Source organism: Anastrepha ludens, chromosome 2 (assembly GCF_028408465.1).
Source record: "Anastrepha ludens isolate Willacy chromosome 2, idAnaLude1.1, whole genome shotgun sequence".
Classification (NCBI taxonomy): domain Eukaryota; kingdom Metazoa; phylum Arthropoda; class Insecta; order Diptera; family Tephritidae; genus Anastrepha; species Anastrepha ludens.
In genome coordinates this window covers 163,255,139-163,361,222 of record NC_071498.1, presented here as the reverse complement: position 1 = coordinate 163,361,222, position 106,084 = coordinate 163,255,139, and the positions used below count along the sequence as shown (strand labels likewise).

At 34.8% G+C, this 106,084-nt stretch overlaps 1 protein-coding gene across 1 annotated transcript; it reads right to left on the bottom strand.

Moving 5' to 3' along the window:
* Positions 1-5,797: 5,797 nt before the first annotated feature.
* Positions 5,798-97,626, bottom strand: LOC128855724 (elongation of very long chain fatty acids protein 7). The gene is made up of 6 exons (XM_054090874.1): positions 96,922-97,626; positions 77,980-78,170; positions 72,850-72,930; positions 58,131-58,293; positions 55,228-55,364; positions 5,798-8,784 (listed from the first exon to the last, which is right to left on the bottom strand). Exons 1-6 carry the CDS (start codon positions 97,064-97,066, stop codon positions 8,473-8,475), a joined length of 1,029 nt encoding a protein of 342 aa, XP_053946849.1. The 5' UTR covers positions 97,067-97,626; the 3' UTR covers positions 5,798-8,472.
* Positions 97,627-106,084: the final 8,458 nt, after the last annotated feature.

The following is a 106,084-nucleotide window of genomic DNA, read 5'->3' as shown; positions in this document are numbered from 1 at the left end:
GGAGCTGAAAAAGATATTTTCAAACGCGCTTAAAAAGGTGCTTTGAAGACAATTATTTTGTGTTTTATTGAACAGTTCTCAGAACTTTTTTGACAGAATGTACTTGAATAAGTATTAGCTCCCGAACGGAGTGAAAAATAATATGAAAAAGGAGGTTAAAATCTTTCGTCAACAAATGCCTCCGCATTCTCTGTAGAATATTCTGGCCAAATAATATACCATCAGCAACCACGCGCTGTGGGGATCAACGAATGAGGAGCCCATCCTATGGCAAATCAAGTGCAGAAAGTGGCGATGGATAGGTCATACACATTTGAAAACCACCAGATAGTATCACGAGAAAAGCACTGGACTGGAATCCGCCAGGGAGCAGAGATCGCGGTCAGCCAAAGATCACTTGACAAAGGTCGATGTTGCGCGAACTAGCAGATATCGAGATCACATGGAACGGCGCAAAAACAACATACAGAACCGTGTACGATGGAAAAGTCTTGTCGAGGCTCTATGCTTCCGAGCGGAGTGAACAAGGATATAAAACAAAGTATGAAGTATTTATTGAGAGAACAAAACTAAGGCGCGAATGATGCATGGGCAAAGTATATGGCGGTCGCCTTAGCCGAATGGATTGCTACGTGACTACCATTCGGAGCTCAGAGAGAACGTAGGTTCGAGTCTCGGTGAAAGACCAAAATGGAGAAAAAGTTGGCAATAGCAAACTTCCGTGTGTGTTTCTACCATGGAAAAGGCCTCATAAAAAATATTTGCTCTTCGGAGTAGGCTTAAAACTTGAGGTCCCTTTATTTGTGGAACAACATCAAGACGCACGCCACAAATAGGGGGAAAAGCTCGTTTAAATACCCAAAAAGGGTGCAAGCGTCAATAATTTATTTATAATGATTTATTTAATGAAACTTGATGGAGATGTTAGGCTCCTGAACAACCTTTATAACCTCGAATATTCTGGTAATAATTGTTTGTTTTTTATTGCTTCCAAAAAATATTACACCGGTCTACATGGCAATTCGTTTCACAGATAGTTGAAAGGTTAAGGACTTGTTACGATTATTTAGGAATATGTAATTCATTTTTTAAAAATTTACTGTGATAATTTAGATAAGTACATAAATATATTTCTTATTATTCCACTACAAAATAATAGTTTTGGAATTATTTGTAGGAACTTTTCAAAGGACTTACCATCTTCCAGGTTAAACTTTTAAATATTAAAAAAAAAATAATTAAATAAATAGAAAATGTTGAAAATGAAAGAAATTAGCTGTCGAAACAAAACGAAAGTGTAAAGCAAAACAAAATTAGCAAACGTTGATAGGCCGGTAGCCTCAGCTTCTAGTTGTCTTACTCTTGTCATGTAATTATTTGAAATTATATTTCATATAAAAAAATAAATAACAAACGTTGAATAAAAACGAGAAAGAGTTAAATTTTAATTATGAATTCATAAAAAATATATTGAAATTATGTTGAGGAGGTTGTGGGTGTGAATACCTCAAGAATTGTGAAGGAGACCAAATTATATTCTAGTTTTTCGAAAACCTCATTTAACTTCTTGCCCTACAACTCTAATAGGGCCTTTTCGCCAGCCAGTTGCCATTTGCTGGCATTTTTTCGTAGTTCTGGAAAATGGAAGCAATGAATTAAGTGAAATCTTAGTTTTAAATTTTTTTCCCCCATCACCGATATTCTTAACAAATAATAACAGTAAAGAATGAGAACAAAAGGGATTATGAATGCGCTGCGGCAACAGGGTCATTCGTGAATTACTTGGAGAACGCATTACGTGCCGTGGGAAAATAGAATTAAAAGTATCGCGCACAAAATATCGATATCGAATAGCAAAAGTATCGATGTGGTATCGTATCATAACAAATTTGCTGGGCGTAGAAGTTTGAAGAATGACATCACCGAATTCGGAATCAGCGGTTCGGTTGAATGCTGCAGCACTGAAAATATTCGTTACTATCAACGATTTATTGAGATGACGGTACTTTGCGACCGCAATTTGTAAACAAAAAATTGTCGCAATTCGTATCATACATTTTTGCTTTTGTTTAGTGAAAAGTTGGTGCTGCCAGACGCCTAGATTATGAACGAAGTTCGTATGCAGAGACGTTATTTGGAAGGATGTTTGTAAATCTGTAATATTTTTTGCTTTAGTTTAGAATTGAGAAACATTTTTGAAAATATACTATAAACATTGCTTATTATGGAAAATCGCAAATCTCCAGGCTTACTAAATTACGAATATTCGGCTCATGCGTAAACTCCGTGTTGTTGTACGGAAGCGAAACATGGACGGTGCAAAAACAACAGTACAGAACCGTGTACGATGCAAGAGTCTTATCGAGGCCCCATGCTCCCGAGAGGAGTGAACAAGAAAAAAAAAAAAATATATATATATAGACAAAAGTGTCGCAGGAGAAAATTTGGAATAAAAACCGCGCGATTGTCTAGTTTATGTTATACACGAAAATAACGAATCGAAACTTGAAAATAATGATATAAAAGGTATTCTAAAAAATTAAAAAGTAATTAAAAACCAAAAAGCACGGTTCATAAGTGTATTGTATGGCTTCAATAAGCTTTACAAAGGGGTCTTTGCATTTTTTTTGCGTATAACTCCTTTCAGCGTTGGCGACATTTTGCGGCGCTTCAAATAATAGCCCTTATCAGTCCAACTCCGGTTACGCCATCCACAGCAATTTTGCGTAGAACTCCTTTCCGCGTTAAGACCATCAAACCAAAAATCAAAAATTCATATGCGTGTGTGTAGTAAGGAGGCACAATAACCCCCATCCCCATCATCAACACCGAACTGAAATACTTCATTTTTCATATTATTTCATACTTCATATTTTTATTTTCATTTGCAGGCATCCGGCAGCACAATACTCTTGACAATTCCAATGAATTGTTATTTTTGTTTAAAATTGGAAAGTGATGATATTGATAAATGCAGTTGCAATTAATTATCCTAGAAATATTTCGAATAAAAGTATAAAAACAAGTAAAAATACGCGTGTGACTGTGTATTTTATGAATTTAAGTGAACTTTAGGAAAAAATATATTATGGGGAAGTTCCCGAAGGTACTTTTTGAAAGTAAATAATCGCAAAACTATTATTTCCGTAATACTGGGAATTATAAAAGTTGTTTCTGAACCACTTCCAAGGTGGACACCACTTCCTAACATCTCCAACAACACAATTCAGACAGTTAAAATAAATCACTTATCAGAAAAAGCAGAAAAATTATTACCCGTCGAGCAAAATGAGTTTATCGACTCCATGAAAATATTTGTTTTAGTTAAGAAGTACTTACATTTTACTCAGTTATCGTTTTTTTGAAAATCAATCCCTCAAATCAAATGCAAAAAATTGTGTTTCACACATTTCGTTTTTATGACATTTCGAAATAACCTCACTTTTTTGGAAGTGGGTGAACTTATACATTAGATTAGATTTGTGGGGGGTTGGCAAGTCCAAGCACTTAGTCAGGAGACCATTGTACTACACCCGGATAGATTTCAGTTAAAAGAATAGAGATAAGAAAGATAAAAAGTGGGTGATAAGACGGATAAATTAGTTGGAGGCTACTCTTCCACAAATCTCTTGGATTTATTGATGAATCTTAAGATATCCGGAAGAGGACGAGTATGAACTTTATCCATACTAAGTTTGATTCTGGAAAACGCCGGACAGCTACAGAGGAAATGCTCTGCAGTGTTGTCATCCTCCAGACAGGATAGGCATATCGGGCTGTCTACGATCCCCATGGCAGCCATATGCTGACCACAGACGTTGTGTCCTGTGATTACACCCACCAGTACACTCAGGTCCTTTCTGCTGAGTTTTAGGAGAGAGGCTACAATTTTCCTGTTTGAAGCACATGGCTACTCTGCACGAGTTTTACCCAGACCAACGTTCTGTATGGGTAGACCTCATGAAGTCGTCAATCCCTAGTTGAATAGATGCGGAATTGACACCTAGAAAGGGTTCACGGCTTAGTGGCATACTTGCAGAGCCTTCATTAGTCAAATTATCAGCTAACTCGTTCAGTGTAATACCACAATGTCCAGACACCCAAATAAGACTAACTTTGTTGTGCTTTGCAACACTGTTCTGTTTTGTCTTGCATTCACCGACTAACTTCGAAGTGCAGCGTGGGTTAGCAAGGGCTTTCAGTGCAGCTGGACTGTCACTACTAATTCCAATACTGCTACCCTGCCACTTTTTCTCAATTAGCCAGTACGCCACATGCAAGATGGCATAGACTTCCGTAAGGAATACCGCGGCCATCTGTCCTGTGGCATAGTTTTTTTGTTTAACGTTTTAGTTTTTGGTGTAACGGCATCAACAAACTGGTCGAGAAGAGGGAAGAGGTTGTAAACAGCAACAGCGAATATATAATTGATTGACTTATTGCTTTTTATTTAAATAAAAGTCTTCGGTAAAATCGCTACGAACTTATTCCCCAACCCAATATATTTGAAAGAAAGGTGGGTCGAGTACTTTAGAGACCTGCTGAATGTTGGCGAAATTGGTGCTTTTACAGATATTAACATACTTCATGCGAACAACAACACAGTTCTAGACCACCCTGAAGAACAACCACCTACATTACAAGAAATACTAATATAGATGTGTACACATTGATCTGGAACAATGAAACACTGCCAGGCGACTGGAACACAGCAATAATACTCCCCATTCACATGAAAGGCGATAAGTTAAACTGCAAAAACTATCGCGGGATTTCCCTACTCAACACAACGTATAAAATCTTCATAAGAATTGTTAACAAAAGACCTATAGGCCACTCGGAAAGAGTACCTCTAGAGTATCAATGCGGATTTCGACCTGGAAGGTCAACAATAGCCCACATGTCAAACAGTCCATGGAGAAATGTTTTGAGCATCACATTTCAAGCAAGCTTTCGATAGCATCAACAGGAGGGCTATCCCCACAATATTTCATAAATGCAAAATCCCAGACAAACTAACCAGAATAGTGATGATGACTCTGAAAGAAACTGTATCCAAAGTAATGATACAAGATAAAAAATCCGACCCCTTCAGAATTAAAACTGGAGTAAGACAAGGGGATACGCTCTCATCAACAATCTTCAACCTTATGCTATGCTGTGCCATCGATGAATTAAGTGACGCAAAAAGGACTGGATATATTTTAAACAGAACTACCCAATTATTCGCATACGCAGATGACATAGCAATTGTCAGCAAAAATATCCACGCCCTAACCAAAACTTCGCAGCTGAATCGTGGACGCTAATTGAAGCAGATAAAAAAGCAGATAAAACAAAACTGCAAGCCTTCGAACGAAAGAGTGGCTGATAAGATTGAACGACGAGGAGGATCAACTGATAAAGAGCGAAAATGTTATACGTTGCATCAAAGCGCAGCGGTTAAGAGGGCTGGGACACATTACAAGAATGGACGGTACGAGGGCGCAGAAGAAAATCGTAGAAGCCAGAGCGTTCAACACTAGAGCAAGAGGAAGGCCGAGCACAAGATGGACCGACGAACTAGAGGACGACATCAAGAAACTTAGGATAACGCACTGGGAAAAAGTCGCAAGCGTTCGAGACGTATGGAGGTCCCACGTGCAGCAGGCCAAAGCTCACAAAGAGCTGTAGAGCCAAAAGATGATGATGAATATATTTGAAAAAGTGCAATACTTACAAAAAAGCTTAAGCTATTCAAATACAACAAAAACAAAATAAACAGCAATTTTTAATAAAAGATATTTCGCATATTTTATTTTCGTTATTCCATAAAAAGTACAGTACAGAATGGAATTGATAAGACAAAATTATCCATACATTTTTAGGTAATTTCGTTTAAGACTAGTTTTATGAAATAAACTAAGCACTTACGTAAAAGTAATCATTTCGTAAATAAGTAAATACAGTAAAATTTTTATATTTACATAAAAAGAAATAATCAACAGTATTGCTTACTTTTTTTGTATTAAGAATATCAACTAAGAGTACTATTAACAATATTACATATTTTTAAAAGGCATACATACAAAAAACAATTAAAAAAACATCGATAATTCAAATAATTTAGAGCAACAACTTGTCGTCACAACTTTCACATTCTCATCGCTCAACATCTTCAACACTCTAATCAATTTAATTATCAACCGAAATAAGAATAAAATACACAACTTTTTGTTTTTTACTACATAGTTTTACGCAACTAATAAAAATTAGTTATTATTAGCTTGGAGTTCACATACAAACACGATTGCTATGATAATTATTACATAAATATGTATCAAAGATATACATACATAGATTTAACTATAAACAATGGCTAAGGCTAAGGCTAAGGCAGATCGTAAAAATTGACCCATTTTGTGATTTTCGCAAATTCTCTGCAAATGTTTGCAAAATTTCCGCTTTTGAGGCGAAAATGTGTGTGTAAAAGTGTAAGGGTGTGTGTGTGTGTGTATTTTGTGTGCTTACAAGTTGTTATTAAAAAAATTATATTTAACGGTTTTTGGTTTAAGGCAAAGGCAAATAATATAGAAAAAACTTCAAATGGCTAAAATGTACATGAAATACATCCAAAAAAACAAGCTCTTGCTATTAAATGCCAATAGAAATTCTAAATTATAGAAATTTCAATTCAATAAATAATAGCGCACCTAAAACTAGGCAACATCTTAGGCATGCTGCCATGCTGCCACATATGTACATTCATTTTTACTACGTGCAGGCAAAGCATTGATCTCACTAAGGCATCTTTTAGGTACAAATTTTGTTATACTAATTTGAGTATTTTTCACCGTTAACAATAGCGCTTGCTGCAGTTTATTAAGTTTGAAGTCACATCTTTGTTATGCGGTTTAGTAAATTACTATACTATTTAGACTGTTCGCAAATTCACTTCATGCACTACACCTCTCGCATCTACTAAGGAAATTGCTTGTATGTAAAACTAAATTAAAAAGTAAAAATAAAAATAAAAATAAAGTTTCATTGTACTACACGTGAGACAATTATTAGTTGTAACTTAGCTGGCTATGTAGAAAATTAAAAAGTAAAAAAAAAAAAATCTAAAAATTAAAAAACAAAACAAAAATACAGACATATAGGCATACAGACAGGTAAGTGAAATTGGCAAATCAAAGGAATCAATCGTTGAAACCAAGACGAATCTATTAAAGGTGGTATCGACAAATCAGCTGATTTGTTCTTTTTTCTTTCGCCGTGTCCGAATGAATCAAGGCGAATTCATTATTTGTTTTCTAGTTTCTCAATACTTTGCTTTGACAATCAAACGTACAAAATATTGTTGTTGGTCTAGCGCTACCACCTTTAATGAATGCGCCTTGGTTGAAACTAAACGAAAATATCGGCGAAATGTAGTCCATTACTTGAAAGTAAAACAAAATACTTAAGCTATGGCACTTCGACAGCATTTTTTTTAGATAATCAATCAATCAATCAATACGAAAATTCCGATTTTCTTAAGTGCGGCATTTTTTCTTATTTCTTTTTAGGTATTTAAGGCTAAAAGCTGGCAGGTATTGCACATTTTTTGTTGAACTGAATTTTTATAAAATATTTTGTACACATTTATATACTTAAATATGAATTTGATTTTATCTTTCAGTTTCTAAAATGTGAAAATATGGGGCTGAAAAAGCTGCGAAAAATGGAAAAGTTTTTAAAAGGATTTTTTTTATCAAGATTTAAGCAGCAGCTTTGAGTGGAACAACATCAAGACGCACACCAAAAATGGGAGGAGGAGCGCGGCTAAACACCTAACAGAAGTGTATGATTGATTTTTTTTTTTTTTTTTTGAGTCAAAATATGTAGTAGATAAAAAATTTTTAGTAAGTTGAATTTCGCAGCAAGGACGTTCAACTAGCACTGCTAGATTTTATATTTGCCACCTAATGATCTGTCACAAGGACGCGCCACATTCTGTCGTGAACGCAAACTTTCCAGCAATTCCTAATTATATAACTTTAGGCAGTGCCGAGGCCAGTTTTTCAGTGCAAGTGGTGAAACTTAGTTTGCGAACTCAACACAGTTAAGCTGTGGCACTGAAAAACTTAATCTTGAGACAATTCAACTTTCTTGCATATCCTTTAATTCGTTTTTCTTGTAGCTGGCCCCATATTCTTGTTCACACTCGTATGAGATGCGAAAATTTACAATTTAATATTTTTCTGGTGCAGTTTGATTTGTTTTTTTTTTCTTTAAGAATTACGAGCATAATTTCGTTCATTTCTATGTACTTTGATTCACCCTTTTTTGTTTTTATAGCATAAAAAAAAATTGAATTTTACTTTTCTACTACTTATGGCCAATAAGCAGTTGCATGCAACGGTAGTCTATTGTATATACCCATGTCTGTATGTTGATTTATATACAATTATGCAACTTAAAGTGTGCTTTCTTCCATTTCGATTTCGTTTAGTTCAGTTTTTCCTTCAACGCCAACAAGCCAATCGCATCCATTGTATCCATGGTGTTGTTATTCATTTCCATAATTTTCTTTGACGCTAACGCGCAGTTATTTTGCGCTGACGTCACACCATTCGCCTTGGCGGCAATGCTCATTTTTTGGTCTTGCAGTTTTTTGTAGCTGGCCATGTAGAAGTTCATGAAGAGGCAGAAGAAAATAGAGGCATTCAGCAGCAGCAGGGATGAGATGAATTTCGAGAATTGGCATTGGGAGCTGATGAGGGCGCGCGTAGTATGCACAATGCAGAGCACGAATTGGGCCTGAAACGAGGGAAGAAAGAATTTTTTATTAGAAACGAAAGTAATTTGATTAAAAAATAAATAAAAAAATTAATATTTTTTTACTAAATATAAATATATATGTATAATGTAAATATATGAAAGTATAGATATATATTAAATAAAAAAAGTGCTTATAGCGTGGTACACATAACAGATGTGGAACTTTCAAGGCAGACAAAGAAAGAGGGAGAGAACCGAGAGAGAAAGAATATGTATCTAAATAAATTCACAACATTTGCAGAGAATACAAATAGACAAAATTTACAAAAAAAGGAGAAGGGTCGACCAGTGTAGGTAAACGCTGGACACAAACCGTGGCAACAACGCGCACTACTCCGAGCGTTTATTACCCGCACAAACGCAGCGATTCCAGGTCCGCAGCAAAGGCACAAATTACCGCAAGGCCATACCAATAAATCCGACGCCGGAATGGATAGCACTTTATAGAACGCACAAGCACTAGCCAAGAAACGGAAATAAGCTCCAAAAAGTAGGCACAAAAAAAACGCCCCAAACAGTCCGACGACATCGGAACCCAAAACTCGTAGCCGTGCTCTAGCAAAGGCAGGACACTAACAGAGAAAGTGCTCAGTGCTATCCGTCTCCTCCAAGCACGACAGGCACATTGGGTCCTCAATGATTCCAATGGTTGCCATTTGCTGAGCTCACGGGTTGTGTCTTGTAATAATACCGACCATCAACCGAACGTTTTTCCTTCCAAGTTTTAGTAGAAAGTTTGACAGTTTTCTGTTCGGACTTGTCAGAAAACACTTTGCAGTTCTGCAGCGTTCTATACGGGCCAATAACTCTTTATGTAAATTGCATACATATTCGCTGATCCGATCAGTCAATGGCAAACCTCCGAGTGGATTCCTGCCATGAAAAAGCTCCTCATAAAAATATCTGCCGTTCGGAGTCGGCTTGAAACTGTAGGTCCCTCCATTTGTGGAACAACATCAAGACGCACACCACATATAGGAGGAGGAGTTCGGCCAAACAAACAAAAAGGGTGCACGCGCCAATTATATATGTATATATATACATATATCATCACTGATCCGATTCATGATTCCAGTGGAACTGATTCCAATTATTGGCTCTAGCCCTTGTGGGTGAACCGCTGATGCATGGTTGGTCAATTCATCGGCAACCTGGTATTCTATCATCCATGCCATATGTCAATACCACATCTCATCAAAATTCAGAATTATTTAAGTTCTCGAAGTCAATAAATTTTATTTTGTAGCTCATTGTAGCAGCATAATATTTGCTCAGCGGATACCAAAGAAGACACTAATCAGTTCTGAATTAGTTGATAATTTTTGCATAATTCCTCCATTCTTATTCCAGCTAATTTATCACAATTTCAGAATATGCTTTTTTTTGCGTAATTCATTGTCCCTCCGATCACTGTGCAATATGCTAAGAATGCATTTATTTTTTCTCATTTCATTTCCCATTTATCTCATGCAGCTTTCATGCTTCGATTAGCTCATACAATTCTAAACTCTTTTAATTGCATGGAATGATTTCTGCTGGGAAATAAATTTATCTCTTATTTAATATCACATTACGACACAATTATTTAATATCAACTCTGACAAAGTGCCACGAGTATATTTGCATGCGAATACTTGGAAAAATATATTTACAAAAATTTATATGCATATTAATAAATTTAATATATGAAAATATTTACAAAAAACTAAGGCAACTTAATCGCCACCCGGCATTTATTTGCGTGCTGGAGTAAATGATTTTTTAATTGTGAGAAATTCAGTAGTTTAATAAAAGTTTAAGCAGCTTAAACAGTCGCGCGATTACCGTTGCAGGAAGTCACCCTTTAGTAAAGTTAAACGCTTGGCATGCGATTTCAATGGCTGAGAACTGAGAAAAAAGAAGCTGAAAAGTTCTCGGCGATTTAATATTAGCTAAAGCTACGCTTTGTTAGAAAATTTCTTTAAAACAATTGAAATTGAAAAAAGTAACTGGAATAAAATCATATTTTGTTGCTAGCCCACAGTTCACTACTGTTGGCTGTAGTTTTGCTCCACCACCATACGGCTGATGGCTGGCTTGTAGTAGATTCCATCTCTAAATTTAGCGAGCTATGCAAAAACTTGGCTTACGCAATGCAATTTTGCGCTTCATGATTTTAACCTTTAAAAGCATCTTTGCTTTTCTAAAGCTGATAAGATGAGTGCTGGCAATTAAGTCAGTCATAATTGTCAATATCATCAATGGAAACTCATGACGGAGGAGTTGAAAAAATGCACTAAATAGTAATTTCTTCATTCACTGGTTAGCTAGGTGAGGTTAAGTTGAAGCGGTTGTCCACTGTGGGACCCACTCAGGCTGATGGCCCATTGTGATGCCGCGTGGGGAACTAGCCCTTATCCCTCCTAAAACGAATGTGTATTTTTCAAAAATTTTGTAAGATCCTTAATTTCGACAGAGTCGAGATCTTCCAATTCATTCAAGGAAGGCCCACTCAAAATGGCGAGTCTACGTCTGGATAGAGCAGGACGGTGACACAGAAGGTGCGACGATCCCGCACCTCTTCCTCTTCCTCGTCTAGACAACTTCTGCAGAAGTCATGTGTTTGCACACCCATTTTCTGTACGTGCCTACCGATTAGGCAGTGCCCCGTAATAACTGAAATCAGTGCATTAAGATTGTGCTTATCTCTTCTTCATTACGCCATCTTTCATGATGGAGTGCGTGAAGGTAAAAATAAAAATTATCTTTCAAAATCGTTTATTTTATTTAGTAAAAAATTTATTCAAAAACAAAACTGGATGATTAATTTTGCGCCACCTTGTATCTACCGATTTGAGGCAGCAAAAAACTAAAAGGCCTTGCATTTTTGGAGCAACACCAAGCGATAAACCACAAATTGTGTGCGCCAATTACTTATCCACATACAGGGTGGCGCAAAATTAATCAGCCTATCAGAAGATTTATAATTTTAGCGAAGAATATAAAATTTGCAAATGCAAACTAAACAGCTGCAGTATACAAACAGAGGCAAGCAATGAAGCGCGTAAAGGTCACAATAAAGATCTCCATCACTCAAAATTATTTTTTGTTATTCGGTAAAAAATTTATTTAAAAACAAAATTGCATGATTAATTTACAGCCACCTTATATGGTATATAGGGTTTTCCAAACATAGGTGTTATTTTGATATTCAAAGAAAAATGCTATTTTTTGATATGAATGATCGGGTGTTTATTTCATTATAAAGAGGGAGGTATGCCGTTAATAGTGGAAAATAACATCAGGCAAATGACCACCACGACCACGCTTACAAGACAATAATCTTTTTATGAAACTTTCCATAACCGAATTGCAAAGTGGCTCCTCGGTAGCCTTACGAACTCCATCTTTGTGGTCTTGAATCGACCCTGGGCTGTTGAGAGGGTCAAATCTTTCACGTGGCCCCAAAGAAAAAAGTCACAAGGTGTTAAATCACAAGATCTCCGTGGCCAATTGTGATCACCTTTTCGAGAGATAATGCGGTGCGGAGACTTTTCCCGTAAAAGATCAATGGTTTCGTTGTGACACGTAGCGCCGTCTTGTTGAAAATAAACGTTGTCCAGATCAATACCATCCAATTCCGGCCATTAAAAATTAATAACACCTGTTATTGGAAACCTTTCATGTAAATATTTCTTTCATATTTCTGTGCCAATAAAATAACTGGCCGCCCTGCGCCACGAAAATACCAAACGAGCGGATGGAAGTAGATTTCCTTAGTGCCTCTAATTGGTCTTATCTAACAAAGGACAGACGCATCAACTGTTGGAGTTTATTGAACTTTGCCTTATCAAATGTTTTAACAGCTACTAAAGTTACTTAATTTTTGTCTAATTTGGCCCAGCACGTTACGGTGTTAGTTTATTAAACTCATTTAAATAATAACTTTTAAGAATTACCTTACAAGCAGCTGGTTTTTTGCATACATAGAAACTTATAAATACTAAAGAATTCGTCAGCACCATTTCCGCCGATTTGTCACATTTCCTGTTTCCAATCTTAAGCTATATATAAATATTTATAAATAGAGTGTTAAACTGAAAATAAAACTAATAAATAACTTGTTTTCTTAAACTCATTTGCTTACCATAAAAGCTTTTATAGACATAAAAATCAAATAAAGTTATTGACGACACAGCTCTCAATATTTATTACAAATATTGTGCAAGCTCATATTTACATATATTTATAAGTATGTGTGTACACATAAAACTAGTTCTATAACTAAGTATTTAACACCAAAGTGAAGTGATCGCTAAGCAAATGGTCGCACATACACTCGCCCGAACGTGAAAAAGGCTTAAAAAGTGAGTGGTAATTTAGACTTAGAATAGAAGTTTTTTACTTCCGACTTTGGGGTCAATCATAATAGACTGTGTGACACATACAACCTTGACTGGCTCAAGTTGCACTTATCCAAAAATTTGTGACATGTGCTGTGATTTTTTCCCCAAATAAAGATGGAATGCGCGTCAGTTTGATACTATAACTGAACTGCTGGAATTTTGTTTTTTTTTGGGAAAATTTATTTGTATAAAACCTCTATAAAAAACACTTTTCCTTTCAGTTTGGTTTTGAATATGTGACAACTCGTATTTGGACACGGACCCACAAATTTCGAACCAACAGCCACAATTAAGAATGATAATTAATGATAATTAACTGTCAGCCTGTATTTATTCTGCTTGTGATAGTTTCGCTGTTCATTTCATTTTGCTGGCTTATTGGCTAACCCGAACTGGTTACTTTTGTATGTATATAGGTATGTATGTATAAGTATGTTTAAATAGCATTTAAAATTTGAACTATCTGTTCTTTTTATACAACTTTTGTTGACAACTAAAATAACATCCGTGATGTGGCAGAAAATTAGTTTATGGCTAAAATATTTCACAATATGTAGATTTTCGCTTGAAAAAATTGGGCAAGCAATAAAATCGAATAATCAGCTGTAACGATGATGGCAATTGGCAGTGTAGAAGCAGCGATTTGATACCATTCGATAATTTTTTGTGTTAAGAATAAATGGGTCACCCTGATTTTACATATGTATATGCAGTATGTGCAAAATACAAGTTTCCATGGTGGCGCAATATCAAAATTTCATCCTCCAATTTAATTTTTTAGTAAATTTTTAGTAAATAAAAAAAATGGATGGGCAAAATACAAGTTTTCACGGTGGCGCAAAATTAATCATCCAAATTATTTTTTTAGTAATATAAATTTTTACTAAATAAAAAAAATTAATGTGCAATATACAAATCTCCACGATGGCGCAAAATTAATCATCCAATCTCATTTTTTAATAACTTTTTATTAAATAAAAAAAAATTAATGTGCAATATACAAGTCTCCACGATGGCGCAAAATTAATCATCCAATTCATTTTTTAATAACTTTTTACTAAATAAAAAAAATTTATGACTCTGAGTGATGAAAATCTTTACTTTGACCTGTTAGCGCTCCAATGCTTTTCTCTTTAAATGCTGCAGCTGTCAAGTTCACAAATGTGAAATATGATTGGTATATGACGTCATTTGCAAAAATTTTAAATCGCCCGATGATTAATTTTGCGCCACCATACACATATAAAAATCCAAAAAAAAGATATCCTCTGGTTGGTTGAAGTGGTGATTCATCAGCCACATCCTTGCTACCAACAAATTATACTGTTATTCCTTCACGACTATATACAGTATGTGCGATTGGGAAGCTTCATAAGGTTGTTTATGAAAAGTAGTCAGTTATCACTGCCGTGAGTCTGCAGGCATCACTTCGTTTCATATTTGTCGTTGTTGACGTTGGCTTGTGGTTGTAGGTGGGCCAGAAAGTTCTGCTAACTTTGCATGTTGTGTGATCCCTCCATCTACTTATACAATCCGAAATTCGTAGATATCTTGAGGGTATTGCATTTTTGATTGCACCCAGTGGTGTGAATACCGATTCTGCAAGAATGTTATTCATGGCAGATCTCATACTTGCCAGTTCATCTGCTTTTTCGTTTCCTTCAATGGCAACTTTTTGGTTTTCACTCTATATATTTTTCCTAACAAATAATAATAATTATTTTTTATTAAGACTGACGTATTAATCTTTTGGAATATGAAGTGCGACCATATTAGGCGTTTTCTTTCAGGGGTTATCGTTCCTTGTGGGACTTTTTTATAAACAGAAGCATTCAATTTGCCTTCCAAAATGGTATTTAAAGCCGAGAGACATCCTCACATCATTTAAACATCTACATAACTTAACCTCAACTTTAAGCCATTTTATATTGCCTCCGTACCGCAAATGGTTTTTCTATGAGGAGCTTTTGTGGAAATTTACTCGGACCTTGACATTGTTTGCCGAGAGGTGACCGCTAAAAACATTTTATATCATTTAGTGCTTCATATCTGGAAATTCAAACCCGGGCATAAAACAATGCATCAAAATTCAAAAAAAATCCATATTTTTCATATTAAAATGGCTAATGTAAGAGAATTTGTGTATCACTCGTTCATGATTTTCTTCTACTCTCAACTTGTTGCATATAAAGCTGCGGCGTCCAGGCTTTCTTGTAGCAACGCATAGCAATTTTTTTGCATCAATTTTATTGGATTATCTTATGATTTTTTTAGAATTTTTCTATCAAATTCTCAAAGGTATTATTTTAAGTCGCTTCGTCTGCTTTTTTGCATAAACTTGTTTTTGTTTTTCTCGTGCGTGAAGCAAATTATGTCCATCTTTATAAAGGCTTAGTGTTTTTTGCGCTTTTCAGTTGTAAGTTTCTTAAGTTTTTTCTAATATAATTTTCTTAAAAAAATTAGACGAAATAATTATAAGAAAAGGTGTTAGATTTTTTTGGATTTGTGGGGGGTTGGACAAGACCATGCACTAGGCCAGGAGACCATTGTACTACAAGAAAAGGTGTTATTTTTATTAAAGAATTTTAAAAAATAGAAAAAAAAATTACAAATAAACACAAAATTTATTTTGTTAAAAAATTAGCCAAAATAATTAAAAGAAAAGGTGTTAAAAGTTTTACTAAAGAATTTTTAAAATTGAGAATTACATTTGTATATCGAGGTGATGTTGAGTATATCAAAAACTTATGATGAAGCAAGGCACATTGCACAGGAAGCAGCTGTAGAGTTGTGAGTTTAATTTTTCCCCTTTAATTGGTCTATAAATCCCGAAATTTTGTTTAAGTTACTCTAACGGCCAAGCTTTTTTTATAGATTTTGAATTTCTAGGGACCAAAAGCAAACACAAAATCCATTACTCTTGTTGTTTCTACTCTACAGCTGCTACCTGCTTAATGCGCCTTGTGATGAACACTTTTTGAGCAGAATTCGTCAATTCATGTTCACCTTGGAAATACACTTTTTTATCACTGATTCACTTAATGAGTCATATTAGCAAGCACCGTTACTCCTCTATATCTTCTTTGATTGTCACTGACGGTGCTCTTGAAAATGAGTGTGAATCGGAATTATTTGCGCATTTTAAGAGTGGCCTCAAAAAGTAATATAAAAAAAATTTTATATATACATACACATAAATATAATAATAAAAAAATATGATAATAAAAAAAATATTTATAAAAAAAAATATTTTTTCCACATATGTATTCTACTTCGAAGTACCTATATGACCCGATGACTCAGGTCATTCCAAATAATGGTATAACAGTTGGTGTAATAAATATTTTATTTAAATGCCCCCCAGATAATAATATTAGCACTCAATAGAAAATGCTGTTTATTTATTATTTTTAAATAAATCAAATAAAACACTACCTGTAATGTAAGCGTTAATAGTTTTTTTAAATAATTCAATAAATGCTTTACGTTGCACACTGTGGTGACTGTCTTTATGCCGTAAAAGCTATAAAATATTATATCATAAAAACACTTCATTATAATAGCACTCACTTACTTAATTAATAAAAAAAATGAATTGCACATGAACTTATTAATAAACCAACTGAAAGTCTCCAAGTGCTGCTCGGGTGACGCAGCTTAAGCTGATCAATAAAGAAATAAAAAGTGTCTAAACTTACAAACCCAGTGCACATTTTCAGTGCTAAAGTCATAGTCATTATAATAAATGGCTATTTGCGACCTGAGACCTGAAAATATATATTGTGCAGCCATGTAGTCTACTCAAACAGTTTTATGCTATTAATAAATCCTTTATTTCTTAAGGCTTAATTTCTGGAGGTTTGTATCTATAATTCGAATTCCCATGTAATTTAGTCTACGTCATGCCACTTCTAGGCAGTCGCAAAGAATTTGTTTTGCTGTTTCTTGTGCCTCTTTACAGAGTTTATAAGAATCATTTTCAACCACACTAATTTTTTTTCATGTGGTAATTAAGCTTACAATGTCCTTTTAATAGTACAGTGTAAAGTTTTATGCCATTTCTGCTGTGGTTTAGGATTGCCTCTACTTTTATACATCTTTTTTATTGCCGGATGACCATTTGGGCTCTCCAGTACTCGATTAGACCTCATTGTTTCCGCTCATGTAGAAAGACACTTTTAAAGTCGTTATTTACCCCGCAGAAGGGTTATGGTGGTTCATAGTCCTAATCATCCATTCTATTCAAAACGTAATCAGAATTTCATATTTACTTGAAGGTTGGTATATTTTTTTGTTCATTGTATGCCACTTTTGAGCGTAGCCTATTGGAGAGTGTTTGGCTAGGACCTTTGTAAGCGAAGCACTCGTTGATGTATGCTGCGAATTTCACTAAATCGAATTTCGTTGACCAAATGGCTCGTTCTGAAGTCATGTGCTTTTAATACAAAAATAAGTATGTGCGGAAGCATTTAAAATGTTTACGGTAGTCGACGGTATCTCGGCACTGTTGGAAATACCTACAAGTATACGAGTGATACCAAGAGTTTAAAGGGGGCCGTACTATGGTTGAGGCTTTGACTTGCCCATCCACCTTTGCGACTAAAGAAAATATAGAAAAGGTTAGAGGAATCCTACTCCAAATTAATTTTTGGAATGATATTCCTATAACGCACGATTCGGTGTTATACATAAAATTTTTGGGAAGAGATGAGTTCAAGCGCGGCCATTACCGAGAAGTCTAAATTTCTTGAAGAAAATAACTTCGCAGTGCTATCGCTAAAGAAAGTCTTTTTTGGGTCAAAATGTTATCAAAGTTTTAATTGAGCCTGGTGATAAACGGGGCACCCCAAAATATGATCTTAAAAATGTATTTCAAGTGATTAAAATATGCCATTTAATTCTGAAGATATGCTTCAATACTTCTTGTAAAAAACCTTAAAAGCCTTAAGATATGCTTTTAAATTTCCTATAAAGTGCTTTAAATAAATATGACACAGGGACTTACTCACAGGTTTTGACAATTCATTTGTTTCTGATTTAACCATTTGACGCTGGGGTTTTTTTCACAGAAATGTATCCAAAAACATCAGTTTTTTATTTTAATTTTGTATTTAAAAAGTTTATATTAAATATTTAAAAATAGAAATAACAAATGACAAGTAGCGATTTGTCAGCACGATTCGTTCATGTGTAACACAAACATGTCGAAACATGCGAGCAGCATTCGGGTTGAGTACGTTCGTTAGAGTATGTTCGCGGCACGCGAGCGCTGTTCGTTCAAATGCATTAAGGGGTAACACCACTGTACACGTGTAAAATAAACACGATTTTTAAAGAATTTTTTTGTATAGAAGGAAAGGGAAAACAATCACTCTGATTTGGGAAGTTATTACTTATATACTAAAATACAAAACTACAAAGCTTGATCGAAAATTTTTACAAAATGGCGGCATTGGAGACATTTTTGTAATGTGGTTTCTCTTGAAGGAGCTCCGCGGCACGCAGCACAGAGGGTGCAAATTTTAATCTGGAACAAAGAAACATTTTTTTTCTTAATCTAGATAAGAATAGCTAGAGAAACACGTAGGGGATTTAAAAAATATTTATTTTTGTGGAATTAGCAAACATTTGAAGGAAAAAACTCTATTTTGGACTAAAAAAACGGCACTTAAATAATTATAACAATCGTTTAAATTAATCTATCGAAAATCCCCTACGCTCTTCTCTTAAGAAGGTTATTGTACAGACGTAGTGAAAAACCTGATTAAAAATATTTAAAATTGTTTGAGTTATGCTGCGTGCCAATTTCAGAAAACGTGTTTTGAGAAAAACGCGTTTAAAGTTTGGAAACGCTTGGTTAAAAGCTTAAAATATTTATGAAATAAACTTCGGTAACGTATAAAACTTTTTGTTCTGTATGTTAAAGGTTCAAAGAATTTTTTAAGCTTATAAAAAAAAATTAATTTTTTGAAATTTCTACAGTGGTGTTACCCCTTAAGCGGTTAATTTTTGTCACTCTAATGTAGTTCGTTCATCCACAGCAAGTATATAATAATGATCCGTTCCTTTTGGCGGTAACTTTATTAATTCATTCAAATATTACACAATTCTTGCAACTAAGTTAACAAGGAAGAGCTTTAAAACTAATAGTGGGAGAGAGTGCAAAACGTTGTTGTTGTTACGTAAGAAGAGATTGGTTTAGATAATGTTAAAGATCAGTTAATAAGGGAGCAAATTAAGAAACGTGAAGAAGAGATGTGAGAATATAAGTACGAGAGGTATGGAGAGAATGAGTAAAGAAGTGTGTGTTGCTGGTAGTGGGAGCATTGGTATGTGACTATATAAATGAATTAAATTGAAAATTAAAAAGAAAATCAACAAATATTCATCAAAATTTCAAATTTCTAAATTAGAATTTCTAACAAAATGTCTAGTGTGGAAGGTTTTAATGACTGTTTTCTTTAATTACCGCGTAGAGGTCTACGTTGAATTTCTTTCACCAGTTCAAAAAGTAAATAAGACGAACTGAGTGTGTGAGCGCACTGAAGCGTTTGAGAGAGAAAATTCGTGTAAAAAGGGCTGCAATTTTTGAGAGGCAATAGGTGGGTGGTGAAGAACCATAATCAAAGGCTCACACTTTTCATATTGACCGCAACAATTTAAAAGAAAATAAAGTTGGTATCATTTCACAGCCTCCGCATTCAGCTGACATGACGCGGCGCAACTTTTTTATTTTCACGACTCAACTTATCATCCGTAGAAATCGTACTAAGACTAATATAGAGAACTTGTAAGAGAACCTGAATAGTGTTTTAAAAACGACCTCGCTTTTCTTCGCAGATTCCGGGAATATTTTGAACAGAACTTATTTCATATTTATTAATATTTTAACCTTTAGCAATTTATCTCATAGCAATACTAATAATTTTCGCATATGTTTTAAGTAATCTCAGTTAATGTTTTTCTTAAGGAGCAGAATTTGCAGTTAGAATTCTCAAAAAATCGATTGTTTTTTTCTTAAGGGGGTCCTCTAGTTTCTCGTCTGTTTTTTTTCGGGTTTTTCAATAATTTTTAACGGGCAAACGATCAAAATAATAGGACTATGAATAAGTTCGTGCGGTTTTACAACAGATGGCGTAACTTGATTATTATTCCATCGATCCACATTTCCAAACATTCATTGGAGAGCTACTGTCGTAAGGCACAAACGTCAGTATAAGTTTTTTATTTGAAGCGTAAACAACAATATTTTTACCACACTTGAAAATGTCGAATTTCGTGCCAAATAATGTGTTTTTGCGGGGAATTCTTCTTCATTATTTTAATATGAAGAAAAAAGCAGCCGAAAGTCATCGTATCTTGGTGGAAGTTTATGGTGAGCATGCTCTATCTGAGCGAACGTGCCAGAAGTGGTTTGCACGCTTTAAAAGTGGTGATTTTGGCTTGGAAGACGAAGAACGCGAGGGTGCGCCGCCAAAGTTCATGGATACCGAATTGGAGGAATTGCTCGATCAAGATCCGGCTCAAACGCAAGAAGAGGTTGCAAAAACTTTGGGAGTTGATCAATCAACCATTTCCAAACGTTTAAAAGCCATGGGAATGATCCGAAAGGTAGGCCATTGGGTGCCGTATGAATTGAAGCCAAGAGACGTTGAACGCCGTTTTATGGCATGCGAACAACTGCTTCAACGGCACAAAAGAAAGGGTTTTTTGCATCGAATTGTGACTGGCGATGAAAAGTGGGTCCATTACGACAATCCAAAACGTCGGGCAACGTATGGATACCCTGGCCATGCTTCAACATCGACGTCGGCGCAGAATATTCATGGCCTGAAGGTTATGCTGTGTATCTGGTGGGACCAGCTGGGTGTTGTGTATTATGAGCTACTGAAACCGAATGAAACGATTACGGGGGATGTCTACCGACGACAATTGATGCGTTTGAGCCGAGCACTGCGAGAAAAACGGCCGCAATACGCCGATAGACACGACAAAGTTATTTTGCAACATGACAATGCTCGGCCACATGTTGCACAAGTGGTCAAAACATACTTAGAAACGCTCAAATGGGATGTCCTACCCCACCCGCCGTATAGTCCAGACCTTGCGCCATCCGATTACTATCTCTTCCGATCGATGCAACATGGCCTGGCTGACCAGCACTTCCGTAATTACGATGAAGTCAAAAAATTGATCGATTCGTGGATTGCGGCAAAACCGACCGAATTTTTCACAAAGGGAATCCGTGAATTGCCAGAAAGATGGGAAAAAGTAGTAGTAAGCGATGGACAATATTTTGAATATTAAATTTGTAACCATTTTACGTCAATAAAGTTTCAAATTTCGAAAAAAAACCGCACGAACTTATTCACATAATCTTTAGTAACATTTAAATGAGCTTTACAAATTTTTTGAAGACAAAATATATAATAGAATAAAAGTTATAGTGGCCGACAAGAAGACATAAAGTAAAAGAGGTGCTTGACGGTGACCAAGATTGCGGCTGTTTGGCTTATCTGAAATCGAAAAACCAAACGACATTTTAATGTTCATATTTAAGACTAGCGATTGAACTAGAATGAATTCTTAATTACAAAAATTAATTTTTGTATACACTTTTGAAAATTAAATTCTATTTTTTACTTATTTTTTCTTAATTTTTTCGCTCATAGGAAAAAATCTATCGAAGCAATCATGATAATCCTAGTTCAATCGCTGGCTTATAATATATTAAAGATGAGGTATATATTTGAACAAGATCTGTTCAGTAGTTTTTGAAATATCGTGGTCACTATTTTGAAAAATAGTGTTTCGAGAAAAACGCGTTTCAAAGTTCGCGCATGTGATTTATAGCGTTGAGCGCGCTAAGTATACCTGCTCCGTTCAAGGCCGTAACTTGTGAGCCACTTCGAATATCGAAAAATCCTTCAGCACATACTTTTAACACATGTTGTAAATGTGATTTATGAAAAAAAAAAAATTCGATATTTTCGACCCAAGAAACTAGAGGAGGATATTTAAGAATAACCACAGAAAATTTAATATCGTTCCGGTGAATATTTTCGAAGTTACACACAAATTTGAAAAGGCGTTTCAGAGTGCATGAAAGTACAGGGCCGGAGCGGTCGGGTACCAACATTACTCGAAAACGGCTAAACCGATTAGTCTCAAATTTTACGGCGAGCTTCTTAAATATATTTTGTTGTAATTAATTGAAGGTTTTTACCGATAAATATTTTTTTATAAAAAATTTGAGACCGAAATTTTGGACAAAAATCAGTTTTTTTTTCTTTGAGAAACCGTAATTTTGTCAAAAAATTTATTTTGCTTATTCCTTCGGTTATTTACTAGATCTAATATTACTTTAATGAAATCTGTTTTGTTTTTAATTTCATAGGATCCAATTCAGAGGTCACCGCAAAACATCTTTTTTGAGAGGAGCTCCCGATCAGGATCAGCTGTAACTCCTTTCCAAATAAATATTTTGAATAATACTAAGTCTTACAATAGAGTTAAAAGATAACATAATATGTGTACAAAATTTTAAATCAACAAATTTAAAAGTTTTCTCAGAAAAAATTCTGGAAAATTCGCTTTTTTTCGGCCTTCCAACTGTATATAACACCTTAATGACTGTGACTGTAGAATCGGTCGAACTGAAATCAAAATTTCTATTCTATGTTGGATAGTTGGGTACTTTTTTTATTTACTAACGGAGTGCCAAAATGAGGTTGTATGAAGATATACATAAGAATATAAGAATTTTAAAAAATATATAAGAATTATACATTCAGCGGAAGTTCGCAGTGCCTTTGCAATCAAAATCGATTTAAGTAATATAATGTGAGTTTCTAGTTTCCTGCCGTTTGATAAAGTACGCTTAAATAAAAACACATTCACTTAAGGAAAAGCATTTTTCGATGCATTTTTTAATAATCGTAGCTCTTTTCATGCTATCAGCCTTTTTTTTTAAATCAAACGAATTTTTCAGCATTCTTTGAAAAAACGTCTTTATATACTTAGGTAAGTTAATTAAGTATCTTCAATTTGGCCTAAATTGCATGAACATTTTTATTATTACTATGAGAGAATTTAGCACGGTAACCTGAATGATCTATTGTATCCCCTTCGTGGGTTCAAAATATTTCTCTTAGCCCAAATTTGTCTCGCCTATGCATCAGCGCTGGGTATCGTCAGCACATGTTTGGGGGTTTCATCTTTCTGCCTACAAAACCTGCAAGTTCCATTGGAGTTTATGCCAATGTTAGTAAGGTGATGATGCAATCAACGATGCCTTGTTAGAATTTTTATGAAGACTCTAAATTATTTTTACTTAATTTCATATAATCTTTAAATCGGGTTAGTTTGATGTTATCTAACATTGATTTTGATTGCGATAAGCTCGGTAGATTTTCCTAATACGTTTTTCTTAATCTTTCCTCTACTTGCAGAATAAGAGAGGAGAAAGGGGAGGGAGGTCGTATATTTCATGGCTCATTCATCTGCTATTTCGTTCCTTGCAATTCCTAAGACCCCTGAAATACATGGGAATCGTATCTGGCTATTCTGGCCTAAGATTTTCCGCACCTAAAATCGCTCCTTTCATGTTTAATTTATTTGCTATTATGAGCCCTGGAAGTCAGGACACGGATGAGCCCAGGAAGGATACGTATCTGCTATTGAACTTATAAAGCCATTTCAGCACCAGTTTGGTGAGCGATCCGTCTATGTTATCATATTCTGGCTTATCTTGTAAGTTTTTGAAAACGCTTCCCAAGTCTTTTTCCAGCTACTCAGTTCCGTCTTGAAGAATTTGACAAAACTGAATATATATAGCGGGGTTGTGATCTCAGAGGTTTGTTGAGCGAATAGTGGCCTCGGTTGTTTTTAGGATAGCCCTTTTCGCTTGGGAATGGGTATAAATGTGAAGAGATGCGGGTTCTAGAAGCACCGCCATTGATGTCGCAGGACGACTTTCGTGAAATTACCTCCATTTCACTTGAATATAAAACCCAATCAATGACTCCCGTCTTTCTTAAGATTTTGCTATGCACTTACATATGCCTTTCTAGACTCCGTTATACTCTTGAAAACAACCGTTATGTGAACAAAATTTGAATACCTTAGTGCACTAATGCGCACGGGTATAAAAAAACCATTTCGACATTCCCATTTAATTCTGAAGTGACGCAGCTAAATTGCATTATTTCTTGCTGGTGGTACTAACGGTATATGAGTAAGAAAAAAAGGTGTGAACATGCAATTTAACAACATTCTTTTGAAGGACGTAACTAGAAGCACAGCGAACTAGAAACGCAGCAAACACAAACACCTTCGAGTACTTTGTGCACTTTAACCAGTCAAACCAAAAAAAAAAATTGTTACACATCAGCAAATGGCAAAGAACTCGGCAACAACGTTTTTGTTTTGTCATACATCAACACAACAGTGAGTTGTGAAAAAGTTTTTCGAATGCGTTCAAGGAACTACGAGTCTTATTGCCGTCTAATTGGCTGGCTAAGTGGCAAGTTGGCGTCTGTCCAGCATTGTGGTTGCGCTGAAAGATTCTGCGATATGCAAAGGTTAAAAAAAAATAGTAATAAATAAATAATAAAACTGTTGGGGTATTAAGCGGTAATGAGTCAAAAATATTGTGTAATCCAATCATAAGCTGCATATTAACCGAAGTTATTTCATGCGGTTTGAGCTGTTGGTCGTAGTGGAAAAAGGAAGGAGACCAACTCTGCGCTGAAAAGGGTGAAGTTGGTTAGCCACGGTTGACCAATTAAAGAAAAGAAGTGCCAAATGGGCATTTTGGAAGTCAACTTTAAACGCCATTTAAGCAGAATTGTTATTTAGGAAATGTCTCGAAATAATTTTTTTTTTCAAATTTGTGTAAGAATAAGAAAATTTAGTTTTGGGCTGCCATTCAGATCGGGGAACGGCCAGTTATACAAAGCACCAACATTTTTATTATTAGGCTACTGAGCACTGCGACCAAAAGAGATATAACGTGCAAGATCTTCTAAAGTGTCCTATAGTTTACGACTTTTTTTTACTTTTAGCAAATTCTGAGGTTTGCTCCACAATTTATATGAATGCACGGCAATACCCCCAGGGTTCTGTAGCCTTTTTCTGCCTAATGCAGGACATTCCATAGAATTGTTCTAAATTTTCAATGTCAAATTCACAGAATGGATAGATGACGATCTCAGAGAAACCAATTTTACAATATTTAAGTGATATCTCAGGCTACATTGGTCTTTAAAGTTACCAGTTACCAGTCTACTCTGCTTAGCAAAAGTTGCTTATCAAAAATTCCTCTGGCTGGAGTTAGGAATTGCTTGCTTGTCGCTAACAGCTAGAATTTCGCCAGTATGTATTTTTTGCCTCTTTTTTAGATAAATGATTTAGCTAGCCATTCCATTTCTCACATATCGCTCATACCCAGGAACCCAACATAATAAAACTCTGTGGAAGTTCCCTGACATGTTAAGAAGATTCAGATTTATTTCTTTTGAGGTGATTACAGTTGATAGAAGGGCTTTCAAAACCAAGGACAATATCATTACAATAACAGTAAAAAGAAAAAACAATAAAAAAAAGGCAAAGTATCTAAATTGATCACTTTTTTATAATATTGACTTGACGATTTCATTTACAGGGTTACCAGAAAAGTCGTCGTTGATACTTAACCCCTTGCCTTACAATTTATTTTATTTTATTTTATTTTATTTTATGAAATTTATATGAAATAGAATTATAAATATTTACTAGCAACTAGCCCGGTAGCCGGTGTATTATAAAGTATTATAAAAAAAGAATCTTTTATGGTTATATTAGGTAGTAAAGCTTGCGGACTATTTCATTTTGTTGCAACTCAGTGGGGTGTTAGCAGAAAATAAACCTAAAATATTTTAATTTTAATGAATATATTTATACAAATATGCATTTTATTTCATGGTTAGTAAAACATATTTATAAAATAATGACCAAAACGAACAAAAAAAAATGTAATTTCTTTCTTCAAGCAACTATGAAACTAAAGAAAAATGCCTGGACAAAATAGAAAGTATTAGGAATACAAAATTTGAAAATAAAAAAAATTTAGGTTAGGTTAGGTTAGATTAGCCTGGCTTGCAACAAGCCACGCATAGACCTTTTGGTCCCTAGCGATACCATGTAGGATGTCAGCGCTTTTGCAGAATCTAAGCAGAGCTGGGAGATCCGCTTTTTAGACGTCCTCCAGACCCTCAAACATTGGGGCTCCCAGGCATTTTAACGCGTTTTTATTTATGCCGGACAAACGCACAGAAGGTGTTCTAAAGTTTCCTCAACTTCCTCTCTGCATTTCCTGCATTTGTCCGTGTTAGCAATCCCTATCTTGTACGCGTATGCAGCCAATAGATTATAAACTGTCAGCGTACCTGTGATATATTAGTTCTGCAGTCCTTTCGCGATAGCGTAAGTACGAATGTAGTCAGTTTTTTGTCGTTAGTTGTACACATAACTTTTGCTGTTTTGCATGTGGTTAGATTAGTAAAAAGAAAAAAAATTATATATGCAATAAAATTTTATTCCAAATCGAGCTCTTTTAGATGGATTAAACTGTATATAACTCACACATTCATTATATTTCATGAGAAATTCCTCAACAGCTACATCATATTTTGGTGTACATAGTTGTCGGAATTTATTATTCAAATAAGTTAGTACTGTTCGTACTTTCCTTATTCTGTTATTAGTAGTTTCAGTTTCTCTAAGATTGCTAAAATGCATAAAATGGGAATTGCCTACTAATCTCTTGAAAGTCTCATTGCACCTGAGACTTTCTCACTTGTGACAAAATGACACTAAGGGCAAAAATACCTCTTATCTCATCGGAACTTACAGGAAAGGACTCCATGAGTAATTTTATTTTATTATACTGCTGGTTTTCCGATATCCTTCTGCATAAAGATTCGTTTCTTTTGACAACATGTCCCACAAATCATATATACTACATGAACTTTTTCAAAAATTTTGTTTAAATAAAATAATTTATTTAAGTGAAGTCTAGCAGCTGGTGATGCTTTGCTTTAAATGTATGCTGTAATTAACTATTGTATTTTTTTCTTGATTACTCCTCTCGGGAGCATAGGGCCTCGACAAGACTCGTATTCCGTTGGTTTCGTTAATCTATTTGATTTTCCGACAAGGGCTACTATTGTATAAATAAAATACTTAAGATAATGGCAGAAAAGAAAATTTACTTGAAGAAAAAATGCACTTTTTAAGTGGTTGTTCAAATAAAGCCTTCGAAAAAAGTTTGAATTTTTATAAAACCCCATCTGGAGGAAGTCTTGAAGTGTAGATATACAGATCTTTCATAAGTAACAACTATTGTTAAAGATTGTGTTACTGAGATTAAGGATTATATTATATTAATAATAAATCCAAGATTAACCATTTTCCGCGTAAGAGGGTGCGTACAAATCATTTTGTTCTACGGCTGGGCCAAGAATGTTAGAAGTTTGTTAGGTGCATTGATCTAAAATTGTTAAGTTACATACAAAAAGTTTCAGGTACGACAGCGTCAATCATTTATTGAGAGAGAAATGCATCGTTTTCTTAGCCACAAAAACCAATTCAGTTGTAGCAAAGGCCATCACAGGACTTCTAACAGGGTGTTGTAGATTGAATTATCATTTTACTAACCTGGGAATGTGAGGCTCTATGTTCCACATAGGAACTGCGGCAAGATATATATATATATATATATATATTTCCAGGATATAGATATATACATATATATAGTATATATATATCTTGGAAATATACTACTATGCTTGGAAATATTCAGAACTTGCAGGTTCTGTAGTGAGGAAGATGAAACCGCCAAACATGTGTTGTCATCATGTCTAGCACTGATGCATAGAACAAACACCTGGTTAAACATATTTTACCGGAGGAGGAAATAAAACTCACTAAAATATTTTAAGAAAGTTGTGCTCAGAGAAATCTTCTGAATCCACGAAGGAGATAAAATAGACATTTCAGTTCACGGTGCCGAATTCCCTCATTATAATATATCAAACATGCTGGATTTAGGGTTAAAATCTTGGCATAGGTATAGAAATGGCTCATTAAATTTGTAATCTTCTTTATAGGGGGTTTTTAAACAAAAGCAGCCTATTGGCCTTTGATACTTAAGAGGGAACATCATCAAGATTAAGATCGGTTAGAATAAATGGACTAGAAATCACATCTGCGAGCAAGTGTGCGAAAGTTGATGAATCTTGGACGATTATAAGTACATAGTGAGTTCCATTGAAAGTCTCTTAGCGCAAAAGGGGGAATCATACAAAAAAAAAAAATTGTTACTAACTAAAACTGCCTTCACCGAAAATTAGCCGGGTAGCACGAACATTTTTTATAGTAGTACATCATCGTTACTTTGCTTAGAAGCAAAATTTTATTTAGTTACAATATGTGATTTATAAGGTTGAGTATGTATATCGATAACTTAGTCACACAACTATCTCCATATTAAATAACAGATTTAGAAACCCACTATTTCTACTTTTTGTTTCACGAGTTCAACAAGATTCACAAAAAAAAAAAAAAAAGAACAGGTAGGAACAGTTAATATCGGGTGTTTTTTTAAGAGCTTGATAACTTAAAATAATAATACGGAACGGAAATATTGTTGGAATTAATTTTTTTGTTAATATTCTGATAGATAATTTCATGGCTGCGAGTTGCATGGTGCATTTCAACAGTCCAATTTTTGACTGCTTTGAAATGAATTTAATTGATAAATCTATGATAGAGCTCAGCATAAATGCGACGGAAACGTTGGTCATTTGGCTCCAATTTTTGCACGAGCTGCATTTTATGGGCAAGTCTGCCACGATTCTTACGTAAAATTTTCCACGTAGTCGAAGGACAAAGGCCATCAAGTTGAGCATGACGGCCAATCGACGTGTAAAGTTACCAGTTAGGGGTCTTAAGTCTACTCTGCTGAGCGAAAGTAGTTTATCAAAAATTCCTCTGTCTGGCGTTAGGAATTGTTGGCTTATCGCTAACAGCTAGAATTTCGCCAGTATTCCTCGAATTTCTGCTTCTCCCACTGTCTAATAAGTTCGTTAATGTGGCCACAGATCCAATGTGAGAGGTTTAGGGCAAATTAAAAGCATGTTTGCCTCTTTTTTAGATAAATCGATTTTACGGCGTCTTCTTCAACATTTCGCTCTATAAACTTGGTGAACAGATTTATTTTATTTTATTTTTTTCAGAGTAAATCTTCACAATTAGCAAGCGTTCTTCTTACGTTCGCGATTCATGATGGCTTGCCAAGCCTTATTGAACAGAAATGTCAATACAGTTCGCCATTCTCAGCTATCAAACAATAGTTATTGATTTCGATGCACTCGATACAAGGTGGCGTAAAATTCATCACCCTATAGGAAGACTTTTAATTTTTGAAACGTCAATCATATTTGATATTTGTGAACTAGACAGCTGCAGTAGTTAAACAGACAAGCAATTCCAATTACTCGAAATTAATTTTTCTCTTATTTAGTAAAAAAAGTTATTCAAAAACCAAATTTGGATGATTAATTTTGCACCACCTTGTCCATACAATTCTTCTCACACTTATTTATTTATTGTCTTTTTTTTCCTTGTTCACTCCTCTCGGGAGCATAGGGCCTCCACAAGCCATTTGTCTTGCGTTGGTTACGTTAATCTACTAGATTTCTGACAGGGTTGGTGATTAGCCTGCCGCTTATATCCATGGAAAAAATAAAAAATAAAAGTCAGTTTACAAGCAATGAAGGTGACATGTCACAAATTAATTTTCATTCTTTGACATCAATACAACAACTTACTCCCCATAAAATCGCACAACATAAATAATAAACACAAGCATTTAAGCACTGAGTTACTTGACTTATTCGTCACATTTTGCCTAAACAAAAGCATCTGCAGTGACAGCAAATTAAATGATTATTACGCTTGTCAACATGGAAAAATCACAGTCAGCCAGCGCCACAAAGCAGTGAGTAGCAATGACAACCGCAAAATCAATGATACTACTGTAGGTATATACATACATACTATACATACACACGTAACGCTGCCAGCAACCACAAGAGCGTGAAGCAGTTGAATGAGTGTAGCGGCGCCATTGAAACGCTTTGCAGCGTCATTCGCATGACTTTGAGCCGGGATGAGCGCGCCATTGATGTGGGTGATACATTTGAGGACGAATTTTAACTTTTTTTGGCGTTGCTATTATTATTTATAATTACATGAATACAAGCGGCAATTGACGTATTCATTAGGCTGATGACGGCTATGCTATTAATACTCGTATTAAGCATAGGAAGTTGTTGTTGAGCATATTTTGCAATATTGTCAAATCTTACTAATATTTTGTTGTGGTTTAATTATTTTTTTTATTCAAGAATAAATAAATATCACTTTAATGCCGTGCGCGAGTTACGCACACCTTTGACTTTTTAAACAAGAAAAGAAAACAAAAAACAAAAAAAATTCAAATATTTGGCAAAATTGCGCTGAATCAAATCAAAGTCCATTTGAGTCGGTATGTCAATGACTTGCTCCTTTACGTCTGCTAGATATCATTTTAATGTGCCCAATTACTTAAATTGCTAGCCATATTTTCTGCCAGTCAACGTGCCTTATCTACAAAAACAAAAATATTAGCAGCATTTAGAAATACTTTTGCACTAAAGAGTTTGAGTAATATTTGTTGTTGGATTTAATTACTAGTTTAGTGAAAATTGCTGGCGCTTAGTATTCTACAAAGGCAAGAACTGCCCTCTATACTGTCAGCATGACAAGCACATTTTGAATAAAAATTTTCCAAGAGTTCAAAGTACATTTTCAGTTTGGCGCAAATAATATTTTAGTTTTTGTTATTCTCACTTTGTTGGGGTTTACTTTTCAGGGTTCAGTGATGCTTAATAGCTACTCTAATTGCCTTGGTGAAGTTCAACTTCTACATATTTATGTTTATATATTTTTATTTTTGATTCAGCTTTTATTTTTATTGTTTTAAATCATTATGTATTAAATATTTTAGCTTAGTGCGGATTTAAGGCCATGAAATGACAGAGAGAAGCAGGTTCGTGTCTTAAGTCTTTTATATATCAAGGGTCTACTTTTATGCATTGTAAGTTCCAGTTTTATGCAAGCAATATTGCACCAATTTTCCTAAAAATCTATACTTTTTCGTTCAACTGATGACTAATGCGCTTGTGTTGAACTTTTTGTTATCTGGATAAAAAATGATTAAAATTTAGTCAAGAAAAAATTTAATTTCTTTACAATATGGTAGATATTTTTTCATCTATTTATGAATTTATAAAATTCGTTCATTATGTATTAAATATTTTCTAATAAATTGCTTAGCGTAGATTTGAAGACATGAAATGACAGAGATCGCTATATTAAGAAGCAGGTTCGTGTCTTAAGTCTTTTATATACCAAGGGGATACTTTCATGCATTGCAAGCTTCAGTTTTATGTAAGCAATATTGCACCAATTTTCGTATAAATCTATACTTTTTCGTTCAACTGATGACTAATTCGCATGTGTTGAACTTTTTGTGACCAGAATAAAAAATTATTAAAATTTGGTAAAAAAAATTTGTGTTTGTTTTTTATCAAAATGGCATATATTTCTTTATCTATTTACGAATCTATAAAATTCATTCATTATGTAATAAATATTTTGTAATAAACTGCTTAGAGTAGATTTGAAACCATGAGAGGACAGAGATCGGTATATTGAGAAACAAGTTCGTGTCTTAAGTCTTTTATATGTCAAGGGACTACTTTCATGCATTGCAAGCTTCAGTTTTATGTAAGCAATATTGCACCAATGAGCTTGTGTTGATCTTTTTGTGACCAGAATAAAAAATTATTTAAATTTCCTAATACAATTTTTTTGATTTTTTTACAAGATGTCACATATTTCTCACCAATTTACGAATTTATAAAACTCATTCATTATGTATTAAAAATTTGTAATAAACTGCTTAGAATAGATTTGAAGACATGAAATGACAGAGATCGCTATATTAAGAAGCAGGTTCGTGTCTTAAGTCTTTTATATACCAAGGGGATACTTTCATGCATTGCAAGCTTCAGTTTTATGTAAGCAATATTGCACCAATTTTCGTATAAATCTATACTTTTTCGTTCAACTGATGACTAATTCGCATGTGTTGAACTTTTTGTGACCAGAATAAAAAATTATTAAAATTTGGTAAAAAAAATTTGTGTTTGTTTTTTATCAAAATGGCATATATTTCTTTATCTATTTACGAATCTATAAAATTCATTCATTATGTATTAAATATTTTGTAATAAACTGCTTAGAGTAGATTTGAAACCATGAGAGGGCAGAGATCGGTATATTGAGAAACAAGTTCGTGTCTTAAGTCTTTTATATGTCAAGGGACTACTTTCATGCATTGCAAGCTTCAGTTTTATGTAGCAATATTGCACCAATTTTCGTATAAATCTATACTTTTTCGTTCAACTGATGACTAATTCGCATGTGTTGAACTTTTTGTCACCAGAATAAAAAATTATTTAAATTTGGTAAAAAAAATGTTTGTTTTTTTACCAGAAGATGCATATATGTATAGCGTCATATTGTATCACTTGTTTAAGAATTTACGGGTGGTATCATGAATTTATGATACCAAAGAACTAAGAATAAAATATGGAGTTTTATTTACTTTGGCTATAAACCAACATTAAATTTGTTTTTCTGTGAACGAGCATACTTCTTTTTCTTAGTCTTCACAGTCAGTGATGAACCATAGCTTCGTCAACAACACTTTATTCTATCCATGGCTTCATATCTTCAATTGTGTACGTTCATTTCCTTAAGGTCTAATTCGATGTCATCTAATCAACCCTTTCATTGGTGTTCTCCAATCGGTGTGGAAATAAAAGTTTTCCTAGCATTTCGCTCTTTTGGCATGCACAGTTCGTGCCCATCCATCATTAAACAGAAAATGAGTGACAAAAATCTTTATTTTGACCTTCAAGCTCACCATTGCTTATCTGTTTGCATACTGCAGTATAAATTTTCCATAGGGTGATTAATTTTTAGCCGCCTTGTACTTACACTTATAAAAATAGCAAAAAAACAAGTAGTAATTATTTAATACTTAGAGATGATTAATTTTGTAAGCCAAAGAACTAGTATCAGTAAAGCTTTTTGATCCTATTCCACCTTACACATCCCGTTTGCTATTGACCAATTTGAAGTCTTTTCAAAGTTCAAGATCGATTTTTGCTCTCTAGTTTGTTTTCAATGTTTTTAAGGGCGACATTTGTTACCCATTTCTGCTTCAAATTATTAATTTTCTTACACGTCTTAGAATTCTTCATAGTCCACTTCCTTTCTATCTAAATAATTTCAATACAAATTATGCTCGTAATGCTCCTATTTAATCATCAGAATCCTCAGCAAATAATTGAAATAATTAACGAGTAGGAAGAGCAGTTCTTAAAAACATCTCATCTCGCGTGCGAAATCTTCTCAATCGCGCAGTCGCAAAGTTGGACAACGAAAATATAGTTCTTGGAGATTTGGCTTGGAAATTGTATGACACTTATGGCTTTCCAGTTGACTTGACCCAACTAATGGGACAATAGGCGATCTCCAATTCTAATTTTCTTGCTTTCTCAGTTTCAAAGAAATGATTTTTTGTACTACTGAACTCTACTTTTAGCTTAGATAGACATCAGTTTCTAATTTAATTATGCATTTTCATTACACTTCAGTTTTCTCGGCTTCGTGAAATAGAAAAAAAAATAAAATAAAAAATTAAATAAAATAAAAAAAAATAAAAAAAATAAAATAAAAAAAAAATAAAAAAAAAAATTAATAATAAAATAAAGTAAAATAAAATAAAATACAAATACAAAGAATTGAAAAGCCCGCATGTCGACGTGAAATTGTCGCACTTATGGCTAATCAATAAAGGAATTTTCGCGGAAACAGAAAGTGCTAGCATAGCAAATAATGCAAGATGGAGTAGTACCCACGCGAAATTATGTAAAGTACGTCATCAGAGAGCCCAATGCTCCTTCAGACATATGTCGTAGATGTCGCGACCACGGCGAAACTCTAAACCATGTTTTAGCTGGGTGTACGCTATTAACAAACTCCTTCTACCTTAAACGGCACAACGATGTTGCAAGAATTATACACCTACGACTTGCTCAAATGTACGATTTTCACCGTGAGAAGACACCCTATTACAGATATGTTCCAGAACCAGTGCACGAAGTTAAGGACATGCTTTTCTATTATGACAGAACAATCCTTATGAATACCACAAGAACTCATATTAGACCTGAAATATTTGTGGTAAATAAAAATAACAACACTGCTTTTGTCTCATTGAACAAAAATATTCATAAAACGTACACAGAGAAAATCAGCAAATACTCCGATTTGGGGATTGACATCAAGCGGCAGTGGAAACTCAGAAAGGTCTTTATATTGCCACTGATCAAATCGATCATATCGCCCCACGGACTCGTTCACGTACATCTGACGAGAAAACCTCAAGAAGCTCGAATTGGAGAAGCACCTTATCTATGACCTTCAAAAAGCGGCTCTGCTGAATTCTTGCCACATCATAAGAAATTTCCCTCAGTAAATTAGTATATATTTAGTGTTTCAACATTCACACCTGTGCCTATTAGTTCTATTTTAATGTGGAGTGCTATAGTTAAAACCTTATTAAAACAGTGTAAGCATCTGGCTTGCAGCTATGCTGCCGCCAAGTTTTGTAATTGCCTCCCAAAGAATGGGATTTTTGAACAAAAAAAAAAAAGTATTGTAAAATAAAGTAAAATAAAATAAATTAAAATAAAATAAAATAAAATAAAATAAATTAAAATAAAATAAAATAAAATAAAATAAAATTAAATAAATAAATAACTAAATAAATAAAAAAAACTAAATAAAAAAAAATAAAAAAAATAAATACAAAATAAATAAATAAATGGCTTATCGGCATTTTCCCCTTGCTAGCGGCACCCTTTATGGATTTCAAGCTGACTTGAAGCAGTCAATAGTTACCCCTCCATGTCAGAGCAGTCGCTTTGAAATATGCAATTACAAAAACCAAAATTCGATTTGATGCCAATATTCGAAAAATGTTATAAAAACTAAAACTAAACTAAAACTACAATTTTAAAACTAAAATATTTGAAGAAATGTTCGATTCCCTTTTGGCCACAGCCGAACCGAAGCTGAACTGAATTTTTGCAGCCAAACACTGCCGAAGCCGAATTCGAAGTCTGCTCACTTTTTATGCAGTAAATAAATTCGTATATCCATTAGGGTCCAAACGGGTTAAAACCATTTCTATAATATCTGCTATCATTTATCTCAATTTATTATTTCTTACTTTATTTTTCCTTTCATCTATGACCTTTAAATTAAATGTTTTCATGATTAATGACTAACAAGGATTTTTTGTTTTGCTTACCCACTAATTTATACGATTTTATAGGAAAAATAAATACACTGCATTACTATAATGCGCGTAATTATTTTTCAATTAAAAGCCACGCTATATTAACTATTAACAAGTTCGTTTCCTAAGTCTTTTGACTGCGCACTGTGAGCAGCACTAAAAAAGGCATTCAATTATCGGTACGAGTGAATAATGAACAGTTAGGGGTATAGGTTTTCAGCAGTATCATTCACTTCACAGAAATATTATAAATTGTAACTTTATGCCACAGAAATTTTATTGTTATTCTAATGCACGGTTTGCCATATTTAAATGCAAATTTCAATTCAATTAAGACGTTGGTCCTAACTAGTAAAAGAAATGTAAAGCATGCAAATAAAACATATTATTTTTATTAAAACACATACGTTTAAGTGTTAAGTGGAAGTACTAGCAAAATGTGTGCAACAAAATAATAAAGCAATAAAGTAATAAATGTAATTTTACTGCTTCTAACGCACTTTGAAAAAGCAGCACACACACAACTACGTATGTATGGAGATATATACATATATGTATGTAATGAACCTTCATGCCACGCCATTTGGTGCGGCTAGCGGTGCATTAAAGTTGTATTGGCACTGAGAATGAGCTGGTGTGCGTGTGTGTGACCTACAAAGCAATTCATTGGCCAACGAAGCAGAACGGCGGCGACTGCAGCAGCAAAAGCAAAAGAAAAACATACGTATTCAAACAACAACAACAAAGACAATCGATTTGCACAGCAACACAAATTGATGTGTAGCGTCAGCAACAACAATACCAACACCTGCATGCAATAACTGCTGGTAGCAAATTTTGCGCCCCCGGACATCAGCAGTGCAATCGCCATTGCAGGCCAGCAATGAAAGACAGGCCAAAAAGGAAACACAGGCGAATGCAAATAACAAAAAACCAAAAAAAAAAAAAAAACAGAAAAAATAATAATAACAATCATAAAATGAAATGGAAAGGAATAAAGCAAAAAATATAGTTGGTAGTTTTCATTTGTATTCTGCCGGTTTTCGATTGTTGATTGGGTTTTTTTTTCTTCTTATGGAAACAGTCAACCGCGTGTCAGCATCGTGGCGTGCAACTGAAAATAAGCTTTGGTCGAACGAAAGCACTTGACTATCACAGTTTAGACCAGACTGGTCAATTTATTATGCGGCAACTAACGGTATTTGCAGCAGCTAGCGACAGTGGTTTCATTACGTGGATTGCGCTGTTCGTTGGCATTGCAAGTCGCTTGAATAAAACCAAAAAAAGAGCAAACATAACAAACTGCTGCAGTTGTTAGTTTAGTTTCCAATATTTCGCTTGTTTTCTTTTTAGCATTTTGTGTTGCTGTAGTGCAACACGTGAGCGCATGATTGAGTGCATACCACGCGTATTGAGTGGAGTAGTAGCTGTGGTTGAGTGTTGTGGCGCGCTATTGTGGAAGTGCACTTGCAACATGACAGCCGTGCTCAGGCAAAGCGTAAAAATGTTGCATTCAAGTTTGGCAAACCACTGCCAACGATTAAACCGTTAGCCAACGGCATAACGATTTACCTGGCAGAAAGTTTACCGCATTTTTTCACTACAAGTGCATAGATGGAGTTACGTGTTGGGCACTCGGAACCAAATATATGGTAAGAATGAAATATGCCAACTAGCAACAGAAAGTTATTGCTTCAGACTTGATTAATTTTGTCTAAATAAATTTGGGATGTGGGGTAAAAAACTTCTGCTGAAAATATAAAGGTATCCTATTTGCGAGTGGTAATTATTACGCAGTAGTAGGTCATAGGACTATTGTAAATTGTTCATAGCTAAGAAGAGGGAAATGAATCGAATAAAATAAATCATGAGTTGCGTAAATATATTATTAAAGCTGATTCTAATTCGAGCATAGATTATCGCACAGTAGCATTGAAATTAGGTAGTAAAGAAGTGATTTTTATTCTGTTATTAATGTCCAATAATTGCTCCAAAAACAAAGCTCCAGATATTCACGAATAAGAAACAACAAATAAGTAAATGGCGCATACACTTCAGTTAGGTGTTTGCCCGAGTTCTTCCTCCAATGCGATGCGGAGGTTGCCAGGTAGTTGACCGTAACTCACAGTAAAAAAAAATTCCGTAAAAAAAAAATTGTCTATATAAAGAGTGGTTAAGTTTTAAGGGTTGGTGTTGATTTTGAATAAAATACAATTTTTTAAGGAAATTATTATTATTTCTCTTTATGATGATAATATTAGTATAGCTCATTTACATTCAGAACAAAATATCGGCCAAATAGCCACCGCGGTCTCGGCGGCACACCTCCAAAGACCAAAAAATGTAAATAGTTCCTTATCTAAAGGGTGGTTAAGTTTTAAGGGCCGGTATTGATTTTGAATAAAGTACACTTTGTTTAGGAATTTATTGTCATTTCTCTTTATTGTGATAATATTGGTATAGCTCAATTACGTATGGCATAAAATATTGTCCAAATGGCCACCGCGGTCTCGGCGGCCCACCTCCATACGATGGTTCATATTTTCGATGCCACTGATGCATAATTGAGGTTCTATGCCGTTAATGTGCCGAATTATCTCATCCTTTAGCTCTTGAATTGTTGCTGGCTTATCGAAGTACACCTCTTCTTTCAAATAACCCCAAAGAAAGAAGTCCAACGGTGTCGTTGACGTTTAGGTGTGGTTCACATTCAACATCGGCCCTTGAAATTTAACCACCCTTCATATATATAATTGGCGCGTACACCCTTTTTTGGATGTTTGGCCGATCTTTTCCTCTTATTTGTGGCGTGCGTCTTGATATTGTTCCAAAAATGGAGGGACCTACAGTTTCAAGCCGACTCCGAAAGGCAGATATTCTTTGTGAGGAGATTTTTTCTTGGCCGAAATACCATCGGAGGTTTGCCATTGCCTGCCGAGGGGCGACCTCTATTAGAAGAAAACGTTTTCTTCATTTTGGTCTTTCACCGAGATTCGAACTTAGGTTCTCTCTGAACTCCGAATAGAAGCCACGCACAAATCCATTCGGTTACAGCGGCCGAAATTTGCTGCCGTAAAATTTTTACGTCGTTCTCAGAGTGATCTTAACTAATAAGTTTGTGATCAATCGCTTCAGGAAACTACTCGTGGGTCATAGTGCATTCGACACAGACATCATTAGCATTCTTTGCAAACCAAAGGACTATCAGCATTTGATAAGAAAATATCGTTGGATTGCATGTTCTATACAAACATTAACACGAAATTGAATGTTCGCCTTTTTGCTTAAACCGCCTATGGGTTTTTACATACTTTTTCCCTAATTCACTTTTCTTATATTATATTATTTAAGTCAAATCGGTCTTTAAACAAAAAAAATTTAAGAATTTAAAAATTTCATTGCTCTTGCTTAGCAGTGTGTTTTGAACATACCAGATATGCATATATACATGCACTCATCTTCCGATTTACACAGAACTCCCCTGGGGGGTTCTCCATACAATCATTTCAAAATATCACCATTTTTGGCCTTTACATGAGAAAAGAAACTAAAAAGTTCGACCCAAATTGGGGGACATCAGAATTCGTTTTAGAGGTATGGTTCCTTCGGCAAAGTTTCTTATTTTGATCCCTAGAATATGATTTTCACAGAGCAATGGGCGATTTTTTTGCCTCCACACAAAAGACACTAAAAGTTCGACCCAAATTTGGGGACATCAGAATTCACCATGGATGATAAGGAAAGTCGACGATGTTAATTTTTATCTAACACAGTTGATCAGCCGAAACGAATGCTTTCAGTCATATTTCCACCATTTTAAGCTGGTAGACAGCCCCTGCTGCCCACACTGCTCCAACACGATCCAAGATACACAGCACGTTACCTATATGTATAAATATGGTGGACCCACATGTGGGTGAATAGAACTGGACCCTTAGAACTGGTCCTTTTTTTTAGTCGAGCTGGTGTAACATCACTATCCGGCTCACTAACAGAAAATTCATCAACACTTTCCATATGTGCATCTTCACTAATTGAGATGTTGGCTACATTTTCCATTTGAATACTAAAGCTTGATTTACTTTAGCTTACTTTGACGGGAATTCTTAAAAATTTCTTCATACCGACTGAGCGCATTTCTTAGTGTTCTGTGAAAATTCAATGCTCTCTCAGTATTAGGATTTCTGTTCAAAAAATAAATATGCGAACTGCTATCTAGTCGAATCATTTCATCAATTACTTTTCCAGCACATTTTTAAGCTGTCACCATCAAAATATTCAGTTGAAGCGACATCCCTTTCGACTACTACTTCAGGCCATAAGACTTTCTAGCAAAAATTTAATGTAGACTTTTTTGTTTCGGCGTCGGCCGATTAATTATAAAGGATTTTCCAATATCAGGTGTTATTGGTGAATTTATTGCGCTATCGAGAGATGATTAACGATTTTTTATGGCCGGAATTGGATGGTATTGATCTGGACAACGTTTATTTTCAACAAGACGGCGCTACGTGGCACAAAAGCAACGAAACCATTGCTCTTTTACGGAAAAAGTTTCCGGACCGTGTTATCTCTCGAAGAGGTGATGACAATTGACCACCGAGATCTTGTGATTTAACACCTTGTGACTTTTTTCTTTGTGGCCACCTGAAAGAGAAGGTGTACGCTAACAGTCCAGGGTCGATTTAAGACCTCAAAGATGGAATTCATGAGGCTATCGAGGACATAGGGTAGCCACTTTGCAATTCGGTTATGGAAAATTTCATGAAAATGATATTATCCTGTAAGCGTAGTCGTGGTGGTCATTGGCCTGATGTTATTTTCCACTATTAACAGCACACCTTCCTCTTTCTTTATAATTAAATAAACATCCGACCATTTATATTAAAAAATATCATTTTTCTTTGAATATCAAAATAACACCTCTGTTTGGAAAACCCTATACAATTGTTCGGATTTTAGTTTGTCTAAATTTTCAATTTTTTTCCAAAGTATTATTATTATTATTTATTTATTAAATTATAATTAAAATTATAAAGTAATATGTTTACTGCACTAGCTACCAGGGCTATCGGCTAAGTCATTACGTGAAATAATTAGTATTACTTATTGTATACTATATACTTATATTTATTTACATACTATACTTATCTATTATAATATCTTAGATTAGATGCGCCATGTTCAAATGTTTTAAAAAGTTGAAAATGAGTTTTACGTTGGTTTCTGATGCATTGGAGAGAATTTCAATTGGGTTTTTATTTTCAAAATATTGCGTGCGTAGATGGGAAATAGCGGTACAACTTAGCAAAATATGACGTACACTTAGATCAGATTTGTTGCAGAAAGTACATGAAGGTGGTTGAGAATTCTTCAAAAGGTATTCATGTGTTAGAAGGCAGTGGCCTAACCTTAGGCGTATAAAACATTTATTCATCCAGGTTGATGTGTTTGTTGGTAAGATGATCCCATTCCCATGAAGATTCACTTCTTTGTATTGGTGTTTATAATTGGACCAACTACGTTCTTGTCGTGAACCCATAGCTTTGGAGAATATATTTTTGATGGATTTTTGTCCGAACGGCATGTGGTAGTGGAGACACATGTGTGACTTTCCTTTAGTATTCCCTTTAAAGGGCTCTAATGAAGTTGAAGCACTATTCCGAAATAAATTTTTAAAACTAAAAGTTGCTTTCTTCACCTGTCATAAAAATTTAATTAGAACGCACAATGCCACCAGATTAAAATTTCCGATTGACGTTTTCGAACAGGGTACTTTCGGTAACTTTCAACCAGCTTTTAAAAGAGTAAGGCATAATGCAAAACTATTGGAGGAACTATCGCATTTCAGCCTAATATTGTTGTGCATTCCATTAAAAATTATGTGCAGAAAAAAAAATTGGTACACTGAAAGGATGCATATAAAAATTATTCATGTTTTTCTCTTCATGCGCCACACATTTTGTATAAAAGACGCACACTTCGGAAGCGCGCTAGACTCACTTTCAATCGGCACTTGTTGAAAGGTACGAAGTTGATATGGACGACAAACGTTTCCCATGCGAAATTCATATTTTTAACAGTTTAAAAAATGAGCAAAATTTCATACTACCGATCGTGAGGAAGTAAATAAAATCTAAACCATTTCGCAAGTTCATCATCATCATAACTTCCTAGAGTTTCAGAGTGAAGTAAAGGGTCACAACGAAATTTTTCCCACTCAGTTCTGTTTTGCGTTAATCTCTTAACTTCATTTCAGCTAAGCTGCATGGCGCGTGCTTCTGACTCCATCAATCGTCTCCAGGTATTCGCTGGTCTTCCACGTCTGTGGCCTCCGTGGAGGTTCTAATCAATGGCGGTCCTTGTTAAATCACCATTTTCTGGGCATAAGATATGACCAATTCAGTCGCATTTTCTCTTTGGGATCGCTAATAGCATTCGGGATAATTTTTGTAAGGAGCTTGTGCCAGTTAACGTCGCATTCTACGCTTCATAACGGCAAAGTCAACTTTACATTGGGGTTAAAAATTCGCATTGTTGTGCTCCGTGACATGTGTAATGCGTTCCAAATTGCTTATAGAGAGCCAAGTGTCGCCACAGTTTTCTGTATTCGGCTTTGAATATCATCGCTCGAACTTCCAGAGACCAATATAATGTTGTCTAAAGAGTAGAAAGATTGTACATCTTCGAGATTGATGCCATCAATTGAGAAATTTTTCGTATTTCCTGTGTTTATGCGTATGACTTTGGTTTTCTGGATATTGATCTTCAGGGCGGCTTTCTCAGCTGCTTCTCGCACGGCTTGAATCTTCGCTGTCATGCCAAGATAGTTATGGGACAGAAGACAGATGTCATCTGCATAGTCGAGTTGGGCTAGATGCTTTGCACTCCCCTGGTAATACCGCCTCCAGATGACGAGGCGTTTTTCATGTCAACGTCCAAAACGATGTTAAAGAGAAGTGGCGAGAGAACACATCGTTGTCGTAAACCTGCTAATATTTTGATTTTGTTACGCAAAAGTTTCTCATGCACTACCATGCAAAATGCTTCGACGAGTTGAGTTTCGATGGGACAACTTTGCACTCGAGGACGTTGCAAATAGCGCCGTGATATAAAGTATCGAATGCTTTTTGCAAGTCTATAAAGACGAGCTAGAGCGGGGTCCTCTACTTAACTGACTGTTCAACGGTAACTCATAGACTGTTAATGTGCTCGATAATGAACGGTTCGTTCTGAAGCTCGCCTGTTCCTGTCTGACTTCTCGTTGCAACGCCGCTGAAAGTCTTTTGTTTATGATTTGTGCGATTATTTTTTTTAATATAACTGGAAATCTGTCTGGAGGATCAGCTGGCAGCCCCAGCACCAGAATCGGGTGCGGTAGGCCAATTCCCTATTTACCTTTAATTTTTTTCAGATTAACGAAACCACAACAAATAATAGAAAAAAGTTAATAGCTATACATTTGCAAAATTCGAATTTCCAGGAATTGTCTAATTTCTATTTTTCCATCAACGTTAATTAGACACTATTAATTCCCCCAAAATTAGTTGCATCTTCCATCACAAGTTGGCCCACTTCACAAGTTTTTACTCCACTGTTAAGCCGGAAATTTGTTGCACTACTGTAGATTTTCTCTGCAAAGTAGATTTTCTATGCATAAACTCGTAAATGCATAATTCCGCATACATCGCTACTGGTCTAAAACTGCATGCCTACCCCGCAGTGGTTAGTTGCTTGTTCTTGCTAGTGCAGCTGAAATTTTGTCGACTTTAAATACCTCCGCTTTTTCGCTCATTATACATACATACACATATATTTTTGTATGTATGTCTGCATAGTTAGATGCCGGGCATAAGAATGCCGTCCAGTGGCTTGTGTAACGAAGTAAACAAAATTCGAGAATCATACAGAAAATAGTCTGCAATTGTAAAAATGCGCACAGGCTTTGCAGTATTGGCAATGCATTTAATGCCTGCTATGCTCTAAAGTTGCTTATATTCAGAAGCTAAAGCGTTGACAACGTTGACTTCTCGGCGGCGGACATGTAGGTTTGTCGTTTTAAGATTCGAAGAAAAAAACTTAGCAAACACGCGCCCATACTAGTAAATAATAGCGCATGCAGGAGTTTGTTGTAGCCACATACATACACACACATATATATGTATGTATGACTATATGTAAGTGCATAAGTATGGTGGTTGTATGCTACTTAGCACATAGATTTGTGCGTGTGCTGACTGGCTGTTATGTTATGTGCGCCATGTGAATGCGCTATGTTGGTAAATAATCTAAGAATTTTGTAATCGACGTATTGAAAATGTGAAACTAAAAGTGAAATACGAATAGCAGAAGAAAAAAAACAATAAATAAGCAATACAAATATTTTAGCTTCAATTGCCAATGTAAATAAATGCGCAATAATGAGAATAATGACCAAAAGAAAATGAAAGCAAACAAGAAAAAAGAATAGAAAAAAACTAAAAATAAACGAATTTGTGTGTTGCATAAAAACAAGAATTGGTAGTAGAGTACTAGTGGAAATCGAACGGAAAACCGCAAAAATGCATTAGCAAAATCTAGCTTAAGACCGAGTTGCGTGTTGCTACTTCCACTATTACGACGACTTCCATTATTGCAACTGCTTCCACTCGGTAAGTAGTTTTCGACATAAGTGAGTGTGTGTGTGTGTGGACATACATGAAAAGTGCATACACAAATAAACATATACATATATACATGTGCACTTGTGTGTGTATGTTTGTGCAAGTGTAGATTTATGCAAGTTTTCGTATGCGGAAAACAGTAGAAAATCGACGCTGCACCGAACATCTGGGGGGGAAAAAATGAAATCCAAAATAGAACGTCTTTGTACGCGGATTCGTTTTAAGAGGCAATAGAAATAGAAAATCAAAAATGAAAAATACAAAATAAAATTGCGATATGTTCACGGGTTATTGGCACTTTTGTAAGCTTTACCGGCTTTATTTGCTGGGTGATTTTCCAACTTTGTCTTCTGTTTCCACAAAATTCGCAACGAGAATATGCACACACACAAACAAACAAATATTCGTACTTATTTGTTATTTATTGCTTTATTGTTAATATTTTCGTTTGTATGTATGTATGTGTTTGTGCCACTTTTCTTATTTTATCATTCAAATGTGTGTCATTTGTTGCTGTCGGCGCATTAATTGGCCTCACAAACTGATTGGAATTGCCATTGTTTATCAAATTTCCAGGCGAAAATGCAAAAAGGGAGAATGCCATATAATCGAGTAGGGATGCTATAGTGGCGCTGTTGGGGAGAGAGGGTAATTTTTTCCATTTAATTTGGCACCACTTAGTGACTCAAGCGTAGAGTAAATGTTAAGTTGCTGTCAAATCGATGGCAGGCAGAAAACATTGCCTATTTATGGAAGAAATAGAGTTTCGTGTGGTGATTAAATTCCTCAATAGGCAGGAAAAATGTTACACTTTATTATGGAATAGAAGTCGTCTATAGCATTTACGGGCACTCTGGCTTAGAAAAAAACAGTAATTTATGAGTGGCATATTCTATTCAAGGAAGGTTGCGAGTCAATTGAAGTGCTCAGATGGGCCGATTCAGGCGGCATTGCCAGATTTTGTTTAAAATTTTGAAAAATTTAAAAACGAAAAAAAAAAAAACAAATCTAAGTAACAGGCAAAGTATCTATCGACTTCAATCATTTTGGATATTATCCGGCTGAGTTTTGCAGGGTGAACTTTTTAAGATTTGAACAATGTGTTGCCACTTGTTTATATTAATAAAAGTTTTTTATATAAAAATAAACATAAATAATACAGCATGGGTATCAAGGCTAAGTATTCCTAAGAAAAATCTATACAAAAAACAAAATTTAAAGCGTTGCCACCTGAATTTTATTGCAAAATAGCAACTTATCATACATTTCAGTTGAATATTAAGATTTAGTATCTAATGAAAAGTGTTTAAAAAAATTTAAGAAAAAAATATTTTTATATGGTATTACCACATGATTTTATTTGCAAAAGTAGCAACTTATGATACATTTAACTAGAATACCACAACATGGGTAACAGATAAACGGTGCTTAAGCAAGCTTTTATAAAAAATGATTTTAAAACACATTTTAACAAAGTGTTGCCACCTGTTTGTATTAAAAAATATATTTATCAAATAATAAACACAAGTAATACAGCATGGGTATAAAGTCAAGTATTTTTAAGAAAAAAACCATAAAAAAAGATTGTTTTTGATAGTGTTGCCACCTGAATTTTATTGCAAAAATATCAACTTATCACACATTTTAGTTCCCTATCAAGATAAAGGTATCAAATGACGGATATTGAAACAAAATTTAAGATATAAATATGTTTATATGTGGTTGCCACATGATTTCGTTCGCACTAGTAGCGATTTATTACACATTTCACTAGAATACCACAACATCGGTAACAGATAAACGGTGTTTAAGCAAGCTTTAATAAAAAATAATTTTAAAACACATTTTAACAAAGTGTTGCCACCTATTTGTATTAGAGAAAATGTAATTTATTAAATAATAAACATAAGTAATACATCAAGAGTTTCAAAGGAAGGATTTTTGAAAAAAATCTTAAAAAAAAAATGTTGTTTTGATAGCGTTGGCACCTGAATTTTATTGCAAAAATATCAACTTATCACAAATTTCAGTTGACTATCAAGATTAAGGCATCACATGAAAAGTGTTTAAAAAAAATTTAAGAAAAAAATATTTTTATATGGTGTTGCCACATGATTTCGTTAGCATAAGTAGTAATGTATGACTTATCCCATTTAAATACGACAATATGAATAAATGTTAAACACCAGCAAGCTTTAATAATTTATCATTCAATCGAATAATATCAAATCATTTTAAAACACATTTTAACAACGTGGCAACTCGTTTGTATTAAAGAAAAAGTATTTTATTAAAAAATAAACATAAGTAATACAGCATGGGTATCAAGGGAAGTATTTAAAAAAAAATCTATACAATTTTTTTTCTAGCGTAGGTACTTAAAAAATTAATTTATATGGTGTTGCCACATAACTTTGTTTGTAAAAGTAGCAACTTATGACACATCTCATTTGAATATTGAGATGAAGGTATCAAATGAAAGTTATTTAAACATAATTTCAGAAAAAAATATTTTTGTATGGTGTTGCCACATGATTTCATTTGCAAAAGTAGCAACATATGGCGCATTTCATTTGAATACTACAATATGGATAACTGATAAACGGCGTTTAGGCTTGATTTAATAAAAATTATTTGTGCTAGTGTTGCCACCTGTTTCTTGGATGATTTAGACATTTTTTACAAAAATATATTAATTTTAAAAAGAGGTATAAACTCATGTGAATGTAATGGTAGCATTAATCCAATAATATTTACAAATAGCGTTGCCAGATTATTAAAAAAAATTAATAACAAAATTTAGAGGTGAAAGTGAGCATTCAAAATACAAAATGCGTTCAAAGAAAAAAAGAAAATTTTAGTTAGAATTATGTCTAGTAGCGTTGCCACCTAATACTTTGGCTGAAAATCAGAGATATTTGCACAACTGAATTACGTACTAGGGTAGGGGTATCACGAATATTATGTTTGGAACGTTATAAATAAAAAATATTTTTGAATGGCGTTGCTACTTATTTTTATAACATAAAATAAATTGTGTAGATCTACGTTTGAGCGCTGAAACTGTGAATGGTGTTTATTGTGGCGATACTGTAACAGCTAATTAAGTGAATTTTGGATTCTTCAATTCCTTTCATGCATTTTTGATGTTGAAGATTCACCTCGCACAGCCAGGCACGTCGTCAAAAATGTCGCTCAAATCACAGAAAGAATCACAGTTGATCGGCATTTTAGTAGTCGTAGCCACGCACAGAAGCTAAAGATCGACCATAAAATAGTTTTAAACCATTTACACAACGCTGGATTAAAAAAGAAGCTCGATTTTTGGGTGCCACACCAATTAACACCATGAAAACATGATGGAGCGAATTTCCAACTGCGAAGCCTTGGCCAAATGTAATGAAATCGACGCATTTCTTAAACAGATGGAGACTGGAGTGTAAAAATGGGTTACATACGACAGTATTGTGCAAAAATGATCGTGGTCAAAGCGTCATGAAGCAGCTCAAATGGTGGCCAAACCAGTACTAACGGTCACGAAGGTTCTACTATGTGTTTGGTGGGACTTGAAAGGAATATTTATTATGACCAAACACTTCAGATCTCTACTATCAACAACTGGACCAATTGAAGCTAGTGATTTATCAGAAACGGCCAGAATCGGCCACCAGAATACCTCGTTGTGCTCCATAAGTGAGCGCTAGGCCACACACGTCTATAGTGACTCGCCAAAAGCACCGGGAGCTTGGTTGAGAAGTTTAAATGCAGCCACCATATAGTCCAGATGTGGCACTAAGAGATTATCACCTTTTTTTCTCATTTCAAAGCTTTCTGAGTGATAAGAAGTTGGCACCAAGAGAAGATTGCGAAAATTTATTACTAGACTTTTTCGCCAAGAAGCATCACAAGACTTCTATGAGCGATGCATTATGAAGCTACCATTGAAAAGGCAAGAAACTATGCAACAAAAAGGTGCATATTTGGCCCAAATCGGACAATCTGAAACAACTTAAATAAAGATTTGAATTTTATGCAAAACTGATGGATTTATTTTTCTTCACAGGAGTGAAGAGTGTTCTGATTTAGTATTAAAAATGGGTGCGGACCGATAGCTGGTAAATGTTGGCTAAATTGTTTGGCCAAATAATTTATTATATTATTATTTATTATAAAAATTTATTTCGAGCCATTCACCCGCAAAAAATTTTAGCCACAAAAATATAAAAAACACTTATATATGTAGGTGTCATGTGACGATAGAAAATAAATTTACATAAACAATAATTCTTGAAGCAACCAATCGGGATAAATGCACAAATCATATATTCATAAAAAATGTGAAACATTCAAGGCGATCACCCTTATACTTGCACAAATATGCGCTGATTGTCACAGAAAATATTCCATATACACACAAACATATTTGTATGCGTATGTGTGTGCCTTGTACTTATTATATATTTATGCAAATTCGCTTGAAAAATGGTTGTTTACGTATTTTGAATAATCGAAAACAGCAAGATTTTAGAAAGCGAAACAATTAAACGTACAATGACAACGAGAACATTAAAAGAAATTTGATTTTTAACGGCGATATCACTAAATCAAGGAAGGCGCAAACTGGTAAAATATTTATTGAAATAACATTCAGTTAACAAGAACCGATCTGAATGTATTTGTACCTAAAGTAACAACAGTTGCTAAAGTAAAAAATGAAAAATCCAATAACAAAAACTCAAATAAAACAAACTTGGCCAATGCCATTTAACTTGACTTGCAGCTTAGAATCTCGCAACAGTGCCCACACAGCTTAAATTGTGTACAAACCAAATATTTGAGCTTTGTGTGTGTATAACAGGCGTTCGGTACAAGTGCCGCAGCAGGTTCTACATCGTCACGACCTCGCGCCTTCTAGTGCCAAAAGCGCTGAGAGATCGCCTTAAAGTGCAGACTGCGCAGCGAGGGTTGGTCTGCTGTCAATGACACTCTTGCGGCGGCTTGCAAGCTTTATTTAATTTAATTTAATTATTTGCCAAAATTTAGTCAAAAAATAAATAAAAGCAAAGAACATATATACATACACATGCATACATATCTATGTGTAGTACATCCACTGCCTGCTGACATAGCAGTCAACTTCGCGATGTGCTTTGCTCCGGCAACTTGACTTGCAGTAAACACAAGATTGCTCAATGGCCACTTGTTGGCGTTAGAGTGACATTATCACAGAAGTCATCAGCCGCATGATAGTTTTCTACATATTGCGTACGTGCTTGTATAGGGTGTGTTTTTGGCTGCATGAAAACTATCGATGGCTTACAAATTCGGACCTGGAGCTAGCAGCGCAGAAAACAGAAGCGGCCCAGTTAAGTGCTCGTAGGTGAAAGAAAACTATGAAAATCACGAAATATTGTCCCAGAAGTACGAGTATATTAGGTATCTGGGAGTAATTGGTTGACAGAAGACTAAGCTTCAAACAGCACCTGACAGCAGTCAATTTCAACGGAGCACTGGCAAGAACTCTTCCGAACGTAGGCAGGCCCTTTGGCCCCAGTACAATATACGAAGGACTCAGAAAGTCCCTTGGACTTCTCGCCATTCAATTTCCAAACTCCGGTTACTGGACGATCGGCAGACACGCGAAAAAGCTAGCGTTACCATTTAACACCCATTGCAGAAGCTGTGGGGACCTTTCAGAGAAGGAGACTGTTGAGCACTTTCTTTGTAAATGTCCGGGTTTGGGCAGCTAGACGACTAAGGCCACTGGGAGCTCCTTTCTTTGACAGCTTGCAGCAGTGCACCAACCTAAATCCCATCAATCTTCTCCATTATATCAACAGCTCTGGCTGGCTGTAGATATTTGCCCGTTTGAGGTCTCATAATGGTATCGAAACAGAGCTTCAGTGCTACTTGAGGGGTGCCAGAAAGGGCCTATCTACCTACCTAGACGGGTCCCAAGGCGAAAGAAGGCGACCATTGTCAACAGTAGCTGACTCGATAATCTTCTACTACGTAGCGCCGATATGAGCCGAAGCGAAAAATGGCCATATGCGTGAGGTGTTTCGGACACACAGGCGTAGCGCAAGATGAATTGCATGTGCCCTATAAAACGGTTTCAGACGACGCAATATGTGTTGGGTTGTCGGAAAGATAAAAGAAGCAAAACCGCCGGTAGCTTAAACAGCTACTTCAAGAGCCCGCTCTATGACCGAGTAGCAAAGAAGATGGGAAGAGTCTACCGAAGATCGTTGGACGTACAGACTTATCCCAAACCGAAGTGGGTGAATAGAAGATACGGCGACCCTGACGATTAACTCATCAAACTAATCACCAATCACGGTCGCTTCCAGCTTACAGACAGCCCTTACTGCCACACCTGGTCCAATTCAATAGAGAGCGAAGATCATGTGGTCTTACATAGCATTCGCTTTAGCGGAGATCGGGCTTTCCTCGCGAGGATCTTAGAACACTCGCCGATACAGATTGGACTAGTGCAGGACATGTATTCGTCCGGCGTCAAAAGGGACGCAGTAAGAGCGTTTGCGATCTCTATTTTGGCGAAACTGCAACAAATTGTTTGGGAAAGATAAACTCAACGGTGACAACAGCAGCAGAATATTGTCGGACACGAACTGCTTTCGACAAACAAACAACCAAACAGACGCTTGAGATAATCACTCACTACAGTATTGGACAGATGACAAGACAATAGGTTGTAAATTTCACACTATCGCATAATTTCCGATGTACCAGGAGAAGAACCTGGACGCGAGTACACAAAAGGGTATAAACGTGGCTCCACTATGATGAAATACCTTAAGGTCTCGAAGTGGAATCTTGGCAAGGTAGAGAATTGTTATAGTATTACTGAGAGCATGCCCCCCATACCACTGGTGCGATGGCGGTGACATTTGGACTTAAATCTCCTTCAAAAAAAAGAAGAAAAAAAATCGACCCCTAGATGACATTTGATTCGATTTTTTTTCTTCTTTTTTTTTGAAGGAGATTTAAGGTCAAATGTCACCGCCATCGCACCAGTGGTATGGGGGGCATGCTCTCAGTAATACTATAACAATTCTCTACCTTGCCAAGATTCCACTTGGGTTTGATAACTGAGAATGGCATACTGTGTTCCTATTTCTTTTCAGTAAAGTTTGGCAAGTCATCATGCAATGCTTAACGTCAGAACAAAGCTTCCAAATTGTAGATATTTACTTTGAAAAGGAAAAAAGTGCTCGCTAAAATCATAGAGTACTGGTGGCATCATCGTTTTTTATTTCTTTTGAAATGAGAAAGAGGTGCCGTGATGATGAATGGCGAGCCATCGAGCCACGCCGACTGAATTTTTGTTTAAAAAAATTGATCAGCTGAATATCGATGACAATTGGTTCTAACAAGACGGACTAACTTGCCATACAACTGACAATATTTATTGCAACATTCAAGCCACCATTGATGCCATATGGCCCAAATTGGATTGGTTGAATGGTCCATGTAACTCGAAGCCCGGCAATCACCGTTTTCGTATTTTCACGTCTGGCTCCAGGACCAAGCACGGTTCCGGCTCTGGTGACTACGCGGGACAATACTACACATTGCTCGCATCTTTGTTTCAAGCGAAGGTGTGTGCTGCTCAAGAAGCGAGGAACTTTGTTGTGGAAAACCGATGTAGAGGCAGGTTTGTATGGCTACAGCGACAGCAAAGTTGCGCTCATGGGCTTAGATAGGCCTCCACCGCTTCTAGGGTAGTTGAGTACTGTAAATCCGGGTTGAATTATGTCGGTAGATATAATAGCTTGATGCTAACAAGGGGCCCGGGACATGTGGGTATCGGGGGTAACGAGACCTCTGACTCCTTAGCAAGGATGGGCTCTGAGGCCAACTTCCTTAGTCCGGAGCCCATTCTGCCACTCCTTTCAGCAGCCATCAGAACCGCATTTAGCAAATGGGTTACTATAACCAATAAGGGAGCCTGGCCGGCTGAGAGAAGCTGCAAATGGACAAAACGGATGTTACCTGTCCTCTACGACCAACTGTCGTAGATCCTCCTGTCACTAAGCAGAAAGGATTGTAGGCAGCTGGCTGGACTGATAACGGGCCACTTTCTATGGACACAGCACATGGAAAAGATGGGCATCTCAGACAGAGCACTGTGCAAAGCATGTGGAGAAAACAATAAGACGGCGGACCATTTTCTATGCATCTGTCCGGCCTTCGCTCAAATCAGGCTTGAGGTGTTTGGCACTGATGTGTTAAGAAGCGACCACCTTGGCTCCTTGGCACCACAAGATCTACTTAGATTTCTTCGGAGTTTGGATAGATTCAAGGAAAATTAAAAAGAGAATCCGAGTGCAGTACAATGAACTTAATTGTGTCTGAGTGCTGTACTTGCTAGCCTGCCCTTCAAAAACAAACAAACGGCGGTGGACATAAAAATCTACCAGATTATAAATTAAAAAATAATAAAGAAATCATTCCAATAATATTTCTGTTTCGTATTATCATTTTAAGTTCTCAAGATTTTAAAAAACGTCCGATAGAACGGACGGTTGAAAACTAAATTAAAAATATTGCATATTTACTTGAAGCCCCTAAAGGGTAGGCACCATGAACTCACCGCCTTGTTCTCTAGAAGCGTACATACCAAGTATTTTGGCATGAATACCAATTGAGTGTAGAGCTCGGCTTCAGGCAGCCATTTAAGCTTCCTGACCACTGCAGTATCTTTCAAGTAGAAGTTTTTGCTGTAGGTAAGGCTGTAGAAATATCACTAGCAAGGACTTCGAGCAACTCCAAAATAAATATATACGTTGACAGCCAAGCGGCAATAAAAGGAAAGAAACTCATATGAAATTTCATCTAAACACGTTCTTAGGACCAGTGAAGCCTTAGCGAGACTCGCCGCATATCTATTGGGTACCCGGACATAAGGGCATTGCAGGAAACAAAATTGTAGATAAGAAATTCCAAAAGCGCTATTTACAGACCATTCGAACAAGAAAACGACATACTGAAACCTTTAAATGCGGTGTATGGTACAATGACAACGCTGCGGACATGAGAATACGGATAGACAGAAGGTGGAATAATCTAGCAACTTGTAAAACCGCGAAAATCATGTGGGAATCAAGGCAAATACGCCAGATTCGTACTAGCCCTGTCTGGAAAGGAAATCACACCTATCGTAGCTGTACTGTCAGGCCACAATTTGTTAGCGGCACACGCATACAAGATGGGAATTGCAAACAATGTTAGCTGCAGATTTTGCAATGAATTAGAAGAGAGGGAAACGCTAGAACGCCTTCTATGTTCTTGCCCTACGTTAGCTAGAACCAGATTAAAATGCTTAGGAGCTTTACAATATGAGAAGTTAGAATGGCTCTCGGGGATAGAGCTCCAAAGTTTACTTAGAATCACAAGAGACGCAGACGTATTACAAGATGTCTACTATCAAAGAAACGTAAAGGTCTAACTCCATCTGGTAGGACTAAGGATCAATAGGTCTATGTGATGGCTTTCAGCCAGCCAGGTCAACACCTAACCTAACCTAACAAATTGAGTGTGGTTTAAACTAGTTATTATACTTTAAGGTACTATACCTTTAACTGTAAGTGATCTCTCTATGGAATATTTTTTTTTACATAAGATAAGCTCTTGCATGGCACAGATACATTCGGCGCGACAGCTGTTAGAAAAAATCTCGTTGATTGATAGCTTCGAGTGTTACTTCTTAAGTTTCAATGCTAAAAGAGCTAACATGGCCCTAACGTTAAGCAAAAAGAGCATTCGGAGCAGAGAAGGAAAAAGTTTTTAAACAAGTTCATGCTTGTAGATGAAGACCTACAATCACTCCCTCAGAAGCAGCTGGTACAATTTATAAGCATACTTAACAGTCAATAGACAGCATAGGGTGCACAATAGATCAATATGGTCGCAGTGCTAAAGGCCCATACTTCAACCCTTTTCTACCATTAACCATTAACCATCAACCATTAACCATTACTCTCGCACAAATCACAAAGGATGAACCAAACTTCTTTCGTCCAAGTGGGCCTACTTTCTGGGCAACCCTTATAACCTAGCCTAACCTTCTCTCGCACAAACACACGTGTTTGCGCCGCCGAAAGAAAATAGACCCTTCTCTATTTCGGTACTCTCTTTAAGCAAATTTGCCAAATAAAGGCGTGACTTCTTAAAAATTTATTTTCCATAAGTGGACGCTGATGTTTGCAAGTATCGACTGATATTGAATTGGAACTCGTTTCATTTATTTGTATTTTTTGTGTTTTTTTGTTTATTTTTTAGTTTCTTTTTTGTTTACTTTTTGATTTTACTAAATTTTCGGCTGTAAATATTAGATTTATGTACTTGTTAGTAAACAAAAATTATTGACGTCTTTCCTGGCCGGTTGACTGTTATTTTTTACATTTTCTTAACCACATTTTAAGTCTTTGCCAGATACAGCTCTTTGGTCTACAACAGAATTTTCGAACAGGTTTTGTCCATTACAAATTTTGTGTTATTATTCAAAATATTGTTTTCTGTATTTAATTCGTTTTCAGCCAAGAGTATTTTTTTTCTTTTCAATGCAGGCCTTTGGCAATTCTAACACATTTCGTGTCGTTGTACTTGAAGCCAAGTTTAGATTTTCAAATTCTAGCTTTTCTTAGCAACTCTTCAAGTTTTAACCACAAATTTTCATACATTTAACTTTTTTTCGAGTGCGGACGAGAACGCAATTAATTTTTTTGTTAATATTTTAGCACTAAGCCGTAGAGTTATGTGTTTATTTGCATAGTTGCTTGTTTTTTTTTATTACAATATATATTTGTTCGTGTAATATCGCACTTACGATTTGCAGTTCAGTCATATACTTCTTCCACCACAGATATTTGGCGTATTCTGGTCCCATGGCAGACATCATGTAATAGAAATACATGCAGACATGCACGAAGTTGTTGAGCAGATTGGGGAATGTCGCGTTGCCACCTGCGAAAATATGGAAAAATTTAGCTGTTAGAAATTGCACAAAATGGAATGTCGATTACAATTTTGTAGGAAATAAATAAAATTTGTAGCATACTTATATTTTATAATTTATTAATGTATTTATTTCTATATAACAGTACCTTCAAATTGTTATGATTTAATTTAAAGTTTTCTTATATGGCAATGCCCTAAAATTGTAATGACTACTAGATGTCTTTGTTCAAACTCTAAACTTGAATTTTCTAATAGGATTGATTTTGCCTATAAAAAGCCTGCGCGCTTTTGGAAAGGACACATTCCGTTTGGTAATCGGCGGTGAGCAGAGCTTAGGTGCTTGCCAATAACTACCTTTGTAGTGTGGACAGCGTTGTTTGGCCGCTGCAAAACATGTGTTGCTCTTGTTTGCGCAGCTTACTAAACGCATTTGTTTTAGTTTTCCGGCGTTTTATTACAATTAAAAATACAAGAGATATATTTTACGAATAAAAATTATTGTAAATACTACGAAATATGAAGTAACACAAAATCCCAATTTAAGATTCGCTACCAAGTGAGAGCGATAATCTAACCTAACATTATTTCTACGATGAAATCAATTTAGGGAGAATTTGTCCGTTTCTTGTGCTGTTTTTTTTGTTTTTTGATAATCCACACGGTTCTTGAGTAATGATTTCCATTATTTTATTGTTATTTTCCATGCCACTGAAATAAAAATAGTGGAACCATTAGATTAGGTTAGGTTGAAATAGTTGCCCATACAGAGGGCTCACTTGGACGGAAATTAAAAATTCATCTTTTGTGATCATTGTAAGGAAGATAGAAGAAGGCTGGGAAGAAAGGAAGGAGGAGAAGGAGGATGTGTATTTGGTGAGGACAACAGAGCGATGACTGATTTACGGTGGTGTTAGCCGCTTCGTACTGCGGATCAAGTTCATCAGGGTTTCAAGGCCTGCCACATCAGCAGGAGTAGCAAAGAGATGAAAATATGCTTAAATCTTTCTAAGCTGAATTTTTATAAAATTTATGGTTACTCATGAAATCTAAATAGAATAACTGCAGGTTTTAAACGACTCAAAAATCGCTTTGATTTTTAATAATTTTTTTCTGACGATTTTTTTAACCATACAAAAGTGAATTTATTGTGCAAAAAAGAAAAGTATTTTTGTGAATTGTATTTGTTTCAAAAAAGCAAAATCAAATAAAGAAATTTAAATGTCAACCGATTAAAACTTCCATTTTATACTTTTTACAAAAACTTCAAAAGGTTATAGTACTGGACATTTGAAATTTTGCAAAAAATATTAAAAAGATTGAAAAGCTCAAAATTTTGTTGAAAACTGATTGAATTTTTTGTAACTGTGTATAAAGCTTAAACGTTTAATTCATATGCTAATAGTTAAAGAATTAACAGAAATTAAAAAAAAAAACTATGAAAAAAATTTAAACTCAAAGAATATTGTATGTATTAAAAAAAAGTCATATGCTCTCAGTTATGCTCGCTAATGTGCCTTCATAAGTATTGTTTTTTATGTTATGGGAGCTGTATTTTCATTTTAATAAATTTATGAAGTGTAGATGAGTTTGTTTTTTCTCACTAATGGACGGAATACAAGTCGTGGCATATCCATCACTAAAGAAAAAGTTTAGGTCTTTTTACTAGACGTAGCACTCTTCAAGAACTCAAAATGTATTTAATTTTATAATTTTTTTTTAACAAATTGCATTTTTTATAAACTCTTTCAACCACACTTTACGGTACAAAAATTCAATAGACTATAAAACTGCATACTCGAAATTCTTCTAAAAGATTCAGATTAAAAAGTTCAAAATTTAAACGAAAATTGAAAAAAAAATTTTTAAACTTTATGTTAAGTTTTATTCATATGATTATAGTTGAAGAGTTAAGAAAAGTAACAAAAAAAAAAAAAAATAACTGGAAAAACATTATAAATATTAAAAAATGTCATGCCCTCAGTTATGTTCGCCGCTGTACCTTCATAAGCATTGCGTTTTATGTTTTATGTACTTCACAAAACGCATTTTTCCTTTAAAATTTTTTTTTCAAATACTCGTATAATGGTTGTGCAGCTGTTAGGTACTGCGCACTTTTGTTTTCATTAAAAACAAAAAAAATAATAATTTTTTCTACGTGCTTTGAATGAAACAATAAAAGTAGTGGTGATGAAAACTTTAAGGTACAACTCGAAGGCAATTATTTTAATCTGAATTTTAAGTTCAGACTTTTTATTGTTGAGACACTCCAACCATCTTTTCGCTTATTTAATTTTAACATCGCAAATATTTAAATTTTGCATGTTTTCAACGGTATAGTCAAGGTGCATTCATTAAGGTGGTGGCACTAGACCAACAACACTGTGCTGTACGGTTAACTGTCAAAGCGAAGTATTGAGAAACTAGAAAACAAATAATGAATTCGCCTTGTTTCATTCTGAGCTGACAGCCACATGGACGCGACGAAAGAAAAAAAAAAAAAACAACTCAGCTGATTTACCAACACCACCTTTAATAGATTGCCCTTGGGTATAGTTTACAAGAAAAAAATTCAGATTTATTTCGTACATGTTTTCATTTTACTTCTAAAAAGTGTTTAAAACTCAAATTTTAAAATTTTTTTTATTTCTTCTAATAAAATCAATCCTTAAAAAATTTTTTATACTTATTTTGTATTATAAAATCCAAATCAAACGGTTATTGAAAGTTTAAATTAAAAAAAAATTAAAATCATAAATCGTGAAAATTACTTACCAGCCAAGAACTTAACCAACACCCAGGTTTCCAATGGTGTCACCGAATGATGGTACACATGCAGCCAAGTTATTTGTGACGATTTTTTCCGCAGCACAAAGAAAATTGTGTCAGCAAATTCGGTCAACTTCGAGAGGTAGTAAATGTAACAAAGATTTAGCATCTGGAAGATATTAAAAAATAATAAAATATAGAAAATCTTAGTTTTTTCCAGAAAATTTGTTTCAGTAATTTTCCATATAAATGGAATTTGCAAAGAATTGATATGAAAGAAAGTTGTTGTTTAATTTCTAAGTACTGGGAATATTTCAGTACACGCACTTAACTGTTCTGCACCCTAATAAAGTTAGCCGGAGAGTTAGAGAGAGCTTCAACTTGTTCAAAAGGTAGGTTAACAGTATTTTTAGCTGTCTCATCTAATATTTCGTTTCCTATGACGCCTTTGTGACCCGGTTCTCAATAGATGTGCAGCCTTCTATTTACAACTGGCCTTGCCTTTTAATGAACAGGAATATTTTCGAACTTAATACATTATGAGGTTATTGCCTTTATTGCTGCTTAAATGGTCACGTAAATATTAATTATTGGGTTATTTTCAGTTTTTGCTGTTGGGATAGCCGCGGAGCTAGCCTACACAGCTTAGCTAGCTTAGAAAGATTGATTGGATTCGCCAAAAATATTGAAATGGCTTAAAAAGAAATACATATATTAGTAATAGGACTGGCTAAAACTTTCCTGGGCACCAAATTGGAACTCTGTGACCAGCTAAGGAACTCATTGTATGAGCACTCTGTCTAACTCAACTTAACCCTGCATTTCCACTTCCATAGAATTGGAATACAATATCAATAAAATTTTGTTTAATATTCTTAAGAGAAATTTGGCGGCCAAGAAAACTACTTTTAAGTAAAATAAGCTTAAGTGGGTTTTCTCTCTCGTTCTTAGAATCATACGGTGTACAAGCGCCTTGCCTTACATGAGAAACTATTTCTCTTACTTTTCTTTCATAAAATCGTTTTTGGCTGGCCGAGACTCGCAATAAATTGACTGATTTTTTTGTTTTTTTTGTCGGGGCAACTAGCAAGTGCAGCATTCAGACATTTATTGAGTCCATTGTACTACACTTGGATTCCCTTTTAATTTTCTTTAAATCTACCCGATTTCCGAAGAAATCTGAGTTGATATTGTGGTGTCAAGGAGCCAAGATGGTCGCTTCTTAACACATCAGTGCCAAAAACCTCAAACCTGATTCGAGCGAATGCGGGGCAGACACACAGGAAGTGGTCCGCCGTCTCATCCGTCTCATCATAGATGCTTGCATTCCAAGAGCAAAGTGCAGTTTTGTCCCACTGGACTCCACGTAGACCCCAGACCCGGAGCCATGCTAGGTCCGGGAGCCATCCGTAAAAATGCAAAAACAGTGTTTGCCGGGCTCATTTTCTGAGTTTTCCCACAACTGAGCCTCTGGTAGCACTACACTGCATCTCTTTTCAAGTACGACTCTTGATGGGATGGAGTCAAGGGGCATGGAGAGAATCGTTGGATCGATGTCCGTGCCTTCTCTGTGTTCCAATGCCGGACAAGGGCCGTACCAGTTTCAGTCTGCAGATGGCCTGAAGTAGTCGGAAAAGCTCCGGTGCAACAGATGGCCACAGTGCGTTGAAGTTTCGATAAGGTCCTCCTGACTCCCACTAGAGAGAGTCTACTCATCCAGACCACTGATGCATAGGTGATAATGGGTCTTATCAAAGCCGTGTAGATCAGTAGGACCTTGCTAGGAGAGAGACCCGACGTTTTCCCAAAGACACCTTTGCACTGCCAGAAAGCTGTCAGTGCTTTGGATGCCTTTGTTTCAACGTGTGCTTTCCATAGGAGCTTACTATCGAGGATTACTCCAAGATATTTAATTTCCTTGGATAGCTGGATTGTGACTCCTTTTAGCTTTGGCAGAACGAGTCCATCAAGCTTCCTCCTTCTGGTAAAGAGGACAATACCAGTCTTGGCGGGATTTGCCGATAGCCCATTCGCACAGCACCAAGTGTCAATCCGATCCAGAGTTTTCTGCACTCTCCTGCAGATGTTCATAAGCGAAGGGCCTGTTACCAAACAAGCAACATCGTCCGCATATGCTTGTGCGTAGACTCCCGAATCGTTTAAGGTGGTGAGTAGAGGATCGATTACCATGCCCCAGAGCAATGGAGACAGCACACCGCCTTGGGGGCAGCCTCTATTAACTCCAGATCACACCAGCAGATCTTCCTCTACTCGCACCGAAACGATTCTTTGGGCCAGCATCGAACGAATCCAATTTACTAGCACCCCGGTCTACGCCGTGCCTACTAGCAGAGTTACACATACTGTCAAAAGTGGCATTATCGAAGGCCTCCTCTATGTCTAAAAAGATGCCCATAGCGTTGTCCCTCCTGTCGATGGCCAGCTCTACCCTAGCAACAAGGTAGTGTACATAGATAATGACATAGGCATACCCTTACAAACATGTAAGCTACTTATCCTTGAAGAAATCGTAAGGAAAGCAAACGAAAGCAAAATCGCCCGTCAACTGTGGCCGACTCTTAGTGCTAAACGCACAGAATCTTTGCTAAGCCAAAATAAGCACAGTCTTAGCACATTGATTTCAGTCATAACGGGACATTGTTTAATAGGTAGGCACGCCCAAAGATTTGCTATTCTAGGCAGACAATTTTTTAACGAATTGGAAGATCTCAGTTCCGCAGAAATAGGAGGTTTTCTAAAATTTTTGAATATCACACACAGGTTTTAGGAGAAATAGGGAAAGCTCCCCACGCGGCATCGCAATGGGCTGTGAGCCTGAGTGTGGACAACCGCTTCAACCTAGCCCAACCTAAGTGCACATTTCCATCTTAAACAATGCCTTACAAGACTGAAATGAAACAACGTTGTATACCTGCACTGTCGCTCAATGTAGACTGCTGCCTTATGTTGTATTATTAAGATAAATTCCAAGAATTAATTTGAAATGAACTGTAGAGGTAAACAATTAATTTCTCGGAATATTTTATTTCAATATGAGTTTCTCTGCAATATGAGTATTAGGAAAACTAAACTTATCATTACTTATACTTAATAAATGGGTATTAAATTCTGCTTTTCAAAATTCTTTTGGATGAAAATTCTGTAAAAATCAAAAAAAAAATTCTGTCGAGCCTTAAATTCTTTTGGTTCAATATTCTGTATTTAAAATTCTGTATGATCAAAATGATGGAGAACTGAAATTCTGTATATTAAAATTCGGGAATCAAAATAATTTTCGATCAAAATGCTGTAAAAATATAACCAAATAAGCAGATAACCTGATAAGAACGCTTACCTAAATAGCACATTTATTTTATGAACAATGGAATTCTGATTTTATAGAAACAATGGTATAGGTATCGTCAATTAAAGAAAAATTCAAAAATTCATTCAAAACAAAAGTTATTACATTATAATGGCGAAACAATTATTATATTATTAAATTTTTAGCAATTCGCTTTAGAAAAGAAACATGCCTTAATATAAGCCTTTTTTTCATTCTTTTAATTTTGTTGTTTGCTTTTACAGCCTTCTTCGTTTGACTAATTTTGTGACCATTTTGAATTTTAGCTAGTTGTGCTTTCGCACAAACCAGCTCGCCTTTTAGATCATTAATTAGTTTGTACAACTCTGAGTTTCGTTTCCCAACAATAACTTTTAGTCGACGATGCCAAGCCTCAATACTGTTTTGCGTTCTGGGGAAAGCAAGATTGGACTCATCATGCACTGACCAAAATTTTGGTGGGTATTTTGGCTATGTAATTTCTTTCAAACCACGAGCAAAACTGTTTTGTATCTTCGTCTTCAAGAGTACTATAAAATTGATTATAGTACTCAGAGACTTCGTCGTGAGGCAAAAAAGCCAGAGCTTTTAACATTCTAATATGTAAGGAAAAATATGAATCATTTCCATATTTCTGAACCAATCTGCAAACAAAAAAAATTAAATATTCAATACTTTATGTTAGTTGGGATGAAATTGTTCAATATATCAATATATTACACAATATGCCTTTCTTTTTGTATTTTACGCCAAATTATTTGACTAAAATGAAAGAAGCATCCATGCAATCTCGTATCGGGAAAATATTTTTTGGCAGCCGATATAATACCTATCTCAAAGTCACTAAGGATTCGTTTTGGATTTAATTGTATGCCATATCCTCGAGCAAATTCAGTGAGCTCAATGAAAAACGTCTCATAGCTGGTAAGTGATTTTCTGAACATAATGCAGAATACGAGAGGTATTATTTGCCCGTCAACCCGTATGTATGTATGGAAAAGAGTTGTCGCATAAATGTAGGCACCACATCGAAAGTGCCATCCATGATCCAACAGTCGCTTTCATCAAGCAATTGCAATGATGATTTAGTACCACATATAATCATACATTCATTGTGGAAATATTTTTCTGACAAAATAAAAAGTTCATTTTCCAAAACATACAAACTTAATGGAATATCTATTTCTACTATCGAATTTGGTTCACGAAGTCCTACTTTCGCTCTTTTTATACTGTTAATTTTTTGCTTTTGAACACTTGTTGTGGGTAAATAGTCACAGCTGACGGAAACGGTCTCAACAACAGATTTCTGGATTATTTGGCTATTAGTCAGCAAGCTTGATTTCGCCAACTTTTCCACCAAATTATTAGCTTTTACGACATTGACCTCATCTGGAAACGGTTCATGGGAGTGATCCTTTGAATACTTCGTAATCGTATGCACATTTTCAATAAGTGTTGTAACACGACGCGAACGACATTTCTTTTGTATTCTTTTAGAACAGGCCCAATTATATGTTTTTTTGTAGATCGCTCTAAATAAAAAAAATATCCGTCAACACAGAGCATATCTTTACTTTTATTAGACTTAACAAGAGAGACTTTCGCCATATTAAACACAGTCAATATTTATTTATACAAAAACTTTTATTATTTCTTTAAATATGTAATTTCCCCAAACTTGATTCATGCACGTTGGCCAGCCACTATCAATAGAACTAATCGAAACTCTCTTTGTAAACTTATTTGACCTGCTGTAAACGAGAAGCAAAAACAAAAGACCGCTGAGTTTGGTTCTGTCGTTGTCGTATTGTGTTTCTATAAATTTTACAACAAAAAAACGTACAATGAAAGAATGGGAATTGATTAAAACAGTTAGGTATTTGAACGAAGTATACAAAAAATATTGCAATTATTCTACAATATTTTTTAGCACGGTTGCTCGAATTTCATTCACATTGTTTCTGAAGCTATAAATACATACAAACATATGTACATTTGCTTTATGTAAATCTGTTTTGATAATATAGGAAACCATATGGGTCAAGACAAGTCATGTATTGGCAGTATTTTGTTTTGCAAAACTCTATATTGAAAAATCGATTTTTCAATACAGAATTTTGCAATGCAGAATTTTGACAATACATAATTTTGATTTACAAAATTTAAAATTACAGTGTTCCGCAATATAGAATTTTAACATTATAGAATTTTGCATTACAGATTTTTGAATACAGAATATTGAATACAGAATTTTAAATACAGAATTTTGAACCAAAATCATATTGTACCCAACCCTTAATAAATCAATAGCACTTTTCAACGAATTCTTTTTGTCGCATTATTTTAACTAGCGATTATATTTGGGGGATGTCTTATTTTACAAAAAGTTGCGAAAATCACGATAGGGCCCATTTGCGGAGGATGTCTTAATATCGGAAAAAACGGTATTAGTTTACTTGTCCATTCTTCAAGAGTCACTGAATGAATTTCCATTGTTTTTACTTTCAGTTTAGCTTTCCAAGTATTTATTTTTATACACTTATTTATTTGTATAAATGTCTACAGCTCTCTGACGCTTATACGAAAACTTGATTTAAAAAAAAAAATAAAAAAATAATAAAAAATTAATTGCTTTCAACGCCTATTTTAATACGAATTCTGTAACTTTAGTCTGGATCTTTCTTTCTTTTCAACATACTAATTTGGCGAGCGACCTTGCATCGCATAAATGCGTCAAATCATAAATATTCACACTTTTTTCACCATAACAGATATTTATACGCATCTTTTTCGCCGAAAAAGAGATCAAAAATCAAAAGTTTTAATATTATTTTTGCATATCATCATCGCCCCTTTGGACATCAGCGATTTTATACATAATTTTATTTTATATTTAAATATGTATTACAGCTTTGCTACATAAAAAAGACCCATAGTTGGCATTTGCGTTATTTTTTGCAGCAATTCAAAGCAAAAGAGACTCAAAAAACTCTGTTGTTGCTTGACATGCGCTGAGCTGAAAAGCATAAGAAATTTGCATGTATTTTTTGCTTTGTGTTTTTATGAGTTTCTGCGGTGCGTATCGATGGCCCTGCCGGTGTAGCACTAAACGAATAATTAGGCATAAACAAAAAGTTTGCAAAACCTCCAACGGTTGAAAACATATTTGGTGAGCAAGAATTCAAAATAAAAGTAAGAAACGTACCATTTTTTTTTATTTTATGCAATTTTACAATGTCTTGGGCAAAAAAATTCAAATATTTAATGTCCGGTGTGTATCAAAAAAACCGATAGATAAAGAAAACTTTATTGTTAACAACATGCAGATGCGGGTACTCTATTTCCTTTTAATATTTTGTTTTCTGAGCTGTTTTTCGACATTTACCAGGTATATACCTATGAAGTGAGACTTTCAGCTATTAGTCCATAGATGTCGCTAGGAGTATTTTAAACTTTCCCAAATGTCCTGGTTTTTTCGTCTGTCATCTGTAAACAATATTCAGTTCATTGATTGTTACGTTTCAAAGAAAAAAACAATGCATTTTTGTCGCTCTTAAAAATGTCGAATTTCGTGCCTTCAAACTACGATTTGCGGACATCGTGAAACCACTTGTGAAATGCTCCTCTTCCGGTTCGAAAGGAATTCTTTTTTGCATCGAATTGTTACGGGTGATGAGAAATGGGTGTATTTCTCCAATCCCAAGCGTAAACGGTCGAATGGTCCGTCCGGCCACAAGCCAAAAACAACATCCAAACCAAATCGCTTCGGCCGCAAGGCAATGCTGTGTGTTTTCTGGAATTAGCGTGGTATGATTTGGGACGAGTTATTAAAACCAGGTGAAACAGTTGACGGTGCACGCTACCAATGACAATTGACCGATTTGAACAGATCTATACGCCGAAAACGCCCAGAATATGCCGATCGGCGTCACAAAGTAATTTTTCTTGATGACAATGCACCGCCACACCGAACAAGAGCGACCCGGAAATTGGTGGAGACGTACGATTGGGAACCGTTGGTACATGCGTCTTACTCCCCAGACTTAGCGCCTTCCGGTTATCATTTGTTTGCATCGATGGGCCACGCACTTTCCGAGCAGTGCTTCACTTCTCACGAAGAAACCAAAAAATGGCTCGATGATTGGTTTGCGGCCAAAGACGGCCAATATTTTTGGCGCGGCATCCACAAATTGCCTGAGAGATGGGAAAAATGTGTCGCTAGTGATGGCTATTATTTTGAAGATTAAATTTGTAATTATTTTTTGTTAATAAACGCTTGAAATTGAAAAAAAAGTCTCATTTCATAGGTATACACCATAGGTTACACGTTGAGAATTGTTTCTCAAAACAAAGCAAACATGAACTTATAGATTCATTAATAAATGTAGAAATTTTTACTCCCATTTCATGTTAAATCCAGCAATATTATGCATTTATATACATACAATTTAAGTACCCAGTTAGTTACAATTAATTTTTTTATTAATGTTAAATTTTGTATCGGTAAATTTTCAATGTTACATTTAACAACTCTGTAATTGGAGGTGTGGAAATACCTACACCGGAAATTCCATTTTCTCTTGGTTGTTTTACAGCTGAAAGCGTGAGTTTTCGCAACTGCTAGTAAGTAGAGCTCAGTGTCCTCGACCAGCTAGAATGAATTTACACACAAATGAACGCAAATGTGTGTATTTCATTGTTGCAGTGTAAATATTTATTGTTGCTCTTTTAAAGCGCACTAAAGTGCGTAAATTCTGTGCGTTGCGTATTGGTTTTTCCCAGCATTGATTTCATTGCTTTAGCATTGCTTGAGTGAGTAGGAGAAACATGCTTTGGGCGTATTTGTTAATATTTCTGATTTTAATTGATTGGCTAAGAATACCGTTACCCATATATTGGCAAAAGCAATAAAAGAATGAGCATATTTTTATTTAAAGAGGAATGGGCATATGCTTATAGATTGTATAAATATATTTATATATATGTTTTATATGATACTTCTTTACATAATTGTATTTTTATTAAACGGGCAGAAAATAGCAAAGGTTATGTTTTTAAGTTGTTGCACTCTTCACATGTAAATTTATTGTTGTATTCAAAGCGATTGACTTTGGAAGCAACTGTGACTCAAATCAATTCGCTCGTTCGAGCTAAGAGTGCAATGAACTACAAAAGCAAATATGGCGCTCTCCTCATTGTAGTGTGGTGCGAATGCACTCTCGCTTTTTCGTTCAGATGCTGAGTTGGTGTTGTTCAGTTCATATAGCGGAGTTTTATGTGAGGGGTTTAACACCCCAAATGAATGAGTTGTTGCAGGACATGCCCCGCTCTGCATTGTAGTGTGGTGAGGTGCACCCTGGCTCTTTTGTCCACATGCTGAGTTGGTGTTGTCCCGTTCATATAGCGGCGTTTTATGTGCGAAGTTTAAAATGCCAAATGAATGAATTGTTGTAGGAGTTTAGCGCATACATTTGGGCTTCTCAAATTGAGAGGGGTGGAATTTTGAGGAATTATTCGTATATGTAACTCTCTTTGTACGTTGTTCAGTTGTCGAAGTAAGACAAAAAAAGTTTAAGGTACGTCTACTTTGGTCAGACACTCCTTAAAATAAATATAAACGCATTTCGAAAACTGCGTAAAAGTAATATTATATGATATTTAAAACATTTCATATTCGAACATGTGTATCTTCTTCCTGCGACCCTCTGATAAGTGTAAAATAAATTAATTGAAAGACCCGCCTGTATCATGTTTCTATGCTAGTCGATCAACAAAATTGTGTACAAAAAAATATATAAACATTCATTCAATAAACATAAACTACAACAACATATACTGCGTCCCTGCTTCACGCAGCAGAGCATTTCATGCAATAATATTCAGACCATACATACATACACACGAGTAGGTACCTACAATGAGGGTGGGCGGGCTGTTGATGGATGCGAGCACATGGACGCTCAATAATGCACAATACACTAATTAAATAAAAAAGAGCAAAAAAAAAAAACAAAAAAATAAATAAATGAATCAGCAAACGATAATAAGAATAAGAAGAAGCAAATACATACACATTTCGCTAACTACTACTTCGAAATATATACATATATATGTAGGTATGTTGTAGTTGCAGTGCATGTTTTTGCCTACCGGGCGTATGAGTGATGCCAATAACGAGAATACTAGCAAATCGAACAAAAGCAAGGGGAGTGTGTGTATTGCTGCCAGAAGCAGCGGCAGCAGAAGTAGCAATGGAAGGTAATGGAAACGACCTTGATACGCTGCATGTATTTGCTATTATTACCTTTAATTTATAGCTACTGTTGTCGTTTATTTCCATACAAACTTAGATTTTATTAGATTTTTATACTTTGTAGGTTTCCTTGCTTCTTCATTTTCTTGTTTCTTGTTTTTTATTTTGTTATTTTCCAAGCAATTGCGATTGAGATTACAGCATGGAAACGAGAACTAAGTACAATAATAATATAAACAGAAGGCACAAATATATGTAATAGCGAAAAAAACAACAAAAATGTACGTAATGAATAGCAGCAAGTACGGATAGCAAGCGCTGGCTAACGATTATTACCGCATTTGACAGCGTGAAGCATGAAGGAAACGTGCTCGTCAAGTCGGCAACTACTTGAAATGATTGTACAAGTAATTCACCATCAACCAATGAAGGTGTGAGGAAACTTGCTGTATATGAATACATTTGTATGTACGCGTACGAATACACTTTTGCACATTGTTGCTTTTGGTGTAATCAAATTCAAAACAAAGCAGTAAATGGCACAGAAACTGATCAATGCAAATACTGCAGCTGGAAGTAGAAGTTGAGCATTTACAATCGTGCAACCACTAAGAAGTACAACTAGAAGTAGCAGTTGAAAAAGAAGTTGAAAAGCGAGACAGAGGGAGACAGTGTCGCTCAACAAGTCGCCGTATTAGTGTTTAATTTGATTAGCAATCTTTCTTGTTGCAATCAGTGACCCGAAGGAGGCGATTGCTGTCGGCTGTTGGGAAAGACGGCGATATGCGTTCAAAATTGCAGACTGCTAGCGTTGCATTAGCTAGAAATGGCAAGCAAACGCCGGCATGCTCAAGTGGTGCGCAAGCATACGCAAACACAGAACCAACTCAAGCACAGAATGAATGTAGCCAAGTATTTGCAATCGCAATCAAAAGTAATCGCACACCAATTTAGTTTATTAAATCTATGTATACATGTATATAAATGTATGTGTGTACAGGTATCTATGCAAATGTGTGTGCGTGTATGTGTGTGAGCAGATACGCAGACGTTTAATGCTCGACTGAAATTTTGGCGCGCGATCAGCGAGGCGTATCAAAATCTTGACGAAAACGACTGAAAATGGATAGTGCATTAATATTATAGAACCACATTGCAGGCACTAACAACAAATGTGAAGAAAGAACAATTGGACATTTGAAAATCGGAATTGCTATGAACGATCATAGCCTGCGAGTAGCTGGTAGACAGTTCGTCGCATACAATTATTTTGCCATTAATTTGTGTCGATTGTGTCATTGTCAAAATATGAAATTAATTACAAATTATTTGAAGTTTACTATAGTAGAATGGAGGTCAAAAGGGCGGGTCAAAAAGTCGCTGATGACTCGAGCAAGAAATATTCTACATGTCAAACAATTTTCAGTTCATTCATTCATGAACGATCGTAATTGGAGAAATTAGGTAAGAGAGAGACTGAATTGGAGGAGGATTGTTGATGAAGCTTTGATTCACCACTGACTGTGAAGCTAAGGGAGAGAGAGAGAGAGAGAGAGAGAGAGAGAAAAATGACAAGGTCATCGAGTTTCTCAAAAGAGGAATTTTATTCTTCGATGACCGTTTCCTTTGACAATATGAGACATTTCTTCATAACTAAAAGCAGGAAATAGTAAGAGAGAAACTAAATCTGGAGCTAATGGAGAGAACAATTCGCAACAAAGTTCTAAGATAATACTTGGCTAAAGAAGACTTGAAGTAGGTCGATATTGCGCGAGTAAGGACATCTGCTAGACATGACATTGGACGGCGCAAAAACAGCAGCCCAGAACCATGTAATATGGAAAGGCCTTGTCGAGGAAAAAAAAAAATACGCTGCCTCGGCTATCTTAGCCTTGTTTAGGGATTTTGGTGTTGGCTAAAGTCACTACAGCGAACTTTAAAAGTGTCCAAAATTCGAAATCGTATCGGATCGACTTGAAACTTAGTACTTGGTGGTTTTCGAGGTCGCTGACAGTATTTCAAAAATCTTTCAAATCGGCTTAAAACTCGGCGATTTTCGAGGTCGCTAATTATGAATTTGAAGTTAGATTTTAAAAATTAAAAATGGCGGATACAATTTTAAAAATCCATCTAATTGCCTTAAAACTCGCCACTCGGGGATTTTCGAGGTCGCTGGCTATGAAACTGAAGGCATATTTAAAAAACTCAAAATGGTGGACAATATTTTTAAAATCTAGCGCGAAACTCGATGTTGAAGGCTTTTTTTTAATTCGTATTCGCGATTTTCAAATTCAAATTCTATTTAATTTTACTTTTTGACAAAAATCTGTAAATTTTTCTGCTTGCAGCATTAAATTTATCGGCTTACTTTGTAGAGACTGATTGTTTTCATTGTGGCCCACAAAATGTTTGCTATATTGGAAGTTACTATGATTCCGATTTCATAAAATTCATTAAAATAGTGGGGTCTGGGGTACACACACATTTACTATATAAGTAATGACGGTGGTGCTCCTGTAGTCATTTTAAAACTTTTTTAATATCTAACCTGAATTGAGAAAAAATATTATTTTTGCTTGTTTAACATATGTCTCAGCTATTAAAAATGACAATACAAATTTTTTTGCCATAACTAATTTTCTTTAAAACAAAATTTTTTTTTCAATAATTTATTTTTCATAAAAAAGTTTCACGTGGTTTTTAAGATATATTTTATACTAACAAAATGGTTTAAACTTTTTGTTTTTTAAGGTATATTTTATATTAAAAAAATTTTGTCCATAATTTATTTTCCATAAAAAACATTTGTTTTCATAATTTATAAGTGTTTTTTTAAAGGTATATTTTATACTAAAAAATGGCTTAAGGGTTTTTTCTTTAAAGGCATATTTTATACTAAAAAAACTTTTTTTCTATAAAAAACTTCTTTTAAAAAAAAATTTTTTTTGCTTAAGTTTTTTTTCGTTATTTATTTTCAATAAAAATTGTTAAAAGTATCTTTTAAGGTATATCTTATACTAGAAAAACTTTTTTCCATAAATTATTTTCCATAAAAAACTTTTTTTCTCATAATTTATTTTCCATAAATATTTTTTATTTTTTTCCATAATATCTTTTTGTAAAAAAAACTTTTTTCCATAAATTATTTTCCATAAGAAAAAATGTTTTTCATAATTTAATTTCCATAAATTTTGTTTATCTGTTTTTCCATAATTTCTTTTTTTATAATTTATTTTCCATAAAAAAATTTTTTTGTAAATATATATTTCATGCAAAAAAATTGTTGAACTTTACTTTTAAAGATATATTTAATATTTACTTTAATTTTTAAAAAATTGTTTTAAATATTATAATGTTAAAATAAACTGAAGATATTTCTCTCTAAAAAATTGTTGAGCATTGAAAAAAAAGTTCAAAATTATTAAATTTTAAATTGAATAAATTTTAAAAGTTTTTCAGTTTATTTCTTATTATACTCAAGCCTACAAATACAATGTTCAGAAAAATATGAAATGAAATCGATTTTACCAAATCTGCATATTCATCCACCTGGACACACAATAGCTCAAGCGAAAATTGTTTGGGATAGTCAACTAAAGCTCATGAATCTCATACAGACGTAAATTGCCCAATTCTTTGACTTAACACAGAACTCTGTTATCAGGCCGATAGTTCTATAACAGACACTGCGGGTATACTCAAAATAATAGGAATTACAACAAAGCCTGCTATGTCGCATTCTCTTCACAACCATCAAGCTGAGTAAATAGATAACTGAGCTCTCTCAGCAGTAATGAGACGTGAACTCCTTAATTCCTTGGCTTAGCACTGCGAACACTGCCTGATAATCTGATACCCGTATAATAGATACTGAAAATATACTCCTACTCAGAAGAAGAGGGATTACAGCAAATTCTGCTATGCCGCATTCTCTTCAGAGCCATCAAGCAGAGTAAATAGATAACTGAACTCTCTCAGCAGTTCAAAAAAACTACTTACATGCACTTGAACCACCCACCTCACTCTTTAACATTTATAAAATGTTTTATTTGGATTTATGTAAATGAAAGATTTTTGAAATGAAAGAATTCTCGTAGAATTTACTAAGTTTATAAAATATTATTGGAAAATAATTAATCGATAATGTGGTAATAAAACTTCTCGCAATAAATTCTCTCTATCAATCACATGGACACAATGGCTTAGCAACAGGTTTAGTGACAATTCAAAAATCGAACGTCAATTAAACACAAATACATAGATTTTCGAAAAGACAATGGGTAGAGAAAAGGCAGCTTAAATTTTAATGCAAATGTAATAAATAAAGATAAAAATATGCTTGTAATCGCTTGAACTGGAAGCGCGCAAATACCCGTTTGTTCCAAAAAACAAAAAAACAAAAAACAGAAATTAAAAATTTAAATTAAAATACACAAAAAATGGCATGGGGCAAAAAGAAGACAACCAAACTTTAAGAGATTGCTTCAATTCAATTAAAGCAATGAAAGCATCAAAATTTGCGACAAACACTAAAAATGAATGCTTTAGATGTTATTGGTCGTGTTATGTTAAATACTAATTTATTTGAGTGCCTCATATCGGGTTACTCACTTTGGAGCAGACACCGTCGCTCATTTCTTTGCACTCCTACCTCGTATCGTTTTGTCACTTGTTTGTGCAGGTATCGTACGGCATATGGCTAATACACCTATTAACCTTGAAAGTAAGCGACAAACACAAAAGTGAGCTAATCGTCTTGTCTAGCCTTTTACTTTTGCAGTATAAAGAAGATGAAAAGTGGTTTTACGACTTCGGTCTGAAGTATTGAGCATTTTCGACTGTGGTTGAATCATGTTTTCTGTAGAAAGTATAAGCAAATGCAGCGGTGGGTTGCTGTTTAATAAAGTCAGTGTTCTCCGTACTGTCCGGACCATGTCCGGCTGCACGTCTACAAAAATCTGTTCGCGTGGCTCGCTGGGTATGTCCCCATTGCTAATAGAATCTGGTGGCCAATTGTGCCTGTTGCTTAACTGATTTTTATTAAAATTTTCTACAGCTAAGATATGATTTTGTCAAACTCTCTTCTTTCTATCGTTAATCAGTGCAGGTAGATTTGTATAACTTACTCGTTTTGACATTGGCCCGTCTGAATAATCCACTGGTTCGCATTTCAAATTGTAGTTGTTCAGCCAACCGGCCATCAGGTGCTGCAATTAGTCAAAAGAATATTATTAATTTTTAGCACTCAGAAAAAGAGGAAAAGAAAATAAAAATTATTTTTGGTTTGGAAAACATTTTTTTGTTTAAGTTTTTTAAGTGCTCATATTTAGTTTTGTAACAAAGAATAGACGAAGACTCTTAGATAGAATTAGGAGTCCGAGCAAGGGTTTCTCTAAATCAGCCAATTTATATATTCTTTATATTAGAGGCTTCAAAAAATCGATTTTTTCGTATATTTTTTTAGGAAGGAAAGAAATATTCGATTGAAAGGAAACTTTTTGGTTTTATTGTTATATATTTCAACAGTCTTCTCAAATGTGTTGATTAAAATATATGTCATATTGTGCCTGGTACAAGCATATTGCATATTAATTTAAAAAAAATTAATTTTTTTGGAAAATCAAATTCACTTTAGTTTGTTTAAAAAGTGAGTTAACCATAACTTTCTTAAAATGTTTTAGGTTCAACTAGAAGAGAATGTAATTTCGAATACAATAAGTGTTATCTCGTTTAGATAGGACGTTTAACTTTTTCCCTATCTTTCCCGCCAATTAGGAAAAATCGCAAAAATAAAAAACCGAGAAATCGCACTTCGAGCGATCCGGCCGCTCGTATACCTGCTCGACGCTTGCTCACAATTTCTTCTATAACTCCGAAAATATTTTGAATTTGCTTCTGAAATTTTGACACATTCTTGGATAGTTTGGGAAGACATTTAAGCAAAAAAAAAACAAAATCGATTTTTTTAAGCCTCTAAAGCAGGCTCCCCCCTTAACTGCTAGTGTTTTTCAGGCAGAAGTCTTTGCCATCAAGCAGGCATGCAAAATGCTTAGGGAACGTGCGAGCGACGAAGGTATTAACTTTTTTTCCGATAGTCAAACATGGCTCTGATGACGCTATAGTGCGGGTTAAGATCACTGAGTGCTCCTTTCGTCGACGGCCAGCGGCAGTGCTCCAACCTAAATCCCATCAGTCTTCGCCATTACATCAACAACTCTGGTTGGCTGTAGAAATTTGCCCGTTGGAGGTCTCAAAATAGTATCAAAACGGCGCTTTTGTGCTACTTGGGGGTGCCAGGGTGGTACTTCAACCATTTCAGAAGAGTCTTACAGAGTGACTGATGATTAAGTTGTCGGAAAAATTAAAAACTTGATGGCAAGAAAGTCCATTGGAGTATTCATGATGTGTAAATCGATTGCAGCGAAAAGTTGGAGACTTACACCAAAATTACTACGATGGATCTACAATGGATCTACTACAATGGGTTGGTGCGTGACTACCATTCGGAATTCACAGAGAAACACCAAAATTAAATAATTAAAATTAATTAAAAGCTACTCATAAAAAATATCTGCCGTTCAGAGTCGGCTTGAAACTGTAGGTCCCTCCATTTGCGGAACAACATCAAGACGCACACCACATATAGGAGGAGGAGCTCGGCCAAACACCCAAAAAAAGGGTGTAGGCGCCAATTATGTATATATCTACACGACTATGGTGGTGGTAGAGATGTTGTCTGAGTGATACAGCCCAGAGCCGATTTGCATAAAAGATGCCATTTTTTGATACACCACTTGTAGAACCAGTACTTTTTATTACTCGAACTATCTTGATTTGATTATGAATCTGCCTATGTCGTAAATTTTCTTTTCACCAATTTTTTTTCAAGTTGACTCTCGAGAATTCCCTCAGCATTCTATTGGGTTGCGGAATAAGCTTAAAGCGTTGCTATACTTCATTTTATTTTACAACGATTTGTTTGCGATAGAACTCTTTCTGCTCTACAAAACTATGCTAATTGTGTTTTTGAGTTACAGCGCACGCTCGATAACGTGAACGCTCTAAAGCGTGAACAGTCCAAAACGTGAACAGACATTTTTGTACATTGACTACTCTAAACGTGAACAAACCCAAAAAGCTTTATAACATGAACAATAAGCGTTACAATTATTTGAATGTAGTTTACATTGATCTCAAGTAATTCTGAAATTGGGGAGTCCCCTAATTATAAAATAGGTATTTTATTCGTAATTGCATGTAAGGAGTGAAATATTTCAGTCGCGGTTTTGGTTTTGCAAAGAGTGTTTAGTCTTATGTTTTCTGGTGAAAATGAGTTCTAAAAAACCCGTCAAGCACACGGCTAAAGGCTAAAATTCTCGGCTTTTTAAAAAACGGCTCATCTGTGACGATTTTAGGAAAGAAATATAATGTTTCTAAATCAAAAATTTGTAGCATTAAAGCGAAAAAGCAAGTGATTTTAAAATGTGTAAACATCACGTATTGTGGACCTAGAAATAGAAAACCCCTGCGTTCTTCAGAGTTGCCCGAAATTGAGAGAGCTCTTTATCTTCTTCATTAGTGATGGATGGCTCCAAGGATTAAAGAAGAGGTACGGTATTCGTCTTCTTAAAATATCAGGCGAAAAACGGTCTTTGCAACCTCAGCTAGTGGATCCGTTTAAAGAAAAACTTATAGCTAAAATGGCGGAATTGGAGTTGTGCAACAATCAGTTATATAATGCTGATGAGTCGGGGTTATTCTGGAGACTTTTACCAGAAAAAACGTACGCGTCAACTTTGGAGAAGGGGTACAGTCTGAGAAGCAGCGAATCACCTTTTTATGCTGTTCAAACGCCACTGCATCCCACAAGCTTAAGCTTTTGGTAATTGGAAAGACGAGGAATCCACGCTGCTTTATAAACTTTCAGTATCCCACCGACTATAAGAGCTCGAATCCCACCTGGATGACGTCAGCTATTTTCAGGCAATGGTTTCATAAGCCATTTGTTCTACAGGTGAATATTCCTTTTAAGTTTTGTCCGATTTTTAAGGTTAACTTGTTGCTTTTTAAGGTTACATCGTTTTTAAAGGAGAAAGGCGTACCAATTAAAACTCTCCTCCTAATCCACAACGCTCCTTCTCACCCAAATGAAGCTGAACTGACAACGGAGAATGGGCAAATTTCGGCAATGTTTATGCCACCAAACGTTACGCCCCCCATTCAACCGATGGATCAGAATGCAATAAAAATCACTAAGTTGCATTACAGAAACAGCCTTCTAGCTCCAATAGCAGCAACAAAGTCTGATTTGCTCGAGTCGTTGAACAAAATTAACTTAAAAACAGCTATAAATCTTTTGGATGCGACTTGGTTTCGGGTTGGTGAAGCAACATTAGCTAAGTGCTGGAACAATATTTTAAATTTTGCGGTAAACAATGATGATCCCGAAGATAATGTTCCGTTGGCGGTTTTAAAAGAAAAATGGGAAGCTGAACTTCGCACCTTGATGAGCAACACCGTCGATCTCCTTAGTAGTTTAAGTCCTGAGATTCGTTCGTGTTCGCAGATATGCTCAAAGGTATGTATGTGGGTTATTGAAAAAACTTTTTTTATTAAAAATTTCAGATCGAATTCACGTTACCAGCCATTCATGAATGGAACGAAGATATCGAGGAGGGCAATGCAGATGACGATCATCAACAAGAGGACGAATCCGATGATGACATCGCATCAGAGCAACTGAAGAAAATTAAGCCGACTGAAGCAGTTGAAATTTTCAACTAGGCGTTAATATGGGCTGCTCACGAAGATGCCGATAAAAATGATATGAGTGTGCTAAGACGGTTAAGGAAGAAAGCTGTGCTTCAAGTTTTAGAAAAACAGAAGATACAATAAAAGATTTCAAATTTTTTTAAATAAAACCATCGTATGACTTAATTTTCAATTAATATGTAACGAAAACAAGAATAAAATGTGAATTTAAACGTGAAAAAATATATTTACTTAGCCTTTTTGGGCATTCCAAAACGTGAATACTTTTGTTAACGTGAACTGCCTTGGTTTGAATTAGTTCACGTTATCGAGCGTGCGCTGTATTTAATTTTTTATTAGTTTTGAGGCTAAGAAGTCGAATACTCAAGTTTTTCGTGACCTGCTCTTCTTTAATTTTCATCGAGGTCAAAAGCTGCCGAAGCAGGTCGGGACAGTTGGCACGTATATGGAGAAGGTGTCGTAGGCGAGTCTACATCACGGAAATGGTTTGACTTTGATGTCGATTACACATCTCACAGCGGAAAGCCTTCTGAATTCGATAAAGAACATCTCAAATCACTCAAATCACCAAGATAATCGCCTTCAAATTGTTTCTCAGCATCTCGCCCGCCATCGAGCAACGCGCGGTTATAAGCAGCGTTTTTTGTACCGAATCGTCACGCGAGATGAGAAATGGTGTCTATACAATAATATGGAACAAAGAAAGGAGTCGGTAGCTCTAGGAGATACGCCAAAGGCGAGAGTCAAGGCGGATCTTCATTCAAAGAAGCTCCATGATATGTGTCTGGTGGAACTGCGGGGACCATGGCGCACTGGGAAATGCTCGAAAAGCATGCCACGGTCAATAAGGAGCTCTACATTGCCCAACTACACCGCGTGAATGAGGGGCTATTTGACTGAAAAGAGCTAATCCGCATGGTCAAACCCTACTCCTTCACGACACCGCAAGGCCCCATGCTGCACAAGTCACCAAAGCCAAAGTCATCAAAGCACTTCAAGAGCTCGAATGGGTATTCCTTCAGCATCCACCGTATTTTCCGGACCTTGCACGGACCGATTACCATCTTTTCCGCTCCCTGTCAAACCATATGAAGAGCGTTACCTTTGATAGCAAAGAGGCCCTTAAAAACTGGCTCAACAACTTCTTTGATACCACACCAAGCGGTTTTTGGTTTAACGGAATTAACAAATTGGGTGAGAGGTGGGAAGAGGTTGTAACAGCAACGGCGAGTATATAATTGATTAACTTATTGATATTTGGTAATTATTGTCTTGGGGAAAAACGCTACGAACTTATTCCCAACCCAATAAATTGTGCGGATTTTTGAGTGCCCAAATTTCAGTGTCCGTCACTGTATTTATCTTTATTTCGCAAGCCTATTAAAAATAACCGTTATGTGTACTCAAGCTCACAATAAAATTAGTTTCACTCAAATTGGTGTATTTGCCTTTTTTCCCTTAAATATTCGTAGCTGCAAACTTACCTCGTAAAACATGTACCCGCTTAACGCCACCTGGAAAGCGTTGTAGATGACTAAAGTGCGTCGCAGCTGGAAGGGTTTTCTATCGCGCATAAACATTGGGCCAATCCCAAGGACCCAAGAGAGGTAGATGGCAACCAAACCGAATGTGTAAAGGGGATGCTCCATGAGTGGGAAACGTGTGGCGCGGGGATCTGGAAATGCGGAAAGCGTAAACTTTAATGTATTTGTCTAATAAAAATTAATTATTTATTTCATAAACAAAAGACAAATTTATTTATATGTAAATAAAAATCTTTCCGTGTACGCATTTTGCAGCAAACATGCATCAAGCCAAATTCCATACATTCATTATAACAGGCAGCCGAAAAGTGACAAATAAGTTTTAGCTTTTATTTTTTCACGAATTTTTTTTTTTCGCTCAACCATTTTGGTAATTTTTCTAAGAAACAGGAAGTGCAAAAAATATGTGGTTATACACCAATATTATTTGGCAAATCTAGTTTATTTAGATTCACCTTAGAGTGGGTAGTTTTTGAGTAGCTATTCCAAAAGCCATTAGGCACAAAATAGGAAAATAATATTGCAAAATGCGAACATGTGACTTATGAGAAAACAAAAGCGGCTATAAGCAAATAATTTCCGAATCATATTTAGCAGCAGCAATGTCAAAATGCTATTGCCGACAGTAGAGGTTGGTGACACCTAAATTTACCGTTTTGATCTTTAATATGTTTTTGTCACATTTACGTATCAAAAGAGCGAACCTGTTTGGTTTTATATGCAGTTATACGCATTTGTTGTTGCTATGACAAATACATGCATATATGAATGATTTCACAACAGTTCAAATCGTAGAAATAACAAAATACTGCAGTAAACAACATTTTTGTGCTTAGTTAGAATTGCTGCGTCTATTTGTGGCTGATATTTTGTCGGTTTTTTCTGCGCAGAAAGGAAAGGCTAATGGCTTCATACCTTCTCCTCGAATCTATTGGTTTTCAAGAAACAATTTTCATGGTAAAATTTCCCTACTAAGCTTGCACATCGAAACAGCCAATCAAAATTCAAGCGCGACTGCAAGTTCATATTTTCTGTGATTTATTTCTGAAAAGTTGAAATTGAACGAACAGCCTTTGGCCTAGTGATCTTTACGTCATACAAAAGCATACGTCGTTGAGACAGTTTTCTTAACGAGTATAAGGCACTGTAGAATTTTCAAAACATCTAGTAATATTTTTGAGTAAAAGATGCGGCAAACTATCAAAATTCGAAGCAATCTTTTAAATATGAGACAAATACTTCATTTTGCAATATTAAAAAGAATTCTTCCATATAATTCTAGGCTCACCCTTCAGTGACTTAAACTTGAAAAAATTTCAAAGGCTTCAAATAGCAGATTCCACAATTTTCCTTTTTTGACTTAAAAGATTTTGCGAAGCCTCTAAACTATGAGGAAATACCATAAAAAAACCTAAAAAAATATGTACGTGGCCAGTTTGGGTTTGGCAAATAGCTGCCAGCTTTTGCTTAACTCGTTTTTTGTTTGTGTATGGGAGAAAATGAGGCGGCCGCCGTAGCCGAATGGATTGGTGCGTGATTACCATTAGGAATTCACAGAGAGAACGTTGTGTCGAATCTCGGTGAAACCAAAATTAATAAAAAAAATTTTCTAATAGCGGTCGCCCCCTACGAGTGTATCTTTGCCATGAAAAAGCTCCTCATAAAAATATCTGCCGTTCGGAGTCGGCTTGAAACTGTAGGTGTCTCCATTTGTGAAACAACATCAAGACGCACACCACAAATAGGAGGAGGAGCTCGGCCAAACACCCAGAAAGGGTGTACGCGCCAATTATACCTATATATATACATATATATATGGGAAAAAATGCGAGGAGGTAAAAGCAAAGTTGGTTGCTATCTATAGGGACGATTCGCCATCTATGGCCACAGTTGGATATTGGTTCAACGAATTTAAAGGTGAGCGAATATCCCACATGATAAGTTGGCGATGAAAAAATTATCAACTGCGACTGTTAACTTCGAACCAGTGTTTGGAGCAAGTTAAGCGAGATCCAAAGATGCCGGAAAGGTCACGGCGACGATTTTTTTGGGATGCGAAAGGCTTCTCCTTATGGATTTTTAGAAAAAGAAACCACGATCACTGGGCAATAATACAGTGAGTCACTGTACCGCTTGCATAAAAAATTGAAGGAGACACAGCCGCATTTGTCGCTGCCAAACTGTATGAATTGCGTTATGAATTACTGCCAACCTCTGGAACCCTGCGACCTTTTCTTGTTCGCCAACGCGAAAAAGATTTAGTTCAATCGGGGAAGTCCTCGCCGAGACAGAGGCGTACTTTGGAGAGTTCTACAAATCCTATTTTTTATAGAGGTTAAAAAATGGCCGGAGCGTAGGGAGAAGTGTTCCTTTCTAAAAGGAAAAGAAAAAAAAAATTTTGAAAAAATGGTGCCTTCATTTCTAACACTAGGACATCTGCCATGTTGTCCAGAAAAGCTAGACTGAGTAATCTCAACTCAGAGCCATGCATCCGCAAAGAAGTTGTTCGACTGGCTCTTCCTCTTCTATATCCTGATAGCTTTTACTTATAACGGGTGATTTTTTAGCTATTATCTTTTTAAACTGTTGGTTTAAACAACTGACGCACGTTTCGTGTTTTGTTTCACTGTCAAACATCTTCAGTTTGGTCTACAACTTAACCGTGAGTCGTCTTAGAAACGAACAACGCTTGCAAATCATTGAATTTTATTATAAAAATGCGTGTTCTGTTAAGAAAGTTTAAAGTCGAAAAATTGTGTTCAGTGACGAAGCTCATTTTTGGGTCAATGGGTACGTAAATAAGCAGAGTTGTCGATTTTGGAGTGAAGATCATCCAGAAGAATTGCAAGAGCTACCAATGTATCCAGAAAAGGTCACGTTTGGTGTGGTTTATGGGTTGGAGGTATCATTGGACCGTACTTCTTCAAAGATGCTGCGAATCGTAACGTAACTGTGAATGGTGAGGGCTACCGTGAAATGATATCCAACTTTTTTTTGCCCAATGGACTTGTTGAGAGGCGAGTTCGGTGAACATTTTATTTCACGCCTTTATAACGCCTTTAGATTATTTTTTGTGGGGCTATGGCAAATCTCATGTCTATTCAGACAAGCCTGCTTCAATTAAAGCATTGGAAGACAACATTAAAGCATTTATATATGAGATACCGGCCGAAACATTGGAAAGAGTATGCCAAAACTGGACTAAGCGGATTTGAAGCGCAGTCGCAGTCAACATTTGCATGAAATAATCTTCAAACATTAAATTATATGGACTGTACTATCGATTTAAAGAAAAATTTCATGCATTTTTCTGAATTTTACGTGTGTTTTTTTGAAAAACTTTCCTATAGCTCTTAAAGAATTACCCTTTATAATATTCATTGTATAGTGCCCCTAATCTACCTTTTTCCTATTAGACAGTGCCCAGATAATAAATCTACAACGTTTTTTAAATCCTTCGTACTTAATTTAAGTAAATATAAAATTTATTTCTGCAAAATTTTTTAAATTTCATTTGTTGGTCTGTTTTAAAAAATATAAAATGTAATAAAAAAGGATATACATGTTCTCTATTAAACATTTTTTAAAATGAATTATTTTGTTTGTTTGAAATTTTTTTTTTTGAATTGTTTAGGATTATTTTATATAATTTACTTCTAAAAAAGTATTTATTTTAATTAATTTAAATTATTGAAAAAAGTTTTTTTTGGACCTTTTTGAAAAAAATAAAATATAATGAATATTTTTTTCGTAAAATTCTTTCAAAATACATTTTTTTCTTAAACTTTTTAAAAATAAATTAATTAAATTTTCTTTTGAAATGTCCTCAAATTGAAAAATATTTTTGAATTGTTTAGATAAAATTTTCTTTGGAACAGAATGGTTTGAGAAAAAAAAATCTTTTAATATTTTTTTTTTTGATTTTCTGAAAAACATCCTCAAGTTCAACAATTTTTTTGAATATTTTAGGATGAAAAATACTAGGAAAGAGAATTATTTTGGAAAAAGATATATAATTTACATCCAGAAAAATGTTTAACCAAATTTGTTGGTCTTCTTTGAAAAATATAAATAATAAATGTGAAATTTTTTTGTTAAAGTTATTTAAAAAGAAATTTATTTCATTTTTTTTGACAAGTGTCCTCAAATTCAAAAATGTTTTTGAATTATTTGAGAAAAAATTTTTTTTAAATACATTTTTTTGGATTTTTTTGAAAAGCATCCTCAAGTTCAAAATTTTTGTGAATATTGTTGGACAAAATATGCTGGGGAAGAGATATGAAATTCTCTAAACATGTTTTTCGGCTTTTTTTTAATTCGAAATTTTTTTTAGAGAATTATTTGAGGAAAAAAATATAAAATTTACTTCTTCAAAACTTAAAAAAAAATTTGTTGATCATTTTCAAAATCGCCCTCAAGTCGAAAGTGTATTTGAAGGCTTTGGGGCATTTAGATAATTTATTTGAGAAAAAAATATCCACATTTTCTTCTTAAAATTTTCTCGCAAAAATTTTGTTTTTTTTTGTTTTTTGAAATATTATATATCGTAAAATTCAAAAATTTTTTTGAATTAGTTAGGATAAAATATTCTTTGAAAGAGAATTATTTGAAACAAAAAATTTCGTAAAAAATTGTTGAAAATAACATTTTTTTCTCCTTATTCCATTACGTATCCATTTGTGGAACAACATCAAGACGCACACCACAAATAGGAGGAGGAGCTCGGCCAAACACCTAACAGAAGTGTACGCGCCAATTATTTATTTATTTTTTTTATTTGACAAAATAAATATAAAAAAATTTCCTTAAAAAAAGTTTAAAAAAACATTTTTCTGACCTTTTCTGGGGGCCAATGTTCCATATGGGCGACGTCTGGCTACTGATAGCGCAGGTGTTTAATTGTCTCCAGTTGGAACTTGCAACAGAAATTATGTGTCTGTCTATTAAAAGCTTACATATGGCCAAGGGCACGGGTACGTTGACCTAACTATTATTCTGACAAATTTGTAGCGATTTATGTGACTTTTTACCTGGTAACATATGTCCTGGCGCACAGAGTAGATTAATAGAAAAAAACTGTGCAAGTATTTTTAACACTTTGTAACACTCTTTTATTGTCTCAGACGAATGTTTTACTATCTTTGACGAGTGTTTGCCTGATAAGAGGGGTTTCGGAGCTGCCTGACTATCGGCGTAAGTGAAGATTTCTCTAACTGTGACAAGTAGTTTCAATAAATTATTATACAATTTTCCATAGCTCTTTATTATATTGCATTCCTCTGTTGAGAAACGTTTTTCTAAAAGTTAAGTAATTCTTTATCTATCTCGACGTTGTTGTGCTGTTTAGTATAAAAAAAATTCTAATAAATTTTCACACTTCAGTCATGTAGCTTAGATTAACATCTCAATAGCTACCTATGCGGCTATTTCCACAACTTTGTGTTAGCGATTGTGTGTTTATTTTGTATATACTCGCATTTGCTCGGGCACAAATTACTTGCCGCTTAACATTTGGCACGGCTAATCGTTTATTTATACTCATTGTAAACAATTTAATTAAATATAAGAATCTCAATAAAGCAAGCAGCTGTACGCCTGGGGACATATATAAGAATATACACATATATATATATATTTATATGCATATGCACACATACATATATACTCACATACACTCTCGTTGAGTAAGCGATTAGTTAGCCACATTTTCGCGTTGATGCTGTGCTTCACTGGTTCTGCAGTAAACCTTCAACACATTTGTAAGTATGCATGTGTGGGAGCTGAGTTCTAGCTACTACACATATGACATTTGAACTTTTTGCATATCTTTTAGATAGCTGAGTGACGTGATGCTATAAAGCAGTTGCGGCATATTATCAAAAGTAAAACTGCTGATTAGAAAAAAATTCATATAGCAGCGTACTTTGTAATTAAATTTGTGTAATGTTTTTGTTGTTATTTTTGTTGTTGTAGTAGTTGCTTCTATATATTTTTATTTTCGAAATATATAATATTTAACTTCTAGTGCCTTCAGTGCAAATAGTGCGATGCACCAACCGATTCAAGCAACTCTGTTAGTGGCCACTGCGCTGAGGGTTAAAGGCAAAGTAGAGGGTGAACAACAATTGCCCGGGGGTAGCTTGCTTTGTATTTATGATGTTTCGCATTAAATAATTTAATTGTAAATTGGTGTTTAATTATAGATATTATAAACCACTCTCACAATTAACGCCCTATTAACTATTAACTCGTTTTCTTTTTGCATATGTAAATTTATTCCATACTAAATGATGGCCAGGTTCGTGCCTTAAGTCTTTGATGTATTAGTGACGTAGAAAAAAGCGGCGATAAACTTTTATGTAATTTGGTGCAAAAAATGAAATAAAAAACAAGAGAATTCTAGACATTTTTCTAGACATATGCATATATTTTTTTAAGTATTCTGCTTCTTCTTTTTGGGCCCTTTTTTAATTATTCGCTTAACAAGTGATGACCAGGTTCGTGCCTTAAGTCTTTGGTGTATTACTGACGTATGAAAAAAGTGGCGATAAACTTTTATGTAAGTTGGTGCAAAGATTGAAATAAAAAAATAAGAGAATTCTAGACACTATTCTAGACACATGCATACATTTTTTTATGTATTCTTTTCTGTTTTTTCGCCCTTTTTTTAATTATTCGTTAAACTTTTGAGCATAAAGCGCTGAAAACAACGTAAAAATGTGTCTCAGTATATGCACTCGTATGTAGTTCAATACATATTAAAATTTATTATAAAAAAACCTTTAAGGTGACATTTAAATAGCAGTAAAAGCTGCAAGTGCAAATTCCAAACGGCTGCATGCTCAGATGCGCACACAAATTCAAAGCCTAACATAATAGCGCAATAATACTCGTTTAGGGCTAAACGACGAGGAAGCAAAGTAAGTTAAAAAATACAATAACAAAACGAAATGAAAAATACATACAACTGCAAACACACATACATATGCATACGTCTAACGAAAAGGCAATGAAAAACGTTTAGGAGGAAATTGACAATTATTTGGCTTATTTTTTCTTTCAAACCTCATAAATGTCATTTAATTACGGTAATAATTGTAGAAGATGGAAGGAGATGGAAGCAGCAAATGGCCTCAAAAGTTTCGCACTGTCAAGGTCATAAAGTTTAATTATTATAATTTTTGTCTAAATATTTTTTCCATTTTATCATTTACACTTTTTTCATGTTTTATTTTCCATTTTTCACATTTCGGCTTACAATAACTGAAAAGGTTTAATAGGTTTCTACCCAAGTAATTGGATTCCAGTGCGTTTTAGTTTTTTTCATTTATTTGTACTTCTCTATTATACAAGTATTATGACGGCCACAGTAGCCGAGTGGTTTTGGGCATGACTAACATGCGTTTGGTCATGGGTTCGTTGCACGCTGAGGAATGGAACATAAAAATACATTAAACTAAGGGTCACGGATTTCGCCAAACCATCGCCTCTCGAAAAGTAGAGACAAGCAGTAGCGTGCACACAAATGAGCTCTTTATCTCATAAAAACAGTCAGCTTTTTGTTGGTAGAATATAGCATTAGACATCGACCTTTGCGGCATAAAATCATGCCGCACAGCACAAATTTGAGAATTTGCTCTGAAAAACATTCACCAGAGGGCTTGTGCGCCAATGATAAATAAACGAGTGTGTCTTTGTTTGTGCAACTATGGCATGTGTAACTGTATTTGTGTGTATGTACTTTTAACTGGCGCAGTTGCCTTAGTCTGATGCCATTAAGTGCTGTTTTCAAGTTCAATAAAGGCAAAGTGCCAAATTTATTCAAATTTTTCCGCAGTTTTTTTATAACTCCAAACGTGGAGTGCAAGAATATGAAGAAAGAGAAGAGAATAACAAAAACAAAAAAATGAAATAAAATAAAAAACAAGTCTTGAGCGGAATCGCATTTATGTACCCGGCAACATTCGTAGAAAAAATATGACTTCAAATTGTTAGAAATATGCAATGAAAGTGTACTGCTGATGCTTTATTAGCACTGATGGCTTATTTTATATATTTTTTATATATTTATTATATCTTGATCTGAGGAAAATCTTAGTCAAGCGAGCACCAATTTTGTTATGCATTTGAAAGAAAGTCGCACAGCTTTTCGTGCAGCTATCGAATTGTAAGAAATTTTTTCTTTGCTTAAATGATTAAGGCTTTTTTCTTTTGCAAATTTTCAAAGTTCAGACCTTCAAAACTATGCCCTTCAACGGATTTTTCAAAATTCGAAATGTTTTCGAAGATACAGCGAGTTTTGTGGCGTGGCGTTTAAGCCCGCTGAGTGTACAATGAACGCCAGATGTTACGGGACGACTTGAGTACTCGTTCTTTCCGGAAAATCTTTTGTATCCCAACCAAACCTTTATTTATTCTATACATATACATATATATATGTTTTAATGATATTTAAATGAAGGTTTCTTACCGATTTTAAAAATGATGGAGCTTATGGGCAACACCGTCGGTACTGAAGTCCATACATTTGCTATCAAACGAAACGAGGTTCGGATTGATCGCTCTGAACTGCGAGCTTTTGCTGCTTCAAAACAAGGCAGAACAGATCGTTTAGAAGAAAGAACTTCGCAAGACATTGCTTATGAAAGAGAAGAAGGTCCAATGTATGGATGTGGGATAGCCGATGAGTAGTAAATATTATGATCTAAGTTATTCTATTGGACGCTTCAAACGCGATTTTCTCAAAACTACTTTTTTTGAGATGGTCGTCATGATATCTGAAGTTCTACTTGACCGATCGCTTTGAAGTTTGATAAGAATTTTTTATTATCATCTGTCTATAGCGTTTGCCTCGGATTTGGAAAAATTTAAGTTTAAAGTATTTTTAGAAAATTTGAAAATGTAAGAACAAGAGGGTAAAAATTTTTTGTTTTTTTAAGTTGCTGCCATTTTGTGAATTTATTTTTTTTCTTTGATTTGGCGTAGTCCGACAGCGACATTCTAACTAATGAAGAATGCAGTTAATTCGTTTGTTTTCGATCACTACAAGGTTTGGAATCATGTTAACCATGAAGCACCGTTTTTTATGTAGATCTGTAATTCCACGATTTTTTAAATTGTTTATTAATTTTTTTTATACTTTTTCAATATTAATAAAAACCATAAAAAATGATGTTTACAATGTTTTTATTTTTTTTTATCTTTGTTTTAAAAATACCTAAAATTAAGGCGTCTAGACCAGAATACCCCTTAAGTCGCTGTGAGAAGCTAAGTTTATTTTTATTATTCGAACTAAATCTTGTATATTTGAGCCATTTCTCCAAAATCCTAAATTCAAAAATTCAGATTGACTTGATTCTTGAGAGTTTGCCATTGTTTTAGTATTGTGATTCTTGTAATATATATCTGCTCCAATATAGAGATGTTGGTAAAAAAAAAAACCAACCATTGGCAACGTAAGCATAAATTCCACATAACACTTCTCAGGCAAGGGAAAAAATGAAAGCTGAGAGATTCCATGTCAAGTGATCAAAGTATTTAGGATTTTGTCCTGAATTTGTCTAAAAATTGGTTGATTTGTACGCTTCAGTATAATAAGAAGTAAACTGAAAAAATGTTGAAAAAATTACTAATTATGAGATACATGCAATGTAGAAATTTGGTATAGAAGTGAATTGAAATATTTATAGATAATTTTAGGGTTTTTATAAAGAACATTTTTAACATTTTAGTATAAAATATAGTTTGAAACAAAATATAAAATGTTTTCTTAAACATTTTTAAAATAAATTGTTTTGGTCTTTCTAGAGAATTTTAGTAAGAAGGAAACTGTAAAGAATTAAGAAAATCGAATAATCCTGAGATTTATTTAATGTTGAAAAATGTGGTACAGAAGTATTTGTAGTGAAATATTTTTGGTTTTTTACCAATTTTATAAAATTTTTTTTTTAATAATATATTTTAGTATAGAAATTTACTTTTAAAGATAATATACAACTTTTTTCTTAAAATTTGTTTGGCCATTTTTGAAAAAGTATAATAAGAAGGAAACTGAAAACAATTAAAAGTAATCAAATAATCGTCAGATTTATTTAATGTTGAAAATTGTGGTCTAGAACTGTTGGAAGTGAAATAGTTGCAGTTTTTTTACCATTTTTACAAAAAAGATGTTTGCCAATATTTTACATCCTCAAGTTATACTTTGAAAGAGAAATATTTGAAAAAACTATACTGCTTTTACTTCTTCAAAATTTTTTAAAACAAACGCTTTTTTGGCCTTATTTGTAAAACATCCTCGAATTCAAACATTTTTTTGGAATATTTTAGATTAACATTTAACTTTGAAAGAGCATTATTTAACAAAAGGGTACAACAATTTTTCTTAAAATTTTTTGGTCATTTTGAAAAACGTCTTGAAGTTAAATTTTTTTGTTATATTTGAGGATAAAATATACTTTGAGAGATAATAACTTTATTAACATATTAAATATATTAAAAATGAAAAATATTAAAATATAATTTTTTTTGTTTAAATTTACAAAATAATAATTAAAAAAACAAAAACCGTTTTTCTTAAAAAATGTTTGAGATAAAGTAACATATACTTTGAAAGAGACTTACTGAAAAAAAAGATACAATCTTTCTTTCCTAAAATTTTTTTGAAATAATCCTTTTTGGCCGTTTTTGTAAACCATGCTCAAATTCTATAATTTTGTCGAATATTTTAGGTAAAAATATATTTGGCAAGGGAATTATTTAAGAAGAATGAAAAGAAAGCTGTTTTTTCTTAAAATTTTATTTAAAAAAAAAGTGAAAAAATTTTAATTTTTATATCAGAATTTTTATTTCAAGAATTATTCTAGAAAAAATGTATAAAATAATTTTTAAAACAAATTTTTTTTTATAAAAATTTATAGTAAAGAGAAAAATTATTTTAGTTTTTGAAAAATGTCCTCAAATCCAAATTTTTTTACATTGTCTAATACAAAATATTATTTGAAGTATGATTAGTTGAGAAAAAAATATCTAACTTCTTTTTCTTAAAATTTTTTTAAAATACAAGCTTTAGTTCTTTTTTCAAAAACAGCTGCAAATTCATATATTTTCTTGAATTATTTAGGATAGAATACATTTTGAAAGAGAATTATGTGAGAAAAAATATAAAATATTATACATGTAAAAATATAAATAAATATATATAAATTCAATAAATATTTTCTGGTCTGTTTTAAAAATCATCCTGAAGTTTAAACATTTTTTTGGAATTTTTAAAGCATCTGCAAGTTCAAAAATTGTTTTGGAATCTTTAGGCTAAAATATATTGTGAAAGAAAAATGTATGTGAAAAAATACAAAATTTTGTGTTTCAAAGTGTTTTTAAATACAGCTATTTTTGGTCTTAAAGACATCCACAAATTGAAATTTGTTTTTCGAATTAAACAAGAAAATAATAATAATTGAGAATTTTTTATGCAACCCAAATTTCTTATGCCTGAGCCAGTTCTGTATAATTGGAAACAGAAATCAGCCAGTGGGTGTTAAATTTCGTCAACATACTAGATGAGGTGGTAATTTCTAACTTTGTTTTTAAATTTATTTATAAAACAAGGAAAAATAATGCAATTCTTTTTACACGAAATAAGAAACACTAGCTGCCTGGGCCCTCGGTTCGCTGATGTGGATAAGATACCTAACACAAATAAATAAGTAATTGCTTATTTTCTGTTAGATGTTTGGCTGAGCTCCTCCTCGCATTTGTGGCGTGCGTCTGGATTTTGTTCCAACAATGGAGGGACTTACAGGTTTAAACCGATTTCGAACGGAGACAAGAATTTTTTTAAACATTTTTTTATAAACTTTTTCATATCAGAAATGCATTTGGAGGTTTTTCTTAGCGAGAGCTAACCGCTATTAGTCAAATTTTTTCTTCATTTTGGTGAGAGATTCCTAACTTAATTTGTAAGTAATTTTGCTATTGCGCCTGTGAGTGGTTCTGATGGCGCAAAAAATATTCCTCGGCAAAGCAGGTCGATTTTGCTTTAAGTCAGTATCAAGGGGATTCCATGCTTAGCACTATAGGTATTTCAAAAAATTGCTGCCATAATCACTTTAGCTCACAGAATCATTTCGTCCCTTATCAGCTTCGATTCACCACTTGGAGCTTACTGCCTGGACAGTTTCTTCTTCTCTGTCTCTGATCGTCTGTAGCGCAACCAGATGCCGTTCATGCGCTACCATTGTCAATTGAACATCGTTTGCACAGCGATATTGTTGATTTATGAAAACTGTTATAGTCTTCTTTATTAGTTATTTTTATCTGTATTCTTTACATACACAAAACTGCATAAACTATAATTTTTCACAAAATGTGTGTTTTTGTGTATTCTCCTGTTTACAATTTCATAGCTGCTATTCAAGTGTCACCCAAATGAGTTTGTAAGCGCTGTCGACTTATTAACCCTTTTGTGTGTGTGTGTGTGTCACTGACCTGCGTCAACTTTTAAACACCCAACAGTGCATCTTAATTGCAGTTGGTTGTCAACAAAACCGATTTACGGGCTCATTTCGTTTTCTTTGCATTTGTGTTGTTGCTAGTCACTTATACAGTTGATTGCCGCAAACAAAAGTTTTTTTCTGCGTCTTTCATATATGCGAATTAGTTAAGCTATTCTGGGTTTTTGTTTTGTTTGGTGCTACCCATTTGACGCACCTATCAGCAACGCTACTTAAATCATTGCATGCAGTCGTCATTCACAGTGTTCGCTGTGCTCGGGTAGGCTGCCTTTTAAGCTTTCCAGCGCAATTACATTCGTAATGCGTAATTTTATGCCACTGTGGAAAATTCTCTGCATTTCTAAGTGCTGGCGAACTGGTTTAAGGGGGATTTTATGAGTATTTAAACAGAATTATGTGTGTGTGCGCGTGTGTGTTGAAAAATCGATTTATTTAATTGATTTGTTTTGAAAGGAATGCTTTGGGGAACAAATCCGCATTGTCGGCATAAATCAATTACTTTAAACGACTACCTAGTAGTCAAAGTTCTAACAATTATTTTTTATCGTAATTAACTGGTAACTCTTTTCACATGCGTATAATTATTTTCACAATTTTCACTCAATTGCTCAACTATTTTTATATATTTACTATTAATTTTTTTTTATTATTATTTTATTTATTATTAATTTTCTATAATTTTTGTTATTAATTTTATTTATTATTAAATTAATATAATTTTTAAATGATAGTTTTATTATTTTTGAGTTTGGCAACCGAGTGAAAAATGTAGCATTTTCAAATATTTTCTAAGTAACTTGAAATAGCCAGCTCACGAAGCACTTTGTCGTCTGTGGAAAGTACAGGGTCAGCTTCATGCCGCTTGTTTTTATTTAGCTAAAATTCGTACATACCAGCAAACTATTTTCGACTATTTTGCTAATACATTTTTTGTACTCGTATGCGTTTTCGGCGCATGCATGAATTCTTAAAAGGGTCAAGTATGAATACTTAATATGAATTAATTACTAAAAAGTGCTTGAATAGTAGTAGAAAATTCTAATAAGAGCAATTGTGGAATTTGTTGTGAAATTTGATTAACTCAAAATTTCTAATTATATTGTGAAAATATTGTGAAGCGAAAGAGGCGAAAAATAGCTGAATTTTCATCATTTTTGTATCAAAATCTATTAATCATAAGTGTAAGTTTTTAACTTTGTGTCTTTATTTCTTTATTTAAGCCAATGGTGACAACCTTTCTGACTAGATTTACTTGGGAAAATAACAAAAACTTAAGAATTAAAATTAAATGGATAGTTTATTTGACAAATAATAAGACACAATGAGAGACATAAATAGATGCCTTGGCATCGCAAAATCAAGCTCAAGACTTTTAAGAAGCCGATTAAACTCTTCAAGACCTCTTGTAAGAGGGGCGAAATTAGGATATTTAGTTCTGAGAAAACTATATAATAAGAGCGAAGTACTGTATTAGGAATATTGAAATTCAATTGGCCGAGTAGAACTGAAGAACAGTGAATGGCACCAGATATTATATCGCACATAAACCCAAAGCTTCAAACAAGTTGTCAGATCTCAAGTGATAAAACAGTGATAAGCATGCAGTTAGCACCACTGCAGGAAGGTAAGGGTCTATCAAAGTGTAAAGGTTGAAGATCAAAACGCACCAAATTGCATTGAATTCTTTCAAATCTAAGATAACACCAACTTCGAACGGTCGAAAGCATTATACAAAGTGAAGTCCAAAATAAACAAGACTGAGCTAAAATAGAAACAACAGCAAGTTTGTTCTGATAACTTCGAGTTTATTTATTCAAAATAGTCCCATCTGGCATCGATATACAGTTTTGCATGATATAAAAGCTTTTCGAAAGAGTGTTTCAGGTCATTGACCGGAGTCCGAAATGTCCTTCAGGATGTCGGTACAAACCTATTGGATGTCCTTACGGACGCAAAATGTTTTCCTTTTATGGCCAAATGCAATCTTCCAAATAGGTAAAAGTCACAGGGAGCCCTATCAGGCGAATACGGTGAGTGATGGATGGTTAAAATGCGATTTCTAGTAAAAAAAATCAGTCACAACAACAAATGTTTCAAAACGCCAGGTTTAGCCCGTTGGCACGAACTCTTTGTGGACAATTCACTTGGAAACGTTAAAACAAATGAGTATCGACTTGATTTTAGACTTCTCCAAACGCGAGTTTTTGAATGGTGGCTCATTTAGGGCCTTCCATTCGTCGCTTAGTTTCAAGTTCCTGTTGGAAACACCACGTTTCATCTCCAGTTACAATGTTGTAAAGGAAGTTTTCGCCTTTTCTCGCCTCTTTAATGAGGTCTTTCGAATGTTGAATTTTGAGCAGTTCCTGGTCCTCAGTTAACTTGTGCGAAATGAAACGTGCACAGACCTTTCGTAAGCCCAAATGATCAGTTAAAATGCGATAAGTCGATGTTTTGGAGATATTCAACTCCGATTCCAAGAATTTAAACGATGGTTTCGGTTCATTTTTGAGCAATTTCGATGGAGGTTTCGGTGATTACTGATTTTGGGCGGCCCGTACGTTCATTGTCATTTATGTTCTTACAATCATTTCTGTAACGTCTAAATCACTCATGGTGTCTTTCATAAACTATCATAAAACCATACACTTTTTCATCAATTCAAATGTTTCGGTAAACGTTTCACCGATTTTAAAACAAAAGTTGATATTAACTCTTTGTTCGAAACCCATTTTTGTACCAATGACACAAACATACTGACACTTTAGACTCAATTCTAGGCTTCCACTGAATCGAATGTCACCAAGATTTCACTGGAAGTCTGCTAGGAATGTAACTTTTAACGCACTAACTCATTAAAAATATGGCGCTATCGAAAACATTATTATGACACCAGTGTTTTTCGAATTGATGTATTTCCAGAACATTTTTTGGGTTTCCTTTAAAAAATTATTTCATGTAAATGAAAGATCCCCTGCGTTTTTATCCGAGATTATATATATAAAGTGTCTTTTAAAAATTACGCCTAGACATCAACAGTGAATAATTCCATTTTTAGCCCGAAAAAGTCATCACTTGACTAATACGAAGTTCTTATTTTAGGCATGGAAGTAGGATCGCGTTTCCTAAATATTGTTTTAAGACAAAGGTTTAAGCTTGGTTAGTGTTATTGTTGTTTTTAATTTTAATTAAACTTTTTTTAAATTTAATTTGAACTATTCTCCTTCCTTTTCTAATCAGCTAAGCGATTTTGCCCGAGTACAACAAAACATGCAAGTCATTTCTTCTTTCTTTTAGGAATACTTCTTCTTCTTGATTGGCACGTTGATAAAAGGTTATTCAAAAGTGACACTTAAAAGTCAGTGAACGGTAATTATTCCTAGGTGGTACGTTTGTTTATGTCGTCTTTGACATTTGGGAAGTAGTCAGATGTGTGATTTTATACGACGCGTTAGGATCATTCAAACTTATTATGAAAATGGTCGATCTGTTTGGACAACACATCGTAAAATTTGTAATTTTTTTGGTTGGAAATAATCATTCGAATGCGTCGACAATTCAAAGGATAGTAGAAAATTATCAAACAACTGATTATGACGAGCATAGAAAAAGGACTGGCAGACCAAAGATTAAACGTTCTGTTGGAAATACTGCTGCTGTAGCTCAAAATATTGTTGAACAACCTTTTCCATGAAAATTTTGAGTTGTTCTTCTCAACAACTGGGTATTCATGAATCGACTGTTTGGCGGATTTTAGCTGTCGACGTGCTCATGATGGACATTTAAATGTTGTCATTTTTCACATCTAATTTTTAGGAGCCGTATTTTGCAAACAAAAAAAAAATAGTGCAATTTATATTAAATTAAATTTATATAATTGGCGCTTAAGCCCTTTATTGGATATTTTTAGCAGAGCTGGGCTTCATATTTATGGTGTGCGTCTTGATGTTTTCACGCAAATGGAAGAACCTACATTTTCAAGCCACCCACGAACGGATGATGGTTTTTTATGAGGAACTTTTTCATGGCAGAAATACTTTCTTGAAAGTTTGCCATTGATTGCCGAGGGGCGACTTCTATTAACCTAAAAAACTTGTTCCACCATTTTGCTGTTTTATAATTGGAGATGCGAACCCAAGCGGCTGCAATGGCCGGAGGATTCATACAATTTTCATTTTATTTATTTGTTTTTACAAAATAATATTTTCCAACAAAAGATCATTTCAGCCAGCATCTAGACTAATGTAGTTTCTTTGTTTCCCAAAATTTTTCTGGAAATGTTAAAAGAAGATTCAAAGTTCTTTTCAAGAATTTTTTTGTACAATAGTTTTCACTTTGTTGTTTAGCAAAGTTTTTTCTCTTCCAAAATTTTTCAATTATTTATTCCAAAAAATAATTTCCTTAGAAATTTAAATCGATCTTATTGGAATTTTTGCTTAGAATTTTATTTTTAATGTGGTAAAAATTTGTCGGCAGAACTTCTGGAAGAAATTTTTTTCAATGCAAGACAATGAACATGGGTAATTTTTAAAGTTTGCAGCCATTCATGGTTTTAGAAAAAATAGTAGAACTAAAAATTTCTTCTTTGTTTTTGAATTTTTTTTTTGCATCGTAAAAATGCAACTAATTTCATAAAATTTAAGTTCATTGCTATTTACTCTGAAAAACTTCGCTTTGCCGAAATTTGCTTCGCTTAATCGTTTTCGCTGTACGTCTGTGATAAATTGGAAAATTGACTTTGTTTATAAGTTTTACAACCCGGATTTATTCTTTACAATTTTTGATATAAAACACTGACATTAATTACAACGTTTCTTTTTATCAAAACAGTTGTTAAACTTGATTTCCGTAATGGCCTTGAATTTGACTCAACTTGGCTGTTTTTATGGACTCGAAACGATATCCTGGAGTAGTATTTTTATGAACTAAATGAGGTGAATGTGGTTGGTGTGGGTCTATAGGGGTCACTGGTCACAAGCAATGAATACAGGATGAGATGACGAAAACTGAGAGAAATAGCTCCGAATCGAGCTTTATGAAATATAGTAATTCGCTTTCTAGTGGTTTTTGAATATCTTAAAATAATTAACTTTTCATTGCTCACTTTGTGCCTAAACAAATGCTTCTAAGCCACCCAAATTCATTTATTTTTGAACTCAATATTGCATGTCTCTCTATATACAGATTTGATTGAGCTTTGATATTTTTTTAGTAAAAAGTTCGCGCCTTAAGTCTTTTATCTCACTTTGCATATCGACGTGGAAATGCCTATTTTTGATCTGTTTGATCTGCTATTTTTGATCTGTAGGAGTTATTGGTCACAAACAATGAATAGAGGCTGCGACCACGGATTATCGTGGCACAACAATTGGGGATAGACGCTCCGAATCGAGCTTTATGAAATATCGTAATTCGTTTACTAGTGGTTTTTGAATTTCTTAATCTGATTTAGTATTCGCAATTTAAACAAATGAGATTCTATTTGATAAGTATAATTTTAGTAATAAAAGGAAAGCCGAGTGGAAGCCTAGATTTTCAAGTTTCCATATTATTTTGTGTCAAATGCTTTAACAAAATTGGTGTATACGGTGCCAAATTTAGACTTAAGCTCAGAGAGACAGAATTGAAAAGAAACAGCTAAATTTTTAACAGTAGATCGTCCACAAACAAACCTATGCCGGGAAGGCTCAAATAATGTTTTCATAGCAAATGCTAGCTTGTTATTTATCATGTCCTCAAAAAGTTTGGAACAAGTCGATAATTTAGATAATTTTTGCTTCATTTCTATTACCAGTTTTGAAGGTTGAAGTACTGGACGCCAGCTAGTGGTTATTTAATCTCTTACAACAATTAACTTTTCATTGCTCACTTTGTGTCTAAACAAAGGCTTTTAAGTCACCCATATTCATTCATCTTTGAACTCAACATTGCATGCCTCTCTTATACAGTCTAGTTGTAATATGACATTTTTGGCTTCATCAAAAAGTTCGCGCCTTAAGTCTTTTATCTCATTTTGCATATCGACGTGGAAATGCCTATTTTTGATTGTCTATTTACGATTTTTTTAAAGGTGTGTAGTTTTTTGCACAATATGTATATTTTTGTCGCCAGTTTTTTACCGAACCCCTTTTGTCTTTCCTCTAAACAGTTTGTTGACACTATACGCTGGATATGTGAATTGGGCAAAAAAACAAAGGAAGACAAAAACACATTCGTTTGTTTGCGCATCACTTTGCCAATACTCCTCTAGGCACAATCTTTATCAATTATCTGCTTTCACACACACCTTCGCATGCATATTCACCTTCAATTTAATTGCTTTGCATTCCAATTCAAAAAAAAAAAAAACTGTGAATATTGCACCAATACATACCACCGAAATCTCGCTCAACCAAGTGATAGTAGCGCTGTACCAGTCCCGTGTAATTTCGATCCACATGGTGCGATTTGAATTCGTCCAATGCTATGGTCGCAATCTCAGCGGCCATATCGAAGCGCGAAGTAATGTTGCTATTCATTTTGACTTTTTATATTTATTTGTATTTTATATATTTTTTTAGTTTTGCTTAGGTTGATTTTTCGTTTGTTTCTTAAGTTAGAAAAAAACACAAATTCGGCAGTAACCTTAAGCTACTTTAAGAAATATATCTTATTTAAGCTATATGTATTTGTTTGTGTTTTTCAGCACACTCACACACACGCGCAATAATTCGTTATATTCGCATTCTAAGCACTTTATACGTGAAACGCTTGTTGCGAAATCTGCGAGCTGATTACTTTAAAATGTTTTAATTTTTTTTTATAGAAAATAACACAAAATTAAACATAAATCATTTGTTTATTTAGCGCTTATTCAAAAATTGTTCTTATATTTTTTAAAACTTTAATATTCTTCTTGAACACTCATTAAAGATGGCTAAGAGCCGCATTCTATTTAGAACAACGAATATTCTAAATATTAAATGTTGCGTATACGCCACCGTTCATTTCACTATGTTCTATATCTGGTATTGCCTTGTATTCTGATCGCATGTAGTATCTTCTCTTAATATTATTTTGCCAAACCGCACCGCATGAATGTTTATACTCAACTGACTGTAAAACTTCTCGACAATCACAAGATAAAATAAAGTTTTTTTCGTTGCACGCGCAAAGACGCCGCCGAATTGCAAATACAAAGCACAAAACACACACACACTCACAGTCTTCCAGTTTAGAAGGCAACAGCGCAGAGAACACAGCGAAAAAAGCAGGCACACACACATACACACATCTATCTTCGTTATAGGTGTGCTGCTAAAAAGTCCCCAACAACAACAGTAGTAATAATTTGCAAAACTCTGTTTTGTATCGGCAAAGCAACTCAATAAGGAAAGGGAGAAGTCGAACACCGAATGCCGAAAACCTAAATCCGAAAACGAAAATGAAAACCGACGGCGCAAAAGCCAAAGTCAAAGCAAAGGTAGCAAAGTCAAAAGGCAAATCAAGTAGAAGTGGTAGGTGAAGCTGGAGTAATAAGCGCAGCAGAAGTAGTGACAGCAGCAGCACCGGTAGTAGCTGCGCGATCGCCTACAGTTCAAGAGCTAATCAAAAGCCGCTGCATCACTCAAGCATCGACGTCTGCAGCGACGGCAACGCTTATTTGTTTGTTTTTATGTTGCTTGTATTGTTGCTTCAGTTTGCGTTTGCGTTTGCGCTTTTGTAGTGGCCGAGGAATCAGGCTTCACCACTTCGTTGTCACAAATACTATTACAACTTTCCGCATTTCTGAACACTACACGATTGTCCACTTCTGGTGTTCTTCTTATGCAGCTGATTTGTTGTTTTTCGCAGAAAATACGTGCGCCTTAGCGACAATTGTGTTCATGTTCTGTTATCGGTATTCGTAAAATATTTTGCGGTAGTACGAAAAACCACGGCAGGTGGAAATAAACTATATTACCTAGAAAAATGATAAAATATAGGAAATTTAAATTTTTGGAAGAACATTTTGAAGCGCAAAAAATTGAAAAAAGCAAAAGAAAAAGTTAATTTTGCATTATTTATTTGCTCGCTAGCGATTTGAAATTTCTGTAACTCTTAGGTGGAATCAAAATGGTGGCTTCCTCTTCGAAATTGTCATTATTTCACTCAAATTGAAAAAAAAAATGTCAAAATATAAGAGATTTTAATTTTTAGAAAAATATAAAATAAACTTTGTAGCTGCACAATGAAATGTTTATTTTTCCACTAGCAATTTGAAATTTTTGGGACTCTTAGGTGGAAACAAAATAGTGACTTTCTCTTTGATGTTGTCATTATTTCACTAAAATTGGAAGAAATTATTAAAATATAAGAAATAAAAGTTTGTAGAGGAACATTTTGGAATGCTGAAACTTGGAAAAAGAAAAATAAAAAGTAAACTTTGTAGCTGCACAATGAAATGTTTATTAGTTCACCAACGATTTTAAATTTTTGAGACTCTTAGGTAGAATGATGTCTTTCTTTTCGATATTGTCTTCTATCTCTTAAACTGAAAAAATTTTTTTAAATGGACAAAATTAAAATTTTTGAAAGAAAATTTTGAAGTGTAAAAATTGGAAGAGGAAAAAGTTAACTTTGTAGCTGTTCAATGAAATGTTTATACATGAAATTTTGGGACTCTTAGGTAAAATAGTGTCTTCAAATGTTAAGTAATCATTTAAATGCTTATAACTAAATAAAATAAGCAGAGGGAAATATAAGCTAAAATTTTAGATCGTCTTAACAAGTCGCTGGCTTTTAGAAATTTGTCGACAGTCAGTGTTTTACTTGCTTTAAGAAAATCCAGTGCGTGAGAAGATCCAAAGAATTGTTGTCTGGAGGTGTGTAGATTTCGACAAGATTGTAGAATGTGATCTAAGGTTGCGGTTTCGTCACAAAAGGGGGAATCTGCTGGCAGCGTACGTTGGAGGAGATGTGCATGTGTGAGAATAGTGTGGCCTAGACGTAGGCGCGAGTACGGTTTGAAAACATTTAATCGCAGGTCGGAAGGAAGTGATATCTTTGATCTAGATGGATTTAAGAAAGCGTAGTGGTGGTGGTAGTTTTTCCAGTTATCTAACACATAAATGTGCCGTTGTTTTGTAGTCTCTAGCAAGATGTCACTTTTAGAGTAGCATTTATGAAGCATTGATGGTAGATTAGAAACACTTCTTGCCGCAGCATTAACGTTTTCATTGCCGATAATCCCCGAATGTCTTGGAACCCACATAAGCTTAATTTTGTTTGGAAAGCTTTCTTGTTGTATTTACATGAGTTTGATCGGGTGTTGGACAACCGATGACATTGAATGATGCATGATTGACTGTCTATGCATATAATTATTTTGCCTTTAATTTGTTTGGGATAAATGGAGGCTTCCAACAATGTCACTGTTTCTGCTGTAAAATCAGTGCATATTGGGTGCAAAAAACCATGTTTGATCGTGCCCCCGTTTTCCTTTGCGACAGCAAAAGATGTTGAGGTTTGGGTTTTTGATCCATCTGTAAACATAAAGTTCCATCCCTGTTTGGAGTACTTTTTTTTCGGATGTAAATAGTGTTTTGTAAATACCCTTCACTGCATATTCTTTTGGTCGCTGCAGCGTGTTGATATCAAATGGAGTACTACGTATCGTCCATGGACGTTGCGTTTCAGCTGTGCGGTGGCGAATGGTACACGGCAGTTCAAGTCTTCTTTGCAAGTTCAGACAATTGGCTATAACCGACGTAATTTTAGGATGCCTTTTTCTTGAAGATGCGTTTCTGAAATCTTTAATAAGATTGACGTTGTGGGTGAAAAGTAGTTTTGGTAAAAGTTTATGAGTACTGTCTTCAATTTAATGGTAATAATAATGACATATGATTGAAAATAGGGGACAATATTCACAAAAAGACAATTAAGGAAAAAAAGGTAAAGAACTAGATTTTCTTCTTTAAAAATTGAGTGAATAAACTTACCAAACTCCTCAAAGACAAATTAAAAAAAAAATACTTTTTTGTTTTTATAATCTTTTTTTATTTCCATAATAAATTACAATCTGCTAATATTAGCAATAAGTAATAGGTGTGGAACAACATCACGACGCACACCACAAATAGAAGGAGGCGCTCGGCCAAACACCCAAAAAGGGGTTATATATATACCTTCTGCTCAAATATGAACGAGACGTTATCAATAAAACGGTCCGCGGATGACATATGGCAAAAATAATTTTTTTTTTGGATGGTAGGACTGTTATAAGCTTACATGGCAAATTTCAGCGTGATATGTCACATAGTTTTTTTCCTGTGCTACTGTAAACAAGTCAAGCTCGAGTGTGTTCTTCGAATTTAACGATGGAAATTCAAGTTGAGCAAAGAATTTGTTTGAAATTTTGTTATTCCAACAAAATTTCGGCTTCAGACGCCTTAAAAATGTTGCAGACAACCTATGGGGACTCTATTCTGTCGCGTGCACGTGTTTTCCAGGGGTACAAATCGTTCAAAGAGGGCCGTACATCGATTGAAAACTTGCCTCATGAGCGTCGTCCAGCAACATCAGTAAACGACGAAAACATCGGAAAAGTAAAGGAAATTTTGCTTGAAAATCGCATAAATCGCAAAATCGGTTAACGCTGAATATTATTTAGATGTTTTAAAGCGTTTTCGCGAGAACATTCGTCTTAAAAGGAAGGAATTGTGGGACAACAAGTCATGGTTCTTGCATCACGATAATGCACCAGCTCACACATCACGTCTTGTTCGCGATTATTTGAACAAAAATAATGTTAATATCGTTCCGCAAGCACCGTATTCGCCTGATATGGCTCCGTGTGACTTTTTCCTGTTTCCCAAGCTCAAGTTGCCGCTCCGTGGAAAACATTTTGATACAATTGAAGTCATAAAAGAGAATTTGAAGAACACACTCGAGCTTGACTTGTTTACAGTAGCACAGAAAACAAACTATGTGACATATCACGCTGAAATTTGCCATGTAAGCTTATAACAGTCCTACCATCCAAAAAAAAAATTATTTTTGCCATATGTCATCCGCGGACCGTTTTATTGATAACGTCTCGTTCATATTTGAGCAGAAGGTATATAATTGGTGTTATGGTTTGGAATTAAAATGTTCCTTCCCTTTGTCTTTGATGACATTTAGTTACAATTTTACTAACACAACATAGTTTTCTATAATTTTATTTATATTACAGTATGAGCAAGATCTGTGGGTGTTTTGCGCTTTAGTCTTCTTGGTTGAAGTTCCATTTCCAGTATCAGTTTCATTTTATAGCTTTTGTGCTCTAATAGTCGCAAGATATGCTTACTGCTGCTTCTTTTTACTGTTCCAGTGACTCTGTCTATGCCGATTTCGCGGTGAATATCGTCATTTCTTATGTACCAATTTGCATTTGTGATTGTCCTTAGCATCTTGGATTGACTTCTCTGTATAATTTGTAGGTTTAATTTACTGGCATTCTCCCAAATTTATAGTTTATAGGCCAATGTCGGTCTAATTGTTTGTTTTTATATCGTTTGTTTATTAAATAAGCTTAGGGCTGATTGTTTTCCTAGTAGCCAGTAGAGTTGACGGAATTGGTTTTTCATCTCGTTTCTCTTGTTCAGTATGATTTTTTTTATTTGAGTTTAGAGTCAATCGTGATGCCTAAATATTTTGCACTTGAGTGTATTTTTATGTCTTCTCCGTTAATTTGGATTAGATGTCTCGCAGATTTTCTATCTATATTACATGTTGTGCTTTGTCTTTGTTGACCTTAATGCCTCATTTTTCAAACCATTGTGTTGTAGCTGATAGTGTATCTTGCAGTGTTTTTGTTGCTGCTTCTTCATTGCTGTTAGCTGATATTCAAACTGTGTCGTCTGCAAATGTAGCTATCATTGATCCTCGAGTAGTTGGCGTTGGTATATCTGCTGTGTATACTAAGTATAGTATGGGGCCCAGTAGGCTTCCTTGAGGTACTCCAGCTGTCGCCGTCAAGATTTCAGAGCACTCATCGTCGTATTTTATGAAGAAGTGTTTATCAGTCATGTAGCTTTTAAGGATATTAAATACGTTAAGTGGTAAAAGGTTTTTTAGCTTATATAGAAGTCCTTTGTGCAATACTCTGTCAAAAGCTTTCGCGATGTCCAAATACACGGCAATGCAATATTTCCTTTTATCGAAGTCGTCTGTAATTTTGTTTACTACTTTGTGAATCTGTTGCACAGTTGAATGTTGTTTTCGGAAACCGAACTGGTGTGAGGGGATAGCATCTTTTTCTCTTAAAATCGGGTCAATTCTGTCGAGCAGTATTTTCTCAAACAATTTGGAGAGGATGGACAGTAAGCTAATTGGTTTGTACGAGCTAGCCACAGTAGCGTTCTTGTTTGGCTCGGGGATCGCTATAACTTGTGCAACTTCCCATGCTTTTGGAAAGTATTGTAGCCTAATTATTCCGTTGAAGAAGTGTCGTATGTAGTTTATTATAGTTTCGGGTTGCCCTTTTAGTATTTTTCCATTTATTTGGTCATATCCCGATATCTTTTTGTCTTTAAGTTTCTTTCTATAATATTTTATTTCCTCTTTTGTCGTGTTTCGTATTGCGTGGTCTGCATTTTCAATTGAGTTTGGTAGCCCAATGTTTTTGTGTATCCATGCTATTTGCAAATATTGTTTTAAAGTGGGCAGCTAATGTTTCAACCTTCTCTTTGCTTGTTCTTTCCCAGGTGTTGGAGAACAAATATTGATATAAATAATTGGCGCGAACACTTCTGTTAGGTGTTTGGCTAAGCTCCTCCTCCTCTTCGTGGAGTGTGTCACGATGCTGTTCCACACTTTTAAGCCGACTCCGAATGGCAAATGGTTTTTGATGAGGAGCTTTTCCATGGGTGTTTGCCAATACACTTGTAGGTTTGCCCTTGCTTGCCTAAAGGGCGACCGCTATTATACATTTTTTTTAATTTTGGTGTTTCATGCACGAAGATTGCAAAAAACTAAGTTTACCGAATTCCAAATGGCGGTCAGGCACCAACCCATTCAGCTGGGGCGGCCGCTTGCAAAGAAAAAATACAAGAACATAAGGGCAGAGCGCTCAACCTAAAACTAAAAAGCCTATTAACAGTTAAAAAACCACTTATTCTCTTCGGAAAGTCCCAGAAAATTAAAAAAAACCCAATCACGCAAAATTCTCCGCTCAAATAATTCAATAATTCCTAAACACGGTTGGCGCTATGGAGAAGACTGAAGACCCAACATCTTGAAAACATATTCCGACCCCACAAAAGAAATAATAACTTGACACCGTCTCCAGCAGCCCAAGCGGGTTCTGCGAAATTAAGCCCGTTCACACTCCAGGAAGTACCAGTACAAATCTCTAAATTGCAGACAAAGAAGAGTCCCGGTTCACGCTAATAACCGCTGATGTGCTTAAAGATCTTACATTGAAGGCATTAACAAATTAAGAACGATTATGAGTGCATGAATCGTGTATATTCCACTACAATTGACAAAGAAAGGAAAAACTTATGGTCGTGGCAATCTATTATTGCGACAAATTCAGTTCACCTTGGCTAGGACTGATTACATAGTCCCAACGGTGACATTCAATAGGAATTTCACTACTCTCTTTCCATCGCGAGAGGAATGGAGTAAGGAACTTTTATTAAATAACATCGACACTACTCTTTACATAGACACTACGTCTACAGCAAGCTCTAAACTGGTAGAACAAAGTAGGAATAGCCTTACCACCTTGAGTGAAAACCATAAGGTTATCTTAATGTGGGCTCCGGTACATCGGAAATTTTAAGTAAATGGAAAAGTTGGCGAACTGGCAAGAGTGAATAACATTCTTGCAGAATCTCCTCAAAATATCTACGAATCGCGGATTGTAAATGGAGGGGTCATACAATCTGCACGGTCAGTAGAACGTTAAGACCTCCTGCAATCACAAACAAACGCCAGCATTGACAAATATGAAACGAAGGCAGGCATCCTTGCAGACATACGGCGGTGAGTTCATAGGAGAACAGACAACCAAAATGGGCATCCCTTAGAATACCAACTACCATAGTTGTAATAAACCGGAAAAAAGGAAACTATCTTCCACTTCTTCTCTGCATACCCAGCTTTATAGAAGACGAGGATGTTAGCTCTTGGCAAACTGCACCGTAAATAACCTTATAAGGTTTTTCAATCGTACAGACTGGATATAATATAGTTGTTAAGAAATAATTGTCAACTTGTTGGTCGCGAGGATAAGGCAACAAAATGGTTGGGAAGTATTGTACAAATTGAATTCTAGGTGAATCACCACTTCAACCAACCAACCAACAACGGAAAATTTCTAAAATTATAACGATTTCTGAAACAGGGAAAAATGCCAATGAGGCAGATACATATCACCCAATCTTACTACCTCCACTGAAGGGAAAACTTTTTGATAAACTATTTGCCTTATGTCTAGAAGAAATAATAATGCAAAAAAAAAAAAAAAAAAATTAGTACCTACACATCAGTTTAGGTTCACAGAAAAGTATTTTACGATAAACGAAGTTCACATATTAGTCTCCCTGAAGCAAAAAAATTTCGCGATTTTACTAGATGTAGCGCAGGCTTTAAGCCTGGTTGAGGAACTGATCTACAAATTTAAGAGTACACTTCTGATGCAGTTTACTGAGTTACTGGCTTCTCAAAATATTTCGACGATTGCTATTTTCAAACATGACCAGGCACAAATTGAATTAAAATGTGAAATGTAAAACTTAAAATTAAGTAAATAGGTACACAAAAATTATTTATAAAAGCGTTTATATATTTTCTATAAACGTTACGCATGCTTGCACTGCAAGTCACTTGGGCACGACGTCAGACACTAAGCTTAAGTGGAAGCAGCATGTCAAAAGCAAAGTAGCTGAACTTGACTTAAAATAGTTATACAAAATTGTGCTGGCTTATCGGCAGAACGTCAAAGTTGTGTATCCAAAGTAAACTTTCAATCCAAAATCAAATTCTTAAGCCAGTGTGGACCTATGGAGCTCCGCCTTGCGGATGCACAGCGAAATGTAATCACAGTGACTTTTCTTTAGTATGGACGGAAAGACGACCTACTCCGGCCCTGCAGTCTTAGCTAATCAAAAACACGATAAATCTTTGCGCTGCTAAGTAAGCCAGAAAGATTGAGCAACACATTAACATCACATGAATTGTCAACTCTGTGCGCTAAAGGAATAAAATAAGATTCATGAATTACTAAAAAATACTACTTGTTAGTTTTCATTCACTAAGTATAAAAAATGAAATATATATTGTAATATTTCTTATTTTATAATAAAAATAAAAAAAGTGAAAAAGTACTGAGAAAAAAAAAATTATTGATGCAAAATGAGAAAAAAAACTTTTTCTAGAACCGCTTATGCTTAGGTACGGAAATTTCATAGAGTTATGTACCTACATACTCATATATTACGAATGCCGTATTCTGAAAGAGAGCATTAGATATTGAAAAAGGAGGCGTGGTTCCTCTTATACAAACTTGAATCTCACATCGTGATATT

Bases quoted from the DNA above. Each gene is read 5' to 3' on its own strand.
- LOC128855724 (XM_054090874.1), bottom strand. From the start codon at position 97,066: ATGAATAGCAACATTACTTCGCGCTTCGATATGGCCGCTGAGATTGCG. The intron at 78,171-96,921 runs GTATGTATTGGT...CCGCATTTCCAG, and splicing joins GGTTGAGCGAGATTTCGGTG to ATCCCCGCGCCACACGTTTC. The intron at 72,931-77,979 runs GTAAGTTTGCAG...GACTAATTGCAG, and splicing joins GCGGGTACATGTTTTACGAG to CACCTGATGGCCGGTTGGCT.